Source organism: Rattus norvegicus, chromosome 2 (assembly GCF_021556685.1).
Source record: "Rattus norvegicus strain SHRSP/BbbUtx chromosome 2, alternate assembly SHRSP_T2T, whole genome shotgun sequence".
NCBI lineage: Eukaryota > Metazoa > Chordata > Mammalia > Rodentia > Muridae > Rattus > Rattus norvegicus.
In genome coordinates this window covers 16808737-16952915 of record NC_141535.1, presented here as the reverse complement: position 1 = coordinate 16952915, position 144179 = coordinate 16808737, and positions in this window count along the sequence as shown.

Sequence of the window (144179 nt, the reverse complement as noted above, 5' to 3'; positions counted from 1 at the left end):
TATGTCTTTCTTTCTTTCTTTTCCATAGTAAACTCCCTCACTGACTTTCTATGACTGAGGAGCATACCAGAGGTATGTTCTAACTTTGTCTTCTCCTCATATCATTAATAGTACTATAAGAGGAGGAGAAGGATGGCGGAAAGGAGGGAGGAAGAGAAGGAGGAAGAGAAGTGAGAGAGTACTTTCATAATGACAATGTTAGGAGCTCAAGGAACTTTCATCAGGAGAAAACTGAATGGCTAAAATTGAAAATTTATCAACAGTTTATGAACTCATTCAAAAACAGATTTGAGAAATGGGAAAAACCTTCATTCAAGAAAAATCTAACAAGTGTCATTAAAAATATTAAGAATTTGTCATCTGAAACATCATCCTATCACCCTTGCTACCTAAGCTCTAGGTAAAATAAGTCAATACCAATATCAGCCAATGCTAGACACATACATTAAAGAAAGTGGATGTTTTCACTCTCAGTGGAGAAATGCACACCCAGTATCCCTGTTCTAGAAGCTATATGCTGGATTTACATAGAAAAGACTAGCCTGCTTTCTTCCTTTCAGTTTTTTTTCGGTAAGGTAGGGGGCCTAATCTATCCTAGGAGGTGGTTACTTCTTTGTTCACTGTCAATATATAAAATATGGTGTCATTCTACATCCCTGTTTCCAGTTCTGGTAATTGTGCAGAGGTGCCTTCCATAAAGAAAGACAAGTGCTGCTGATGAGAAAGTAATCAATTCTGACCAAAGCTGTGTGCTTTATTTAAAATAGAAAGTGAAGAATTAGTAGTGGATGAGATGATTTTGCGGACCAAGATGCTTGCTACCCAACATGACAACCTGAGTTTACATCCAGACCCAGCATGGCAGAAGACGAAAACAAACTTCCTCAACCTGCCCTCTAACTACTGCGTATGTAGGTAAAGGTAGACAAGCATCAATTCAGTCATAGACGAGTTAAAAGGTTAAAATTAAAGTAACAAGAAAAAGATCAGGAAGCTAAAGCAGTATACCTATGGATCCAGTAACAGAATCTTACATGTCAATCCAAAAAGTAAAAAGAGTGAAGGGAAGGATTCAACAAATCAGCAGTAATAGCCAGAGACATCAGCAGTCTGCTTTCAGTTAAAGAAGTAGCAACTGTTAGAAAGCTAGAAATAAAATAGGGATTCTAAAAAAATACTGGAAATCCAAAAAGAGCTAACTGGCATTCGGCTTCACATTAACAGAACACACATTCTTTCTAATGCACATGTACCACGCTCCGTGGTAAAAACCATACTAGACCACTAGACCACAACAAATCTCAGTACATTTTAAAGGAATAAAATGCAACATTTCTGAAATAAAGTTAGAAGTCAAACATGGAAATCAGACAGTACACTTCCAATAAACATCACACTGAGTAAGAAAGTACAATGGAAACTTAATTAAACAGCCAAATTCATATTCAGAAGAAAATCATGGAAAACTGTGAAAAACAAATGTCTCAAAAAGTTTTTTATTTGCTTTATTTTATTTTATTTTATTTTTGAGGTTATTATGAATGGAATTAGGGTTTTCCCCCTTTTTCAGTTTGTCTTTGGTATACAGGAAGGCTACTAATTTTTATGTTAATTCTGTAACTCTCTGTAACTCCTAAACCCACAGAAGCAGTGGTTAGCTGCACAAGAACAGGCCAGTCAATATTCAAGTGAAAATCTGGGGCTTTACCATGGATCTAAGGACAGCTGAGGGCTTCAAGGGGAGGAGGAGTCAGTGCTCTTGGTAGGTGCTCCAGTGAAGTGCCCCACAGAAATGAATATGTGGGCAGCACAAATGAGACTCAGTGGGTTAAGAGTCAATACTATCTCAAAAGCTTGGAATACCTATAAAAAATTTCACAGATCATATGAAGCTCAAGGAAAAGGAAGACCAAAATGTGGATGCTTCAGTCCTTCTTAGAAGGGAGAACAGAATGCTCATGAGAGGAGATACAGGGACAAATACTGGAGCTGAGACTGAAGAAAAGGTCATCCAGAGATTGCCCCATACACAGCCACGAAACCCAGTTACTGTTGTCGATGACAAGAAGTGCTTGTTGACAGGAGCCTGATATGGATGTCTCTTGAGAGGTTTTGCTAGAGCCCTACTGATACAGGTGAGGATACTTGCAGTTAACCATTGAACTGAGCAGAAAGACCACAATAGAGGAGTTAGAGAAAAGGCTGAAGGAGCTGAAGGGGTTTGCAGCACCATAGGAAGAACAACAATATCAACTAACGAACGGACCAGTGCTCCTAGGAACTAAAACACCAACCAATGAGTACACATGGGAGGAACCCTGGCTCCAGCTGCATATGTAGCAGAGGACGTAATTGTCCAGCATCGATAGTAGGAAAAACCCTTGGTCCTGTGAAGTCTCGTTTCTCCGATGTAAGAGGATGCCAAGGTATTGAAGTAGGAGTGGGTGGGTGGGAGTGGGATTATCCTCATAGAAGCAGGGATAGGGGATGAGGTATGGGAGATGGATGAAATGGGATAACGTTTTAAATGTAAATACATTAATACCCAAGAAAAATTAAGTTAAATAAAAGAGAAAAACATGTAAGACATAAAGTTAAGGAGAGTAGAGAGAAGAAGGTGGATCTAGGAGGAACTAGGTTAAGAGTGGGAGGTGAATATGATCAAAACATTATATGAGATTTACAAAGAATGAATAAAAATAGTATAGCTTTAAAACAGTCTCCAATCAGCAACCTTAGCTTTCCTCATTAAAATATTTGGAAAGGAAGAGCTTACTGAACACAAAACAAGTAATACAAAATAAAGGAAAGAAATGGAGATACAGATAGAAGAGTAGAACTAAACAAAATAAGTAAGAAAATCAGTAAAACAAAGCTGGTTATATCCAAATAACAGCAAGACTGATGAACCATAACTACATCCATCACCAGAAATAAAGCTTATATTAATAAAACTGGGGATGTAAAAAACACAATTATCATATTTACAGAAACAGAAAGTATAGAAGAACTCTAGGGGCAATTTCATATCAACAGATTAAATAAAGTGGACAAATTCCTAGAAGGATAAAGATTACTGTGATGTGCTAAGCAAAAGAAAAAATAGGCTTATACCAAGTAAAGTTACGGAAAAAACTTTGCCAGCTGATGTGTTTTACAAATATTCAATGAAAAATTAATGGTAACCAATCAAAGAAAGCAGTGTTTCTTTAGCATCCAAACACCAAGTGCTATAGTATTACAAGACTGTATTCAAAATGCAGAAATATTGACAAAAATCCAAAATCCATTTCTAATAATAAAATCTTCAGTATAGAGACTCCCAGAACACAAACACATGTTCACAAACACTGATAGATTTTTTTAAATCTGAGTTTAGTCAAAGGCAGGAATAATAACAATATGCAGAAATAGATCTTATATATGCATGAATATGTCACAAGAATTAAAGAATTGTATTTACACTATCACATCAATGTGATAGAATATGAAAACTTTCAAAAGGAAGTGAAGAACTTAAAGCTGGAGTAATGAAAAGTCTGTGGTAGAGACTTGCCAAAGACATGCAGATCACAGAACAGAGCTTAAGACTCTAGCTACATTGCACGTGTGTGTGTGTGTGTGTGTGTGTGTGTGTGTGTGTGTGTGTGTTTGACTGGTGTTTTTACAATGATGTCAGTACTACTTTGTACTTACTGTTGTTAAAAACACTTAAAGGAATAGAACTCTTTCAAAAGATATCATTTATGAAAATACATTATTGGAGCTAAAATCATCGATGGTGAGCTACTAAGCAGAGCTAATAGAACACAGGAAGACACTTTAGCTCCATAGTTTTTAAATTTTTATGAAAAAATAGTTTGTCTTTGGCTATATCACCCTGAATGGAGCTGACTTTTGTCAGAAAATATAGGTTTTTTTTTTAATAAGCAATGATCAAATAATTAGGCAATGTGATCTGCTACCAGAACAACAAGTTCATTCGATGATACTAAAAAGTAACTTCAAGTACACAGAAGTCCTAAAGCCAACTGGTAAACAATCAAACTTTCAGAAGAAAATATAGATATAAATGTATTACGGGATGATTTCTTATAGTACACCAAAAGCACAGCAATAACAACAAAAAAATGGGTGAAATCTTGCTAATATTACAATCTTGGTGGCTAAAAAATATCAAGAAATTGAAGGCTGGCCCCTAAATGAACGAAAGTATTTACAAATAATATGTATGACAATGGACTGGGATGTGTACATATGTATACACATACTCAAAGACATGGACGTGGATTTCCATAAATGGGCTTAACCAAGAGCTGATAAACACAAGAAGACTTCAACATCATTAGTTGTTAGGTGAACACAAAGAAAAAAAAAAACAGTGAAACACAGCTTCACAGCCATCGAGATTGCTATGCGTAAAAGAAGAGAAGATACAAGGCTTGATTTGTTTCGCACTATAAAAATAATGATTTAATCACCAAGTATGAAGAATTTTGAAAAATTAAGACATTTTAAATATCATTCAAACAAAAAAGTGTGAGATACTATCTAAAGTTAGATTTTTAAATACTGTAGTGAAAATTATACTATGTGAAAATGATCTGATGAACTCTATCAGTTAGATAACACAACAGAACTGTATATATCTATGGAGACTACTCTTAAAGACTTTTAAAAACCAGAAAAGTGTGGAGAAAGCAATATATTAATGATTAAAATAATATATAAAACCAGCCAAGCTATATCATAACATACTGAGTAGCATTTTATATTTCTTGTCTGCATCCTTTAAGCAGTGCTATAGACACAGAGGTAAAAAATCACTTCATTACTATATTATCTCCTATTAACCACAGAAAGACTGTAGCTTGAAAAGGCATTTACAAAGAAGACTGAACCACTGTAGGATATGAATGGATAAAACATGCCACGGACAGCAGGCACAAATGTATATTTCATGATTTGCTGCCAATTTTGCATGATTTTTTTCAGTAAAGTTAACATAAATCTAATTTGTATAAAAATTTGTACTTGCTGTTTTGTACTTAATGTTCTTGAAAACACTTAAAGGAATAGAACTCCTTGTAAAAGATAGTATTTATGAAAATACATTATGGGGACTAAAATTATCGATGGTGAGTTACTAAGCAGAGCTAATAGAACACAGGAAGACACTTTAGCTCCATCCTTTTTAATTATTTTACTCATAAGTGTGTGTGCATGTATGCATGCATTTGTGTGTGTGTGTGTGTGTGTGTGTGTGTGTGTGTGGTGTGTATGTGTGTGCGCGCGCGCACACGCGCAGGGGCTTTCAAAGTCTAGAAAAGGTGTGAGATTCCCACAATCTAGAGTTTCACGTAGCCAAAACCTGACCAACTTTCCTTCTGGGAACTGAGCTCATGTGCTCTGCCAGAGCTGTACGAGCTCACCAGTGAACTATTTCCCCAGTCCCTTAACTATATATTTTAATATCCATTTACCTTTGATCTGAACCTTAATTTTAAAGTGAATTTGTTTCCTGTATTAGTTAAACAGTATCACTTTAAAAGTTTACGGTTATGATAAGCATATTCTCAGTTTTCATCATCCCAAATACATATAAGTTTAGAGGACTGAGAACTACTGCTACTGTGATATGCAGGGTCATATCTAAAAGTGGCAAAGCAATAAGAGATGCATTTGTACATGACACATCATTTTATAAATCATCCTCTTTATTGGTATCTAGTGGCCTTCTGTATTTATTCTGGATAGTTTTGGTTTGAAGTTTGCGATTTCAGATATGAGAATACCTATGTCAGCTTCTGATTATAGTTTCCATCTGATTGATCAGTTGATTTATAACCTTTGACTCAATTCTGAGGTGTGTTTAAAAATAAAATGTACTGTCCTGTGTCCAGCTATCCCACTCACTACATGAGTCTGAGTCAACACCCTCCAGAGGCACATTCTGTCCATCGCAGGACTATACATTTATGGAATAGGCCATAAAAGCAGAAAAGAGACTAGGGGAAGTGGGAGGGGAGAGGGTAGACAAGAGGCTAAAGGGAAAGGAGGAAAGAGAAAAGAGAAGGGATGGAGTAAATACGGTCCAAGCATATAGTGTTGAAAGAAATTATTTGTAAAACCCAACATTTTATACAGTGAATATATATTAATTAAAAAGTCTGTGTGGCAACCTTTTTTGAGTTAGCTGAAAGGTTACTTTCTTGCTTTTTCTAGGGTGTAGTTCCTCTCCTTGTGTTGGAGTTTTCCATCTATGATCTTTGCAGGGCTGGATCTGGGGGAAAGTTATTGTGTAAATTTGGTTGTCAATCTCTAAAATCTCATCTGGTTTCTTATACATTCATGGAATAAATGATTAGATTCTGAAATTTAAAAATCAATTCTATTTACCATATCTCTCAGACAAATGAAGAAACTACATCCAACCAAATACATGCAGAGTCGATGTGCTTACGCTCCTTTTCTAATCTTGGCCTTAGTTTTAAGTACAAAAGATTTTTTTCATTCATTTTTTTGGTATATTTCACAGAGACAATTGTATGCGAATGACTTGGTTTTTTATCCTTTAAACCTTTATTGTTTTTATTTTACCTTAGTGAAACAGTCTTGAATTCCAAAATTCAAAGTGCTAAGATGTTTCATTTCTGCTTTGTTTTTTATCTTAGAGAGCATGTGATCATTCAACACAAAGTCAGTGCTAACCACAGCTATTTGTAGATATTTTTATAATCTTGAGGACATTTTCTCTTCTTATTTGCATGCAATAAAAGGTTTTTATAATTAGTGGAAAAGGTCTTAAATCTAACCTCCATTGCTAAAATATAAGTCCAGTGAGATAAACATTGTAGCTATACCAGAAAACTCTATTCATGAAGTTAAACAACTATTTTAAGAATACTACAAAATTCTAGAAATATGCTAAAAATTTTGATTTTTGATTATTACATTTTCATATTCAAAACATGTATATATTTCTTTTGTAATATTCAATTCTTTGTTTTTTATTGGATATTTTTTATTTACATTTCAAATGTTATTCCTTTTCTCGGTTTCCCGGACCCTTAAGAGTGCTCCCCTCCCCAACCACCCTCCCCTCCCCGCACCCTCCCACCCCCGACATTCCCCTACACTGTGACCCAATCACAGAAAAACACACATGGTACGCACTCACTGATAAGTGGATATTAGCTCAAAAGATTGAATTACCCAAGATACAATCCACAAATCACATGAGCTCAAGAAGAAAGAAGACAAAAGTGTGGATGCCTCACTCCTTCTTAAAAGGGGAAACAAAAATATTCATAGAAGGGGATATGGAGGCAAAGTTTGGAGCAGCAACTGAAGAAACAGCCATTCAGAGCCTGCCACACATGGGTATACAACCCATATATATACAGCCACCTAAACTAGATAAGATTGATGAAGCTAAGAAGTAAATGCTGACAGGAGCCTGATATAGCTGTCTCCTGAGAGGCACAGCCAGAGCATGTCAAATGTAGAGGTGAATGCTAGCAGCAAACCATTGAACTGAGAACGGGATCCCTGCTGGAGAAATTAGAGAAAGGATTGAAAGAACTGAAGGGGCTTGCAACTTTATATTTCTTTTACATAGACACAGGTTCTACTCCCTGTTTTGCTGCTAGTCCCTCCCCACACCATCCTTTCTCTCCTCTCTGCCCACCTACACACGCTTCTCTGCTTGTCTTCAGTAAAAGGCAGACCTGCCACAAATATCAAGAAACCATGGCATAGGGGTTGGGGATTTAGCTCAGTGGTAGAGCGCTTGCCTAGGAAGCGCAAGGCCCTGGGTTCGGTCCCCAGCTCCGAAAAAAAGAACCAATAAAAAAAAAAAAAGAAACCATGGCATAAAAAATTGAAGTAAGACCAGGCACCTCTTCTGGAATTGAGGCTGGATGAGACAACCGAGTAGGAGGAAATGGTTCCAAATGCAAGTAGAGTCAGAGACAACCCCCGCTTCCTCTGTTGGGAGTCACACAAGAAGATCAAGCTACCCAACTGTAACATATATTCAGAGAGCCTAGGTCAGTTCATATGGGCTCTCTGATTGCCAGTTCAGTCTCTCTGAGCCCATTTGAGCCTCGTTTGGTTAAAGTTATTTTTGTCTCTGTGTTTATAGCACTGTTTAAAGGAAACACAAGAAATATAAAATGCAATTCATTGTTATAATAAATATAGCTTAATTGATTTTATATATTATTTAAATCATTAATATATTGCTTTCTCTACATTTTTCAGTTTTCTTTTTAAAGTCTTCAAGAGTTTGTAGCTACTCTCCATAGAGGTATACAGTTCTGTTGTGTTACCTAACTGACAGAATTCATCAGATCATTTTCACATAGTATAATCTGTACTACAGTATTTAGAAACCTAACTTAAGTTATTATCTCACACTCCTTTGTTTGAGTGATATTTGAAATTTCTTAATTGTTCAAAATTCTTCATATGTGGTGATTAAATCATTTATTTTTATAACACAAAACAAATCTACCCTTGTACCTTATCTCTTTTTACTCACAGAAGTCTTGATGGTTGTGAAGCTGTGTTTCTCTAAGATTTATTTTTTTGCATTCACCTAATAACTAATGATGTTGAAGTCTTCTTGTATTTATAAGCTCTTGGTTAAACCCATTTCTTGTACATGCAGACTTCCAGATGGACCAGTGACCATATATTGAAGGGATTTTCTTTTTCCATTTTTTTAACTCTTTTTTTTTTTTGTCAAAAATCAAGTGTCCATAGGGGTGTGTGTGTGTGTGTGTGTGTGTGTGTGTGTGTGTGTGTGTGTGTGTTTGTGTGTGTGTATGTGTGTTTACTTCTGGGGTAAATTAACTTGCATTGATCAATGTCTCTGTTTTTATGCCAACATTATGTGGTTTTCATTACTACAGTTCTGCAGTATAGCTTGAAATCAAGAATAGTGATACCTCTGAAAGTTATCTTATTGTACAGGGTTGGCTTTAGCTCTCCTGGGTTTTTTGCTTGTTCATATGAAATTGACTATTTTTCTTTCAAAGTCTGTTAAGAATTGTACTGCAATTTTGATGGAGATTGCACTGAGTCTGTAGACTGCTCTGGGTAAGATGGCCATTGTCACCATGTTAATCCTACTGATCCACAAGCATGGGAGATGCCTTCCATATTAAGATATCGTCTCCAATTTCTTTCTTCAAAGACTTGAAGTTCATGTCATACAGGTCTTTCATGTGCTTGGTTAGAGTTACACCAAGGTATTTTATATTATCCACACCTATTGTAAAGGATGCTGTCTCCCTAACTTCATTCTCAGTCCATTGGTTTTATACAAATTAACTGTTTGAATAAAGGAGGACTACTTATTTCTTTTGTATCCAGCCACATTACTGAAGGTGCATATCAATTGTAGGAGTTCTCTGGTTAGGATTTAGGGGTTATTTATGTATACTATCATATCATCAGTGGAGAGTAATACTTTGACTGAGACTGATTCCTTTCCAGTTTGTTGTATTCCCTTGATCTTCTTTAGTTTCTTAGTGTTTAGTTAGAACTTCAAGTATTATATTTATTGAACAGATAGAGAGTTGATAGCCTTGTCTCTGATGTTAATAGAATTGCTTTGAATTTCTCTACATTTAATTTGATGTTGACTATAAGCCTGCTATAAATTGCCTTTATTATGTCTAGGTATGTCCCTTGTATCCATGATCTCTTCAAGACTTTTATCATGAAGGCTTTTGGAATTCGTCAAAGGCTTTTTTAGCATCTAATGAGATGATTATATATTTTTCTTTAATTTGTTTAGAAGGTGGGTTACATTGACAGATTTCTCTATGTTGAACTATTCCTGCATCTCAGGGATGATACCTACTTGATTATAGAACATGCGTTTGAAGATTTGGTTTGCAAGTATTTTGTTGGGTATTTTTGCCTCTGTTTGTGAGGGGAATTGACCTATATAGATCTCTTTCCATGTGGTTGGGATATCAGGGTGAGTACAGTCTCATAAACTGAACTTGGCAACTTTCCTTATGATTCTATTTTGTAAAATAATTTTGAATTATTGGCATTAGTTCTTCTTTCAAAATCTGGTAAAATTCGGTGCTAAAATTTTTTTTTGTCCTGGGCTTTATATGGTTGGAAGATTTTATTGACTGCCTTTATTTCCTTAGGGATTACAGGTCTACTTAAATTGTTTGTCTGACCTTAATTTAACTCTGATAAGTGGTATCTGTAAAAAGTTGTCCATTTCTCTTAGATTTTTCAAATTTGCAGATTATAGGTTTTTGAATGAATGACTCTTTGGATTTCCTTGGTGTCTGTTGTTATATCCACTTCTTTGTTTCCGATTTTGTTAGTTTGTGTATTCTTTCTCTACCTTTTAGTAAGTTTGAATAAGGGTTTGTCTATCTTGTTGATTTTCCCGGAAGAACAAAGATTTTGTTTTATTGATCCTTTGTGTTGTTCTTTGTTTCTATCTTATTTTGTTCAACTGGGAGTTTGATTCTTTCCAGCTATCCACTCCTCTTAGATGTGTTAACTTCTTTTTGTTCTAGAGCTTTCAGATGTACAGTTCAGTACTTAGTATGAGCTATCTCTAATTTCTTTATGAAGGCCATTGATGGTATGAACTTTTCACTTAGTACAGCTTTCCTTTTTTTCTTTTATTAAATTTTTTAATTTGTATTTTAAATGTTATCCCCGTTCCCAGTTTCTCCTCCAGAAACCTGCTATCCCATTTCCCCCACCCTGCTTCTATTAGGGTTCTTCCTCATGTACTCACCTACTCCCTACTACCTCCCCACCCTGACTTTCCCTGACACTGGAACATTAAGCCTTGACAGGACCAAGGGCCTGTTCTCCCATTGATGCCTGACAAGGCCATCATTTCCTACATATGAGGATGGAGCCATAGGCCTATCCCTGTGTTGTCTTGGGATGGTGGTTTAGTCCCATGGATCTCTGGGGAGGGGGTGTCTGGTTAATTGATATTGTTGTTCTTCTTATGGGGTTGCAAACTCCTTCAGCTATGTCAGTTCTTTTTCTAGTTCCTCCACTGGGGACCCTGTTTTCAGTTCAAGGGTTAGCCGCGAACATCTGTCTCTATATTTGTCAAGCTCTGGCAAAGGCTCTCACGAGACAGCAATATTAGGCTCCTGTTAGGATGCACATTTTGTCATCAACAACATTATCTGGGTTTGGTGTCTGTATATGAGATGAATGTCCCATGTAGGGCAGTCTCTGGGTGGCCTTTCGTTCAGTCTCTACTCCACACTTTTTTTCCATATTTCCTCCTGTGAGTATATTTGTTCCCACTTCTAAGAAGGTCTGAAGCATTCACACATTGATCTTCCTTCTTCTTAACCATCATGTGGTTTGTGAATTTTATCATAAGAATTCTGAGCTTTTGGGCTACTATCCACTTATAAGTGATTGCAAACCATGTGTGTTTTTTGTGATTGGGTTACCTCACTCGGGGTCTTTTCTTTCTTTCTTTTTTATTAAATATTTTTTCATTATTTTTCTTTTTTATTGGATTTCTTTACTTTTATTTCAAATGTTATCCCCTTTCCCAATTTCCCCTCTGAAGGCCCCCTAAACATTCCCACTTCCTATTGCCTTTATGAGAGTGTTCCCCCACTCCCTACCACTTCCCTGTTGGGGCTTTCCCCTATACAGGAACACTGAGCCTTCATAGGGCCAAGGGCCTCTCTTCTCATTGATGCCCGATAAGGCCATCCTCTGCTACATCTGTGGCTGGAGCCATGCATTCCTCCATGTGTACTATTTGGTTAGTGGTTTAGTCTCCGGGAGCTCTGGCAGTTCTGGAGGGTTAATATTGTTGTTCTTCCTATAGGGTTGAAAACCCTTTCAGCTCCTTCAGTTTTTTTCTCTAACTCTGCCATTGGGGACCCCATTATCAGTTCAATGGTTGGCTGCAAGCACCTGCCTCTGTATTTGTTAGGCTCTGGCAGAGCCTCGCAGGTAACAGCTATATTAGGCTCCTGTCAGCATGCACTTATTGACATCGACAATATTGTCTTGGATTGGTGACAGTTTATGGAATGGATCCCTGGAAGGGCCATCTCAGGATGACCTTTCCCTCAGTCTCTGCTTCACACTCTGTCTATGTATGTCCTCCTATGAATATTTTGTTCTCTCTTCTAAGAAGGATTGAAGCATCCACTGTTTGGTCTTCCAACTTCCTGAGCTTCAAGTAGTGTGTGGATTGTATCTAGGGTATTCCGAGCTTTTGATCTAATATCCACTTATCAATGAGTGCATACCATGTGTGTTCTTTTGTGATTGTGTTACCTTGCTCAGGATGATATTTTCTAGTTCCATCCATTTGTCTATGAATTTCATGAAGTCATTGGTTTTAATAGCTAAATAATACTCCATTGTGTAAATGTAGCACATTTTCTGTATCCATTCCTCTTTCGAAGGATATCTGGGTTGCTACCAGCTTCTGGCTATCATAAATGAGATTGTATGAACATAGTGGAGTCTGTGTCCTTGTTACATCTTATAGAATCTTTTGGATATATGCACAGGAGTGGTATAGCTGAGTCCTCAGGTATTTCTACATCCATTTTTCTGAGGAGCATTCAGACTGATGTGCAGAGTGGTTATACCAGCTTGCAATCCCACCAAAAATGGAGGAGCATGCTTCTTTCTCTACATCCTCACCAGCATCTGTGGTCAACTGAGGTTTTTATCTCAATCATTCTGACTGGTGTGAGGTTGAAATCTCAGGGTTGTTTTGATTTTCATTTCCAAGACGACTAAGGATGTTAAACATTTCTTTAGGTGCTTCTCAGCCATTTGATATTCTTCAGTTGAGAATTCTTTGTTTAGCTCTGTCCCCCATTTTTAATAGGGTTATTTGATTCTCCAGAGTCTAACTTCTTGAGTTCCTTGTATATATTGGATATTAGCCTCTATCAGATGTAGGATTGATAAAGATCTTTTCCCAAGCTGTTGGTTGCTATTGTTTTGTCCTATTGACAGTGTCCTTTTCCTTACAGAAGCTTTGCAATTTTATGAGGTCCCATTTGTCTATGCTTGATCTTATACCATATGCCATTGATATTCTGTTCAGGAAATTTTTCCTTGTGCCTATGTGTTTGAGGCTCTTCCCCACTTTCTTTTCTATTTGTTTTAGTGTATCTGGTTTGATGTGGAGGTCCTGGATCCACTTGAGTTGAGCATTGTACAGGGTGATAAAAATAGATCAACTTACATTCTTCTGCATGATGACCTCCAGTTGAATCAGCACCACTTGTAGAAAATGCTTCCTTTTTTCCATTAGATGGTTTTAGCTCCTTTGTCAAAGATCAAGTGACCTTAGGTGTTTGTGTTCATTCTGGGTATTCAGTTCTATTCCACTGATCTTACCTACCTGTCTCTGTACCAGTACCATACAGTTTTTTTTTTTTTATCAAGATTGCTCTATAATACTGCATGAGGTCAGGGATGATGATTTCCCCAGAAGTTCTTTTATTGTTGAGTATAGTTTTTGCGATCTTGGTTTTTTGTTATTCCAAATGGATTTGGAGATTGCTTTTTCTAACACTATGAAGAATTGAGTTGGAATTTTTATGGGGATTGTATTGAATCTGTAGATTGCTTTTGGCAAGAGGGACATTTTTATAATATTAATCCTTAATATTAATCCTGCCAATCCATGAGCATGGGAAGTCTTTCCATCTTCTGAGAATTTCTTTGATTTCTTTCTTCAGAGACTTGAAGTTCTTGTCATACAGATCTTTCACTTGCTTGGTTAGAGTCACACCAAGGTATTTTATATTACTTTGGACTATTGCAAAGGTTGTCATTTTCCTAATTTCTTTCTCAGCCTGTTTATCCTTTAAGAAGAGGAAGGCTCACACCCGCAGATCCTGGCCCGCAGCCGCTCTCTGCTCCCAGACCCTGTGAGAGAGAGACCCAACCGCCTGGTCAGGTGGGCACTCCTGAGGCTGCAGAGCGGAAGAGACCACCAACACTGCTCACCCCTGCCCACATCCCTGGCCCAAGAGGAAACTGTATAAGGCCTCTGGGCTCCCGTGGGGGAGTGCCCAGGAGCAGCAGGACACCTGCCTGAGACACCTCCGGAACCTGAAAGAAACAGACCTGATAAACAGTTCTCTGCACCCAAATCCCGTGGGAGGGAGAGCTAAACCTTCAGAGAGGCAGACAAGCCTGGGAAACCAGAAGAGACTCCTCCCTGCACACACATCTCGGACGCCAGAGGAAAAAGCCAAAGACCATCTGGAACCCTGGTGCACTGAAGCTCCCGGAAGGGGCGAAACAGGTCTTCCTGGTTGCTGCCGCTGCAGAGAGCCCCTGGGCAGCACCCCACGAGCGAACTTGAGCCTCAGGACCACAGGTAAGACAAAATTTTCTGCTGCAAGAAAGCTGCCTGGTGAACTCAAGACACAGGCCCACAGGAACAGCTGAAGACCTGTAGAGAGGAAAAGCTACACGCCCGAAAGCAGAACACTCTGTCCCCATAACTGACTGAAAGACAGGAAAACAGGTCTACAGCACTCCTGACACACAGGCTTATAGGACAGTCTAGCCACTGTCAGAAATAGCAGAACAAAGTAACACTAGAGATAATCTGATGGCGAGAGGCAAGCGCAGGAACCCAAGCAACAGAAACCAAGACTACATGCCATCATCGGAGCCCAATTCTCCCACCAAAACAAACATGGAATATCCAAACACACCAGAAAAGCAAGATCTAGTTTCAAAATCATATTTGATCATGATGCTGGAGGACTTCAAGAAAGACATGAACACACTTAGGGAAACACAGGAAAACATTAATAAACAAGTAGAAGCCTACAGAGAGGAATCGCAAAAATCCCTGAAAGAATTCCAGGAAAACACAATCAAACAGTTGAAGGAATTAAAAATGGAAATAGAAGCAATCAAGAAAGAACACATGGAAACAACCCTGGATATAGAAAACCAAAAGAAGAGACAAGGAGCTGTAGATACAAGCTTCACCAACAGAATACAAGAGATGGAAGAGAGAATCTCAGGAGCAGAAGATTCCATAGAAATCATTGACTCAACTGTCAAAGATAATGTAAAGCGGAAAAAGCTACTGGTCCAAAACATACAGGAAATCCAGGACTCAATGAGAAGATCAAACCTAAGGATAATAGGTATAGAAGAGAGTGAAGAATCCCAGCCCAAAGGACCAGTGAATATCTTCAACAAAATCATAGAAGAAAACTTCCCTAACCTAAAAAAAGAGATACCCATAGACATACAAGAAGCCTACAGAACTCCAAATAGATTGGACCAGAAAAGAAACACCTCCCGTCACATAATTGTCAAAACACCAAACGCACAAAATAAAGAAAGAATATTAAAAGCAGTAAGGGAAAAAGGTCAAGTAACATATAAAGGCAGACCTATCAGAATCACACCAGACTTCTCGCCAGAAACTATGAAGGCCAGAAGATCCTGGACTGATGTCATACAGACCCTAAGAGAACACAAATGCCAGCCCAGGTTACTGTATCCAGCAAAACTCTCAATTAACATAGATGGAGAAACCAAGATATTCCATGACAAAACCAAATTTACACAATATCTTTCTACAAATCCAGCACTACAAAGGATAATAAATGGTAAAGCCCAACATAAGGAGGCAAGCTATACCCTAGAAGAAGCAAGAAACTAATCGTCTTGGCAACAAAACAAAGAGAATGAAAGCACACAAACATAACCTCACATCCAAATATGAATATAAAGGGAAACAATAATCACTATTCCTTAATATCTCTCAATATCAATGGCCTCAACTCCCCAATAAAAAGACATAGATTAACAAACTGGATACGCAACGAGGACCCTGCATTCTGCTGCCTACAGGAAACACACCTCAGAGACAAAGACAGACACTACCTCAGAGTGAAAGGCTGGAAAACAACTTTCCAAGCAAATGGTCAGAAGAAGCAAGCTGGAGTAGCCATTCTAATATCAAATAAAATCAATTTCCAACTAAAAGTCATCAAAAAAGATAAGGAAGGACACTTCATATTCATCAAAGGAAAAATCCACCAAGATGAACTCTCAATCCTAAATATCTATGCCCCAAATACAAGGGCACCTACATACGTAAAAGAAACCTTACTAAAGTTCAAAACACACATTGCACCTCACACAATAATAGTGGGAGATTTCAACACCCCACTCTCATCAATGGACAGATCATGGAAACATAAATTAAACAGTGATGTCGACAGACTAAGAGAAGTCATGAGCCAAATGGACTTAACGGATATTTATAGAACATTCTATCCTAAAGCAAAAGGATATACCTTCCTCTCAGCTCCTCATGGTACTTTCTCCAAAATTGACCATATAATTGGTCAAAAAACAGGCCTCAACAGGTACAGAAAGATAGAAATAATCCCATGCGTGCTATCGGACCACCACGGCCTAAAACTGGTCTTCAATAACAATAAGGGAAGAATGCCCACATATACGTGGAAATTGAACAATGCTCTACTCAATGATAACCTGGTCAAGGAAGAAATAAAGAAAGAAATTAAAAACTTTGTAGAATTTAATGAAAATGAAGATACAACATACTCAAACTTATGGGACACAATGAAAGCTGTGCTAAGAGGAAAACTCATAGCGCTGAGTGCCTGCAGAAAGAAACAGGAAAGAGCATATGTCAGCAGCTTGACAGCACACCTAAAAGCTCTAGAACAAAAAGAAGCAAATACACCCAGGAGGAGTAGAAGGCAGGAAATAATCAAACTCAGAGCTGAAATCAACCAAGTAGAAACAAAAAGGACCATAGAAAGAATCAACAGAACCAAAAGTTGGTTCTTTGAGAAAATCAACAAGATAGATAAACCCTTAGCCAGACTAACGAGAGGACACAGAGAGTGCGTCCAAATTAACAAAATCAGAAATGAAAAGGGAGACATAACAACAGATTCAGAGGAAATTCAAAAAATCATCAGATCTTACTATAAAAACCTATATTCAACAAAATTTGAAAATCTTCAGGAAATGGACAATTTCCTAGACATATACCAGGTATCGAAGTTAAATCAGGAACAGTTAAACCAGTTAAACAACCCCATAACTCCTAAGGAAATAGAAGCAGTCATTAAAGGTCTCCCAACCAAAAAGAGCCCAGGTCCAGACGGGTTTAGTGCAGAATTCTATCAAACCTTCATAGAAGACCTCATACCAATATTGTCCAAACTATTCCACAAAATTGAAACAGATGGAGCCCTACCGAATTCCTTCTACGAAGCCACAATTACTCTTATACCTAAACCACACAAAGACACAACAAAGAAAGAGAACTTCAGACCAATTTCCCTTATGAATACCGACGCAAAAATACTCAATAAAATTCGGGCAAACCGAATTCAAGAGCACATCAAAACAATCATCCACCATGATCAAGTAGGCTTCATCCCAGGCATGCAGGGATGGTTTAATATACGGAAAACCATCAACGTGATCCATTATATAAACAAACTAAAAGAACAGAACCACATGATCATTTCATTAGATGCTGAGAAAGCATTTGACAAAATTCAACACCCCTTCATGATAAAAGTCCTGGAAAGAATAGGAATTCAAGGCCCATACCTAAACATAGTAAAAGCCATATACAGCAAACCAGTTGCTAACATTAAACTAAATGGAGAGAAATTTGAAGCAATCCCACTAAAATCAGGGACTAGACAAGGCTGCCCACTCTCTCCCTACTTATTCAATATAGTTCTTGAAGTTCTAGCCAGAGCAATCAGACAACAAAAGGAGATCAAGGGGATACAGATCGGAAAAGAAGAGGTCAAAATATCACTATTTGCAGATGACATGATAGTATATTTAAGTGATCCCAAAAGTTCCACCAGAGAACTACTAAAGCTGATAAACAGCTTCAGCAAAGCGGCTGGGTATAAAATTAACTCAAATAAATCAGTTGCCTTCCTCTATACAAAAGAGAAACAAGCCGAGAAAGAAATTAGGGAAACGACACCCTTCATAATAGACCCAAATAATATAAAGTACCTCGGTGTGACTTTAACAAAGCAAGTAAAAGATCTGTACAATAAGAACTTCAAGACACTGAGGAAAGAAATTGAAGAAGACCTCAGAAGATGGAAAGATCTCCCATGCTCATGGATTGGCAGGATTAATGTAGTAAAAATGGCCATTTTACCAAAAGCAATCTACAGATTCAATGCAATCCCCATCAAAATACCAATCCAATTCTTCAAAGAGTTAGACAGAACAATTTGCAAATTCATCTGGAATAACAAAAAACCCAGGATAGCTAAAGCTATCCTCAACAATAAAAGGACTTCAGGGGGAATCACTATCCCTGAACTCAAGCAGTATTACAGAGCAATAGTGATAAAAACTGCATGGTATTGGTACAGAGACAGACAGATAGACCAATGGAATAGAATTGAAGACCCAGAAATGAACCCACACACCTATGGTCACTTGATTTTTGACAAAGGAGCCAAAACCATCCAATGGAAAAAAGATAGCATTTTCAGCAAATGGTGCTGGTTCAACTGGAGGGCAACATGTAGAAGAATGCAGATCGATCCATCCTTATCACCCTGTACAAAGCTTAAGTCCAAGTGGATCAAGGACCTCCACATCAAACCAGACACACTCAAACTAATAGAAGAAAAACTAGGGAAGCATCTGGAACACATGGGCACTGGAAAAAATTTCCTGAACAAAACACCAATGGCTTATGCTCTAAGATCAAGAATCGACAAATGGGATCTCATAAAACTGCAAAGCTTCTGTAAGGCAAAGGACACTGTGGTTAGGACAAAACGGCAACCAACAGATTGGGAAAAGATCTTTACCAATCCTACAACAGATAGAGGCCTTATATCCAAAATATACAAAGAACTCAAGAAGTTAGACCGCAGGGAAACAAATAACCCTATTAAAAAATGGGGTTCAGAGCTAAACAAAGAATTCACAGCTGAGGAATGCCGAATGGCGGAGAAACACCTAAAGAAATGTTCAACATCTTTAGTCATAAGGGAAATGCAAATCAAAACAACCCTGAGATTTCACCTCACACCAGTGCGATTGGCTAAGATCAAAAACTCAGGTGACAGCAGATGCTGGCGAGGATGTGGAGAAAGAGGAACACTCCTCCATTGTTGGTGGGATTGCAGACTGGTAAAACCATTCTGGAAATCAGTCTGGAGGTTCCTCAGAAAATTGGACATTGAACTGCCTGAGGATCCAGCTATACCTCTCTTGGGCATATACCCAAAAGATGCCTCAACATATAAAAGAGACACGTGCTCCACTATGTTCATCGCAGCCTTATTTATAATAGCCAGAAACTGGAAAGAACCCAGATGCCCTTCAACAGAGGAATGGATACAGAAAATGTGGTACATCTACACAATGGAATATTACTCAGCTATCAAAAACAACGAGTTTATGAAATTCGTAGGCAAATGGTTTGAACTGGAAAATATCATCCTGAGTGAGCTAACCCAATCACAGAAAGACATACATGGTATGCACTCATTGATAAGTGGCTATTAGCCCAAATGCTTGAATTACCCTAGATCCCTAGAACAAACGAAACTCAAGACGGATGATCAAAATGTGAATGCTTCACTCCTTCTTTAAATGAGGAAAAAGAATACCCTTGGCAGGGAAGGGAGAGGCAAAGATTAAATCAGAGACTTAAGGAACACCCATTCAGAGCCTGCCCCACATGTGGCCCATATATATACAGCCACCCAATTAGACAAGATGGATGAAGCAAAGAAGTGCAGACGGACAGGAGCCGGATGTAGATCGCTCCTGAGAGACACAGCCAGAATACAGCAAATACAGAGGCGAATGCCAGCAGCAAACCACTGAACTGAGAATAGGTCCCCTATTGAAGGAATCAGAGAAAGAACTGGAAGAGCTTGAAGGGGCTCGAGACCCCAAAAGTACAACAATGCCAAGCAACCAGAGCTTCCAGGGACTAAGCCACTACCTAAAGACTTTACATGGACTGACCCTGGACTCTGACCCCATAGGTAGCAATGAATATCCTAGTAAGAGCACCAGTGGAAGGGGAAGCCCTGGGTCCTGCTAAGACTGAACCCCCAGTGAACTAGTCTATGGGGGGAGGGCGGCAATGGGGGGAGGGTTGGGAGGGGAACACCCATAAGGAAGGGGAGGGGAGAGGGGGATGTTTGCCCGGAAACCGGGAAAGGGAATAACACTCGAAATGTATATAAGAAATACTCAAGTTAATAAAAAAAAAAAAGACTTAAAAAAAAAAAGAAGAGGAAGGCTACTGATTTGTTTGAGTTCATTTAAATCCAGCCACTTTGCTGAAGTTGTTTATCAGGCTCAGTAGTTCTATAGCGGAATTTTGGGGACACTTAAGTATTCTATCATTTTAACTGCAAATAGTAATATTTTGACTTCTTCCTTTCCAATTTGTTTCCCCTTTACCTCCTTTTGTTGTCTGATTGCTCTGGCTAGAACTTCCAGTACAATATTGAAAAGGTAGGGAGAGAGTGGGCAGCTTTGTCTAGTCTCTGCTTTTAGTGGAATTGCTGCAAGTTTCTCTCCATTTAGTTTGATATTGGCTACTGGTTTGCTGTATATTGCTTTCACTATGTTTAGGTGTGGGCCTTGAATTGCTGATCTTTCCAATACTTTTAAATTGACAGAGTGTTGAATTTTGTCAAACGCTTTCTCAGCATCTAATGAGATGATCATGTGGTTTTATTCTTTGAGTTTGTCTATATGTGTATTGTATTGATGGATTTCCATATAATAACCCATCCCTGCATCGCTGGATGAAGCCTACTTGATCATGATAGATGATCATTTTGATGTGTTCTTTGATTCTGTTTGTAAGAATTTAATTGAGCATTTTCGCATGGATGTTCATAAGGGAGATTGGTCTGAACTTTGCTTTCTTTGTTGGTCTAGGTATAAGTGTGATTGTAGCTTCATAGAATGAATTGGATAATGGTCCTTCTGTTTCTGCTTTCTGGAATAGTTTGGGCAATATTGGTATTAGGTCTTCAATGAAGATCTGATAGAATTCTCCACCATCTTGTCCTGGTCATTTTTTTTGGTTGGCAGACTTTTAATAACTGCTTGTATTCCTTTAGGAGTTATGGGACTGTTTAGATGGTGTATCTGGTCCTTATTTAACTTTGGTACCTGGTTTCAGTCCAGAAAATTGTCCATTTCATCCAGATTTTTCAGTTTTGCTGAATATATTCTTTTAGTAGTAGGATCGATTTTTAATTACCTCAGACTCCTTTGTTATGTCTCCCTTTTCATTTCTTATTTTGTTAATATTTGGATACTCTCTCTGTGCCTTCCGGTTATTCTGGCTAAGGGTTTATCTATCTTGTAGATTTTCTCAAAAAAAAAAAGCTCCTGGTTTTGTTGATTCTTGGTATAGTTCTCTTTGTTTCTACTTAGTTGACTTCAACCCAGATTTTGATATTTCTTGCCTTCTCCTACTCTTGTGTGTATTTGATTCTTTTCTGTCTAGAGCTTTTAGGTGTGCTGTCAAGCTGCTAATGTATCCTCTCTCCAGTTTCTTTTTGGAGGCACTCAGATCTATGAGTTTTCATCTTATCACTGCTTTCCTTGTGCTCCATAAGTTTGGTACTTCATTTTCATTAAATTCTGAAAAGTCTTTAATATCTTTCTTTATTTCTTCGTTGACCAAGTTGTCATTTAGTAGAGCACTGTTCAGCTTCCAAGTGTATGTGGGCTTTCTGTCATTATTGTTGTTATTGAAGAGCATCCTTACTCCATGGTGATCTGATTGACTGATCAATCTCGTGTCTACTGAATCCTGTTTTGTGACTGATTGGTCAATTTTGGAGAAGGTACCATGAGGTGCTGCAAAAAGGTATATATATATTTGCTTTAAGATGAAATATTCTATAGATATCTGTTAAATTCTTGTGGTTCATAACTTCTGTTAGTTTCTCTGTGTCTGTGTTTAGTTCCTGTTTCCATGATGTGTCCATTGATGAGAATGGAGTGTTGACGTTTTCCACTAGTACTGCATGAGGTGCAATGTGTGCTCTGAGCTTTATTTAGTAAGGTTTCTTTTATGAATGTTGGTCCCGATGCACTTGGAGCATAGATATTCAGGATTGAGAGTTCATCTTGATGGATTTTTCCTTTGATGAATATGAAGTGTCCTTCCTTATCTTCTCCATAACTTTTGGTTAAAAGTTGATTTTATTCGATATTAGAATGCCTACTCCAGCTAATTTCTTGGGACCTCTTGATTAGAAAATTGTTTTCTAGTCTTTTACTCTGAGGTACTGTCTGTCTTTTTCACTGAGGTATATTTCCTGTATGCAGCAAAATGCTGGATCCTCTTTACATGTCCAGTCTGTTAGTCTATGTCTATGTCTTGGGGAATTGAGTCCATTAGTGTTGGACCAATGATTGCTGCTTCCTGTTATCCTGGTTGTTAAGAGGTGAAATTATGTTTCTGTGACTATCTTCTTTTGGGTTAGTTGAAATTAACTTACTTTCTTGCTTTTTCTAGAATGCAGTTTTCCTCCTTGTGTTGGAGTTTTCCATCTATTATCCTTTGTGGGGCTGGATATGTGGAAAGATACTGTGTAAATTTGGTTTTGTCATGGAATATCTTGGTTTCTCCAGCTATGTTAATTGGGAATTTTGCTGGATATAGTAGTCTGGGCTGGCATTCATGTTCTCTTAGGGCCTGTATGACATCTTCCCAGGATCTTCTGGCTTTTATAGTCTCTGGTGAGAAGTCTGGTGTAATTCTGATAGATCTGCCTCTATATCTTACTTGACCTTTTCCCCTTACTGCTTTTAATATTCTTTCTTTGTTTTGTGAGTTTGGTGTTTTGACTATTATATGATAGGAAGAATTTCTTTTCTGGTCCAAGCTATTTGGAGTTCTGTATGCTCCTTGTATGTTTATGGGCATCTCTTTCTTTAGGTTAGGGAAGGTTTCTTCTCTAATTTTGTTGAAGATATATACGGCCCTTAAAGTTGGGAATCTTCACTCTCTTTTATACCTATTATCCTTAGGTTTGCTCTTCTCATTGTGTCCTGGATTTCCTGGATGTTTTAGGTTAGCAGCATTTTGTGTTTTGCATTTTCTTTGATGGTTGTGTGGATGATTTCTATGTCATCTTTTGCCTCTGAGGTTCTCTCTTCTGTCCCTTGTATTCTGTTAGTAATGCTTTCATCTATGTCTCCTGATCTCTTTTCTGGGTTTTCTAACTCCAAGTTTGTCTCCTTTTGTGATTTCTTTATTGTTTCTATTTCCATTTTTAGAACCTGGATGGTTTTGTTCAATTTTTTCACCTGTTCCTGTGTGTTTTCTTGTAATTCTTTAAGGAATTTTTGTTTTTTCTCTTTAAGACTTCTACCTGTTTACCTGTGTTGTCTAGTTTTGCTTTAAGGGAGTTATTTTTTTTCCTTTTTAAAGTCTTCTAATACCATCATGAGTTGTGAGTTTAAATCAAAACCTTGGTTTTCTGGTGTGTTGGGATATCCAGGGCTTGTTGTGGTGGGGGAACTCAGTTCTGACGTTTCCAAGTGACCTTGGTTTCTGCTGCTTATGTTCTTGCCCTTGCCTCTCACCATCTGCTTAACTCTGACGTTAGCTTGTCTTGCTGTCTCTGAGAGTGGCCTGTCCTCCTGTAACCCTGCATGTCAGAATTCCTGAAGACTGGTTTTAACGCATGGTTATCTAGGTACAGAGAGCTGTGACACAGGGTCAGCTCCAGGTACAGTAAGAAACTGGAAGGATCGTGTCCCAGACTGGTCCTCCGTTCCTGTGCCCAGAGGGCTCCATGTGGGTTCCTGTTGAGCCAGGTGTGAGAGCAGAAGTGGTGGTATCAACTGTGCTCTCAGTATTGTCGACACTTCTGAGAATTCAGCTCTCTTCCCATGGGATCTGTGCTCTCAAGTGTGAAAGCACTACTGGAGACTGGTTTTCTTCCAGTGGGATCTGGGTACAGAAAGTTGTGTTACAGGGTCAGGTCTAGGCACATGTGAAAACTAGAAGGATTCTGTCTCATACTGTTCCACTGCTCCTGTGTCTTAGGGACTCCAGGCGAGTTCCTATTGAGCCAAGTGTGTGAGCAGAAGTGGTGGTCTCAACTGTACTCTCAGGATTGTCCTCAATTCTGAGAATCCAGCTCTCTCCCTAAAGGTATCTGGGAACAGAGAGGATGATATTTTCTAGTTCCATCCATTTGCCTAATAATTTCATGTAGCCAATTTTTTTAATAGCTGAGTAGTACTCCATTGTGTAAATAAACTTCATTTTCTGTATTCATTCCTCTGTTGAAAAACATCTGGATTTTTCAGTTTCTGGCTATTATAAATAAGGCTGGTATGAACATAGTGGAGTATGTCTTTGTTATATGTTCAGCAATTTTGGGTATATGCCCAGTAGTGTTATAGCTTGGTTCTCAGGTCGTACTATATCTAATTTTTTGAAGAACTGCCAGACTGATTTCCAGAGTTGTTGTACAGCTTGCAATCCCACCAATAATGAGGAGTATTCCTTTTTCTATGCATCCTTGCCAGCATGTGCTGACACTTGGGTTTTTGTTCTTAGCCATTCTGACTGGTGTGAATTGGAATCTCAGGGTCATTTTGATCTGCATTTCCCAGATGACTAAAAATGTTGAACATTTCTTTAGGTGCTTCTCAGTCAATCAATATTCCTCAGCTGAGAATTGTTTTTAGCTGTGTACACCATTTTAATAGGGTTATTTGATTCTCTGGAGTCTAACTTTGTGAGTTCTTTGTATATATTGGATAATAGTCCTCTATTGAATGTAGGATTGTCAAAGACATTTTCCCCAATCTATTGATTGCCCCTTTGTCCTAAGGACAGTGTTCTTTGGCTTACAGAAGCTTTGAAATTTTATGAGGTTCCATTTGTTGATTCTTAATATACATCTTTTTCTTTTCTTTTCTTTTTTTTAGGAGCTGGGGACCAAACCCAGGGCCTTGCACTTGCTAGGCAAGCACTCTCCCACTGAGTTAAATCCCCAACCCCCCATTTGTTGATTCTTAATCTTTATGGGATTTCTCAATTTTTATGGGATTTAATAATTTCCTCTTCAAGGTCCTCTATCATCTTCACAAAGTTGTATTTAAGGTCATTTTTCCAGTGCTTCAGCTGCGTTGGAATTCCAGGGCTTGCTATACTACAATAGTTGGGCCCTGGCCATATTGCTCTGTCTGTTGTTGACTGTTTTCTTATGCTGACCTTTGGTCACCTTGGGTTCTTGGTGCTGGTATGGGCTCTGATCAAGCAGAAATCTCCTATATTAGTTGTATACGCTCATGTACTTGTGCATCCAGGCTATGAAGCCTGGGTTCAGGTTCTGCTGGAGGACTGAATGTTGGATACACTTCACAGAGGATGCATGGTGTCTTACCCAGAGTTCCTAGTACAGTAATAGCCTATGTTAAGCAGGAATGCTCTGCTAGAGTTGTGGGCTGGCCAGGACATAGAACCCAGGATGAAAACACAAATTTTAATAATGTTGTATACCAACATATTGATAGAAATGTAAAACGATGCTGTTTTGAAAACAGTTTCACATACTGTTATGCCAAAATCCTGCAATTTAATTCTTTTTTTTAATTATTTTTTTATTATTAACTTGAGTATTTCTTATATACATTTCGAGTGTTATTCCCTTTCCAAGTTTCCGGGCAAACATCCCGCTCCCCCCTCCCCTTTCTTATCGGTGTTCCCCTCCCCACCCTCCCCCCATTGTCCCCCTCCCCCCAACAGTCTAGTTCACTGGGGGTTCAGTCTTAGCAGGACCCAGGGCTTCCCCTTCCACTGGTGCTCTTACTAGGATATTCATTGCTCCCTATGAGGTCAGGGTCCAGGGTCAGTCCATGTATAGTCTTTAGGTAGTGGCTTAGTCCCTGGAAGCTCTGGTTGCTTGGCATTGTTGTACATATGGGGTCTCGAGCCCCTTCAAGCTCTTCCAGTTCTTTCTCTGATTCCTTCAACGGGGGTCCTATTCTCAGTTCAGTGGTTTGCTGCTGGTATTCGCCTCTGTATTTGCTGTATTCTGGCTGTGTCTCTCAGGAGCGATCTACATCCGGCTCCTGTCGGTCTGCACTTCTTTGCTTCATCCATCTTGTCTAATTGGATGGCTGTATATGCATGGGCCACATGTGGGGCAGACTCTGAATGGGTGTTCCTTCAGTCTCTGTTTTAATCTTTGCCTCTCTCTTCCCTGCCAAGGGTATTCTTGTTCCCCTTTTAAAGAAGGAGTGAACCATTCACATTTTGATCATCTGTCTTGAGTTTCATTTGTTCTAGGCATTTAGGGTAATTCAAGCATTTGGGCTAATAGCCACTTATCAGTGAGTGCATACCATGTATGTCTTTCTGTGTTTGGGTTAGCTCACTCAGTTCCAGCCATTTGCCTACGAATTTCATAAAGTCGTTGTTTTTGATAGCTGAGTAATATTCCATTGTGTAGATGTACCACGTTTTCTGTATCCATTCCTCTGTTGAAGGGCATCTGGGTTCTTTCCAGCTTCTGGCTATTATAAATAAGGCTGCAATGAACATAGTGGAGCACGTGTCTTTTTTATATGTTGGGGCATCTTTTGGGTATATGCCCAAGAGAGGTATAGCTGGATCCTCAGGCAGTTCAATGTCCAATTTTCTGAGGATCCTCCAGACTGATTTCCAGAAGGGTTGTACCAGTTTGCAATCCCACCAACAATGGAGGAGTGTTCCTCTTTCTCCCCTGAGTTTTTGATCTTAGCCATTCTCACTGGTGTGAGGTGAAATCTCAGGGTTGTTTTGATTTGCATTTCCCTTATGACTAAAGATGTTGAACATTTCTTTAGGTGTTTCTCCGCCATTCGGCATTCCTCAGCTGTGAATTCTTTGTTTAGCTCTGAACCCCATTTTTTAATAGGGTTATTTGTTTCCCTGCGGTCTAACTTCTTGAGTTCTTTGTATATTTTGGATATAAGGCCTCTATCTGTTGTAGGATTGGTAAAGATCTTTTCCCAATCTGTTGGTTGCCGTTTTGTCCTAACCACAGTGTCCTTTGCCTTACAGAAGCTTTGCAGTTTTATGAGATCCCATTTGTCGATTCTTGATCTTAGAGCATAAGCCATTGGTGTTTTGTTCAGGAAATTTTTTCCAGTGCCCATGTGTTCCAGATGCTTCCCTAGTTTTTCTTCTATTAGTTTGAGTGTGTCTGGTTTGATGTGGAGGTCCTTGATCCACTTGGACTTAAGCTTTGTACAGGGTGATAAGGATGGATCGATCTGCATTCTTCTACATGTTGCCCTCCAGTTGAACCAGCACCATTTGCTGAAAATGCTATCTTTTTTCCATTGGATGGTTTTGGCTCCTTTGTCAAAAATCAAGTGACCATAGGTGTGTGGGTTCATTTCTGGGTCTTCAATTCTATTCCATTGGTCTATCTGTCTGTCTCTGTACCAATACCATGCAGTTTTTATCACTATTGCTCTGTAATACTGCTTGAGTTCAGGGATAGTGATTCCCCCTGAAGTCCTTTTATTGTTGAGGATAGCTTTAGCTATCCTGGGTTTTTTGTTATTCCAGATGAATTTGCAAATTGTTCTGTCTAACTCTTTGAAGAATTGGATTGGTATTTTGATGGGGATTGCATTGAATCTGTAGATTGCTTTTGGTAAAATGGCCATTTTTACTACATTAATCCTGCCAATCCATGAGCATGGGAGATCTTTCCATCTTCTGAGGTCTTCTTCAATTTCTTTCCTCAGTGTCTTGAAGTTCTTATTGTACAGATCTTTTACTTGCTTTGTTAAAGTCACACCGAGGTACTTTATATTATTTGGGTCTATTATGAAGGGTGTCGTTTCCCTAATTTCTTTCTCGGCTTGTTTCTCTTTTGTATAGAGGAAGGCAACTGATTTATTTGAGTTAATTTTATACCCAGCCGCTTTGCTGAAGCTGTTTATCAGCTTTAGTAGTTCTCTGGTGGAACTTTTGGGATCACTTAAATATACTATCATGTCATCTGCAAATAGTGATATTTTGACCTCTTCTTTTCCGATCTGTATCCCCTTGATCTCCTTTTGTTGTCTGATTGCTCTGGCTAGAACTTCAAGAACTATATTGAATAAGTAGGGAGAGAGTGGGCAGCCTTGTCTAGTCCCTGATTTTAGTGGGATTGTTTCAAGTTTCTCTCCATTTAGTTTAATGTTAGCAACTGGTTTGCTGTATATGGCTTTTACCATGTTCAGGTATGGGCCTTGAATTCCTATTCTTTCCAGGACTTTTATCATGAAGGGGTGTTGAATTTTGTCAAATGCTTTCTCAGCATCTAATGAAATGATCATGTGGTTTTGTTCTTTCAGTTTGTTTATATAATGGATCACGTTGATGGTTTTCCGTATATTAAACCATCCCTGCATGCCTGGGATGAAGCCTACTTGATCATGGTGGATGATTGTTTTGATGTGCTCTTGGATTCGGTTTGCCAGAATTTTGTTGAGTATTTTTGCGTCGATATTCATAAGGGAAATTGACCTGAAGTTCTCTTTCTTTGTTATGTCTTTGTGTGGTTTAGGTATAAGAGTAATTGTGGCCCAGGAGCAGCAGGACACCTGCCTGAGACACCGCCGGAACCTGAAAGAAACAGACCTGATAAACAGTTCTCTGCACCCAAATCCCGTGGGAGGGAGAGCTAAACCTTCAGAGAGGCAGACAAGCCTGGGAAACCAGAAGAGACTGCTCCCTGCACACACATCTCGGACGCCAGAGGAAAAAGCCAAAGACCATCTGGAACCCTGGTGCACTGAAGCTCCTGGAAGGGGCGGCACAGGTCTTCCTGGTTGCTGCCGCTGCAGAGAGCCCCTGGGCAGCACCCCACGAGCGAACCTGAGCCTCGGGACCACAGGTAAGACCAAATTTTCTGCTGCAAGAAAGCTGCCTGGTGAGCTTGGGACACACGGAAGCAGAATTTCTCTAGGACCGGGCACGTTCTGTGTTTACCGGAAGTCCCACACCTGCGGATCCCGGCCCGCAGCAGCTCTCTGCTCCCAGACCCGTTGAGAGAGAGACCCAACCGCCTGGTCAGGTGGGCACTCCTGAGGCTGCAGAGCAGAAGAGACCACCAACACTGCTCACCCCTGCCCACATCCCTGGCCCAAGAGGAAACTGTATAAGGCCTCTGGGCTCCCGTGGGGGAGGGCCCAGGAGCGGCAGGACCCCTGCCAGAGACACCGCCGGAACCTGAAAGAAACAGACCTGATAAACAGTTCTCTGCACCCAAATCCCGTGGGAGGGAGAGCTAAACCTTCAGAGAGGCAGACAAGCCTGGGAAACCAGAAGAGACTGCTCCCTGCACACACATCTCAGACACCAGAGGAAAAAGCCAAAGACCATCTGGAACCCTGGTGCACTGAAGCTCCCGGAAGGGGCGGCACAAGTCTTCCTGGTTGCTGCTGCTGCAGAGAGCCCCTGGGCAGCACCCCACGAGCAAACTTGAGCCTCAGGACCACAGGTAAGACCAAATTTTCTGCTGCAAGAAAGCTGCCTGGTGAACTCAAGACACAGGCCCACAGGAACAGCTGAAGACCTGTAGAGAGGAAAAGCTACACGCCCGAAAGCAGAACACTCTGTCCCCATAACTGACTGAAAGAGAGGAAAACAGGTCTACAGCACTCCTGACACACAGGCTTATAGGACAGTCTAGCCACTGTCAGAAATAGCAGAACAAAATAACACTAGAGATAATCTGATAGCGAGAGGCAAGCGCAGGAACCCAAGCAACAGAAACCAAGACTACATGCCATCATCGGAGCCCAATTCTCCCACCAAAACAAACATGGAATATCCAAACACACCAGAAAAGCAAGATCTAGTTTCAAAATCATATTTGATCATGATGCTGGAGGACTTCAAGAAAGACATGAACACACTTAGGGAAACACAGGAAAACATTAATAAACAAGTAGAAGCCTACAGAGAGGAATCGCAAAAATCCCTGAAAGAATTCCAGGAAAACACAATCAAACAGTTGAAGGAATTAAAAATGGAAATAGAAGCAATCAAGAAAGAACACATGGAAACAACCCTGGATATAGAAAACCAAAAGAAGAGACAAGGAGCTGTAGATACAAGCCTCACCAACAAAATTCAAGAGATGGAAGAGAGAATCTCAGGAGCAGAAGATTCCATAGAAATCATTGACTCAACTGTCAAAGATAATGTAAAGCGGAAAAAGCTACTGGTTCAAAACATACAGGAAATCCAGGACTCAATGAGAAGATCAAACCTAAGGATAATAGGTATAGAAGAGAGTGAAGACTCCCAGCTCAAAGGACCAGTAAATATCTTCAACAAAATCATAGAAGAAAACTTCCCTAACCTAAAAAAAGAGATACCCATAGACATACAAGAAGCCTACAGAACTCCAAATAGATTGGACCAGAAAAGAAACACCTCCCGTCACATAATTGTCAAAACACCAAACCCACAAAATAAAGAAAGAATATTAAAAGCAGTAAGGGAAAAAGGTCAAGTAACATATAAAGGGAGACCTATCAGAATCACACCAGACTTCTCGCCAGAAACTATGAAGGCCAGAAGATCCTGGACTGATGTCAAACAGACCCTAAGAGAACACAAATGCCAGCCCAGGTTACTGTATCCAGCAAAACTCTCAATTAACATTGATGGAGAAACCAAGATATTCCATGACAAAACCAAATTTACACAATATCTTTCTACAAATCCAGCACTACAAAGGATAATAAATGGTACAACCCAACATAAGGAGGCAAGCTATACCCTAGAAGAAGCAAGAAACTAATCGTCTTGGCAACAAAACAAAGAGAATGAAAGCACACAAACATAACCTCACATCCAAATATGAATATAATGGGAAACAATAATCACTATTCCTTAATATCTCTCAATATCAATGGCCTCAACTCCCCAATAAAAAGACATAGATTAACAAACTGGATACGCAACGAGGACCCTGCATTCTGCTGCCTACAGGAAACACACCTCAGAGACAAAGACAGACACTACCTCAGAGTGAAAGGCTGGAAAACAACTTTCCAAGCAAATGGTCAGAAGAAGCAAGCTGGAGTAGCCATTCTAATATCAAATAAAATCAATTTCCAACTAAAAGTCATCAAAAAAGATAAGGAAGGACACTTCATATTCATCAAAGGAAAAATCCACCAAGATGAACTCTCAATCCTAAATATCTATGCCCCAAATACAAGGGTAACTACATACGTAAAAGAAACCTTACTAAAGTTCAAAACACACATTGCACCTCACACAATAATAGTGGGAGATTTCAACACCCCACTCTCATCAATGGACAGATCATGGAAACATAAATTAAACAGTGATGTCGACAGACTAAGAGAAGTCATGAGCCAAATGGACTTAACGGATATTTATAGAACATTCTATCCTAAAGCAAAAGGATATACCTTCTTCTCAGCTCCTCATGGTACTTTCTCCAAAATTGACCATATAATTGGTCAAAAAATGGGCCTCAACAGGTACAGAAAGATAGAAATAATCCCATGCGTGCTATCGGACCACCACGGCCTAAAACTTGTCTTCAATAACAGTAAGGGAAAAATGACCACATATACGTGGAAATTGAACAATGCTCTACTCAATGATAACCTGGTCAAGGAAGAAATAAAGAAAGAAATTAAAAACTTTTTAGAATTTAATGAAAATGAAGATAAAAACATACTCAAACTTATGGGACACAATGAAAGCTGTGCTAAGAGGAAAACTCATAGCGCTGAGTGCCTGCAGAAAGAAACAGGAAAGAGCATATGTCAGCAGCTTGACAGCACACCTAAAAGCTCTAGAACAAAAAGAAGCAAATACACCCAGGAGGAGTAGAAGGCAGGAAATAATCAAACTCAGAGCTGAAATCAACCAAGTAGAAACAAAAAGGACCATAGAAAGAATCAACAGAACCAAAAGTTGGTTCTTTGAGAAAATCAACAAGATAGATAAACCCTTAGCCAGACTAACGAGAGGACACAGAGAGTGCGTCCAAATTAAAAAAATCAGAAATGAAAAGGGAGACATAACTACAGATTCAGAGGAAATTCAAAAAATCATCAGATCTTACTATAAAAACCTATATTCAACAAAATTTGAAAATCTTCAGGAAATGGACAATTTCCTAGACAGATACCAGGTATCGAAGTTAAATGAGGAACAGATAAACCAGTTAAACAACCCCATAACTCCTAAGGAAATAGAAGCAGTCATTAAAGGTCTCCCAACCAAAAAGAGCCCAGGTCCAGACGGGTTTAGTGCAGAATTCTATCAAACCTTCATAGAAGACCTCATACCAATATTATCCAAACTATTCCACAAAATTGAAACAGATGGAGCCCTACCGAATTCCTTCTACGAAGCCACAATTACTCTTATACCTAAACCACACAAAGACACAACAAAGAAAGAGAACTTCAGACCAATTTCCCTTATGAATACCGACGCAAAAATACTCAATAAAATTCTGGCAAACCGAATTCAAGAGCACATCAAAACAATCATCCACCATGATCAAGTAGGCTTCATCCCAGGCATGCAGGGATGGTTTAATATACGGAAAACCATCAACGTGATCCATTATATAAACAAACTGAAAGAACAGAACCACATGATCATTTCATTAGATGCTGAGAAAGCATTTGACAAAATTCAACACCCCTTCATGATAAAAGACCTGGAAAGAATAGGAATTCAAGGCCCATACCTAAACATAGTAAAAGCCATATACAGCAAACCAGTTGCTAACATTAAACTAAATGGAGAGAAACTTGAAACAATCCCACTAAAATCAGGGACTAGACAAGGCTGCCCACTCTCTCCCTACTTATTCAATATAGTTCTTGTAGTTCTAGCCAGGGCAATCAGACAACAAAAGGAGATCAAAGGGATACAGATCAGAAAAGAAGAGGTCAAAATATCACTATTTGCAGATGACATGATAGTATATTTAAGTGATCCCAAAAGTTCCACCAGAGAACTACTAAAGCTGATAAACAACTTCAGCAAAGTGGCTGGGTATAAAATTAACTCAAATAAATCAGTTGCCTTCCTCTATACAAAAGAGAAACAAGCCGAGAAAGAAATTAGGGAAACGACACCCTTCATAATAGACCCAAATAATATAAAGTACCTCGGTGTGACTTTAACAAAGCAAGTAAAAGATCTGTACAATAAGAACTTCAAGACACTGAGGAAAGAAATTGAAGAAGACCTCAGAAGATGGAAAGATCTCCCATGCTCATGGATTGGCAGGATTAATGTAGTAAAAATGGCCATTTTACCAAAAGCAATCTACAGATTCATTGCAATCCCCATCAAAATACCAATCCAATTCTTCAAAGAGTTAGACAGAACAATTTGCAAATTCATCTGGAATAACAAAAAACCCAGGATAGCTAAAGCTATCCTCAACAATGAAAGGACTTCAGGGGGAATCACTATCCCTGAACTCAAGCATTATTACAGAACAATAGTGATAAAAACTGCATGGTATTGGTACAGAGACAGACAGATAGACCAATGGAATAGAATTGAAGACCCAGAAATGAACCCACACACCTATGGTCACTTGATTTTTGACAAAGGAGCCAAAACCATCCAATGGAAAAAAGATAGCATTTTCAGCAAATGGTGCTGGTTCAACTGGAGGGCAACATGTAGAAGAATGCAGATCGATCCATGCTTATCACCCTGTACAAAGCTTAAGTCCAAGTGGATCAAGGACCTCCACATCAAACCAGACACACTCAAACTAATAGAAGAAAAACTAGGGAAGCATCTGGAACACATGGGCACTGGAAAAAATTTCCTGAACAAAACACCAATGGCTTATGCTCTAAGATCAAGAATCGACAAATGGGATCTCATAAAACTGCAAAGCTTCTGTAAGGCAAAGGACACTGTGGTTAGGACAAAACGGCAACCAACAGATTGGGAAAAGATCTTTACCAATCCTACAACAGATAGAGGCCTTATATCCAAAATATACAAAGAACTCAAGAAGTTAGACCGCAGGGAAACAAATAACCCTATTAAAAAATGGGGTTCAGAGCTAAACAAAGAATTCACAGCTGAGGAATGCCGAATGGCGGAGAAACACCTAAAGAAATGTTCAACATCTTTAGTCATAAGGGAAATGCAAATCAAAACAACCCTGAGATTTCACCTCACACCAGTGCGATTGGCTAAGATCAAAAACTCAGGTGACGACAGGAGCCGGATGTAGATCGCTCCTGAGAGACACAGCCAGAATACAGCAAATATAGAGGCGAATGCCAGCAGCAAACCACTGAACTGAGAATAGGACCCCCGTTGAAGGAATCAGAGAAAGAACTGGAAGAGCTTGAAGGGGCTCGAGACCCCAAAAGTACAACAATGCCAAGCAACCAGAGCTTCCAGGGACTAAGCCACTACCTAAAGACTATACATGGACTGACCCTGGACTCTGACCCCATAGGTAGCAATGAATATCCTAGTAAGAGCACCAGTGGAAGGGGAAGCCCTGGGTCCTGCTAAGACTGAACCCCCAGTGAACTAGTCTATGGGGGGAGGGCGGCAATGGGGGGAGGGTTGGGAGGGGAACACCCATAAGGAAGGGGAGGGGGGAGGGGGATGTTTGCCCGGAAACTGGGAAAGGGAATAACACTCGAAATGTATATAAGAAATACTCAAGTTAATAATAAAAAAAAAAAAACTCAGGTGACAGCAGAATCTGGCGAGGATGTGGAGAAAGAGGAACACTCCTCCATTGTTGGTGGGATTGCAGACTGGTAAAACCATTCTGGAAATCAGTCTGGAGGTTCCTCAGAAAATTGGACATTGAACTGCCTGAGGATCCAGCTATACCTCTCTTGGGCATATACCCAAAAGATGCCACAACATATAAAAGAGACACGTGCTCCACTATGTTCATCGCCCCTTATTTATAATAGCCAGAAACTGGAAAGAACCCAGATGCCCTTCAACAGAGGAATGGATACAGAAAACGTGGTACATCTACACAATGGAATATTACTCAGCTATCAAAAACAACGAGTTTATGAAATGCGTATGCAAATGGTTGGAACTGGAAAATATCATCCTGAGTGAGCTAACCCAATCACAGGAAGACATACATGGTATGCCCTCATTGATTAGTGGCTATTAGCCCAAATGCTTGAATTATCCTAGATCCCTAGAACAAACGAAACTCAAGACGGATGATCAAAATGTGAATGCTTCACTCCTTCTTTAAATGAGGAAAAAGAATACCCTTGGCAGGGAAGGGAGAGGCAAAGATTAAAACAGAGACTGAAGGAACACCCATTCAGAGCCTGCCCCACATGTGGCCCATACATATACAGCCACCCAATTAGACAAGATGGATGAAGCAAAGAAGTGCAGACCGACAGGAGCCGGATGTAGATCGCTCCTGAGAGACACAGCCAGAATACAGCAAATACAGAGGCGAATGCCAGCAGCAAACCACTGAACTGAGAATACGTCCCCTATTGAAGGAATCAGAGAAAGAACTGGAAGAGCTTGAAGGGGCTCGAGACCCCAAAAGTACAACAATGCCAAGCAACCAGAGCTTCCAGGGACTAAGCCACTACCTAAAGACTATACATGGGCTGACCCTGGACTCTGACCTCATAGGTAGCAATGAATATCCTAGTAAGAGCACCAGTTGAAGGGGAAGCCCTGGGTCCTGCTAAGACTGAACCCCCAGTGAACTAGTCTATGGGGGGAGGGCGGCAATGGGGGGAGGGTTGGGAGGGGAACACCCATAAGGAAGGGGAGGGGGGAGGGGGATGTTTGCCCGGAAACTGGGAAAGGGAATAACACTCGAAATGTATATAAGAAGTACTCAAGTTAATAAAAAAAAAAAAGTCAGGGGAGGAGGAGGGAAGAGGGGAGTTGGTGGAGGGGTAACTGGAAAGGGGGATCATTTGAAATGCAAATAAATAAAATGATTAAGGAGGAAAAAGCTCATAGGAAAACCTTACCAACATCATGGATCAAATAAAAATAAGAATATAATATCTTCAAAAAAAAAGAAATACTCAAGTTAATTAAAAAAAAGTGTAATTGTGGCTTCGTAGAAGGTATTCGGTAGTGATCCATCTGTTTCAATTTTGTGGAATAGTTTGGATAATATTGGTATGAGGTCTTCTATGAAGGTTTGATAGAATTCTGCACTAAACCCGTCTGGACCTGGGCTCTTTTTGGTTGGGAGACCTTTAATGACTGCTTCTATTTCCTTAGTAGTTATGGGGTTGTTTAACTGGTTTATCTGTTCCTGATTTAACTTCGGTACCTGGTATCTGTCTAGGAAATTGTCCATTTCCTGAAGATTTTCAAGTTTTGTTGAATATAGGTTTTTGTAGTAAGATCTGATGATTTTTTGAATTTCCTCTGAATCTGTTGTTATGTCTCCCTTTTCATTTCTGATTTTGTTAATTTGGACGCACTGTGTCCTTTCGTTAGTCTGGCTAAGGGTTTATCTATCTTGTTGATTTTCTCAAAGAACCAACTTTTGGTTCTGTTGATTCTTTCTATGGTCCTTTTTGTTTCTACTTGGTTGATTTCAGCTCTGAGTTTGATTATTTCCTGCCTTCTACTCCTCCTGGGTGTATTTGCTTCTTTTTGTTCTAGAGCTTTTAGGTGTGCTGTCAAGCTGCTGACATATGCTCTTTCCTGTTTCTTTCTGCAGGCACTCAGCGCTATGGGTTTTCCTCTTAGCACAGCTTTCATTGTGTCCCATAAGTTTGGGTATGTTGTATCTTCATTTTCATTAAATTCTAAAAAGTTTTTAATTTCTTTCTTTATTTCTTCCTTGACCAGGTTATCATTGAGTAGAGCATTGTTCAATTTCCACGTATATGTGGACATTCTTCCTTGATTGTTATTGAAGACCAGTTTTAGGCCGTGGTGGTCCGATAGCACGCATGGGATTATTTCTATCTTTCTGTACCTGTTGAGGCCCGTTTTTTGACCAATTATATGGTCAATTTTGGAGAAAGTACCATGAGGAGCTGAGAAGAAGGTATATCCTTTTGCTTTAGGATAGAATGTTCTATAAATATCCGTTAGGTCCATTTGTCTCATGACTTCACTTAGTCTGTCTACATCTCTGTTTAATTTCTGTTTCCATGATCTGTCCATTGATGAGAGTGGGGTGTTGAAATCTCCCACTATTATTGTGTGAGGTGCAATGTGTGTTTTGAGCTTTAGTAAGGTTTCTTTTACATATGTAGGTGCCCTTGTATTTGGGGCATAGATATTTAGGATTGAGAGTTCATCTTGGTGGATTTTTCCTTTGTTGAATATGTAGTGTCCTTCCTTATCTTTTTTGATGACTTTTAGTTGAAAATTGATTTTATTTGATATTAGAATGGCTACTCCAGCTTGCTTCTTCTGACCATTTGCTTGGAAAGTTGTTTTCCAGCCTTTCACTCTGAGATAGTGTCTGTCTTTGTCTCTGAGGTGTGTTTCCTGTAGGCAGCAGAATGCAGGGTCCTCGTTGCGTATCCAGTTTGTTAGTCTATTTCTTTTTATTGGGGAGTTGAGGCCATTGATATTGAGAGATATTAAGGAATAGTGGTTATTGCTTCCCGTTATATTCATATTTGGATGTGAGGTTATGTTTGTGTGCTTTCATTCTCTTTGTTTTGTTGCCAAGACGATTAGTTTCTTGCTTCTTCTAGGGTATAGCTTGCCTCCTTATGTTGGGTTGTACCATTTATTATCCTTTGTAGTGCTGGATTTGTAGAAAGATGTTGTGTTAATTTGGTTTTGTTATGGAATATCTTGGTTTCTTCATCTATGTTAATTGAGAGTTTTGCAGGGTACAGTAACCTGGGCTGGCATTTGTGTTCTCTTAGGGTCTGTATGACATCAGTCCAGGATCTTCTGGCCTTCATAGTTTCTGGCGAGAAGTCTGGTGTGATTCTGATAGGTCTGCCTTTATATGTTACTTGACCTTTTTCCCTTACTGCTTTTAATATTCTTTCTTTATTTTGTGCATTTGGTGTTTTGACTATTATGTGACGGGAGGTGTTTCTTTTCTGGTCCAATCTATTTGGAGTTCTGTAGGCATCTTGTATGCCTATGGGTATCTCTTTTTTTAGGTTAGGGAAGTTTTCTTCTATGATTTTGTTGAAGATATTTACTGGTCCTTTGAGCTGGGATTCTTCACTCTCTTCTATACCTATTATCCTTAGGTTTGATCTTCTCATTGAGTCCTGGATTTCCTGTATGTTTTGGACCAGTAGCTTTTTCCGCTTTACATTATCTTTGACAGTTGAGTCAATGATTTCTATGGAATCTTCTGCTCCTGAGATTCTCTCTTCCATCTCTTGAATTCTGTTGGTGAGGCTTGTATCTACAGCTCCTTGTCTCTTCTTTTGGTTTTCTATATCCAGGGTTGTTTCCATGTGTTCTTTCTTGATTGCTTCTATTTCCATTTTTAATTCCTTCAATGTTTGATTGTGTTTTCCTGGAATTCTTTCAGGGACTTTTGCGATTCCTCTCTGTAGGCTTCTACTTGTTTATTAATGTTTTCCTGTGTTTCCCTAAGTGTGTTCATGTCTTTCTTGAAGTCCTCCAGCATCATGATCAGATATGATTTTGAAACTAGATCTTGCTTTTCTGGTGTGTTTGGATATTCCATGTTTGTTTTGGTTGGAGAATTGGGCTCCGATGATGGCATGTAGTCTTGGTTTCTGTTGCTTGGGTTCCTGCGCTTGCCTCTCGCCATCAGATTATCTCTAGTGTTACTTTGTTCTGCTATTTCTGACAGTGGCTAGACTGTCCTATAAGCCTGTGTGTCAGGAGTGCTGTAGACCTGTTTTCCTCTCTTTCAGTCAGTTATGGGGACAGAGTGTTCTGCTTTCAGGCGTGTAGTTTTTCCTCTCTACAGGTCCTCAGCTGTTCCTGTGGGCCTGTGTCTTGATTTTACCAGGCAGCTTTCTTGCAGCAGACAAGTTGGTCTTACCTGTGGTCCCGAGGCTCAAGTTTGCTCGCGGGGTGCTGCCCAAGGGCTCTCTGTGGAGGCAGCAACCAGGAAGACCTGTGCCGCCCCTTCCGGGAGCTTCAGTGCACCAGGGTTCCAGATGGCCTTTGGTGTTTTCCTCTGGCGTCCGAGATGTATGTACAGAGAGCAGTCTCTTCTGGTTTTCCCAGGCTTGTCTGCCTCTCTGAAGGTTCAGCTCTCCCTCCCACGGGATTTGGGTGCAGAGAACTGTTTATCCGGTCTGTTTCCCTCAGGTTCCGGCGGTGTCTCATGCAGTGGTCCTGCCGCTCCTGGGCCCTCCCCCACGGGAGCCCAGAGGCCTTATACAGTTTCCTCTTGGGCCAGGGATGTGGGCAGGGGTGGGCAGTGTTGGTGGTCTCTTCCGCTCTGCAGCCTCAGGAGTGCCCACCTGATCAGGCGTTGAGGTGTCTTTCCCACAGGGTCTGGGAGCAGAGAGCTGCTGCGGGCCCGGGATTCCCGGGTGTGGGACCTCCGGCAAACACAGGACGTGCCTGGTCCTAGATGAACTCTGCCTCTGTGTGTCCCGATCTCACCAGGCAGCTCTCTTGCAGCAGACAAGTTGGTCTTACCTGTGGTCCCGAGGCTCAAGTTTGCTCGCGGGGTGCTGCCCGAGGGCTCTCTGCGGCAGCTGCAATTTAATTCTTACGTGTGAACTTAACAGAATCAAAAGTATAGAATAACACAAAACTTGTACATAAGTGTTTACATCATAGAAACAGTTTATGTACAAAAACTAGATACAACTTGAACCTTTATTAACAACAAAAGAACAAAACATGTATTCCATGTAGAGAAATAGTATAAGCACAAAGAAAGAATGTGATTCATGAGGGAACATTAAAAATACCATGCTAAATCAAAGAAGACAAGTACAAAAGACCAGGTGCTGTAGCATCTTAGTTATTTGAAATATTCCAAGTAGGCAAATTTGTAGAGATGGTATATAGGCTACTGGTAGATGCATCTTATGGTGAGGAGTTGAAGGTTGTATGCTAATGTATATGTGTTTTGTCATTGGATGTTAAAATGTTATAAAATTATAAATCTAATTCAGATAGGACTATATTGACACACATTTACAATCTCAACCCTTTGAAGTGACGATAGAAACATTAAGAAATCAAAGCCTGTATGTGGGATATGTTCTTTTTTGTTTTTTTTTTTTGTTTGTTTGTGTGTTTGTTTGTTTTTTGGGGTTTTTTTTGGCTCAATTGATAAGTTGTAATTGCCCACCTAACATACAAAGCCAAGTACCATCCATCCCTTAAGAACATTAATAACAACCTGTAAATACACAGAGCAGAATCTTAAAGTCACCTGCCATGGTTTCTTGCCCTCTCCCTCCTGTCTCTTCCTCCTTTCTATTTCAGTCTCCTCCACTTTCTTCAAACTTCTCTCTTGTCCATCCTTCTTTCTCATCCAATGACAGGCCTTCTTCTATCCTGTACCTGCCCCTCACCTGTATTTTACAAATTCAATGGGAGAATCTTTTAGCTGGGCTGCTTTATCTGGCTTCAATGGGATGTGGGAGGTTTAAGGGATACCCAAGGCTCCCTACCTTCTCAGAGGAGAAAAGGAAGAAGGACAGAGAGAAGGACTGTGGGAGAGGGTTACTGAGAGGGGCTAGTAAGCAGGATGTAAAACAAATAATAAGTAATACTAATAATAAAAAATAATTAATTTTTAGAAAAGATATTTAGGCCAGTATGTGCTGTGTAGCAAGTTTGATAAACCTCTCTCTCTCTCTCTCTCTCTCTCTCTCTCTCTCTCTCTCTCTTGTGTTGTCTGTATGTCTATCTCTGTGTTTTCTCTCTCTTTCTCTCTCTATATGTGTATATATAATCATATATATGTCTATGTGTATATATATCAATGATAATACACTCCTATGACTACAGTAGAAATACTAAATTATATACCTTAAATAGGGAAGAACATGCAAAGCACATTTTTTTAAATAAATGGTTTTTGTTTTGTTTTGTTTTGTTTTTGTTTTTTGTTTTTGTTGTTTTTGTTTTTGGAGCTGAGAACTGAACCCAGGGCCTTGAGCTTGGCCCTCTACCACTGAACTAAGTCCCCAACCCTGCAATGCACATTTTAATAAGCCTTGTTTAAGATGAAAATTATGCTATAGTTAGCTTAGGAAGTAGGTAAACATTATGTATTTGCTGAGAAACGCAAAAGTTAGAATCTAGATTCTCACCATTGAAAAACATGTGCATGTTCTTTCCATGCTTCGCTGGAGAAAATCATCATATAAATGTCTATTAGTTGTCTGTGGCTTTGATAACAAATCTGAGCTGCTTACTACAACATAGATTTGCGATTTTATACTGTTTTTATATGAGAAGCTGACTTCTCCCCTAGAACTATGGAGAGAAGACTATTTCCTTGCCCTTCATAGCTTGAGAAAGTTTCCATGTTTTGGCCAATGGCCACTTCCTGCAATGGCATTCAATCTTTCTTCCTTTAAAAACAGATCATCTCTAAGGATCTGGGAGTTAGATTGGTTCTACACTGAAAAATCAGAGCTTTTCTCTAGCTCAAGGCATGTTATTATAATTATATCATAACATCACAGGTTCCAGGGATTAGAAATCAAAGACATTTGCATTGGATCATAACTTTTCTTACCACTGACACTTTTTTTGCACTTTTGAAAAATATTTGGCTGTACGCAACTTTAGAGTACCTCAGAAATATAACTAACTACAGCTACTGTTTAGAGCCAAAATATCTAAATCCCCAAAGATCTATGTATTTAAAAAAAAGAGTCACCAGTTTGACACAATTGATGAATTGTAGAAACTTTTAAGGGTTAGATCCTAGTAGGAGATTTATTCTATTGTGGACATGCTCTCGGGTGGGATTGTGAGACCTCTGGTTCTTTCAATATTCTTTTTCTTCCAGTGGTTTGGGTCTATAACCTTCTCTTATGATGTTGCTTCACCATACACCCCAAGTTAAGCTGCCAATTGATAATGGAAACAAACATTCAAGTTCATCACCTAAATAACCCTCTGGGGTTGATGGTCACAGGAATCTGTTACAATCACCAAAGGGCTTGCTGTGAAAAGATAAAGAGCTTCCAAAGTTTTGTCAAGCTAAATAAAAGCACACATTTAGCAGATCTGGTTAGTGACCTTTCCTTAGAAGAGAATGGAAAATGTAGCATAAAATAACTTCAAGTCATCTTTATTTCTTTAAAATGCTTCCGAATTTTCCAGAATGCTCAGAAGCTAAATACAGGTAAAGATTGGTTTGTGCAACTAGATGTGATACAATTGGTTTACCTGACCTTTACTTCCTACTAAACACACATCTGTGACTGACCTGCCCTTGAGTACAGTCATCGAAGTGGGTGCCCGTTGTGTCCTCTGAGCAAGGTGTCTCCTGCAGGAAGGATTTATCTATGTGAGAAGATTTTATTCCCCTCCATAGAAATGTCTCTTAAGTTTTAACATTTGCAATATTTAGCATTGTGTGAAAAGGCACACATGGATATTTAGGAATATAATCACTTTTTGTAGATGGTGGTCATGAAAGTTGATGAGCAAATCTGTTCTAGATAAGAGATGCAGCCAAAGACTGTTAGAAACAGCATGTGGGAAAAGAAAAAATATGAAGTCCAAAGAACAGAAGTTCTCAGACTCTTCTTGAAGATTCTTCAACTTTCTGTTGACTTCAGTCACTTTGGAGTCAGCATATCCTCATATCATGTAACAAAATGATGCACAACTCCAACAGAGGCAAGCTAAAATTTTACAAAACATTTTAAAGATCAGTAATCTGGTGTTAGGTCAAAATATATGGCCACTCTCTCTTTTAAAAAAAAAAAGTAAAACTCCCACTGGAGGCAAAGCTAGAATATCTCACGTCAAATTCTATCTGTTTCACTATTACAACCTCTTATACCTCCTCAGAATTCAGAGTCTTTACTGATAAGCAGACACATATGCCCTAAAGAGTTCACAAGCACAATAAACAGCTATGTTGTGTGCTTTAAGGAAAAGCTTTGTGTTTATTCAGTTTCCCCATTCAAAAAAAGTTGCACTCTGTCATAGTCAACTAATTCTATAAGTAAAAGCAAAACATAGCATCATACATGACATATTTGTAGATGGAGGATTATAAGAAGAAAATTTTTATATAAGGGATACAAATAATAATGCTCTTCTGGGGAATTTAGAACATATTACAAAAAGGTTCCATACCAGAATCCAGAATATAAATTTTATTATATAATCTGTGGTTTATGAGGAAAAAAACACATGGATTGGGCCCAGTTGATACTTATCTGATATTTAGGAGCATAATCACTTTTGTAGACATTGTCCTTGACAGTTGATGAGAAAAACTGTTCTTACGGTGACAGTTTCTGTCACATTGTCACTGACCAGTAAAAACGACATTATTATTTGTGAACTTAAGACTAAGAAACACTGCAAAGGTGAGTGAGTAAAAGCAGTGAAGGGATTCAATTGACACAACTCAAGGAATACATAGTTTAAAAAGAGTGATTACTCTGGCATATTCTGAAGGAGTAAAGAAACTGAGGCAGGAACATTCATTTATCGGTTCAGCAGCTATTATTATGTGTAATTGTAGACACTGCTCTCCAGTGTCAATCTAATGGAAGATGTAAGGAGCCATACCAGAAGGACTGGTAGACAGCAAATATAATCAAATGCTCAATGATGTGTGGTTGGGTGGATCTGGAATAAGGGTAGAGGAGCCAATGGTGATGCTGGTTTCCTGAGGAGTGAGAGGAAAACAGTAAGGTAATTAGAAAGAATTGATCTTGGGGAATGATGAATCCATTGCAAAATGTGTTATATTCAGAATAGAGTGATGTCATCTAAGAAGAAGGGGACAGCAGGCTTTGGGAGGAGCTCATTGGAATTTTGAAGGCTGAAGTGAATATTTCAGAGTCATCTACCAATGATAAAACCGCCGTCTTTAGCATCATATATAAGACAGAACAGAGAGCTTAGGTTCAGAAAAAGCACAGTGGAAGACATGAGAGGAGAATATAAACAGTATGGAGTTACAAGAATAGAAACAGATTTTTCACATGTTGAGAAAAGTCGACAAAATCCAACTAAAGACCACACTGTGTGTACTTGTGTAATGTGTCTAATTTACTTCAAACTCTAGATCAAGCAGCCAGCTATGATCTAAACTAAACATAGAAATGCAGATACAATTGCTAAAGGCTAGTTTTCTTAGATGATTTTAACAGCACCAAAATGATAGCTGCTATAATTAAATGTTCTTTGATAAAATATGCTCTGAGATTTTGATAAGTTAGAATAAGAATGACCACTATATTAAAAAATGGAATATTGACAGATTTATTATAAGTCTGGAATAATTGACATAAAATCTGAATATCTGAGGAATAAGAACATATACAAACTAGTCAGACATAAAAAATTTAAGAATAGGATCACAGGTTTTTAAACTCAAGAGCTAACCAGGTCTAAAATTATGATTCGGATGTAGATATTTGTAGCAGTAATTTCTTGTGAAATTGGGGAACAATCTAGTGGCCTATTTAAACCTAACTCTACCTATGGTCAACAAATCTGAAGGAAAATAAATGCAAAATGTTCTATAAACAAATAAATCCACAATATCACACATATAAAAACAGTGTCAGTGGACTTAATCTCTAATGGAGACAGCTTTTCTCCTAATCATCAGATTATCAAACAAAATCCTGGTGCCAGAAATGGGTGTCCTGAAGTTGTTTACCAATGAGGTCTCATGGACCTGAAACATTGCAAGCCATTGCCATTGCTCTTGTTTTCTCCACAATACAAAACTTATCTTTGTCCACTATTAGGACCAAGAAACTTGGACTAATGGGTCCTAAACATTAGGAAAGAACCTATCATTATTCTGCCAAATAGACAAAATAGTAACCCGACTCTTATTGATTTATTATTTTACCCACAGATGAAGGTCTCTCATTCCCTCTGTATAAAAGCATCTTTGAGCAGTAGATGATGGTTAAGATGGGGAAACACAAATAATCAATGTACACGTTTGCTCTCTCAAGGATCGGGCACCCTAGAACTCCAAGACAGAGAAATTGTAAGAGCCAATCAAAGGCTGGAGACGGCCACAGTGAGAAGTGTTCTCAGGACTCAACACAACTTGTTATTAAAGGTTTTCCATTTGCATATGTGAACACACAGCAGTTGTGATAACGCACCCAGGACCCTGCAAAAAAAAAGTTAGACCAAGTACCAGCACAGAATGGGTCTCCAGTGTCAATCTAATGGACGATGTAAGGAGCCATGCCCGAAGCAATGCAAAGCTCCATCACTGGCAAAGCTCCTCTATTGGCAAATGATAACTTCTGGGGGAAGAGACCTCAAGGCTGTCATCCCTAAAAATTTACCTGCACTGCAGTAGATGCGGGACCACATACATATGACACATACTAGCAGCACTGATTGGCTAAATAGATTTAAGAAGAAGAAGGAAAAGGAGGAAGAGGAGGAGGAGGAGGAAGAGGAGGAGGAGGAGGAGGAGGAGGAGGAGGAGGAGGAAGAGGAAGAGAAGGAATTGGAGGAGGAGAAGGAGAAGAAGAACCTGCCTGACACCTGGAGATAAAGACAGAACCTGTGACAGGCCAGCCAGTCCACTGGTGCCATCTGTGTTCCAGACCAAGGGATGGAGAAGTCTGCTGCTTCTGCTCCTCACCTGGTACTAGGAATCTGAGTCCTTAATTCTGTGCCTTCTCACCCCTACCCCCAAGGATCATCCGGTGTGGGGGTACATAGGATAACATTTGTGAATTCTACTCAATATTTTCATTCTTGTTTAACAGTGAAAAAAATATAAAAACAAACTGAAGTTAAGTGGGTTGGTACAGAATAGACCTGGAATTTAAATCCTATGGTGTGGCTTCAGAGCCCAGACTCTCGTGCTCTCATCAGGACTGGGCACAGGACTCAGCTATAGTTCAGAAGGGTTTGAAGCATGATTGCAAGACTTGGCAGTTTAATGTAAATGCACAGGAAATTCTTTGAGGTTTTAATCATTGAAAATGCATATGACCAACCTGGCACTCTTACTCTGAATACTAAAGGAAATGCTACCATTTTTTTTTCCTGTAGTGCCCTTTAAAACATTGATATATAGTTAACAAATATGCATATGAATATGACCGGCAATCCTAGTGTAGATGACATTCCTTGACTTTTGAATAGCACTTCTTCATTGTGTGAATATTTTGGGTTTAACAGTAGAAACTATAAGATGGAAACCTACTGATTGCCTAGTTTATATTGTTTCTTTTTCCTTAAAGCACCCACACTGTAGCTACGTCTCCAGATAGCTCATTGGTGGCCCGCTTCCCTGGCCTCTCCTAGGCTTACAAAGGCATTGTTTCTCCTCAGCTGCCGCTGCCATTTCAAGCTGAGTATGCATGCCACACTTTCCTGTGGCAATGTGGGCAACCGTTCAGAAAAGGCCCTGGGGCTTCCAATTAAAAATTGTTCAATAAACATAAAAATTCAAGCATTCTAATAGTAACATTAAATGCCTGGTGGGTTGTTGATAGGCTTGCTAGTAAAGGTTTGCCAAGCTTTAATAAGACCCATAACAAGAAACTGCAAAACTCTTCAGATCATTCTGTAAACATTTGGCTACAACTGAATTTAAGAAAACAGAGAGTAGCAGTTCACTGGGCTTTTCTTTCCAGATGGCCTTCATGTTGCAAAATCAGCAACATATGTTGGCAAAGCCAACTGACATTCAGGCAGAAGTTTGAATATCTCAGGGATATGTCACTTCCTCTTTGGTTTTAGTCTGGAGAGAGGGGGGACAGAGGGAGGGACTGAGGGAGAGAGGGCGATAGACAAAGAAGGAGACGAAGAGAGGAACCATTATTGTTATTATCACATTCTGCTAAGCACCTGACCGAATTTTAGGCACTTGAGAAATGTCCAATTGATTTGAATGCTGATAAGTCAGCTAGGAATAGGTACATCTGCAAGGCATTAGTAGCTAGAAGAAATCAGAAGTGGATCAGATCACACAGTGTTATAACTCAGTATCAAATGCCTAAGGATGATTAATGAAAGAATTGAATTTTAAATGACAGCGATGAAGTTCGTCATAAGTGACCCCTCACCTCTCTTCCTTGCATACACATCTAAAGTTGCATTCCTAATGTTGCTTCATCCTCACTTACCTGGCCACAGTGGTTGATTTTACCACTGTAGATGATAGTCTCCAAGTTTCCATTTTAAGCAGTAGTTTTTGAACTTTAAACTCTCAGCCATCTAAACTTGATCCAAATCTTAACTTGTCAGATGGACCAATTGTGCAGCTGCCATTATTAAAAAAAGAAAACGAAAGGAAAAGTATTTGAAGTAGTTTAAGGAGAGTTCTGAATACAGAAAGTACAATTTCCATGCTTCTATCCCCCATTCCTACTGTAAATAAAATGTGTGAAAGTTGATGTAAAACTGCACCAATGCTGATTTTGATCCAAGTGGATAAAGGATGTCTCTATTCATTTGAATTGGAATAATGTCAAAGCAAATAATTGAAAGGGTAAATAAAGAACAATGTTCTCTTAAAAGAGAACATGAGAATAACTGCAGAATAATCCCACAAGAATGGAAGGATGTCATCAGTGTCTCCAGTAAGAGCAGCCCAGGGTGTTTCTATGACTGCCCATCATATTTTATGCCATTTTATAAGCATTTTTAGTAGCTAATTGAATAGATTATAAAAGTTACCACTAAAATTTAAGTGCAGTAATCTTATAAAAGTGATTATCCTTTTAAATTGTTAATATACTTGTTTACAAATTAAGTTACATTTCTGATTTGCTTGTTCTTGGGATCGCTTATCTTCTATTAAAACAGTTCTATTGTCCCTGTTTTGAAAGCATTTTCCTCTTGGCAGGAAAGACCATGGTTGGCCACTTGCTGGTTGTATACTAATCCATAGCCATACTATGATAATACAATATCAATATTTGACTGTTCTGTTATCTATCTCTCTTCCTTCAGTTATTACTGGGTATTTCTAGGAAATGTGTTAGGTGTTGAAAGTGGTTCTCTGTCTTGGAGTAAAAACCTTGTGTGTGACCTTTATGCCCTCAATCTGGAAAACTCAGACTTTTATACTTCCCATACCACATTTAAAAAAAAAAAGAAACTGAGGGAGGGGATTACTAATCTCACAAAGACAGACAAGGATCAATAAAGCTTAGAAATTAAACAGTCAAAATGCTTAAAAGAATTCTAAAATGTATCTGTTTCCTCTAAACTGAAACCTTCCATCTCAGAGAGAAGTTTATAAAGATGTTTCTAGGGAAAGGTGAAACATCTTACCTTGCATGGGAGCTCCTACAGCTTAGGAAGTAAACGCAAAGGCTTCAGAAGTCTCTGAAACTGACCAGACTCACCAAGCTCCTCCCACTTCAAGCATGGATAAGCAGTAATAAGGGGTGCCGTCAGACAAGCTATGCTGCATAGAAGTTCCAACCAACAGCAATACGTAAGGAAACAGCAAGCAGCGTGGCTGCCTGAAAGAGACACACTCCAACTGCAAGTGTGGAGGTGAACACTAAACTTCCAGGTCTCCTGAGCCGTCACCTGGGGTGGGCTTTCGTGTTGAGCTATCGTTTCTACTGCTGTAAGTAACCCCTCACCTATATTCTTAAAAGCAACCCCAACGAAACTCATTGGTTCACCAACTTGGACTTTTGTTTACATTGCTGTGTCATTGGTGCTCTGTCTGGAGTCAGTAGACATTTGTTCATTTCTCCCAGAAATAGTTTCACACAACAGGAAGAAATGGCTCTTAAGGACATGTGAGATTTAGGTTTTCAGAGCTCATAAAAGATAAAAACAAACTGACCCCAATGCTTTTGACGATTCTCAGATACCTAGTAAATCGGTGAATACTCATCAAGCTTCCCAAGATGAAGGCTTCACGCTAAGTTTCCAGGGTGCAATTCCTTACCGATTGACTCCTGCATATCTCCCATCACAGCCACATATAGATGAGGAAAGTGTCAGAAAATCACATAAAACACTTTAGAAAGGACCCTGCATAGGATCCATGATCGTCTTGCTGCAAGTCAGTCTTTGGGGAGGTTTAGAAAGGTGGGGAGGGGCTAGGAGATGGTCTGTCTTCCTCAGAGAGATGTGATTTCAAGAGTCAGATTCTACAGCTCAGACTAGTGTGTAGGACTGGTGTATGCCTGATAGTACTAAGCTAGGCTTCTACTAGACTGTGATGTCTCCATGTCTCACACTCATTGAGGCCCGCTATTTTTCAGACAAGACACACGCAAGACACCTGAAAGAGGATGCTTAACTTAAAGTCTCCAAAATAGAAAGTTTGTCAGGATGAGGGAGAGATTTGCCAAACAGCAACTTTAAAAAAACATGCTGTTGCTGCTTTATCATAGCCAATATGTGACCATTCTAGAGCAATCTTATACAGAGGGAGAAGTGGGGCTTCTTAGCACTTGTCTAGAAGATTTACTTTAATCAGGGAAGAGAAGGTATAGGAAGAAATTTAGTCTTTTTCTTAAAAAACAATACTTTATTCTCCAAGAAAAAAATGTAAACCACTCTGTAGCCAAGGTTGGCTTGAAATTCCTGGTGATCCTCCTGCTTCAGCTTTCTGGGTGTTGAGATTACAGGCATGAACATGTGGATTCTGTATTATATTGGTGGCTGAAAATTTCAATTAGCCTAGATAATAAGATCAGAAGCAAGATTCTAAATTTAATTTCAAAGTGAAAATTGTGGCCGACCTCTTTACTATCCCAGCAGGTATATCCAACCTAATGGTAAAGTATTATGATTTCGTCTATACTATAGGCACTTATTAAGGTCAGATCTTCAAAGCTAACATAAAGTCACTATTGAATGAATCTTAAGACATTTTGAAGGTCTGCTTACATATGTGTAGGACTTCAAGTGCACAGAAATTTACTGGCATGAAATATATAAAAGACCAAGGAAAATAATGACCTCATTCTTACTACACAGCCTTTGCCACACTTATACCACTGGCTCCCTTTGATACCAGGTCTTGATAAATATGATGACCATCCTCTCACAATAAGCTTGGATAAATTGTCCATTGCATTTCATGACATCAGCACAGAAAGTTATTGTTGATTAAAAGAAGCAACAAAAATTTGAAGTTATCTTAAAATCAATGATTATCCTGCTACAAATACTGAAGTAATATTTAGTAAATTTTACTTTGATTCAGAGATTATTATATGGTATTTTCATTTTTCTTCTGTTTTGATGACAATGCTAATAAATTCATATCCAGTGCCACCATGACCTAATCAATGCTGTATTGTTAAATGGACATCCAATCACTTCTTACATATTGCTTTTAGCCTTGATCACAGAAGCTTCTTTTTTGCAATAACCAGTAGTGAATGCAGAGACACATGGCAGCTCATGATGCTCAAAATAAATCAGTACTTAGTGTTCAGCCCTAAGTGGGACTATCCATCCTCTCCGAGGACATTTCAGAAAATGAGGAAAGAATATAAGGTCCAAACGAGAGGAGGACATTGCTATGCTACCTTTTGGACAAGAACTGGTTGTTATAATCTTGAAATCATAATAGCTGTATTTGTCTATGCTGAGCCTGTCAAAGGTTAGTCGTATCTGGGCAAAGGCCCTACCCCTCCCAAAGGCACGTTTGGCTATGGAAGGATGGATGGCTGCTGGAGATCTGAATCATTGTCTTCAGTAGTGTGGTACTTGCGAGTCTCTCATACTCCAGTGGGTGTTCCATATCCAGGCTCACCTAGAAGACGCTGGACATAAATGAAAACAAACTCAAAAGAAAATGTCCTGGAAGTAGGAATAGGATTTGTGAGGAGGATGATGCATGAGGGGGAAGGGGAAAGACAGAGTATATGATCAAAACGTATTTTATACATTGTTGGAATTACTGACAAGTGTTTGCTTCAAAAAGAATGAAAGATATTTTATTTGATTAGTATGTATTAACACACCTCCACACATGAGCACAGGTCAGATCCAACCTATGCTTTTCTGGTTTTCACCTATAGATGCACATCTTCCAGACTATTATTATTCAACATTCAGATCAAGTTTTGTTTTAATTTCTAAAAATAAGACATGATATATAATTCTTTAGTTTTTGTATCAGATTTATTTCAATTAACATACATAATGTTCTCTACTTTCTTCCACATTTCTGAAATTCTAGAACTTAATTCTAGAATTTAATTCTTCTTTATAACTGCACAATATTCATATATATATATGAATTTATTTCCTTTGAATATATGTTCAGAAGTTGAATATCTATACTTTGTAAGTGATCAAAATTTTTGGAAGGAACTTTATATTGTTCTCTATTATTTCTATAGTAACAATGTTCTCACCCAAACTGGGTGGGGCTTGTTTTCCTCTGTGTCCTCATCAGCACTTGTTATTCTGCGTGAGTATTCTATATTATTGCTGTAAATCTGTACATGGCTTTTAATTTTCCAAGTACCACTCATTGAAGATGTCATCCTTTCCCTGGTATATGTTGTTCCTTCATCAACTGGCTACAAATGCACAGATTTGATTCCATTGACCTGTATTTATCTTTATCACAAGTACCAGGCTGTTTGAATTACTATAGATATGCAATATGTTTTAAATTCTGGCACTGGTGCTGTTTCCAGCTTCATTTTTCTACACAAAGTTGTATCTGTGGTCTTTTTTACTTTCATATAAATTTTAGGATTATGTTTTAAATTTCTATGAAAAATATTAAGGACAACTTTCTATGTTCTCTTCAGGAAAAAGAAGAATGTAAATCAAGAGTGTGTTACTGATACTTGATAAACTGCAGATGCCAACACAGGCTGTAAGTCCAAGAAGGGCCTCAGCTCTTCTCCTAGCAGACTCACACAGCAGCAAGCCAGACTTAGCCTAAAACTCTGAAATGAAGTCTGACTCCCACCAGGAGCCCCAGATTAGAAAGCTGAGAATGAAAAGCAAATCATCCCCAAATTACAGCTTCAAAAATCCAGGAACAAAATCCTAGGTCAATATCTGTCGGAAACATAATCTGAAGAAAGACGATTCCAAACTTGAGAACTTAGAAATTAGAATTTTAGTAGTGTTAATGACTATTGCATAGAGATGAAATTCAGATGTGGCAAAGCTATGTGGCTAGAGGCAGCAAACAACTGAAATATGTTCAAAAGTCCTTAAAATTTCTTCCCATACTAACGGGACTATTTTGCCAATTATACTCTTTATGTCTTCCATTGTATTAGTTCAAAACTAGGAATGGTTTTGAAAACTAACTCAAAGTGATCTTAACCCAGGGCGGTTGGGTCTGACTAGTTCGCTGAAATGTGTGATGTCATCTAGTTTGTGGTGCTTATGAAAAATAGACTTCCTTTGAGTATGGGTCACACTTCACTTGCTCTTTGTCCACCATGAATTAAAAAGTTTATTTGATTCTCTCATCATTTTGCAGCCCGAGTATACTTGAAGCCTAAATTTCCACCAATACTTTCAGGACTAACATTAGAATTATTACCAGATTCTCTACAGGGACTAGTGCATACAAGGGGCCGGAGAAAGGTCGCATTCCTTATCACTCAGTGTTGCAATGGATAAAGTATTGGCAGACTGTATGTGTATGTGGCAGACCAATAATTGGCATAGTCATTAGAATTGTTTAGATCACCTAAGAACTGTCATTGTAGTAAGGAAAAACTTCAGTATTATACAACAGGAAATATTTGTTCTAAGTATCTTTCTGATATATTTAGCAAAATTCTCCCTTCTATAGTCCAACTCTAATATATACTTAAAAGATTGGTTATTGGACTTACAAGTTCTTCCAAAATTTTGGATTGAAGAAATCTCAAAGTTGCAAATGTAATATCATCATTCTTTTGGGATAAATAATCCAATATAATAATCTTTGTAATCTAGAAAAGATCCCAATTGTTAACCTAATATTCGCCTCATTCTTCGGCCCAATGTCCACTGAAGAGTGTCCTAGACACCATTGTAGATAAAACGTTCATCCTGACAATGCCCAAATATGCCTAAAATTGCAGATGACGGTTCTGAGCTTTTCTGCCTGCTTATCTGTCTGCCTTCCATGTGACCCTAAATTAGGCATCAGAAGGTATAGTGTGTAATACAGATTCCAGGCACAATATACCTTCTCGCAATTAGTTGAAAGTGCTGTTTTGTAATTAAAGGGTGAAGTGGGGCATGATGAACATATGGAAAAGGAGACCCTTAATAAGTGATGGAGCCTTCAAAAGAAATTGCTAATTAGTATGCATTTGATGTGCACTATACCAATTTTAAGACTTTGCCTTGAATAAATTGCTATGTTGGGTGTTCGAAGGAGTGGTGAGATTAGCATTTACAAAGGGGGCAATTTTCTGTCTTCTTGACTCTGTTAAATGGAGGAAATAACTTCCAAGACTGGAGCAGTAGTTAGCCCATCAATCATTCTCACAGCTGGAAACTGGGGATCCCAAATGCAGAGATCAGTTAATCCGTCAGCTAATAAGTTCATAGTGGCACCATATGGCGCGGGGCCACTCCACACTGGGAGAAGGACAGAGCTGTTTACACAGGCATGCTGCTTTCTCAGGTAGCTCCCTGCTGACAGAAACCTTTGTTCTGAAGGATCAATTTACTTTGCACAGTAAATTGACTGAATTGATCAGTTCAGAGCATATAATTGTTGGCTAATCCTGTGGAATCATGTCCCATCCATGTGAGAAGGACAAAGGGGTGCTGCCCATGGCTTGGTCTCAGGCTCCATCCTGGGGCTATTCTCATCGGACAGACTGGACACTGATTAAAGGACTAGCAGAGGGTAGAGATGTAGTCAGCGTTGACTTCAAAGGGATGAGAAACTGTGCAACGTCCAGAAGGCCATCTCTAGCTGTCTTTACTCAACTGATATCATGACATCATAAAGTTAAAAAAAAAAACAGTCTAAGCAATTTAGAAGCAGATATTTTCAAAACTCTCTTAAATGAAAAGCTACTGCTCATCCTCAAAGCTAAGTTCCACTACTCAGGCTCACTCCCAAAGTTTACCGCTTTTGTTTTCAAAATGAAAGGAATTGAAAGAGAAAAAGAAGCCTAAGGTGCACGTCCGGGAAAGCATGGACACTGGAAGCAAAGTGAGGAATGCATTTCTTAGACATTGTGCGCCAGAGGCAGAGGTATCCACTGTTCTGCCTGTGCAATAGGGTATGGGAAAATTCATCAGAGTCTTTCAGAGCAAATTGGAGCAAAATCTTCCCATCCCTAAGACACTGGTGTGATTCCTGGCGCTTTGTTCCGTAGACGTGTTTGATCTGACTTTGTTTTTTCCTTCTCACATACAAAATAAAAGAAGAATAAATAAGATGAAAAAATTCCACCAATAGAGATAAATGTTGGACATGGCTCCCTTCAACTAAGGGTTTTCTTCAAAAGCTAGTGTCAATAGAATCATTTCACATCAATGGTTTGAAAAGAGACTTGTGTTCAATAGGAACTGAGGCCATTTGGTGTCGCTGAGTGGACATTTGCTTATTAAATGTCTGAACACTAATGAACTTTATAGACCTGCCTTGAGAGTTTCTACCAATTAGAGGGCTTTTGATTTCTTTACTTATTTTATGAAGAATAAATGTCTAAGATTTGTTTCATAAGGATAAATGGCAGCAGGTTTGAGAGCATGTGGACCCTTAGAAGTTATTTTAATTTTCCTCATTATGTAAAGCAAGACATGCTTGGTAATGTTCTAAGCATCAGGGAGAGGGATCTGCTGTATGGTAGATAATTCCAAATGACTTAATGTTACTTATCTCTAAGTACTCTCAGTGTATTTCTCCAAATTTCTATGGACTTACAATTTTTTCCATTTATAGTCTTTTTTTCTATTACCACATCCACAGTTTCCAGGATTCCACAGTGTCTTCAAAATGCAAAAATCAAGGAATATTTGCTCTGATTTAGTGAGCATTGTAATGAGAATAAGATAAACTGTAAGTAGTTCTATACACACACATTTATATTAAAGTTGGAAAATGAAAAAGAAAAGTAGCACATTATGTCCTGGAAAGATCATAAGCAAGTCTCACACCAGAGCAGGCACTCTGCCAAAGAACTATGGTGAGAGAGTGAAATAAAAAGACCTTTGTGCATTTTGATAACTTCTCTCTCTCAGTTGTTTCCAGTATGGCGTGTCCCTCTCCGTACATAGCGTATGATGTAAGCGTTAACTCCTTGTGAGTCGTTTATATGACATGTGTCCATTCTTTAACTAGCAATCACACACCTTGAAGTCAGCTGGAGTTCGCAGGCCCTGAATCTCTAGCACAAAATAGACTCCTAGGCCTGTTTCAAACTGCACCAAACCCCGGCTCATCCTCATCTCAACATTTGCTTCATTGCAGAAATCTTTGCAAAGTTTGAAATAAAAGACAAAACTTCTCATCATTGAGTCATATATGTTACCTACTCACAGCAGTAACTAACCTCTCATTAGTGGTAACCAAAGTTTTATAAATACAGTGACTCATTCTCATTATTTTATGTGACATATTTGGAGAGGTCACCAACAGTACATTTTACCAAAATATTTCTACAAACTTTTTAGCCATTTCTCTACCTTATATACACTTACATCTTTCTTCACTTGTCTTGATAGTTTAGGGTAGTTTTCTAGAAACCTCTGCAAATTTCTTTAGTCAGAAAATGGAGAGAGTATGTCACAATTTCCAGTAACCTGTCCCAACGTCTAGGACCGATCCCCAACTCATTATCATAAAGTCTTTATATGAGATTTCCAACAAGTTTAGCCTTTTTATTTTTCTTTAATTAGCAACGAAGAAAGATCCAAGGGAAAAATGTAGGCTTGCTTCTCCCCTTTGTCACTGCTGACCTGCTCATTGCTGGGCCTTTCTCCTAAGCACAAAGAAATCATCTCTCCCACCTCATTATAGATTGCCCCCTTCACACACTATCTCTGAAACACATCATTCATGTGTTTTCTTTCCTCTCTAGCCTCAGCCTAAAGGACTCTAGAAACGTTGCTTTTCAGAACTAGCTTTGGCTATGTGGGTTGGTCAGTAGACTTCTTCATAGACTAAGGCAAGACAAAGATCAAGACCCAGGATGCTTGCTGTTCACTGTGACTGCAGTATCTGTCCACTCACCTAAAACATTTTTCCCACATTTTAATTTCTATTTCCCAACTCTTTTATATCTTTAGCCGTGATCTCAATGCATCACACTGTGTAATCTGCTTGCTGCTGTTTCCAGACCCCAAGCATAAGCCATGGTAAGACCGACAGACTTACCTGTTTTGTGCACTTCTGTGTCACAGAATTTTGAGTAGCACTAAGAACATCATAAATATTGTTCAAGTCTCTGAGCAAAATAAATCTGCAAAATGTAGCCCCACATATCAGGGAAAATCTACCATAGGTGATTATTTAAAATTTATTATATTTCAAATCTTTTGTGGATTTATTTGATAATTGATTCTACAGATGTTTAGTTTAAGAATGGGAACTGTCAGTGAGTTGAAGGCAGTGCTATGAGTAAGAATAGAAACAATCAGACTGTGAATTATCAGTGAACTGTAGAATCTACTGTGCTTAAGAATAGACACAAGGAAAGTAAAAAAAAGTGAAGTCCTTCTGGGGGGTTAACTTTTTAAATGTTTAGTTAAATGTCTCATATGGTTGAAATATGAATACTAATAATAGGCTTGTAATCTTAGTTGTATGTTACTGTGAAATAATGCCTGAGAAAATGAATACTAAGGAGTAAAAACTTATTTGGGCTCACAATTTCAATGGGTTTGGGGTATGATCAGCTGACCGTATCATGATCAGCCTAAAGTAAGGCAGGCAGAACACCATGGGATCCAGAGTATATGGTGGATGGTGCATGGCTCATGATGAACAGGAGCCAGAAAGAGAGGAAGGAACTAGGACTCAGTCATATCCCTAAAAGGCACTCTGCCCCTCCTCTACTCCATCTAGAACAAGTATCCCACTGGCCCACTCAGAGTGAATGCATCAATGCTTTCCCCCACTAATGTAGTTATTTTCTTAATGGTACCACCAGTTATAGAGCAAGCCTTCAATTAAGCTCTGAAGAGAGCAAGAAATATCCAAAACATAACAATCCATATAACATTTCATGATGGCTAAGAAACTGATGATTGCTTTTGGATACAAGAAGCTTGAAATATTAAGTGTCCCATTTCTACTAAGCATTATATAGCAAATGTATCATATATAAATTCTGTAGTTTATGTAGTCATCCAAATAAATTACACAAAATCATTTTCCTGTAAAAGCTTACATTCTGAGATTGCTGGAGCCAGTGCTCACCAGCTTGTGAAATCTGATTTTGTTCATCTTCCAATACCCCCCCCCCCCCAATTTGGTGGCATCAAATTGGTAGTTTTAATTCTGCCTCCATAGAAGCATTACAAAAAATTGGTAACTTACAAACGAGAGGTTTTACACTTTGCCCACATGCCACTAACCTTATCTGCGTCTAATGAAACTAAAAGCTAGTGAATATACAGCTGAATGGAAAGGAGGTAAGATTTCCCAATTCAACACAAGCCTTGCATTTGTACTAAATTGGGAAATAACACTAGAAAGAATTACAACTCTCTTTGTGTTTTCTTCCCTATCTATCTTTTCTTTTCCACCAAGCCATGAAAAAATATACCCAAGTGTAGCCCTTCAAATGCAGAGGTTTGCCATAGCAACTACTGCTTTTCTCACTGACTATTCCATATTGGCAATATGATGCATGATGATGGTATGCGAGTGATAAATCTTAACCAAAAGGAAGGGGAAAGGCTGTGTTATTACTTCTATTGATATCCAGGATGTCAGTAAGTATAGGGTATTTTGTACCACTCCCATCTTCCTGGTACTTGTACACAATCATTCAGACATGAAAAGAGAAACAGGAAGTTAATTCTGATTCATTTGCAACAGTGGTCTGAACAATTCATGTGTGTAAACAGCACCCAAAAAAAAAAAAAAAAAAAACATGGGACTCTGGTAGCTCTTTTTTCTTTAAGATATTTAGTAAGACAAAGAAAACTAGTGTACTTCAATAAGATATCATGAAGATCTTCATGTTTTGTCATTCAATTGGTGGATATATTTGAAGAGATTACATAATTCCTTGAATAAATGCTAAAACATACATTTAAACTCCTCGGATTTAACTTATTGTCTAATTTAGATTTCTAGAACAAAATGAAGGTTTGAAATACATTCATTGCTCATGTTTTTGAATGCTTCAAAGGTCCAGAATTTAAAGCGGAAACATTACAAGTCTGGAGAAGATTCTTCCAGTTAAAAGATGGCTGCCTTTACTGCGTGGCGAAATGGCAGCAGACTGAGTGGGCTCTGCTTGTTTCCTGTTCTTTTAATGGTGCCCATCTTGTCACGGATGCTCTACTCTCACAACACAGGTAAATATAATTACCTCAAAAAAAGCCCCAAATGCTGTACATTAGAACTCAACATATGAATATGAGATGATAAATATTTATGCTATTGTACTTATAGACAGCCCCATTTAAAAACATTCTTTTTGTAAAAGTGCCTTTTATATGTTGAGTTCTTGTACAGAAAAACAATGTATATTTTTATTTCCTATGTGAGAGATAAAGTTTACACTTTTTATGTTTAGAAAAAATGTAAACAGCAATATTTGAAAAAGTAAAAGTATACAGGAAAATCAAAGCATATTCTCCATCTTTGTTTAAAAATCAATTCCATTTCATGGAGTATTTTTAACCACACAAGTAAAGCATTATGTCAATTTATATAGATGCTGTATCCTTCTGTATTTGTATTATTGTCTTGTATTTTTATATTTGAGAAGTTCTAAGCATTAAGTCACTTCGTTTAATTTAGTACTATTTTTCCATACCCAGAATGTCTCAAATAGCCTTTCTAGGACATTGACTATGACAATAAATTTTCTCAGATGCATTATTTATCTGAGTAAGAACAATGGCTGTATTGTAGAGAGAAAGAAGGCGTAGATTGTAAAGTACAATGCACCTCATTTTGATGCCCACCTAATCCTGAAGATCATGTGTGGGTGGTGACAGCTCAACTCACATCCACCATACTTTGGAATTGTTTTTTAACTTTATCTTTTAATAAAAACTTTTCTTATATATTTTGATTATAACCTTCCCTCTCCCTCAACTATTCCAAGATCTTTCCCTAATTCTCTATTTACCCAATTTCATGTTCTCTCCCTCTCCCTCTGCCTCTCCCTCTCCCTCTCCCTCTCCATCTCCCCCACCCCCTCTCCCTCTCCCCTTCCCTCTCCCCCTCCCCCTCTCTCTCCCTCTCCCCCTCTTTACTGTCGTGTGTGTGTGTGTGTGTGTGTGTGTGTGTGTGTGTGTGTGTGAAATCCAATTCCTGAAGCATGCTATACAATACCCTGTCACTGAATCCTATCTCCAAGGCTCCCAAATTCTTGCCAAGCTTCATGTTAAGTGTAGTCCAATGTTCCCAATTAACCAAGACAAACTTAAAATCTGAATATGTTACCAATATTAGCTTTAGCAAACTCTCTTTTCAGGGTACAGCTTTACTCAGTGGCATACTGAGCTCACTAAAAAAACATTTTTTTGTTTTTAATTGGAATACACTTTTTTCATACAACATATTTTAAAAACATAAACTCCCCTCTCCCAGCTCCATCAAGATACTCCCAATCTCCCCACCTACACAACAACATACTCTTTCTCTATTTCTTCAAAAAACAAACAGACAAAGTATAGGTTTCTTCTCCTCCTTCTCTTGCTCCTCCTTCTTCTTCATTGTCATCATTATCTTTTTCTTCTTCATCATCTTTTTTGTTAAGAAACAGAGAGCATACGAAAAGAATATGTATAAAAACATAAAATTGGAAAGAATAGTTTACAAGCAAAAGACTAGTAATATGTAAGATAAAAATTGGCCAAACAAAACAATGTAAGAAAAACAGTCTACAAATGAACCATTGTAGTTGTTTTGTTTTGGTTGTCTACTACTGGGCATGGGGTCTGCCTTCATGTGTGATTAATATACTCAATGAAAACTCCCATCAGGATCAATAATTATGAAAAATATTCTAATCAAAATGCAAACACATAGTTGCCATATAAAATATATATTTTCTTAAATATATTGCTGTGCTCTAAAAAGAAAAACAGAAATTCTTCAATACCAGCAATGAGGGCAATTCTTGACAATAGCTGCATTATTAGCTGAGAATATGTGAAACCAAAGAGTTAATTTTTATAAGTCATTTTGATTAAGTGCTCTGTTAGCAGTATTCAGACCATGTCAAGATTTATGACTGTGGACTCATTCATAGTTAGATACTGAAGTTGAATAGGCTGCATCCACCTGGCTTCTTGGAATACCTGCATCCTGTAGGAAAGTCGAGGGTAAGAACCCAACTCATAGCCTGTGCTGACTACATTTACAGCAACTTGATACAAGCTAGAGTCTTCTGAAGGAGGGACCACAACTAAGAAAATGTATCCATGAGATCTGGCTGTAAGGCCCAGCCCATGGTAGATGGCCATCTATACAACAGCAAGATAAGCAAGCCATGAAGAGCAAGCCAGTAAGCGTCACCTTGCCATCAGCTTCTGTCTCCAGATTTCAGTCCAGCCCGAGTTCTTGTCCCAATGTCCTTCAGTGATGAACTACTATGTGGAAGTGTAAGCCAAATAAACCTTTTCCACCCAAGTTTTTTTTTAGTCATGATGTTTCATCACAGCACTACTAACCCTAACTAGAAAACAGACCAAGCAAATCAAAATACTTTACAATTCCTTAAGGATTAATATCTCCAGTCATCCCTACACATAAGCTTGCAACCTGCACTGTGTTGCTGTGCATTGTGAGATGCTCCGTGTCACATAGGAGAAAACAAGAGAAAAACACTAAATTGTTAAGCTTCAAAAATAACAGCACAGAAGTGTCACACCTTTCTAAAACATATTTGAAGATAGATTTATAAAGGAAACATAAAAGTTCTATAGTACACAATTAACCATTAAACAAAGATGCATGAGCATACTCAGAATGGAAATAATAAAACAATTTGAAAGTTTCCATGAAACCATTAGGTTCCAAATATTAAATAGAAAAAGAAAGTGACAACTACAATATAATAATATGTATTGTGAAAAGAAAACAGTTGGGATTTTATTTTATTTTTATTGGACAGTAGCTTTTTACTGACAGGTGACTCTTCCACACGGTACACAGGAGATTTTCCCTACATCTCCCTATGTTAGTCTAATAAAAGCCTCTCTTTCTAACATTAAAAAACTATTTGCACTAAGAGCAATTATGAGAGCTATCAGGTAAGAATTACATTCACTGTTTCCAGCCCATATGCATCTGACCACTTTTGAGAAAGCCCTCTACTATTTATCCTGTCTTAGTAAACCCAAAGTTCTGTACCTAAATCATTTTCTATTATAGCTTTCATTTATCAACCTATAACTATCTTTTTAGATCTTAGAATATTTGTTTAACTTCTAAACAAATAACCCTAATTGTGAAACTATAACTATCTAATCTTTAACGGCATCAAAGGCATGTAAAGGATAAATATTACCTGAGTACACAGGAAGTGGAAAGAAAGCAGCTTCCGACACTACAGAAACGATGGAGGTTTCTGGCTACCTAGATATGACTGAGCCTGACCAATATATATCTCATAGCAATCCTAGGACAGGAAAACAGAGAAAGCAGAATATATAACATGCAAAGACTAGAGCCAAGTGTGCATATATACATATATATATATTTCTGTGTACTTATGTGTGTATTATATAAGCATATGTAGTTATATATAAATATACATTCATTATAAATATATAAGGCATTATTGCACACACATGTGATCCTAACATGAGTGGTAGAGACAGTAGGATAATAAGTTTCAAGTCATCTTTAGCTACACAGGAAGTACAACATAAGATCTTGTTTCAACAAAACACCATGAACACAAAACTTTATATCCATAAATATTGGGGAAAGAAGAATTTCATTAAATTCAAATGCAATAAAATAAATATACATGACAATTACAACTTCCAAGATAATGGTAGAGATTTCCTTAAAACAAAGAAAATAACTAATTTATAAGTGTATTTTGATAGACAGTAAGTATCTCACTCATTTTCACAGAGGCTAGAAAATAGTAAAATGTATAATACCTTTCAGAAAAAAAAGTCTTTCTAAAAGGTATAGTTAAGAAAAACTAATTAAATGTATCTCATTTAGGCCACTATAACAAATTATCATAAAGAGGCCATCTAGTAAATGATAGGACTCATTTCAAACAGTTCTGGAGGTGGAGAAATCCAAGAGTAAGATATTTACAGATCCAGCATCAGGCAGAGTCACTTTTATGAAGGGAGTTTTCATTTGTCCTCACGTGGCAGAAGAGGTAAATCTACTTTAAGTGGCTGAAGAAGACCACAGTCCTGTTCAAAGGGGCTCCACATTCCTCATCTTATTAGTAAAAGCTACCTTTCGAAAGCTTTCTCATTGGTAAGTAGTTTCAACACTTGACTTTTAGAGGAACACAGGTATTCAGACCATAACCAGATAGTCATACTCCGTGAAATACATTATGATGACACAGAAAGGCAAATTAGAGAACAGAAAGCATCTTAAAAATTATTCCCTAGAATATTCATTAAGCCAAGGAGATAGTATCATTCTTCACATATTAGAGAAATCAGGCTACAGGTTTTAAAACAAACAAAAACAGAATCTGATCTAGAAGGTTGTATGTTGCAAGCACATTCCCAACAAGATTTTCCAATCCTATACTTGCATGTCCTTTATGATATAGTCAATACAAAGAAAGAAAAACTCAAGTGGGCTAACATAGAAATAGATGAGCCCTCTACATAAGTGAACAAGTTACAGATTTAATGAGAGCTCTTGCCATGAAGAAAAGTTGTAAAAAGTAATAGAAAATATCAATTTCTGTTGCGCACATGCAGCAACTGCCACACGCAGAACATACATATGCACGCATACACACACAGACACACATACACACAAAACTATCACATACATACTCAGACACACTAAACAATCTTTGTTGAAGGAATAAGGACATTTCCTTCATACTCTGTCAAAGTGTAGAAAATGAAACTTTGAATAAAGATGGCAACAAAGGGTAATAACTGCTTTTATGCCAAATCTCCCACACCCACCCAAGTTCTTAAATATAGACAACTTTATTCTAAGTACCCAGACAGATAATTTTTTCATGAACAACATACTAGCAGACATGTTTTACTTGGAAATTGTTTGATGGTAACTTTAGATAAGGGCTTTGCTACTAGAATGAGTTTGGCTCTTTTAGAGGGAATTATTGCTTCAAGTAATAACAAATGGAACTGTTCAGAATGTGTTATTCAACTGCTATTCTGTGAAGGCTGTTGAACATCATTTCGCGTTTTCAGCAGACCTATTCAAGGTAAGTTACCATTTGCTTTAATATAACGGGCACTCTTTTGGTTTTTGGTTACTTCCTTGTTTTCTCTTCTCAAAAAAGTTGACTTTGCTGTGCATCTTTTCTCTACATGATGTCTTTTCTTTCACTGTAACTCTAGTTCACAGTTGTCTTGCTTGACTCTTAAGATTGGGTACCAATTGTCCAGTACTCTCCATTGTTCCAAATGCCCTGATAGCCAGCTGTGGCCAAGAAGGAAGTGTTCGCATTACCAAAAATATGTCTAATCAAAATAGTTTATTATTTTTTCTGTGGAGAATAGATTGGTTTACAAAGTATTAGTCTATCTTTTAAAAAACAATAGTTTATTTATATAACAGAATTCTAAAACATGATAAAAACTGTTTTTTCTTTTCTTTTATTGGATATTTTATTTACATTTCTTTTTTTTTTTTCCTGAGCTGGGGACCGAACCCAGGGCCTTGTGCTTGCTAGGCAAGTGCTCTACCACTGAGCTAAGTCCCCAGCCCCTTATTTACATTTCAAATATTGTTCCCTTTCCAGGTTTCCCCTCCAGAAACACCCTATCTCATCCTCCTTCCCCCTGCTTCTGTGAGGGTGCTCCCCTACCCACCCAGCCACTCCCTCCTGCCTCCCGTCCTTGGCATCAAGCCTTCACAGAACCAAGGGGCTCTCCTCCTACTGATGCCAGACAAGGCCATCCTCTCGTACATATGCAGCTGGAGTCATGGTTTACTCCATGTGTTTTCTTTGGTTAGTGGTTTAATCCCTGGGAGCTCTGGGAGGTCTGGTTGACTGATATTGCTGTTCTTCCTATGTGGTTGCAAATGCCTTCAGCTCCTTATGTCCTTTATCTCCTCCATTGGGGACCCTGTTCTAATCCAATGGTTGGCTACAAGCATCTGCCTCTGTTTTTGTTATTTTATAAAATGAAGAGTCGCTGGAGAGATGGCTCAGTGGTCAAGAGCACTGAGTGGTCTTCCAGAGGTCCCGAGTTTAATTCCCAGCAACCACTTGGTGGCTCAAAATCATCTGTAATGAGATATGATGCCCTTTTCTGGTGTGTCTGAAGACAGTGACAACTTAGTTATATACATAAAAAAAAATAAATCCGTTTTAAAAAGTAGATTAAAAAAGAAGAAAGAAACACAGAGAGCCAAATGTATGTGGTGGCTCATGCCAATAATTTCTTCCATTGGCAGGTTCAAGGCAAGAATATCTCCAGTTTCAAGATCAGCCTAGATTACACACACACACACACACACAGACACACACACACACACACAGACACACACACACACACACAGACACACACACACACACACACAGACACACACACACACACACACACACACACACACACACCAAGATAGAAAGGTAGGAAGAAGGGGAATATGAAATAAAGTGGGAGGGGGATAGAGGAGTGAGAGAGAAAGCTAGCTTTTTAAAATTTTTGTATAATCATTAATACTGGGACAAATTTTCTCTCCATACTTATTTCTGTTAGTTATGGGTATTGTCAGACTTTCTCTATGAAAGACCTACTATAAAAGCCATGAATCCAAAGTCTCAAAGACTGACTCAAAATTATAGTACGTTTCTTTAACTTTCAAAATTACAGAATGAAATAGAAAATGTTCAAGATAGTTAGGTAGTAGTGTTAACCATCTAGCTAAGATTTGGAAAAGTAATTCTGATTGAATTCTTAAGTTAATTTCATTCAGATCTCAGAAATGATAAATGTATGATTATAGGCAAGGAAGCCATTATCCCCTTTGACTGGAAGAAGCCAAGGGCTATTTAACTCCTGCAAATGACTGCTTCCCTTGTTCGTTTGCATGCTGGAGTCCCTCGAGGGCAACAGATGCACAGAAAAGGAGTAGTGACCAGTGTCGCCATCTTGAGGAGCATTTGCAGTGATAAAACTGAGTATGAGTATGGATTGATTAGGAAGACTTCTAATTGCCTAGAAGCATTTCCAAAAGTTTATTTATAGCAATTTTTCATGTCTAAAATGATATATTCTAAGCTAACATAAAACCCACCCAATGGGAGTCAGCCCTGTATCTTTCATGTTTCACATCATTACACACCCTGTCAACCTCCCTTGAAAACAAACAAAAACAAAAACAAAGAAACCCAAATAAACAAACAAACAAAAAACCCCAAATCTGCCTTGGTGCTTGAAAGGAAAAAATCTCCTGCTTTATGTACTTCCAGCTAGATTTTTGTTTTGTTTTGTTTTCCTCTTTTGCCAAGTCCAGCCTTCAAAGAACAGCTCCTTCCTAAACAAAGGAGTTCCTTAGCTGGTAGAGCATAGCTGGACTGTCACACGCTGACAGGCTGAAAGGCTCCAAATCTGCAGTGAGCCAACAATAGGACCCATGACCTTTTAGCATGCCTCAAGTCGCCTGATCCATTCTTTTGTGTCTCTCACTTTTAGTTTTGGATATGGTGCCTATAGTTCCTTCAAAGACCCATTTTATTCAATTTTTGTAAAAATTAAATTCCCGCTCTCAGATCCTCTTGGGAAAATTTAACTTACTTTAAAAAATATTATCTCATCTATATAAAGACTATCACATATGCACAACTTCAAATACAATCTTTGATTTCTGAGAATGTGCCTCTAGCTGAATATTCTCAATTTCTTCAAGCTGAAATAGAAAAAAAAATATGACTAAGCCATTCTGAAAAGCTAACAAAAATTCTCAGTTTGCATAGTACATAGCAACAAGTGACCAGCTAATGATGACAAATCCTTCAGATTATGGCTTTAGACCTTTAACCTTTTGACTTTGGGTTGTATCCAGGGAGCAGTCAGAGAGGAAGAATGCAATAAACTGCTTGTAATCTAGTGGTCTCAAAAGAAATTACATCAAAACCAGCTGTTACACCACTAGTCATTAAAGACCGACAACATGTTAACTGAAATACGGCCATTATATTGAAAACGACTTTCCCCCACCCACTGCCAAACTGCTAGAGGTCTCCTGCCTCGCTTAACCACATCAGGAAATGCAGATGTAACAATGCAAAGTTAAACTAGGAGGAAGTGAATTACAGTAGATTGAGACATGACCTCTTTATCTTTAACTTGTTTGAGGGATCCGGCCAATTTTAAACATTGTGTCTAACACTACTTGGCAGCTGGAATAACTTTCCTTTGGATTGCTTTTTTTAAAAAAAAATGTGTGTATTTGTGTAAGATTGCACCTGTCTTTTTCCCTCCCTCTTTTCATAGGAAGAAAGCTGATGCAGGGATATTAATCATAAAGTACAATTCCCCAGGTATGATTTTCCTGCCTGCTTCAACTTTAAATGTCGGAGAACTGAGTTGGAAGTCACACTGGTCTATGTCTGACAACCAGTGACATGTCAAATCTATAATATTAAAGCTGGGAACATAGCGCACATCTTTCTGGAGATTGTCACCCAGCCATACCAGCATTTAAAATACAGCAAACAGTGCCGGTAGGCTTCAAAGATGAAAGTCAAAATCATGTGGGAAGCACATAGGGGAGGTTGAAAACCATGGGGTGGAAAACAGGTTGCTAAGTGACTGTTACAAACACAACCTGTATAAAACAGAAACCAAGGGCATCCTAATAAGAGCAGGTGCCTGTCTGTACTTGGGAAACCATGCATTTGAGCAAGAAAGAAAAAACAGTGGTCCAGCCATGGTGTAAACTCAGTTCTCAAAGAATCCATATGCCCTGATTTTTTCTCAGGCAAGGTTCAGCAGGTTTATTGGATTCTTAGGTGTCTCATACTAAATCCTATTTTAATAGTTTAGGCTGAATTTGTTTTAAATTCTAAAGCCAGTTTAGTAAAAAGATAAATTTCTGACTTTAGACAAACTAAAAAAAAAAAAGAAAGAAAAAAAAGAAAGAAACAGGTATGTGCTATCAGTAAGCATAAAAACTTAATCCTGCCTTTGCAGCTTTTCCTTTCCTTGTGAAAACAGACAGAGTCTGGCAATTTCCCATTTGTTTAATGGTTGCTACACAATTGTCAGCACAAGGCCCTAGTCAAACAGAGCTGAGGTTTGAATTTACAAATCCAGTAGGAATAACTAAAGGGCGTACAGTGAGTCCTGCCCCCCTTACCTGCTGTGTTTAGGCACAACCACACCAAAGCTACCATTCCATACAACACAGTTGGTAAGGCTAATGCTCTCACACTTCACAAACTAGTGTTTTTTTATGAAAATAGAATAAAATACCATGATTCAATTATTCTATATGATGCACAAGCCTATGAACATAAGTCCTTAATATTTGTTTACTGCTGCTACAAATCTCCTGTATAGTGACAGGTAAACGTGTTTATGGTGTCTTTCTGCCTCCATTGTATGTAAGGTTGCTCCCACACAAACCCTCTAACTGCAAACATCTCTAGTAGAGACCATGACATATTTATTGTTAAGTAAAAATGTTAGCTCTTTTTAATGGTCATATGCCAGGTTTTTAACTGTTATAATAACAGTTTGCATAGTACTTTCAAGCTAGAGAAATTCTCTCACTGATTATATTTTTAATTCATTGATTGTTCCTGTAGAAGGCATTGGCCCTTTAACTGCTTTACTATCTTTAACCCAGGTTCATGCAGGAAGAGGTTCCAAAGATTTTTTTGTGCACCTAAAGGCAGCTTCATGTCATTTAATGAAGGGATATCTTTTTCCAGTTTTCATGTTGATATACTTTATTTGGATTATTGTCTAGGGAGATTTCACATTGAAAATAACGTACAAGTGACTATAGTTTACCTTTTATTTTGATACATTCTGCCCACTGTCTCAAAATGGCTTTCTATAACTCAGAAATAAGCCTGTGGTAACCGTGGTCATAGTTCACGGAGATCCCTTTTAGAAGATATGATATACTAAATGTACACAAAGGTATTATTAGCCAAATTATTAAAGTTTAATGATGTAAGCATCAGGATTTAAGCACTGTCACATTGTGTATGTGTATTGAAAACGTATAACCCATAAACTCATATATTACATTGTCCTCCTACATCAAATCACAAGTCAGAAAAGGTAGGGGTCAGAATATATTTCTGATCTACTTATGACTTTTTAGGAGCAGGCAAGAAAAATAGATGGAGTATTTATATTGAGAACAAATTGATCCAAATGTTTATGAACTTGTCATAATAACTATCAGTTGAAATTTTCCCATAAAATTTTCTGGCATTAAATTAATTTTACTAAATATTATTATTGTAGGGTATATTTTTGTGATTGCTGGGTTGGACCAGATGATCGCCAAATTTTTGTTATTCCATTGTCAGAGTTTATCTTTAGATTAACAACAATAAAACGCACATGTACATTCACACGTGCACACACAGTGCCTCTAGACACTGGCCCACAAAAGCAACAAAAACTTACCTTTCTCAGTCTCTTCAACCAGTATATTATTCTTAGGACTGGACTGTAATCATTGTGCATATCAGAAATATTAAAAATTATGACAATATGTCACAGAACAGAGAAATGTACATGAAAATGTTCCAATTGGTCAAAATCTAGGAAAATTTGTGAAAAATAATTGAGAATAATATGTATTTTAAAATATTGTGAAGGCAGAGATTCATGATCCAAGACCAATAATTAATAAATTAATTAGAAATACATATAGTTAATGTTAAATGCCAATTAGCAAATTACAAAGGTGCAAAAAGTGCTGAAATAAGTAAATGACATTTACAAACTTTATCCCAAAGCACAGGTCAGACAAAATCCATTTAAGAATGTTCAGTTGAGGAAGAAATTTTAAGAAAGAGAAACATATTTATTTTATCTCAAAATTATGCCATATAAATTCCTTTAAAAACTATTACATTTGATTTATTTATTGAGGGCAGGCACACAGGAGGAAAGCAGAGGATGGACAACTTGTGCTGGGTCTCTTCCTCTACCATGAGGGTTCTGGGGACTGAGTTAAGGTCAATGGACATAGCAACAATTGCCTTTACTTGCTGAACCACTGCCTGAGCCCTACAAATCCTTTTTAATAAAAGGGGAACAAAAATCACAAGCAGAAGGGAAAGAAATGGAAGCCCTTGACATATGCTTAAAGGTACTGGCACCAACAGGGATAAACCTGCACCATATTTCCCAAATGCTATCTCCTGAAAAGACAAATGCATTTATTTTTACCAGGAATAAATCAATCATGCCTCATGTTTCATGAAGAAACAGATAAATGTCTTAGTCAGTGTTCTACTGCCGTGAAGAGATGTCATGAGGACAGCAACTCTTATAAAAGAAAGCATTTAATTGAGGCATGCTTATATTTCAGTGGTTTAGTCCATTATCATCATGGCAGAAAGCAGGGTAGCACACAGACAGACATGGTGCTGGAGAGGAAGCTGAGAGTTCCACATAATGAACACAGGGAGCAGAACGAGCGAATGGGGGACTAGGGCTGCTTGAGAATTGAAACCCCAAGACCCACCTCCAATAAGCCACACCTCTAAGTAGTACCACCCCTGATGACTAAGCATTCAAATACACGAGGCTATAAGGGCCATTCTTATTCAAACCACCACATTCCACTCCCTGGACTCTACAGGCTTGTAGCCATACCGTAATGCAAAAAATGCATTTAGTTCAACTTTAAACATCCACATACTCTTTAACAGTCTCAACAGTGTTTAAAGAGCCAAAGCTTAAAGTCTCTGATACTCAGGGCAGTCACTGAACTGAAAACTCAAAATCAAAAAGTATATCATATACCTCCAACATGCAATAGCACAGAATATGCATTACAAGACAAGTCTAAAATGGAGAAAGAGGAGCATAGAGAGAAAATATTGGACGAAGCAAGGCTGAAAACCAGCAGGACAAAGTCCAAATTCGGCATCTCTATGTCTAATGATAAAGTACTCTTCAGATCTCCAACTCATTTCAGCTTTATTGACTAAAACACACTTGTTTCTCTTGGGGTGGTTCCATACCCAGTCTGCAGTTTTCCTTAGCAGGTATCCCGCAACTCTAGTGTCTCTACCTTCTTGGGATCTCCAAGGCAATCCAGGCTTTACACTTACAGATCATGGAATTACCTCTGTGAGCATCCATGCAGGAATACCCCTGAAACGTGCCTGCCTTCAGTAGGATTTTTAGCTGAGGTGACAGATTCCACAACCCCTTTCTTGTGTCCTTGACTCTATGCCAGAACAATGTGCCAAGTTCTATGCTTGCTGGAGCTGGAACATGTCACACTTATTCAAATACATTTTCTCTAGCTTCTGTTTTCTGTTTCTTTTCTGTCTAAGCTTGGCTATCATGCTCTGAACTTTCTCTGTAGACCAGGCTGGCCTTGAATGCAGAGATCTACCTACCTCTTCAAGTGCCACCATACTCAGCCCTAAGCTTTTCTTTAATTCCTTTCACAAGTTGGAAGCTTAGCAGGGTGGGGGTTTTCCCTGAGGTCCCTACTCCCTTTATTCGATTTAGGGTCACTCTTTTTTTATTGGCTCCGTTGTATTTTCTGGTGCACCTTTTCTCCTCAAATTGTACATTTTTTTCTTGCTTAGTTTGTTCCTATTCATTATAGATCTGCACAAGAGTCACGACTAATAGCCACACAACAAGTCAATACTAGGCTGCCTTAAAATCTCCTCTTCCAATACCAAAACTCTTCAATATAGTCTCAGGCAATCATAATCACTTATTATGATTCTCATCCGAAGTTTATTGAGCTGGGCCATCATAATTTACATTATTCTCAGCACCAATGTCTTCCAGTATCCTACTGGTATGACCCATTAAGCCTGGCTTAAAGTATTCAACCACTTTCCTAATCCACAATCCAAAGTCCCAGTGTCCACATTTCCCCAACACACAACATGGTCAGACCTGTCACAGCAAACTCCACTCCTGGTACCAATGTCTGTCTTTAGTGTTCTATTGTTATGACGAGACACCATGATAATAGAAACTCTTATGAAAGAAAGCATTTAATTGGGGCAGGCTTGCAGTTTGGAGGTTTAATCCTTTATTGTGGCAGGGAGCATGGTAGCATATAGCCAAACATTGTGCTGGAGAAGAAACTGAGAATTCTACATTCAGCTCTGTAAGCAGCAGGAAGATCACTGAGTCGGCTTGAGCATTTGAAACTCAAAGTCCCATCCCCAAGTGAGACACTTCCTCTGAGAAACCCACACCTTCTTCAACAAGGCCACACCTCAAAGGAGCTCTACCACAGGATGACTAAGCCTTCAAATATTTGAGGCTATTGGAGCCATTCTTATGCAAACTATAACAATGACAAATGTTCTCACCTTTAGTGCCAGGTAGAGGGTTAACTATGTTCTGAAAGCATTTACCTGTTACAGCAGTAATAAAACTGGCTAAAACAGAAGGATTCCAAGTTCAATGACTATCTGGGCAATTTAATGACATTCTGTCTTAAAATAAAAAGTAAAATTAGGGCTGGAGATGCTGCAATGGGAGCATGCTTGCCCATTGTACTAGAAGACACTGCGTTCTCAATACCACACAAAAAAAGTTAATTTAACAGGGCTCAAAAAAGTAAGTTTAAGAATCCTTTAAAAACTAAAATCCACAAAAACATAAATGTATTATCTGATCTCTATTTATACTATAGAAGAAAAACTGTATAAAGAGTTGATTTTTTGTTGGTCTGGACGGGAAAGGAAATAACAATTGAAATGTAAATAAGAAATACCCAAGTTAATAAAGTTGGAGAAAAGAAAAAGAGTTGATTTTTAAAAGTGAAAAATGATCAGAGTTAAAATATTGTACCAATAATTTATTAAATAATCTTAATTGCTGCACTCTTGATATATAAGAGAGTACACATTATTAAAATAATTGTGGATTAAAAGCCACCCCATCCTCCCTCCCATACCTCTAAACTTCTGGGGCCTCCAGTCTCTTGAGGGTTAGGTGCATCATCTCTGACTGAACCCAGACTGGAGAGTCCTCTGATGTATATGTGATGGGGCCCTCATATCACCTGTTTGGTGATCCAGTGTCTGAAAGATCTCAGGGGTCCAGGTTAATTGAGAATGCTGGTTCTCTTACAGGGTCACCTTCCTCCTCAGCTTCCTCCAACTTTTCCCTAATTCAACCACTGTGGGTTGGGTGCACATATCTACATCTGACTCTTTCAGCTGCTTGCTGGGTCTTTCAGTGGGCAGTCATGATAGGTCCCTTTTTGTGACCAATCCATAGTCTCAGTAATGGTGTCAGGCCTTAGGGCCCTCCCTTGAGCTAGATCCCCGTTTGGGCCTGTCCCTGGACCTTCTTTTCCTCAGACTCTTCTCCATTTTCATCCCTGCCATTCTTTCAGACAGGAACAATTATGTGTCAAGAGTTTTGACTGTGGGATAGCAAACCCAACCCTCACTTGTTGCCATGTCTTTCTGCTGGAGGTGGGCTCTACAAGTTCCCTCTCCCTGCTGTAGGGCATTTTATCTATGGCTCTTCCTTTGAGTCCTAAGTCTCTCTCACCTCCCAGATCTCTGATGCTTTCTGGAGGATCCTCCCAACCTCCAACCTCCCAAGGTCTCCTGTTTCCATTCTTTCTGCTGGCCCTCAGGGCTTCAGTCCTTTTCCCTTACACAATATCAGATCATGTTCCCCTCTCCCTGTCCCTTTTCCTCCCCAGTCCCTCCATCCTTCCCCCATTGCTTTCTTCTCCCTCCCAAGTGGGATTGATTATTTGGGCCTTTTAGCTTGTTGACCTTTTTGTTCTTGTGGACTGTATCTTGGGTATTCTGTACTTGTTTCCTTGGCTAATGTCCACTTATTAGTGAGAACACACCATGCATGTTTTTCTGGGTCTGAGTCACCTCACTCAGGAGCTTATATTCTAGTTTCATCCTTTTGCCTGCAAAACTGAGGATGTCCTTGTTCTTAATAGCTGAGTAGTATTCCATCGTTTAAATGAACATGTTCTGTATCCATTCGTCTGTCGTAGGACATCTGGGTTGTTTGCAGTTTCTGGCTATCACAAATAAGGCTGCTATGAACATAGTGGAACATGTGTCCCTGTGGCCTGGTGGAACATCCTGCAAGTAAAAGAACACAGACTCAAAACAGTGTGCAAACAACAATAGTTGCTGTGTGTCTGTTTCGGTGCATTTTCATCATAAAAGAGTAGAAAATAGAGGTTACATTTCAAAGAAATCATATTAGTCATCTAAAGTCATGTATCTTATGTTAGGAGGGTGGCTGAAAGCCAAGAACCTCCGCTGTCAGATCAATTTAAGACCAAAACCTTGAGACTGCCTCCTTAAACTAGACCTCTCCCTTGGAGGGAGTCACTAAATACAATGACCTAATTTACTTTCCGTGATCATTATCAGACTCAGTTAAAGACTTGAAGAACCTGCTAATTACTGGGGTATTCTTTTTAACTGTCCCTCCGTTTTTTTATATTTTACAATAAGTTTCTTATATTTTCTGATAAATACATATATAAAAATTATCTCTGTGAAAGCTAAGTATACAGTTTACTTTAAATAATTTTAATTTTTTTCTTGTTTGCATGTTGTCTAAAATTTCTAAAATAGCACATTAGTAGTCCACTTCTGGAGACATTAGAGTGTTATTATTATTATTATTATTATTATTATTATTATTATTATTATTAAGTAGCATTTGCACAGCTCTTATATTGCCAAGTGTTTTGCAATCAGACGTTTCTCTCTGGGCTTTCCTAATGTGGAACAACAGTTGGTTAAATTTTCTGAATAAGCCATAAATGAAAATTATTCCAAGTAAGTAGAGTGGAACTCTGGCTATGTTTGAAGACTACTCTTCCAGGTGTTACAATTAGCACTGCCTGTCAATGGCAAAACTGAAAAAAAAATACAAACCACAAAATCACTACTAGCTCAAAATGTTGACGGAGCTAGGGAAGAAAGCTGCTGAATCATGTCTACGTGCAAAGAAAAACTGTATCTAACAGCATTTCTACTGATTAGTTTTTGAAGTTACTTGCACATCAGCCTAATTTTCTTTCCACTTGTAATTTTCAAGTATCTTACTGAGGCCAGTCTTCTAATTCCTATTTTAATGGAAATTTTAAGCAGCTCCTTACTTTGATATGTATTGCAATAACATTCCACAAGAAGAATGTGGATCTGCTACTTTTAATGAAGAATTATGGTACATATAGCAATGCTTGTCTTAGCGACCACTGATGTAGAAATTGACAGCTCTGGGGCAGCATTCTCCTCTGTCCATCTTATGGTGATTGCTCCGATGAAATGACAGTTTGCCAGAAGGCAAAGCCACTAGATGTGCAGAGCTAACTGTCTACAAAGACAGCACTGTGGAGCTCACAGTCACTCTTTATTCTACTTATCAATCAAAATGTACCAGGAGCTGAGTAGTAGAGAAGCCAATGTGAAATAGGTAGATTCAGACATCTGGATCTATTCATAAAAACAAGTCCAAGAGAAGACATACCCTTAATGTCTAGCTTATAAAATTCCAGCGTGATGGACCAAAATTATAACTGTGTTCTAGACCTGTGCCAAACAGGGCATCAAATTCCAGTCCTGGAAGTATTTCGCTGCCCTTCAGTCAACTCACTCAGACTGACTTTTTAAATACAAGCCCCATCAGTTTTTGTCTCTATGGTTTGCCAAAATTATTCTTCCTGAGATCTTGTTCCCCATTCTTCTTCTCCCACAAATGCTGCCTCTTCACTTTCCTAGACTCTTTAATCTTTACCTATTGTGTATGAGTTCTCCTGGATTTTTGGCTCCTGTCTGGTTAATGTTTGTTCAATATTCTTTGTGTTCATTTCATTTCAGTTTTGCTGCATCCATCCATTTATTTATAAAGATTACTTACAGGTTTATGACATCCACTAAACCATGAGTACCTGGAAAATACATAGACCTGTTGAATACTAGATTTCATCCAAGGCCCTACCAGTGTACAGAGGCATGGTAGGCCATTTATAAACACTAATGATCTGTTCAAGTTTAGTTCCATCTCGGAGATTTAAGAGCTAGGCAGTAAAAAATTTTTAGTGTACTTAGCATATCAATAAATGACATGCCTTATATTATAGTATTATATTTTATAAATGATCTATTGACATTTTCATATATTAAATAATAGAAAAAGAACATAAGAAAATGCCATGTTGTATTTGTACCCAGAGCATAGGTATGTGCAAAGTTATATGCACTTACAGACATAAATACTCAATTTTTACATAGGCCCTTATGTAATGTTATTTGGAAACTCAATTGTATCCCATAGCTGCTTTTCTGCATTGATACATATAATCTTAAGTTTCATCCCAGTGGCAGTGAAGGTATTCATAACACAGACAAAATATAAAATATAATTTTTTACCCTGAGGGATATTAAGTGCATTTTATTGCCCCAGATTTTTGCCTCTATGATTTGTGCTAGAAATGTACAAGTTACCTTTAGAGCCTTTAAAAATAGAAAGTTCCACAACCCTAGTGGGAGACAGTATTTTAATTTCTAAATAGAATTACCACGTTATTACAACTCTACTTCTGGGTACACAAGTAACAGAAGACAAAGAAGAATATTTAAAAAAATGTTTGTATGCCCGTGCTCACAGAAGCAACACTCATCTGTTGACTGAAATCCAAATGTGCACAATTTCTGGTATCTAAAACATCAGAGATGAGCTTTGAGGGCATTGTACTAAGTAAAAGAAACAAGACAGAGAGAAAGAGACAAACCTTGGCTTGTTCTACTTGGAGTAAGTCTTTAAATATATCAAAAAGTGTAGAAACATAGAGCAGAATGAACGGTGAATTCTAAAGGCTGAGGAAAAAGAAGGCGTACTGCTCAGTGAATACATCTCAGTTTTACCAGATGGAAACACTTAAAATGGAAGGTGTTAACTATTGCACACATAGATATGGGTTGGGTTTTTTTTCTTAATCAATTACTTGCATATTTTAAAATGACAAGTATGGCACAATATGTTTTACATCCATTTTTTTATTCTTATTTTCAAAACTAGAACGACTTATAAATTACAAATAGTAGTTAGATAAGTCATCTCCCCATGTTTACTACTGGTCTGTATTCCTTCTCTTATAATTTACTAATATAGTCTGTATTTCTGGTGTTGACAAACATGTCACAAAGGCTCAATGCCCTTATCAAAAAGAGGTAACTAACATTAGAACTTCCTATAAGAATTCAAGACAGTGAAAAAACCTGTTCTTGGGCTAGAGACATGGCTAGGTAGTTGAGGTTACAAAAAAACATGGTTCAGTTCCCAGCACTCATCAATAACCATGAGGATTTCCAGTTCCAGGGTATCTGCTGCCCCCATCTGACCTCCTAGGCATCAGGCACACGGACAGTATACACATACACTTACAAGCAAAACACCCATTAATGTAAAGCAAGAATAAATAAAACCAAAAGCATTTCAAAAGAATCTTTCCTGTTGTTTTAAACAGCACACTTTTAGGTGTTTGTCAGACTGCAAACCTCCATGATCTCTTTCCTGGATTATGATGACACTGTCACAGAAATTGAGCTTGTCTTTTGTGCCTTGTGTGTCCCTTGTGTGATAGTTTGGAAAATCAAGGCATTAGACCTCTCTTTTCTCTACTTCAAAGTGATTCCTCACCTCGTTCAGTGAAAAATAATTGTGACTAATTAAATTTACTTTCTTTACAGATTTTATTTACATTTTTATGTTAACTATGTGATTTCTTTTTCACATATAAATTTTAAACCCATGTGTCATTAAAATTTAACATCTTTAGAAAGATAATTTAAAATACTATTTTACTGAAATACTTGGCACAATTTTTCCCCAAAGCATACTTTTTTCCTAAGGTCTTTAATCCTGCAAGATATGACCATTTCCTTGAAGAGTCTCAGAACACCCTGCACAATCCCCTCACATGACAATTCACTATGGCTTTGTTGATTTCCAAGGTGCTAAAATAAATTTGATTTTTTTCTTACTATGAACAGCATTATTCTGAGCTACTGAAAGATTATTGGAGAAAACTTGGGTAATGTTATTTCTAAGCAAAAAAAAATGGAAAAGCAAAGTTTCAGGATTGATTTTTGTCAGGTATGTGAACACCCGTTCTATAGAATTCAGCTCCTGTTTTGACAGCTTATTGAATGCTCTCTCAACTTGCCCCGCCTGGTAATGTCTCCCATTAATTAATACCCATTCTCTGCTCACAGTTTTGATAGAACAGAGGTGGTTGTTAACACAACACTCATAATCACAATTGTTCCAGTATTATTTGTCTGTGTTAAATATAAGCCCTGGATACACACTATGGCCTAGCAGAGAAAGTAAAATGGAGTTAAAAAAATAAAACTAAGGTTTATAATAAGGGTAAAAATTCTATTTTCATTTTATTTTCCCCATTCCTTACAGTGGTGTCAGATTTTATAGAGCATTATTCTTATACCTCATATTTTTGTCTGAAGAAAACCAATCAGGATTGGATTTTTTTTCTTTTCTTTTTTTTTTTTTTTATTAACTTGAGTATTTCTTATATACATTTCGAGTGTTATTCCTTTTCCCAGTTTCCGGGCAAACATCCCCCTCCCCCTCCCCTTCTTTACGGGTGTTCCCCTCCCCATCCTCCCCCCATTGCCGCCCTCCCCCCAACAATCTAGTTCACTGGGGGTTCAGTATTAGCAGGACCCAGGGCTTCCCCTTCCACTGGTGCTCTTACTAGGATATCCACTGCTACCTATGAGGTCAGAGTCCAGGGTCAGTCCATGTATAGTCTTTAGGTAGTGGCTTAGTCCCTGGAAGCTCTGGTTGCTTGGCATTGTTGTACATATGGGGTCTCGAGCCCCTTCAAGCTCTTCCAGTTCTTTCTCTGATTCCTTCAACGGGGGTCCTATTCTCAGTTCAGTGGTTTGCTGCTGGCATTCGCCTCTGTGTTTGCTGTATTCTGGCTGTGTCTCTCAGGAGCAATCTACATCCGGCTCCTGTCTGTCTGCACTTCTTTGCTTCATCCATCTTGTCTAATTGGATGGCTGTATATGTATGGGCCACATATGGGGCAGGCTCTGAATGGGTGTTCCTTCTGTGTCTGTTTTAATCTTTGCCTCTCTATTCCCTGCCAAGGGTATTCTTATTCCCCTTTTAAAGAAGGAGTGAAGCATTCACATTTTGATCATCCGTCTTGAGTTTCATTTGTTCTAGGCATCTAGTGTAATTCAAGCATTTGGGCTAATAGCCACTTATCAATGAGTGCATACCATGTATGTCTTTCTGTGATTGGGTTATCTCACTCAGGATGATATTTTTCAGTTCCGACCATTTGCCTATGAATTTCATAAAGTCATTGTTTTTGATAGCTGAGTAATATTCCATTGTGTAGATGTACCACATTTTCTGTATCCATTCCTCTGTTGAAGGGCATCTGGGTTCTTTCCAGCTTCTGGCTATTATAAATAAGGCTGCGATGAACATAGTGGAGCATGTGTCTTTTTTATATGTTGGTGCATCTTTTGGGTATATGCCCAAGAGAGGTATAGCTGGATCCTCAGGCAGTTCAATATCCAATTTTCTGAGGAACCTCCAGACTGATTTCCAGAATGGTTGTACCAGTCTGCAATCCCACCAACAATGGAGGAGTGTTCCTCTTTCTCTGCATCCTTGCCAGCATCTGCTGTCACCTGAGTTTTTGATCTTAGCCATTCTCACTGGTGTGAGGTGAAATCTCAGGGTTGTTTTGATTTGCATTTCCCTTATGACTAAAGATGTTGAACATTTCTTTAGGTGTTTCTCAGCCATTCGGCATTCAGGATTGGATTTTTAACTTAATGTATTTATCAAGCGGTATTTGTCATTTAATGGAATTCAAGAATTTTCTACAATGATGCAAATAAAGAGATGTCATATGTTCAAAAGTGACTTTTCCTTTTAGGCGTTACTGGTAAAATCTTTAAACATTCTTCTAAAGCCTGGAAGACACTGGAACAGTATTGATCCAAATGATTAACATGTATGAAAGTATTAAAACCCTCAGAAATACTACAATCAATGTTTATGAAGGAGTTGAGATTATGAAATAGTATATTGGCTTAAATATGTTTCAAAAAGTTATTTAGACACTAATAAAAAACTGATGATGTAAAAGTTTTGTGGGGAAATACTTGAAGTCATAGAACAAACTTGACAACTTTATGATTTTCTTCAAGTGTTTTTGTTTTTCCTGTACATAAACTTTTCTGATTGAATAATGGTGAATCATATCCTCACCATCTTTCATGTCATAACATCTGGTCAAACCACTATTCATTGTCCAAATAATATTCTACTAGCACATTAAAAACTGAAACTTTGCTCAGACTTTTCTCTATAATCACACATTTGCTTATTGTAGTTCAGAAAAACAAGCAATATTGGGCAAAATGTCTATGGTCTTCCTCAAAATTAAGAATTACTAAAGTAAGCTTCTAGAGGTGAAAGTATTTGTTCAAATACATAAATATATGTGTGTTTACCTAAGTGCTTGTGCACATACATGTGCTTTTACACAGGATATATAGCATAGTGCTATAGCATAGTGCTTTATATATACATATGTTGCATATATACACATAAATGCATGGTCAGGGGAGAAAATGGAATCAATTTGCTCTCCTGCCCAAAGTATTTAAACTCTCATGGAACCATTGTAAACATTTTGTGGGTTTTTATTTTTCTCACCTTGTTTACTTGGCAAAAAATGGAGTGCTATCTACCTCTTGTTTTAAAATCCTTTTGAGTTTTATATATTAGGACTGATTTCCCTTATGCTATTCATTTTCTAAAACATAAAAGAAATCAAGATTCCATGCACACAAAAACAATAACATCAGTAGTTTTTTAAGGGCATATAAAACTTTGAGTCTAATACCTTTGAATTATTAAAGTGCTGAAAATGATGAATTTTTCTGAAGAAATTTGTAGCATGTTTTTTAGTTATAATATTAAAATTCAGTGTCATGGTCATTTAAGAAAAGTAGGTGGTAATAGGAGAAAAACTGTTTTGCTTTAGAAAAAGGACAGAAAGTCAAGCCACATGTGGTTGTCGTGTAGCTACAAACATGTAATCCCTGACTTTAAGAGGCAGAAGCTGGAAAATCCTGTGTTTGAAGTTAGTGTGAGCAACATAAGTGAGGTTTGGCTGATTTTGAAAAACTAAGTAAAGATCAAGATAAGAAACCCATGGGTTTGTACAGTGAATATACACTGATGGAAACATTAAACAAAGTGGTCAGGGACAATTTGAGAAAAAGGGAGGAGATGAGTGTGTGAGAGATGTAGGAGGAAGGTAGGTGATGAATGGAGCACATGAGAGATACATAGCCACAAGTAAACTCATGCTCTACAGTGAATATTCTCTAATTATCAAAACTATACAAGAAATATTCTTTATTTTTAAAAGTCTTCACTTCGTAATAACTGAGAAAAACAAAGATATATGTGGGTCCCATGTGCCATGGACCCTTGGTGGATAGCTTTGTGACCACTGCTGCCCAATGCTGACTTGAACTCAGAAGTCTGATAACCTAAGACAGTAGCAAAATTTCCATTCATGTGTTTGAAGAGAACATTTAAATAATGGTTTAATTAATTAAGGTAAAATTTTCTGTTCAGGAATGAAGCTGAGGGAATGACGAGGAGAGTGGGTCCTGGTATTGTATCAAAGTTATATTGGTTTTCTGATTGAAAGTCCATCATAAGCATCTGATCTACAATTGGTTCACTTAACACAGTTTTCTACACAGCTATCCCCTAGGCCAGAATTGCCTAATTGCACTTAAACAAAGAAAAAGTATTTTTCTGTTGGGAACTACAATGAAGCACAAAATCATTTTATTTTTCTTTTGTATCATAGGAATATTTTAGAGTATGTTTCTCTGTTCAAAGAGGTTCACCAGGAGCTTATTTTCATGGCATTAATGTGGCATGCCATTCTTGGAGGGGAACTGTAGGTGTTGCTGCAGCCACATTGCTGGGAAAGCTAGGCTAGGCTGCAATTCTGTGGCTTCTTGCAATTCTATTTTAGTGTTGTCCTCTCCCTCCCACTCAAATTCTGTCCCTTCATGTGTTTGGCTGTGCTGCATCCTCCAGGCTTTTACACTAAATATACTCTTAGCAGGGGGGAGCAGAATTTGCTGATGAGTCACTGTTTCTGAAGACTCATCTCTGGTGGACAGCTCCTGGACTAGAATAGTTCCAGCTGGACAGAGGAGTAGGGAGAGCAGGAGTTAGTCCACTGTGTTCTACAAAAACAGCCAAGGCAGAGCCGGAGTGGGAGGATTCAGAGCACACTGATACATGGTACATAGTATACTTACACTGATACATGGTACATAATATACTTACACTGATACATGGTACATAGTATACTTACACTGATACATGGTACATAGTATACTTACACTGATACATGGTACATAGTATACTTAATACATTTTGGTGAAGGAGACTGTTGTCTTAAGATATACTCTCAGGCTCAGAAATTGTATTCATGGCTTGTGTAGGAGGTCAGACTCTTTGTTTTCTTTCATGTTGGAGTTGTTATTCTTTGACCGGTTCTCTGAGCATAATTTGTTTCCAGTCCCTTTGTTCTATGAGTGAAAAGGTCAAGGCCTTTTGACATGGCATGAACATTCAGTGCACCAGGGGAAACTTCACCAGCAGTGCTGGACTTAAAACAACTTCCGAGCAAGCAGAGTCAAACACAGGAAGTGTTGTTCCAATCCCCAGAGGGTACTGGCTTTGTTGATGAGCCAACTTACATCATGTTGAATTGTTGAATTGCTAAGCACAGCTATCTTGAATGAACAGATATAGCAATGACTCCAGACCCAGATGAGGAATTTGTAGGCATGAGATAGCAACATCACTCTCCTGAAGTGTCCCCTACAGGAATCTAAATACAGAGTGGCTATTTTCTTAAATAGGAAAAGTTCCATCTCAGGTCCCCACAGTACAATCCATGTTAAATGATTCTCCAAATGAACAAACACTGCCTTGATGAGACAGTAAATTTAGTGAGAAAAATAATCAACCAGAAATGCAGGAAAATGTGACTTTTTAATAAATGATCTAACCAAGAAGTGAATTGCCCATTAAATTTTATATATACAAGACCATTTTACTGGTATTAAATTAGTACAGAAAATATTGACCTGTTCAATATGGCATGGGAAACATTTTTATTCACATAGTCTATGTAAATTTTTAAGTACTATGAATTAAATGTTATGTTACTCATATGGAATAATGTTCAAACTTTGTCTCACATATTAATTGAGAAAGAAAGATGTACTGTTTTGTATAAGGTCATTCAGTAAATTTAAAACAGTACAACATTTAATTCCCTAAATCATTGGCATCCTGAATCTTTTAAATGAGTAGATTCTAAAGTATATTGGAGAAGTTCTGAGGTTCAGAAATATGAACATTTCATACACCAGTTCTCTGTGTAAAAATATATTCTAGAAAACACACACACATACACACAAACACACACAAACCTTATTGTTTGTTGTTGTTGTTGTTGTTGTTTTTGCTCCATAGATGAGGTCTTACTATGTAGGCATCCTAAAGAGCCTAAAACTCAAAATGTAGATCAGTGGGCCTCTAATTCTCAGAGATTTGCCTACCTGTTTCCCAGGTGCTAAGTGAGATTAAAGGCATATGCCGCTACACTAAACACTACCAAACATTTCTATAGCATCAAAAATCATGCAAAACTGACAAAAAAACTAATGCAGTTCAGAAAAGAGTCCCAAACAAATAAGCCTGCAGAGAACAGCCCTTTTGCTTTCAGATAGTAAGGATACTTGGATGGCTGTCCCCACCCTGCTTATTTGTTGGCTGATTCTTATCCTGAGTATGACTTTCCTCAACTATAAGTGGGTATGATAAGATCTGTCCTCACTCACGAATGCTATGAACATCAAATGGAACTATGAACACAAAAGAGCATATAAAGAATTCTGTAAACTGTAAAGTGCAGCCTAGATTCTGTTAGAGATTGTAGTTGTGGGACTATTGTTCACATGAAAGAGAGTGACAGGAAGCCAAAGAATCAGTTGCTGTCATGAATTGAGTTCCTAATTTATAATACCAGCCATGATAAAAATCACGAATGCTGTCATTAAAACAGTTTATATTGAGAAATTTAGTTAAATTTTCATTACATTTTCAATAGATTCACAGGTCACTTGAAGCTTATATACTCAGAGATCTCACAATAAAATCACTTTTAAAAGAAGGGAAATGTAGGTAACATGAAAAGCATGGGAGTTAAAGAGTACAATAGGTTTACTGGTAAACTGACCATGCTAGTGGTTAAGAAGGAGCAAATAGTTAGTCTTGGATGAGCTCAAAATAATAGAAAACCAGGACAGGTTGCTGGTTAAGAAACAGTGTCAATGAGTCCTTGTTTAGAAGAGTCAGGAAATACCTGTGTGTTAATGAAGGTTCTGGGAGGACTCTCACTGATGGAATGAAAAACCCAGAAAAGTGTGTAAGAGGCGGCCAAAGAGTGGTAGTGCGTTGAGATATGTGAGGTGAAGATGTTCTTCAGAAGTTTGTCTGGGCTGCAGTCTCTGCAGTTGATGGTATCTAATACTTCTAGTGCTTTACCTCTAGGTTCTTCTGTAGACTTACCAGCCAGCCACTCTGGAAAGGCTTACTGGTAATACTTGAGAGAAAATAGGAACCCTGACAATAAAAACTCCTCTCTAAATATCATCCTGCAGGTGACTTAGTCCTGAACTTGATGTTTATATTCTACATGAACATTTTTATTTTCCACTGCTAAGTGGAACACTTTTATTTTCCACTGCCTACTACTACTACTCCTGCTATAACTGGATCAACAACTTGAATCTTAGATATGACTTCAGCCTTGCCCACAGGAACTCCTGTGTGCTATGTATGACTGTCTGCATGTGTTTCTCTCAGTTCCACCATCTAGGCTTCTATGTCCTAAGATATATGATATATCCTGGTAACTTTGTTCTGACTCTGCAGCTACCCAGACCACTTCATGAGCAGTTTAAGAGACACTTGTGCAAGCTCTTACTTGTTATACATTAATGTCATATCTACTTATTCCTAATTTGAAAAGTATAGAGGAAAAGAGACAAACATTTGTTGAGAAACTGTTGTTCTGTGGGGTTTCTAACCTATGTAACAATGGTGAGTATATGTTGTGGTTTGCCCTGGAGTTATCTGTATTTTGATGCTAATTCCACTGCCCCAAGGACAGCTGCCCTGTCAAGTACTCAGGAATCAGGTGACTTCACAAGAACCTTCTCCCCATTGAATTTGTAAAGTACAGGTGAGGGGCACGTACAGGATAGAAGGAGGCCTGTCATTGGAGGAGAAGGAAGGATGGGCGGGAGAGAATTTTGAAGGAAGAGAAGAGAGAGGAGGAGAGAGGAGAGGGAGAGAGGGGCTGAGAAGCCTTGGCAGGACAAGATGGCAGGTGATGTTAAGATTCTGCTCTGTGTATTTACAGGTTGTTATTAATGTTCTCAAGGGATGGATGGTACCGGGCATTGTATGTTTAAGTGGGCAATTATATCTTACCAATTGGATCTAAGATTATTGTGTTGTGTGTTCTTTTATGTGAGGGTTTGAGTGTAGGAAAGTGTGCATCTGGGCTGTGTTTCTGCCAAGATATCTAGCAGATATCTTGGGCACCGCTGTGCAGACCTAGCGGGACAGACAACTACTCTTTTTTATTTTTATATTTTTACAACAACAAGTATATGTATATACTACCATAAATGTCATTGGTCACCTATGAGTAGAGAATCTCTCTCAGAGAGACATATTGTACCTTGTAATATTTTAAATTTTGGTAAACTTCCTAAAGACAAAGTCAACAGTAACTGATGGAAATTAAATTCTTTTAAAAATTTCTTTTGTGTATGTGGGTAAATATGAGTGTGAAGGTGACCTTGGAGCCTAGAAGAAGGTATGAGATGTCTGGAACTGAAGTTATAGGTGTTTTCGGGCCAGGTGTGTGCTGGGATCTGAACATGGGTCTTCTGGAAAAGCAATATGATAGAGTCATTTTCTAGCCCAAGCATTGAATTCTTAGTTGTTGGACTATCTTGTAGTTACCAGTTGGTGCCTTTGCCTCTAAGAGCAAGTGTGCCGGCATACTCACAAATGTCTTTCACTGTTATTTCACCTTGGGATATAGTATTCAGTATAGTGCTTCCTGAATGCTGAGATCTCCTGAATTTCGCATCCCACATGTACTCCATTATATAAGACTCAGTTCTCTTCTGTTCTTTCCAGCACTCACCCTCTAGGATTCTCAACTGGGAGGTAAAAATAGGAAGTTGGGAGAGGGAATTGGAGAGGTGGAATTAGTAAGTAAGGCCAGATACCTTTACCTTTACTATACTTCTCTGGGTGTTAGAAAAATCAATCTATTTTAGGAATCATAAATGTATTATATACAATTCTGAAGACAGAGCTTACTTTTGAGAACAAACTATGAGAAACTCAGCAAAACTTCACAGTAATTATAAATGCTTCCTTAGATTTGTTAAGATGGCACAAAGATTGTCGCTCTTAAGAGACCTCCGATAGAGAGCTAATATCTAATATATACAAAGAACTCAAGAAGTTAGACTCCAAAGAATCAAATAACACTATTAAAATTGGGCTACAGAGATAAAAAAAAGTATTCTCAACTGAGGAATATTGAATGGCTGAGAAGTACCTAAAGAAATGTTAAACACTCTTAGTCATTTGGGAAATGCAAATCTAAACAACCCTGAGATTCTACCTCACACTAGTCAGAATGGCTAAGATCAAAAACTCAGGTGACAGATGCTGGTGAAGATGTGGAGAAAGAGGAATTATTCCTCCATTGTTGGTGCGATTGCAAGCTAGTACAACCACTCTGTAAATCAGTTAGGCAGTTCCTTAGAAAACTGGACATAATACTACCTGAGGACCCAGCTACACCACTCTTGGGCATACACCCAAAAGATGCTCCAACCTATAACAAGGACACGTGCTCCACTGTGTTCACAGCAGCCTTATTTATAATAGCCAGAAGCTGGAAAGAACCCAGATGTCCCTCAACATAGGAATGGATACAGAAAGTATGGTACATTTTCACGATGGAGTACCACTCAGCTATGAAAAACAATGACATCATGGAATTCACAAGCAAATGGATGGAACTAGAAAATATCCTGAGTGGGTTATCCCAATCACAAACAAACAAACAAAAAACAAAAAACTATGGTATGCATTCACTGTTAAGTGGGTATTAGCTCAAAATCTCGGATTACCCAAGATACAATACAGAGACCACATGAAGCTCAAGAAGGATGACCAAAGATGGATACTTCGCTCCTTTTTAAAAGGGGGAACAAAAATATTCTTAGGAGGAAATATGGAGATAAGGTTTGGAGCAGAGACTGAAAGAAAGGCCATCCAGAGACTGCCCCACCTGGGGATCCAGCCCATATACATACAGCCACAAAACTCAGAAAATATTCTGTTGCCAAGAAGTACATGCTGACAGGAGCCTGATATAGCTGTCTCCTGAGAGGCTCTGTCAGAACATGACAAATGCTGAGGAAGATGCTCACAGCCAACCATTGAACTGAGAACAGGGTCCTCAATGAAGTTAGAGGAAGGATTGAGGAACTGAAGGGATTTGCAACCCCATAAGAACAACAATACCAATAAACCAGAGCTCCCAGCGACTAAATCACCATGCAAAGAATACACATGGACAGACCCATGGCTCCAGCTACATATGTAGCAGAGGATGGCCTTGTTGGGCACCAATGGGAGGAGAAGGCCTTGTTCCTGCCAAGGCTGGACCCCTCCCCCGCCCCTGCAGTGTAGGGGAATGTCAGGACAGGGAGGTGGGAAGGAATGGGGGATGAGTGGGCAGGATAACACCCTCAGAGAAGAAGGGGGAAGAGGAATGGAATAGGGTGTTTATGGACAGGAAACTGGGAAAGTGGATAACATTTAAAATGTAAATAAAAAGATATCCAATTGAAAAGTTTCAGGTTGACAATTCAGGTATAGCATGAATAATTGTAGGCAGACTCTGCAGTAGGTAGTAAAAGTAACAAAGAGCATAGACATCAAGTTCAGAGCTACATCAGCTGCAGGAAGGCCTCAAGAGAGAGGGATTTTGATGGCCAGGGGTTCCTATTTTCTCTCAGGCAATGTTAGTTCTGAAGAAGCCACAATAACTTCACACATGGTATAATGCAATTTGTGGAAAGCTGTACCTTTATACACCTTTAGCACTTCTACATAGGAGATAATCTAGAAGATTTCACTTAATACTTAATTTATGCAGTCAGAATCCAGCTCATTAGTTTTTACTATGGTATGAAGTACTTTGACATAAAATTTAAATAAACTAAGAATCACCTAATTGAGATGATAAGGCATGTCCTGAAATAAGCTTTATTCAAATGAAATAAATCTTACACTGCTACTAACGTACAATATTGGCTAACAATTTTAAAAATCCCTTCTAGAATATTTATAAATAATTCACTAAAGTTAAGCACCAAAACTTCAAAAATATGGAGAAGGCTCACAAGGCTTCAACCATAGATAAAGGTCTGTAGGGAACTAAGGAATGATCAGAGTAGGAGAAATGATCAGCTCTGGGGAGGACACACCAGTTGGTGGGCAAATGCTGAATGGTCAGCCCTGAAAAACATGTAAATGCAAGTGACATTATCCTGACTGAACAGGTTGTATTTATATATTCAAGAATACACTTACATCAACAATTAAACAGAGGAAAACCATGAATTTGAGAGAGATCAAATGATACACATGGAAAGAGCAAAAGGGAGAAAGAGAGGAAAATAGATGCAATTAAATTATAATCTCAAAAAATTAAAAATGATAAAAAGTTTAAATTTTGAGTTTATCTCAAAATATTAGAAATTATAAATATACATAAAACAGTGCTCATGTGAAATAGGAATAAGAAATATGCTTTTTCCAAGATAACTAAGACAATCCTGAACAGTAGAAGAACTTCTGGAGGTATGTATCATCATCCCTGATCTCAAGCTGTACTAGAGAGCAACAGTACATGGTATTGGTGCAGAGATAGCCAGGCCTATCAGGGAAAATGAATCAAAGATTCAGAAGTAAACCCACATATCTATGGACAAAAAAGACAAAACCATACAATGGGGAAAAAAGAAAGCATCTCCAATTAATTGGGCTGGTCTAACTGGATATCTGCAGGTAGAAGAATTCAAATAGATCCATATCTATCACTCAGTTATAACTCAAGACCAAGTGGACCAAAGACCTCATCATAAAACCAGATACACTAAATCTTATAAAAGAGAAAGTGAGAAGTGCCCTTGAACACCTTGGTACTAGAAACAATTAACTGAACACACACCAAAGGCTCAGGCTCTAAGATCAAACATTGATAAATAGGACCTCATGAAACTGAAATGTTTCTGTAAGGCAAAGGAAATTGTAAATAGAACAAAATAGCATCCTACAGATTGCAAAACTATCTTCGCTAATCCTACATCTGTCAGAGGGCTAATACCCAAAATATATAAAAAAACTCAAGACTTTAGACATTAACAAACCACATAACTCAATTAGAAAGCTAAGCAAAATTCTCAACAGAGGAATCACAAATGGTTGAGAAGCACTTAAAGAAATGTTCAACATCCTTAGTCATCAGAAAAGCGCAAATGAAAACAACTCCGAGATTCCACTTTATATCCACCAGAATGCTAATATCAAATACTCAGGTGACAGCATGTGGAACAAGGGGAACACTTTTCCATTGCTGGTGGAAGTGCAAACTTGTACAACTACTCTGAAAATCAATGTAGTAATTTCTCAGAAAATTGGAAATAGTTCTACCTAATGACTAGATATAGACCACTCCTCGGTCTATACTCAAAAGACGCTCTACCATCCCACAAGAACATATGCTGTAATATGTTCATAACAGCTTTGTTCATAATAGCCACAAACTGGAAACAACTCAGATGGCCCTCAACTGATGAATGGATACAGAAAACGTGGTTCATTTACACAATGGAATACTACTCCACTATTAAAAGCAAAGGCATCATGAAATTTGCAGGCAAATAGAACTAGAAAGTATCATCCTGAGTGCAGTAACCCAGACCCAAAAGGACATGCATGCTATGAACTCAGTTATAACTGGTTATAACCATAAAGTACAGGATACTCATGAAATACTCTACATACCCAAAGAAGCTAAATAAGGAAGAAGGCCCAAGTGAGGATGCTTGAGTCTTACATAGAATGGTAAATAAAATAGTCTAAGAGGCAGATGGATGGAGGGAATTGGGTAAGGGAACATTGGCGAGCGGAATGGGAGAGCAGGATCAGGTGTGGGGAAAGATAGGCAAGATGGTCAGAAAGGAGAGTGACTTGAGATCGGTAGTGTACAAGGTGTAGGGAGGTAGGGGCATCTCCAGGACAAGCCAAAGACCTGGGGGTGGGGGTGGGGTGTCTCCCAAGAGTCTTTGGGAGTGAGTTTAGCTGAAACTCACAGCAATGGGGATATGTAGAGGCCACCTCCTGTAGCCAGGCAGGAACAGTAGAGAGATAAGGACACCAACCCACCCACAAAACGTTTGGCCCAAAATTTGTGCTGTCTACAAGAAATGAAGGGGCAAAGATAGAACAAAGCCTGATGAAATGGCCAACTGATAACAGACCCAACTTAAGACCCATTCTGGGGCAAGCACCAATCCCTACTCATGATACTCTATTATGTTTCCTGACAGGATCCTAGCATTACTGTCCTGTGAGAAGCTCAACAGCAGCTGAATGAAATAGATTCAGATACCAAGAGCCAAACATTAGACGGAGCTCAAGGACTCTTGTGGAAGAGTTAGAGGAATGACTTAGTACCCCAAAGGGGATAGGAACTCCACAAGAAGACCAACAGAGTCAACTAATCTGGACCCTTGTGGGCTCTCAGAGACTGAACCACCAACCAAAAACTATGCATGGGCTGGACCCAGGCACCTCTTACATATGTAGTAGATGTACAGTTATGTCTTCATGTGTGTCTTCATGTGGGTCCCCCAGCAACTGAAGAGAGACTGTCCCCAAAACCGTTGCCTGTCTGTGGAATCCATTCCCCTGGCGAGGCTGTCTTGTCTGACCCCAATGGGAGTGGATGCACCTAGCTCTGCAGAGACCTGATGTATCAGGGTGGAGGCGTGGGGGAGGGGCTCCACCTTCTCAGAGGAGAAGTTGTGGGCACATGGGAGAAGGGACTGTGTGAGGGAGGATATGAGAGCGGCAATGACCAAAATGTAAAATAAATAAATAAATAAATAAATAAATAAATAAATAAATAAATGGGAAAAAAGAGAAAATAAGAAAAATATCTTTAAAAAAAATAAATGTTTTTGAGGGAGGGCTAGAAATTTTGCACTGAGTATGGCTAGTTAACAAGCAAAGCAACTTTATCATGAAGTGAGTATTAATGTCTAATTATATTGCCATATCCAAAACCAAAAAGATAGTTCTTTTTGGCCACGATTTCAATTATCACTTATTTATTATTGTGAGTGAACTTGACAAAAAAAATGGAAGAAAGAAAACACTGTGCTCAGACCTCCCGTCTGTCATCCACAGTGCAGGCCAAATAAACACGCTGAACGCTTGGTTCCTGGCCAGCCGCACTGTACTTAGGGCATCGTGGAAGTTGAGGAGGTGGACTTACCTAGAAGAGGTTGCTCATTAGGGTGTTCCTCTGAAGTTAGACCTGATCCCAGGGCCCTGTTGTGCTCTCTGCTTCATGTCTATCTTGAAATGAAAAAAAAATCTTTGCTTCCTTATATTTCTATCACCATGATGTTCTGACCAAGCAACTATGTAATGAACACTGAAACTATGAGCAAAATCAACCTCCTTGCTTAGGATGGCTCTAGGAAGACCATGATGAAGCAGAAATACCTTCTGCCTAGGTTATTATAAAAACATAACAAATATAATGATAGTAATCACTTGTGATAATAAATGCTATTACTTGGAACGATATTTAATGGTTAATTATACTTAGGATAGGTGAGCAAAAATAATAAGACAGCCTCCAGAAGGAAAGCTATGTAACATAACTTTGAAAAAAAGATATTTTACATGAGATAATTAATGTTTTCATTTGAATGTCATTTTAGATGGGTATTCTGTTATCTCCAGTTCAAAACCTTGTAGAAGTTCTCAGCAGATGCCTTAGAGGATTTCTTTTTGTAGGTCAAAACCTGTTCAGTCTTAGGTGTTCTGTGGGTTTCAACATAAGAGCATGTTGTTGTAAGGAGGCTGAGATGTTAAGTGAGGAATTAATATGGCACATTTTAATCTTAGAATGATTTTGAAGAATTTATAATGGTTCAACAGTGAGAAAGAAGTTCTGCTACAAGAATATTGTAATAGTTGAGTTTGGAGCAAATGGGATTTTAAATTAAGCTTAGAGAAGCAAGGATGCTATGGCTTGTAAGACACATGTGGGAGAGGTGAAAATCTATAGAAGTGGCTTGCTTGCTAACTTACCAAGAGTGTAATAGCAGAGGGAATGAGTTAGACCAGGCATGTCTTATTGAGCACTGATGAAACTGTCTACTATAATGATTGATAGTTCTCTTTTCATGTTTTGTTTTTAATTGAAATAGATTACATCACTTCCCCTCTTCCAGTCACAATCATACTCCTACTCTCAAGTTGACAGCCTCTTTTTCTTTATTATTACAACATACATACATATGTATGAATATATGTATTTATATGCACAAATATATATGTAAATACATCCTGCCAAGTCTGTCTTTGATGTTTGTATGTATATGATTTCAAGCTTGTCCAGTCTGCATTAGACAACCAAAAAGAGATGTGGAAGAGGCTAATTCTCCTTTTCCCAGCAGTCATTAGTTGCCTATAGTTCTTTGTCTAAGGGTTAGAATTTTCCTCTTTCCATATCCATATGTCCACTGACATGTCCATATTGCCACTGTTCCAGTCCTGTTTATGCAACCATTTCTAGGGAATGGTTTTACAGCAGACTCGCCTGTTATTATGGCTCTAACAACCTTTCGACATCTTTTCACAGATGCAGGAGCTATGGTGTAGCTGTTAGTGCAGATGTATCTGCTGGGGCTGGACTTGCCGTGATCTATTGATATCTATATATCTGACAGAGGACTGATATTCAATATTCACAACAATTAAGGAAGCAGGTGAAACAATTTAAAAATGGTCTAGGTATCTAAACAGAGAATTCTCAATAGAAGTGTCTTAGTCAGGATTTCTATTCCTGCACAAACATCATGACCAAGAAGCAAGTTGGGGAAAAAAGGATTTATTCAGCTTACACTTCCACATTGCTGTTCATCACTAAAGGAAGTCAGGACTGGAACTCAAGCAGGTCAGGAAGCAGGAGCTGATGCAGAGGCCATGGAGGGATGTTACTTACTGCCTTGCTTCTGCAGGCTTGCTTAGCTTGCCCTCTTATAGAACCCAAGACCATCAGCCCAGGGATGGCACCATGCACAATGGGCTGAGTCCTCCTCTCTTGATCACGAATTGAGAAAATGCCTTACAGCTGGATGTCATAGAAACATTTCCTTAACTGAGGCTCCTTTCTCTGTGATAACTTCAGCGTATGTCAAGTTGACCCAGAAAACCAGCCAGTACAAGAGGAAATAAAAACGTCTAAGAAATACCTCAAAAGAGTGTTCTTCATCTTTAGCAACTAAAGAAAGACAAATTAAAACAACTTTGAGATTTTAGGCAGAATAGCCAAGTTCAGCAAAACAACTGACCCCCCCCAAAAAATGCTGATTGTTGTAGAGAAAGAGGATCCTCATTCACTAATTACAGGAATGGGAATGAAAACTGGTGCAGCTGTTCTGGAAATCAGTATGAAACACCCTCAAAAAGCAAGCAAACAAACATGAAAACAGCAAAAAAACAAAAATCCCCATCAATAACAAAACTGAAAACTAAAACCAGATCTACCACCTGATTCAGATCTATCACTCCCTGGCATATCTCCAAAGACTCTCGCCCATCTTCACAGATACTTGTGCAGCCATGATCACTGCCGCTTTCTTCACAATAGCCAGGAATGGAAACAACCTAAATGTCCTTCAGTGGATGAATAGATTACGAAGATGTTACTAATATACAATGAAATACTAGTCAGCGGGAAAGAAAAATGAAATGAAATTTTCTGGTAAATGGATGGACCCAGAAAATATATGGAGTGAGGTAACCTACACCCAGAAAGACAAATGCCACGTGTTTTCTCTTATCTGTGGCTCATGGCTCATAGGTGCAAGTCCTTACATGTGAGAAATGATTATAACATTGAGTAATCATAGAAATTAGGAATGTGTATAGGGACAATGTATAAAGTGGAAGGAACAGAGGTCAATACAGAAAGAGAAGGGGGGACAAGAGACAAATAATCCCAACATTGATAAAGCCTCAGAGAATTACATTATTTTATATTCATCTAAAAGTATATCACAACACATATACGTATATGTACACCACACATACACACACACACACACACACACACACACACACACACACACATTGAGCTGATTGGGATGACAATGCTCCTCACAAGAACTATAAACTAGCAAAAATAGACAGTACCAGCCAAAAGAAATCTCCTTTTAAACGGTTGCTCAAGGTAGTCCAAGGACTCCCCAAACAATCTAGATTACAGATGTAAGACTTGGTTGCCTTTCTGGGATTGTGAGTGGACCGCTCTTGCTAAAAACACTGCACATTTAGGACACAGGTCTTGCAAGACTTCAGCTGGATCGGACCTGAAAATGCCTTTCCTGCAGTCTATCCTTTATGGCTACTGAAAACACTATTCAAACTGTCACAGAAGGAAAGCAATTAAACAGTCCTTCCCAGGTGCAACCTGTGAGAACTACTACAGCAGCTACCAGCATGGCAAGATATGCAAAAAAAATATGCAGTAAATGGCACTCACTCACGTGTTGGTGGCAACCAACAGTTGTGTAATTGGCATTAAGCCCTACTCAACAGGAGAGAAATCATGCCTGGTAGAGACCGAATCTACTCCATCTTGGGACTGGCCTCCATTTTAAAAACAAAAAGGCCTGAGAACTTAAGCTGCAGCTGAACCCAAGCTACACCCAAGTTCCAGGAAGAACCACATAGCTTGTGTCTGGCCCATGCCACAACGTTACTCCCTAGCTACTCCCTAGCAACAGCCAATCAGGATTGGTCTGATAGTGCCAGATGTACTTTCAGATGTACTTTTTTTGGTGCCTTCGATTGTTCACGGTTTTGCTTCAGGGCACCCACCTGTCAGCTTACAGTAGTCATTCAGTTAGATGCTTGGCAAGGTAGAGACCCCCTCGCTTGACCGCCATTTTCTATAAAACCTTGTACCGCTGAGGGCTTGGGGCTCCATCCTCCTGTCCTGTGCATTAAAGACAGCAGGTGAGCCCAAGCTCAAGCTTGAATAAAGACCGTAGTAGTGCGATTGCGTCAAAATTGGCTCCTTAGTGGTCTTTTGGGGTTCATGAATGCTTCCGAAATGGGCATAACAGTACCAGAAACCTTGGCCATTACATGGGGCGAGTGAGGTCATGGATCCTAGGAAAGAATCCCTACTGCCACGGCATAGTAATCCCTTACTGCATTCTAAATTATACCTTACACCCGCAAATAAACATAGTTACTGCCCCCTCAGTGAAAAACAAATTCAGTAAAATAAACATCAACCAACCAACAAGCATCTTTACAGTAAATGGAAACCATCACAGAAAACCACAGCTGAGCCTTATGCAGGGGATTTCCTGAGTCAAAATGTTCCTGGCAAACCTTGATTTTCCACCTTTACTAAACTTCTGTCACCTGACCTTACCTGGTCCTTTGGAATGCATTGACTATATACCACATTTTGTTGTTTACAAATTTGTTGCATCAATATTGAATTGGTGAATCAATATTGTTTTTATTTTCAGGAAAATGGCGTATACAAACCCACCCCTTAGAAAGTGAAAACACCAGTTCCTTGTAAGCAGGGCAGATCTCCGCCATCTCTTCCTAGACTACCTCTATAACACCTACAATTGTGGCCATAGAGCAAATGCTTCCGTATGTAAAATTGCAGGGATATTTTTTGAAGTGTTAAGTTAATTACAGGAAGAGAGGATGGCTATAGCATCCCAGACTTAGCTGTCTAGTCTCTGATTCACAAGTTAAAGAACCATCTTCCATTCCTCATGGGGAATTAGACATTTGCCCGGCCTCCACAAACCTTAGTGCTAGTCTATTTGGAAAATAATTACAAAAATTTAGAATTCGATATATGCTACAATTTTTTAGCAACTTTCTGTTTGTGTTAATAATTATGAAAGTGAAAATAATGGATAGCAATTTTACTTTTAAGGATTAATAAAAACAAAGATTGTTGCATTTAGAGAACTGCAGGAATGAAAATATTATCAGTATTCATTTGACTTTGAATACAGTTGTTATATATTTACCTGGAATTGACCACATCTATTTTACTAATACATTATTTGGTTCTCATATTTCTCATATAAAGGAAAATTCTTTATCTAGATATGAAAAAGTGTGTTCAGTCTAATACTATCAGAAACTTAACATATGTTACTTCTGTTTACTTATTCATGCTTTTTGGTGAATGATTTTCCACAACTTATATAAAATATAACAGATAAATAGTATTTTGTTTTCATACTTAAATAGTACAGCATTTTCTTTGTGTCTCTCAATGGTTCTCCTTATGTCTGCCATTATAATTTTAACATTTTGATATAGGCCCGTCTATATTGCATATGAAACTGCAAAATTTCAAAGGTGAAATGATCTATTCAAATTATCTGCTATTATACAAACAGGTTAATAACTGTAATTAAAAGAATAATTATGCAACTGCATGCCACTCAAAAGAATCATTTAAATTATGCAAATCAAGCATAAGGTCATGTAATGCTAAGAGAAATGAACTAAAAATGCAAAGTAGTGTACGTTCTGCTGCTGGCGCCAATATGAGAACTGTTCAGAACATAAGTACAAAGCATGCTCTCACTTTGAACCTCTGTACCATAAAATCAAATTAATTTTTCTTACCTTATTGAGTACTCTGAAATTTGAGTAGTGTATAATTTCACAGATGAGCTACTTTCATCCAAAGTGAAAAATATTTAGTTTATATTCTGTTTAAACAGATTTTTTTCAGTATAGAAACATCAAATTTTAAAAACTTATTTGGAAAACCCGCAAAATTATAAGTAATTAGTTAACTTAAAATTACCTATTATATAAACTTGAAATGAATGCAAATTCACGTTTGGGTCAACTCTCTCCCTTCCTAGTGTGTTTTTTCCTCATATTCAAGTTGTGTCCTTTGTCATATTTGCATTTATATTTTATTTCATATTATCATGAATATTTCTTGAAATCTGAATTCATAATGGTGGCATAAAATTTTTTACTTGGGTGTATGATATATAAATATTTCATTTTTATGCTCTTCTCATTGACCACTTCTATACCATAAATCATGGTATAAATAACATTTATATTAAATTGTAATGAGAAGTACTAAATATTATATTGAATAGATTGTTAAAAAAGATTAGAAAATTGCGCCATAGCTATGGACAAAATTAAATTTTGATTTAGTGTTGGGATTAGGAAAATAATAAATATGAACTTAAAATTTTCATGGTACATACATACTACATTTGTTTACAAATATTTCTCAAACTCTTTAGCTCACACGTATCTTAGTAAATGTATGTCTAGAACTTTTCTAGCAAAATTGAAAATCATCTCTAATTGTTAACACTTCTCAGATGACCAATTGTGTGGTCTCCATGCTTGAAGATTCTTAGTTGGTTTTCTTCTCTGAACTTTGTAATTCCATATGACATCCATTCTTTCTCCACTGGGATGTTCTTTCCATCACTGGGAGAACACTGTCACACTGTTACAAAGGCTTTCTCAGGGCCCCATTCTCTTTGCATTCCTCTTTCCGTACAGAGAACTCTTGTTTGACTATTTACTCACCGTTCCTTACTGAACACTTGCCTTTATGTTTTAAAAGATGTTCACCAAATTTAGATGTTTAACTTCTAAAGCCACATTAAATTATGTTCTAAAGGGGTATAAATTGTTTGTTATTTTACCTTAAGGTACAATTTTCTAATTATATTTCTTTCCTGCATATTTCATGTTAAAATAAATTAGTTTATGTTTAGCAATTGTCTAAGATTTATCTAGTCTGTCTCATTTATCTATGGTCTTTTATAAGAATATTTAATATTTCAACAATTATATTCTATATTGTTTTAACATATATGAGAGTTCATGCAAAATCAATTTTTGAAGTCTCCTGATATTTTTTATCTTCCTTATAAACTCTGCTAATGGACCTCAGTATTTACTCTAGAGAAATCAAGTCACACTGTAAAGGACATTTAGTATATTTTAACACTTCAGAAAGTTTATATCATTGTGTGTGTGTGTGTGGTTTTGGAGCAAACTCAGGAACTTAACAACACTGGATCAATGACCTACATATCCAGACCTTGATTTATTAACAAAAACTCTTACTGTGTAGCTTAAACTGCCTAGAACTCCTACATAATCCAAGATGGACATGATCGTCATAAACTCCAAATTCTCCTGCCTCGGCACCTCTGATTCTGGAATTACTGTTCTCCTGTCTCAGTCTCTGTCTCTGTCTCTGTCTGTCCCTCTGTCTCTCTGTCTGTCTCTCCTATTTGCCCTCTCTCCTTTGCTTCCTTGCTCTGTCTCTGGCTCTCACTGTTTTCTCTTCATCTATCATCTATCTAAATATCTATCTGTCACCATCTATCTCTTTTCTCTCCCATTCTCTCTCTCTCTCTCTCTCTCTCTCTCTCTCTCTCTCTCTCTCTCTCTCTCATTGTTTAAGATTGACTGGTACATTATGCTGTTCTCTTGCATCTGCCTATACCACCATGCCTGTTTGACAATAGATACTATGAAGAATCTACATTTTTACAAGAGTATACTGAATACATTCTCATCCTACAGAACTCACTAAATCCTTAGTCACTCCAAGAAGACAGAATTAATTATCCTAGTTTATACAAGGTTTATTAGACTTTTAAAAGTTGTATGTTACACAGTATTCTAGTAAGCTTACAAGGAAAACGATACTTTTAATGCTCTTAAATACAATAATTGATTCAAGATGCTGTCATGATTTGCAGTGTATTTAGCAAGTATGTATTTTAGACAATCACCATACCTATGGTAATTATATAAATGCATTCCTACATCCTGTAGTTACTGCTCAAATAAATTACTAGATTATTCCTATGCATTGGGATTAATTGAGATCTGACATTTATTTTATGTTCTTTAACATCATCATACAAGTATACAATGGGTTTTAGTTACTTTAACTCCCTATTATCCTCTATAATTTCCCCCTTCCCTAACTTTAAATGTTCTTCCTAAGAAGTGTCCCTTCTACATTCATATTTTTGCATGTGCATGTTTCAACTGGGTTTTACATAAACATATGTAGGAGTTTATTTCCTAGAGCAAAACCAACTTATCCTTGCCTATTCTACTAAAGAACATCACATCCATTCTCCAAACACCATTAACTATCAACACATCTTCAGGAAGAGGCAGTGCATTATAAGCTTTTCTATATTCCATGGCGGGCCAAGTCTAGTGCAGGTTGTGTGCACAGCACCTGCAGTGACTTCAGGGTGCAAATGTATAGATGATATGTTTGTATAATATATTCACTTCTTTCAGGCCTTTTGCTCTTTCTGTTTTCTTTTCTACAATATTCCCTGAACCTTGGAGAGGATGAGATAGATGGTCTGTTCAGGGCTGAGCCCTTCTCTCTTATCATCTATTGTCATTTTGAGAGTTAGACATTGCTATATTAACTGTTGCTCCCTGAAAAAGTGATGAAGGCTAACAGTGGAATTTATCTATGAATAAACACATAAGTATTTTGAAACAAATTTGACTACATGCAAAATTTGTAAAATGATAGTAGTACATTTTCTTCTAGAGCCTATGATCTTTCAAGCTCCCAACTCTTGACAAAGTCTACTGTGCCAGCTATGCATTTCCTCTTTGGAGGGGTCCTTAGACCAAGCAGACAACAGTTGCTTATTCCGGTAATATCCATGCCACTATTGCACTAATAGCTACATTTTGCCTGGCCGACTTACAGTTAGCTAAAACTGTGGATGTTTTCTCTCTCCTAGTGGCCTGCATAACAGTTTATGTCATGAGGAAAGCTTACAGGAAGGGAGACCGACTCTTCCACATCTTGTGACCCAATCAATGTATCTTCAGAAACGAGATCTACCATCAAGGTCAATGGGTAACCAAGAGCAATGGCAATAGCTGGAAATGGTAGGTGGGAGACTTTTTGATCAATACCTTATAAGGAGGTATCCTATACCTGACACTGGGACATTTGGCTCATAAGCTATGGTTTCTGGGAAGAATATTATCCCACCACAAATAATTTATTTCTTAAATTATATTTTCAATAATCTTGTAGAATAGTAAGTTTTCTTAAGACATTTTCATTTATAGTGTTGACTTTTTTCTCCTCTCATTCCCTTCTCTATCCTATCTCACTTTACCCTCCATATTTAAATTTTCACCTCATTATTTCCCTTTCCACTTTAATTTTAACCTGTGTTCTACCATGCCCTTCTCTTAATACCATTCTTTTCTCCTTCCTTTTGATCTTTCTGGCCTCTTCGTGTACTCCATTTCAACACACTACTCTATGAATTTGTAGCTAGAATCTGCATATAACAGAGAATATATGGGTCATTAATGCCTGGATTACTTCTTTCAGTATATTTCTAAGTTCCATTTATTGTCTTGCGAATTTTATTATTTTAATTTTCTTTGCATCTGAATAAAATTCTATTGTGTACGTGTACCACATTTCATTATTCTTTCATTAGTTGATGCACATTTGGGCTGCCTTCATTATCTGACAAGTATGAATGGCACAACAATGAACAGAGATATATAGTGTCTCTGTAAGAAGCTAGAGAGTCTTTCGTGTATATGAGCAGGCGCGGTATAGCTGGATCATATGGCAGTCATATTTTAGCTTTTTGAGGAATCTTCACACTGATTTGCATAGCAGTTGCACAGGTTTACACTGCTACTAATAGTGGATAAAATTCCCCGTTCCTTAAATCATCATCAACATTTTCTTTCTTGCCATTCTGCCTAGGGTCTCTTTGGAAATTGAAGGGTCTTTCTTTTTCAATTAGAACATATAGTTTTATAAGTTATTTTAAGCTGGGTTAATAGTAGCTTTTGTCTTTTAGAACTTAAAATGCATCATTGCCAGTCCTTCTTAGATTTTATACTTTTTTAAATTGAAAGGCTGGATGTTATTTTGAGGAGCTTACTCTCATATGTGACTTGGTCCTTCTCTCTTGCAGCTTTCAAAGTTCTTTGTTCTGTAGATTAAAGGTTTTAAATGCAACATGATATGGAGAATTTCTTTTCTAGTTCTGCATGTTTGGGGTTCTGTGTGCCTCTTGTATCTGATATGTTTATTTTTCCCTCATATTGAGAAATTTTCTTCCATGATTTTATTAAAATAGTTTATCCCTTTCACATAAAACCTTCTCATTCTATGCCAATAATTCATAAGTATTCCTTCTAAGATAGTCCAAAGTTCTTGTATGTTCCATTCTTACACTGTTAAAGTTATCGTTGACCTTGACGGAATAACCAAACTCTTTCATGCTGTCTTCCACCTCTAATATTTTATCCTCCACATGACCCATTTTATTAGTGAGACTTTCCAGTAAACATTTTATTTAACTTGACCTGTTGTGGGTTTCATTGCTAGTGTAACTTGTAGGTTACTTTTCTGCAGCATCAGTCTCTTTTTTATTTTATTTTATTTTGTGACTTTATTTCCATGTTTCATTCATCTGCTTCTTGTGTTCAAGTGTAAGATGTTTGTGTTCTTTAAATTAATACATCTTTATTACTCTTTTGACTTCTGAGTCTAGAATTTGTTGTAATATCTTCATCAGCTGCCTTCATTATGAGTTGTTAATTTTTATGAGACACACATCGCCTGGGTATCTCATGTTACTTGTGTTTCTGTGCTGGTGTGGGCATATCTAGTCACCTGTGTTCTTTCACTAGAAGCATCTGCACTGTTCAGGGGTACATACGTTCTAATATTTTCGTGTTGGTTTTCTCCGTTAAACTTGTACTCAAAGAACAAAGTTCTACCTATGGTCCATCCCTACATGTTGAGTACTACCTCAATCAACATTGACTATCCAGCAATTAACCCATACTGAAAATCAAGTAAAAGTTGACTGTATGTTGTTTTTAGGCTTCCCATTGTTTTCTACAACCATACATTCTCTGTATTGTCTTCCTAAACCTGCCCTGAATTGTACTAAGTGTTGATTTTTACCAGCCCTGTTCTTTCTTTGTGAATTCTCTAATCCACTTCTATATGTAATTTTCTTGTAGAGATAACTGCCTTTGCTTCATTAGGAGACATAAGCTGAGACACTGACTAGTCACAGTTTTTTCATGTAGCTGTGCCAGTGACAATTTCATATATTCCCAGTTTCCTATTGCAGTGCTGAAAACAGTCATGAATGTAGAAATCCCTGGGTCCCACTGTTAGAAAATCCCCATATGTGGTGACTTAAAAGAGAAATGCTCCCTAGTTTGGGGGATTTGGTTATTCAGACTCCCCAGTTGCTTGTGCTACTTCAGGGATGCTGTGGAATCTTTTGGAGGTGTGGTCTTGTTGGAGGAAGTATGTCATTGGGAGTAAATTGAAGAGTTCATAGCCTGCCCCATTTTTGTTCTCTTCTTGGTTTGGATTTGTGGTGATAGATATGTTCTCTCCACTTCCTGCTCCTGCTACTACTTAGTACCATGCCTTTCTGCCATGATGTGTTTTTTATCCTTTTTAAACCATTAATTGAAATAAACTTTTCCTTGCATAAGTTCTATGGTACCTGCTCTTATGGCAACCATTTCATTGGTTGTAATCACAATCAGAAGTACAAATCCAGTCTTAGAGAAGGTTAATTGGGGCACTGACCACATGAATCCTAAGGACCGAAGAAACCACTTTTGATGGAATGAGAAATTAATCTTTCATTTTTTTTCCTATCTATAATCAACCACTCACTCCAGATTAGCTTCTAGGTCACTATCTTACTTGGAAGACCCTCATGAAAATTTTTGTGTTTGTTGTGTCTGTGTGTGTGTGTGTGTGTGTGTGTGTGTGTGTGCATGTGAAAACCAGAGGTCAATATCAGGTGTCTTGCTTATTCATATTCTACCTTAATGTTTTTTGGACAAGGACTCTCATGAAACATAAAATTCACATATTGAGCTTAGATCAGTAAGCCAACAAGCATCTCAAATTTTCTTCTCTTTGCCTTCCCAGAGCTTGGATTATACACATGCATCACCATATGGCTTTTTATGAGGGTTCTGGATATCTGAACTTAGTATCCGCATACTTTAACAGCTGAGACAGCTCCCTATACCTCAAGATTTGTTAGGTGGTAATAATAGAGCTTTAATTTGGGACCACTAAAAAATAAATATAATGGATTATGTAACTAAAAAGTATAAACATGATATCTGTATTTACATACTATATGACATAAATAAAACAATTGTCAAAACTTTTCTATAAATCTCTGTATTGATTTGTTGATCTACAATGTGTCAGAAAATGGGACTGATCTAAGATTTTATCCACCTTGTATGATAACAAGCCAATCTGCCTAAGTTACTGGATGTTGATAGAAGAAATGAAACTATTGGACTAGTTTATTATTCATGACACAATCGGGAGCATGAGGAACCTTCTTATTCTACTTCTGTCTCCTTCTAAGCCAATGATGGTGATGCTGTATGTTCATATTGATGTCTACCTGGTAGGAGGTTATGTTACAGTAGAGGGCCTTTAACTTTATAGAAACCAAATCTTTCATCATATGGAGATTACAGCTCCTTGTTTTGCTTTGAATCTCTTCTTTTTTCTCAGTTTACAACTGAAAATATTAGAAAATGTCAATGGTAGAAAAGCAATAGTATATTGCCTACAAGGTGTGTAGAAATACAAGAAACCCACAGAGAACTGTTTCCTGGTGGAATCCTTCCTCAGGGAGACAGCAGCAAAGACCATTGGTTGCATTCAACTGTCAGCAGTCTGAACAGAAAGAGAATAGAGGCTCTCTTTTGGGAGTCCTGAATAAAATACTTTACTTAGTCATTTTCATCTTTGTTATGACCAATACTGAAAGGAAGAATATAAAAGAAGACAGACTTAACTTTTTCAGTTTTACTATATTTGTTGCATCGTGGTAAGGAAGGTACAAAACAAAAAAAAACAAAAAAAAAAAAACAGCTCACTTTACAGCAAGGTAGCCAGGAGACCAACCCAGTCTGCTGGCACTTGGATGGCTTTATCCTTATTCTCCTTTTATTTTGCCCAGGTCTACAGCTTATAAGATGCTGTCACCCATGTTAAGAATATGCCATCTCTCCTCAAGTATTCCTCTCTGAATACAGGTTCTGAGTATTTCTCCTAGATCTATTCAGAGATGTCTCTCAATAACTTAGATGGCGCTGAATCCATTCAATTTGTTCTCTAGGATTAATACATGCATGCCACTTCACCATTAAATCTGGTAGATATGTACCTGGCATCTATTCTTCCTTGGAGCAGAGACCAGTTCAGCTTCTTGTAATTTATGTGTTCATGGAGATAGAACTAGAGAGAAGTAGATTCCCAATAATATACTTGGGTACTGTTAGCAAAGCAAGAGATAATGACTCCATGCAAACAAAATGCAGAGACCTCTTTTCTTCTCTGTACCTCACTATTCAGTCATCTCTCTAACTTTTCTTTTATATCTTCTCCCTTCAAGTTCCTGTAGCTCTAATGTAGTTATATACAAAGACATAACCATGAGTATATTCCAGTAGAAAGACTAAAATGTTCTTTTCTCAACTAGGGAACCCTTCTCTAGATAGCTCTGGTATGTTATCTCCTTCTCAAATCTAGATTTTCCTCTTTTTGCTTTGCATTATAGGAATCTAGTTATATAAAAATCCAGTCTGGGGGTCCCTCTGAGAAATCTCATCTATTGTTCTCTGCATGCCATATATATATATGCCATATATATATACATATATATATATGCCATATATATATATATATTTCCTATCATAACTAACAATAATAATGATTGAACAATTATCAGGCCAGATGTTCAGAATCATGGATTTCTCTTCTTGTTTTTACCACATACTGTTTGGGCCACCTTGAACAAATCTATTAATCTTTCTGAGACCCTAATCTTTCACTGTGTGAAACTGTGTGCTCCTCCGTACGTGGTTACTGAGAAAATGTATGTGAAATTATTCTAAAAATGTAAAGCACCCTAACAATTAATGAATTTTTTCTAATTAGCAAGTGAACCATTTATGTTATATGATTTCAATGTGTTTAGGTTTCACAGAACAGTTATTATAAAATGGTAAGTAGATATGATTTTAGGAATACCTGCTATAATTATGCATGTGCAGAAATATTCACATCTTGGTGACTTCTAATTCCTCCATCTATATGTAAATTTTAACTTTAGGACTTTTCACCTCCACATAAATTATCGATAATACAATAAGCCATTATGTTAGTAAATTCATAATATTGTATTAATTGCTTGATCAGCAAAAGGGGGTTTCCAGAAAATATTTGCAAGTAAAAGAAACAGAAGTATATGATAAAGTCTTAACATAAACTAGCCTGAGAAGTAATTGAAAAGGGAACAGATTAGCAAGAAAAAAAATTACTTTTGTAGAGATACTAAGCCATTGCCAAATTTACTTCCAGCTTTACTTGGAACTAATTTCATAGCACACATCGATTTTATTACATCTATTTTTATTAATTCTCTATTTTCACATTCAAATTAAGATATAAAACCAGGCATTAAAAAATAGTGTATTTGTTCACATAATTGTTTCCTATCTGAAATGCGGGAAAAAGAAAGAAGTCCATGACTCTTTGAAGCTTCACTTCTGCTATATTAACAATTAAATGGTTCACATATATTTTTGGTAGAATTACTTTAAAACATGGTTTGACTCCCTAATTTATCTAGAATCTCTTAACTCTTATGTTAAAAAATACCTCTGTGAAAGTTGTTTGATTTTTTTTAATCCCGAAATATATGTTTCTATCTTCTATCATTTGGTTTTCTATCTTGGCCTTTCTGATTGGGAACATAAAATATAACAATTGTGTAAATTTGCATTTACCTCAAATCTAAAGATATTGAACATGTTAAGTGTTTCTTAGCCAGTTGTGCTTTATTATTTGAGAACTTTTTATGTAGTTCATGCCCTACTTTTTAATTGAGTTGTTTGGTTGTAAAGAATGTAATTCTTTACATTCTTGCTCAAAGATTCTAAAAATGAGTTATAGCTTTCCAAGAATAAATTTTAAGCATAAATTTACTGGATGGAGGCATGCCAAAAGAGTTGACAAAGGCCCATTTCTGTACAAGTTTCTGAGGGTACCTTCAGAAAATATTGACATGAGCTGGTAAACTAAGGAAGAGCCATTCTCCTTGTACATGCATACACAATAATCGTCTGGAGAGAGGTGGAACAAACAGGTGAAGAGAAGAGGATTCTCTCTCCCCACTGCCATAAGGCATCCTTCTTGTCCATCCTTAGACTCCTGGTTCTTCAGACTTTAAGCTCTAAGACTTGTGTGAACATTCTCCTGGGGTTTTAGGTCTTCAGCCCAGTGTACTGATGCTATTGACATCTTTGATTCTGATGCTTTTGAATTTGAACTGAGTCATGATATTCATATTATACAGTCTCCAGCTTACAAAACACCTTGAGAGAGCTTTGCAACTTGCATAGCTCCCTAACTCAACTGTTCTAGTAGACTACACACACACACACACACACACACACACACACACACACACACACACCAGCTAGAGACAGAACAGGGAGAGACAGAGATCTCCCAACCTACGATGACTTAACTTTTCTTTGCTCTATGAGAGGTTTATCAGATGTTAAGTGCATCTTTGACTTGTGGAGATTATTTGCTTGTTTACAGTTGGATTATCCTGTTATAATCTCAAAACTCAAGGAGCAAAGGATCATCTGCCTTCCTCTATGTTATATGTTTCTGCTCTCCCTCTTGTTCTCTGCACTTGCTCCACACAGCCAACAAACATTCCATTGGCTTCATGTCTCTAAAAAACTCATGAATAGAAGAAACTAATCTCTGTTTCTCCACTCCCATAAAGTTACTGCTGTTAATAAACTGGAACAAAAACACGTTCATAGACCCATGCCAGGATATTTCACAGGCAACCACAAACAGCACATGGTCATCAGATTGCAGGAGAACATTGGGTAGCCCCTATCCAGAAGGGATATTTTTGTTGCACTGCTATTAAAGAAAGAAAAATGTGTTCTCATCCCTTTTGATGAAATTAATTTTAGCTATATTTGAAAAGGGAAAATATGAATCTTTTAAAATCCAGGATTGTGTGTTTTTAAAGTTGTTCTCCCATGTTATATTAAACTGGAGCTCCAAATCTCTGAAAACAATAAAGAGAAATTGTCATTCAGATTTGACTGTAAGTCTTCTTATATAGGGAGGTCCTTGTATGCACTGACGAAAACATTATTTATGACAGAGTTGGCCTACTATCCTACCAGGATTATACTTCCACAAAGAAAGATTATGCCTAGAAAAGGACTACCCAACTTTGTTTATATTTCCCAAAAGGAAGATTATGTCACACAATGTAGAGATATTGAGACAAGTCCCATTGTTGTTTAAATATTATTGGTGTTGTTTCTGTGTATAGGTGCATGATGAATGGGTATGAATGGCTGTGCACAATCCATGTGTAGATCTCAGAGGCCAACTTTGCAAGATTTTTCCCTGCCTACCCTTCCTTCTCATCTAATAATAGGTTACACCTTATCCTGCAACCACCTTGCTGCATAATGACATCATCCTACAAATACCAAGAGTAATTTCATTCAAGTGCTGCAGTGTCCCAAAGAAAATGGGTGTAGATAGCAAATTGAGTTTATAGGGCGTCTGGGAATTTGCTGAAGAAACAGAGAAGCAGCATCATGTTCTGTACATCTGATATTATCAAAGATCTAAAGGCAGACCTGGCAAAGCTAACAACATTTTTAGTGGTGTCAAAATATTCTTTATACTTCATTGAGAACTTATGGGGTTCCATGTATAGGATGATGTCATTACGCAGCAAGGCAGGTCCAGGATAAGGTGAAGCCTGTCATTGGATGAGAAGGAAGAGTAGATAGAGAAAGTCTAGGATGGAGGGAGAGGAACAAACAGGAGAAAATGGAGGCAGAGGAGGAGGACTCCAATCCGGATGGTATAGGTCAATTTTATCTTGTCTAGGTGGGCAGTTTCTATCTTTACCAATTTGCAGTGAGTTTATTCTGTAGATGTGGATTGAATATTTCACATATAAATATGATTGTTGGGTTAGGGTTTGTTGAGTCTTGATATTACTGGGTAGCTGGGACCAGAGTTTCTGGCTGGCCAGGGCAACTAGCAAAGGGAGCAGAGAGACTGTTGGGGCTAGAAGACAGCTGGGCTAACGTGTCATGGTGCCACACTGGAACTAGCCATTGCTGAGACAAATGAATAAATTAATGTTCATTCTGTATGGCCCTACGGTGCCAGAACTAATGCCAGAGAGTGACTGCCCGGGTCCAAGAGAACATGGAGCAGTGATGCGCAGGTACCAGTCACGTCTATTTATTAATTTTTACCTCAACATCCATGAACATGCAAGTCAGACATAAAGCTAAAGAAAATGAGGCTAAGAAAGCATTTTCAGCTTGGAAAATTTAGGGTTACATTTCAAGAAAATAAGACAGTCCTCAACTTTACAAAACATTAAACAACAGACAAGCAGAAAAGGAGAAATCATAATCACAACAATATAGAAGTAGAAATTTCTACTTATGTTAAACAATTCTATAGTTTTCTATCTTGTGATCTTATGAACTTTACAGGTTGACCATCATCTTTAATTTAGGATTAAAACAATTCAGTATTATCTCACATTCAAAACTGAGAAGCATGAAGCAGAATGGTGATCTCTGTCTGCAGATGAACGACAGAGCCTGGGGATTTAGTGTTTAAGGCATGCGGCCATACTCACTGCAACCACAGGCAGCGTTCAGGGCACATGTAGTCTGCCAGGCAGTGAAGGAATGAAACAGGATAAAAATAAAAATAAGATGACTGTGTCAGGCCAGAAAGGTATAACGTCAACTCTTTTGAATTTCATAGCAGGTAAGAATAGTTTAATATTGGAATTAATTAATTAATCAAAATATATTTAAAAATAATAAAGAGCATATTGAGGGAAAAACCAATTCTAACTGTCTAACATTAAGTAATATAATAGTTAAAGTAAACCAGAGGGGACATAGGAGCAATTAAAACGCAGAAGACTGCAGAATCAAGCTATAAAGTTGATAAATTTTTTAAAGGAATACATAAAAGTTTAGTCAGTAAGTGATTGTACCTTTAATACATGGATAGTTGTGGGTCAGTGCAATCAAGGCTCAGGATCAGAAATTATTCTTTGGCATAATACAATTTTACAGAATTTTAAAAACTAAGATAAAGCTGCATACACTAGAAAATAAATATCTCCACAACATGAGTTGTAAAGCATAAATCTATTGTATATATTTGTATTCTTAGGATGAAAACGTTTTTAGGGTTAATTCATATGGGGGAAATACCAGCTGTGATGTATGTTCTCAGTTGTCAACATGACTACATCTGGAATTACCTAAAACCCAAACTAAAAGGTACACTTGTGAGAGGTGTTTCTTTTTCTTTTCTTTTTTCCTTTCTTTCTTTTTTTGCCACTTTAAGCTACAATTTTAAGTTTAATTTTGCTATGCAGCAGTATTTAACAAATACAGTGTCCAAATCAACTAAATATTGCTTAATGGTATTTTCCCCCTTCCCAGTTTCCCCTCCACAAATCCCCATGTACCCCCCACTTCTATTACAGTGCTCATTCACCCACTCCTCACTCCTCCCCACCCTAGCATTCTCCTACACTGGGGCATCTAGCCTTCACAGGACCAAGCCCCCACCCCCACCCCGAAATCGATGCAAGATAAGGCAATCCTCTGTAGCTGGAACCATGTCTCATCTATGCGCACTCTTTGGTTGGCGGTTTAGTCCTTGGGAATTCTAGGGGGTCTGGTTGGTTGGTATTGTTGTTCTTCCTATGGGGTTACAAATCACTTTAGCTCCTCCTGTCCTTTCCCTAACTCTTCCCTTGGAGTACCCATGCTCAGTCTTATGGTTGGCTACGAACGTCTGCATCTGTATTGGTCAGGGTCTGGCACAGACTCTCAGGGGACAGCTATTCCAGGTTCCTATCAGCAAGCACTTCTTGGCATTAGCAATAGTGCTTGGGCTTGGCGGCTGCATATGCGATGGATTCCTAGGTGGGGCAGTCTCTGGATGGCCTTTCCTTCAGTCTCTGCTCCATTCTTTGTCTTTGTATTTCCTTTAGATAGGTGCAATTCTGGGTTAAAATTTTCGAGATGTGTGGGTGACCCCATCCCTCAACTGGGGGCCAAACCTAACCTCTGAATATGGTCTCTGTACAGGTTCTCTCTCCCCTTTGTTGGGTATTTCAGTTGGGTATTCCTTCCCATTGTGTCCTGGAAGCCTCTTGCTTTCCTGACATCTGGGAATTTCTGGTGGCTATCCCCAGTTTCCCATCCCCTACTGCTACACACCTCTGTTCATTTTCCTGACCCTCTATACCTCTCCCTGGTCTCCTCTCATACTTGATTCAGCCCCAATTTTTGCCCTCCCCTTCATCTCTCCCTCCCAGGTCCCTTCCTCCTTCTATATCCAGTGATTACTTTGTTCCCCTTTCTAAGTAGGACTGAAGCATCCACACTTTGGTCTTCTTTCTTTTTGAGCTTTATATGGTCTGTAAGTTGTACCACGGGTATCCTGATATCCACTTATCAGTGAGTACATACCGTGTGTGTTCTTTTGTGACTAGGTTACCTCACTCAGGAAATTTCCTGAACAGAACACCAATGGCCCAGGCTCAAAAATCAACTATAAACAAATGAGATTTCATAAAATTAAAAAGCTTCTGTAGGGCAAAGAATACTGTCATTAGAACAAAACAGCAACTACATATTGGGAAAAGATCTTTATCAATCCTACATTCAATAGAGGACTAATATCCAATATATACAAAGAACTCAAGAAGTGAGACTCCAGAGAACCAAATAATCCCATTAAAAATGGGATACAAAGCTAAACAAAAGATTTTCAACTGAGGAATATCAAATGGCTGAGAAGCACCTAAAGAAATGGTCAAACTAAAGAAATGTTCAACATCTTTAGTCATAAGGGAAATGCAAATCAATACAGCCCTGAGATTTCACCTCACACCAGTGAGAATGGCTAAGATCAAAAACTCAGATGACAGCAGATGCTGGCGAGGATGCGGAGAAAGAGGAACACTCCTCCATTGTTGGTGGGATTGCAGACTGCTACAACCATTCTGGAAATCAGTCTGGAGGTTCCTCAGAAAATTGGATATTGAACTGCCTGAGGATCCAGCTATACCTCTCTTGAGCATACACCCAAAAGATGCCCCAACATATAAAAAAAACACGTGCTCCACTATGTTCATAGCAGCCTTATTTATAATAGCCAGAAGCTGGAAAGAACCCAGATGCCCTTCAACAGAGGAATGGATATAGAAAATGTGGTACATCTACACAATGGAATATTACTCAGCTATCAAAAACAATGACTTTATGAAATTCGTAGGCAAATGGTTGGAACTGGAAAATATCATCCTAAGTGAGGTAACCCAATCACAGAAAGACATACATGATATGCACTCATTGATAAGTGGCTATTAGCCCAAATGCTTGAATTACCCTAGATGCCTAGAACAAATGAAACTCAAGACGGATGATCAAAATGTGAATGCTTCACTCCTTCTTTAAAAGGGGAATAAGAATACCCGTGGCAGGGAATAGAGAGGCAAAGATTAAAACATAGACAGAAGGAACACCCATTCAGAGCCTGCCCCACATGTGGCCCACACATATACAGCCATACAATTAGACAAGATAGATGAAGCAAAGAAGTGCAGGCCGACAGGAGCCAGATGTAGATCTCTCCTGAGAGACACAGCCAGAATACAGCAAATACAGAGGCGAATGCCAACAGCAAACCACTGAACTGAGAATAGGACCCCTGTTGAAGGAATCAGAGAAAGAACTGGAAGAGCTTGAAGGGGCTTGAGACCCCATATGTACAACAATGCCAAGCAACCAGAGCTTCCAGGGACTAAGCCACTACCTAAAGACTATACATGGACTGACCCTGGACTCTGACCACATAGGTAGCAATGAATATCCTAGTAAGAGCACCAGTGGAAGGGGAAGCCCTGGGTCCTGCTAAGACTGAACCCCCAGTGAACAGATTGTTGGCGGGAGGGCGGCAATGGGGGGAGGGTGGGGAGGGGGAGGGATTAGGGGGATGTTTGCCCGGAAACCGGGAAAGGGAATAACACTCCAAATGTATATAAGAAATACTCAAGTTAATAAAAAAAAAGAAAGAAAGAAAGAAAGAAAGAAAGAAAGAAAGAAAGAAAGAAAGAAATGTTCAACATCCTTACTCAACAGGGAAATGCAAATCAAAACAAACATGAGATTTCTATTTCACATCAGTTAGAATGGCTAAGATCCAAAACTCAGGTAACAGCAGATGCTTGCAAGGACGTAGAAAAAGAGAACACTTCTCCATTGCTGGTGGTATTGTAAGCTGGTTACAACCATTCTGGAAATAGATCTGGTGATTCCTCAGAAAATTGGTCATAGCACTACCTGAGGACCCAGCTATACCACTTGTGAGAATATACCCAAAAACGTTCCAACATGTAACAAGGACACATGCCCCACTATGTTCATAGCAGTTTTATTTATAATAACCAGAAGCTGGAAACAACCCAATTATACCTCAACATAGGAATGGATTCTATGGAAATGTGGTCCATTTACACAATGGAGTACTACTCAGCTATTAAAAACAATGACTTCATGAATTTTGCAGACAAATGGATGGAGAGATTTTTCTTGATTGAATCATCTGAGGTAGGAAGACCTACCTTAAATCTGAGCAAGACCTTCTGATGGTAGATTATATAAAGGGTGTGGGAAAAGTAAGCTCCTTCTCTCTCTGCCTACTAGCCCTCCTTCTCATTAGAAAGTTTACTCCTTCACTGTATTGTAGTCTACTTCTTTAGAATTCTAGTACATACTGGAGACTACCTGAGAGATCCAGTTTCTTGGACCAAACGACCATTGGGTTCTTGACTTTCTGATGGGAGATAAATATTGTTGGAATAGTCAGATCACAAAGCATAAGGCATTCTAATAAATCCTATTTAGATGTATAGATAGCTTTATACATAGATAGATAGATAGATATATGATATGATATGATATAGATGAGTGACTGATAGATATTCTAACAATAATTGCTAGATGAAAGTTAGATCAATGCTAGATAGATAGATGGTAGATATAATATGATAGAAAGAAATGATAGACTGATAGATATTATATCAATACCAATATTCTTCTGTTACTTTAGTGTAGAATTAACAATATTGTAAATATGCAATAATATGCATACACAACATTTGTTTCTGGTATAACCACTCAATATTGTTTTCTGTTATTTTAAAATACAATTCACAATATTTTCCTTCTACTATGCAATAAAACATCAGAATTTGTTCCTTGCAATTATAATTTCTATCATTTAATATCTCTCTCTTCCTCTCCCCTTTCCCTTGCCCCCTCCCCTTCGCCCTCCTCCCTCCCAATCTCTCTCTCTCTCTCTCTCTCTCTCTCTCTCTCTCTCCCCCTTTCTCTGAAAGTGTGTGGGTGTGTCTCCTTTGTAGTCTCAGTAACCATTTTTTTCCCTGTTAGGATTTTGTCTAAGCTCTGGCCCACAGTTTTCTGACAATAGCCAGGTATGCCTGACTCACTATGAAAGGGGCTGCTTGCCCCCTCCACCCTCTCTTGCTATTGCTGTTGCCTTCCTGCTCCTGCTCTGTCCCCTTGCCCCTTCCCACCTCTCTTCCCATTCCCTTCCCCCATCTCTCTTCATGTGCTCATTACAGGCCTCTACTCCTTTACTTCTCTATTCTCTCTCTCTCTCTCTCTCTCTCTCTCTCTCTCTCTCTCTCTCTCTCTGACTTTTTCTGTCTATACCCTCTCAATTCCCCTCTCCATGCCCTGAATAAACTCTATCTTTGTGTGACTGACCCACATGTTAGCATGGACCCACAGTGGTAACCCCCTTCTACCCCCCCTCACCACACCTCCACCAAAACATATCCCACCTCTGTTTATCTTTTAGTAAACATATCACTGCTTCTAGAACATGTTTTAGATTTCTCATGAGTGAGATCACATGCTATTTATCTATTTGTCCTTGGGCTTTCCATTAGATATTACAACCTCCAATTTCAGCCATATTGTCAACAAATGTGAGATTTTATTCAGTGTTTTCATTGTTGAATGGGACCCATTCTATGCATTCTTCATCTATTTGTCTCTTGATGAGTACACAGGTTGATTCTCTATCTTAGTTTGTTGTAGTGTTACAACAGACACAGAAATTCTTTGACATATTAATGTAATCTCCATTAGATGTATTGCCCAGTAGTGGGTGGGTACATCACATGATGGCTCTTACTCTTTATTTCTTAAAACCACTCTGCTGTTTTCATAATAGATGTACTAGTTTCTACTCCAGCCATAACTACATGCCCTATGCTACTTTCTTTGTGTCTTCCCCAGCCCTTGTTATTCTTTGTCTATGTAGTAACATATTCCATTCTAACTACAGCAAGTGAAGGGCAACCTGTGCAGTTTTTATTTGCATTACTTCAGGAATTATTGAGGTTGGGAAATTTTTCATGTATCTGCCAGCCATTTGTATGTCTTCTTTGGAGAAATTTCTATAAAGATCTTTTGCCCAACTTAAACAAGCTATTTATATCTTGCTATATAAAGACTGAATGCCAGATGTATAGCTTTCAATTATTTTCTCCCATTTTGAAAGAAAGCTTTGCTTATAGACAGCAGTTAACTGTCCTATGAAAATAAGAATTATCAATCATAAGGCTTCCAAGTATTTTTTAATTAAAATTATTTCAAAACCTTGTAATTAAATATTTAAAACAGCAAATCATATAAGCCTTTGTGACACTGTCCAATAAACCTGTTGATACTGTCCTATATTTCAGTCATTAAGCATGCAAACACAAGGCAGACTATAATTAAAGAGATAAATGCCAAAAGCATTTTTGGTATCATTGTGAAGAATTTTCTGAAGGATGAATTCTTTGAGGTTTTCTGAATGAATAAGAGTCATCATCCCCTTTTAAAGAAGGAGGGGAAACGGCGGCGCAGATCTTCCTGGTTGCTGCCCCCGAAGAGAGCTCGTGGAACTTGAGCCTTGGAACCACAGGTAAGACCAACCTTTCTGCTTCGAGTGACCTGCCTGGTGAGCTCGGGACACACAGAGGCAGAATTCCTCTAGGACCGGGCACTCCCTGTGTTTACCGGGAGTCCCACACCCGTGGATCCCGGCCTGCAGCAGCTCTCTGCTCCCAGACCCCGTGGGAGAGAGACCTCACCACCTGGTCAGGTGGGCACTCCTGAGGCTGCAGAGCGGAAGAGACCACCAACACTGCCCACCCCTGCCAACATCCCTGGCCCAAGAGGAAACTGTATAAGGCCTCTGGGTTCCCATGGGGGAAGGCCCAGGAGCTGCAGGACCCCTGCGCCTGAGACACCCCCGGAACCTGAAGGAACAGACCTGATAAACAGTTCTCTGCACCCAAATCCCGTGGGAGGGAGAGCTAAACCTTCAGAGAGGCAGACACGCCTGGGAAACCAGAAGAGACTGCACGCTGCACACATTACTGATTCCAGAGGAAAACACCAAACGCCATCTGGAACCCTGGTGCACTGAAGCTCCCAGAAACGGTAGCGCAGATCTTCCTGGTTGCTGCCGCCACAGAGAGCTCGTGGGCAGCACCCCGCGAGCAAACTTGAGCCTTGGGACCACAGGTAAGACCAAATTTTTTGCTGAAAGTGACCTGTCTGGTGAACTCAAGACACAGGCCCACAGGAACAGCTGAAGACCTGTAGAGAGGAAAAACTACACGCCCGAAAGCAGAACACTTTGTCCCCATAACAGGCTGAAAGAAAACAGGAAAACAGGTCAACAGCACTCCTGACACACAGGATTATAAGACAGTCTAGCCACTGTCAGGAATAGCAAAACAAAGCAACACTAGAGATAATCTGATGGCGAGAGGCAAGCGCAGGAACCCAAGCAACAGAAACCAAGACTACATGGCACCATCGGAGCCCAATTCTCCCATCAAAACAAACATGGGATATCCAAACACACCAGAAAAGCAAGATCTAGTTTCAAAATCATATTTGATCATGATGCTGGAGGACTTCAAGAAAGACGTGAAGAACTCACTTAGAGAAAAAGTAGAAGCCTACAGAGAGGAATTGCAAAAATCCCTGAAAGAATTCCAGGAAATCATAAATAAACAAGTAGAAGCCCATAGAGAGGAGTCACAAAAATCGCTGAAAGAATTCCAGGAAATCATAAATAAACAAGTAGAAGCCCATAGAGAGGAGTCACAAAAATCCCTGAAAGAATTCCAGGAAAACACAATCAAACAGCTGAAGGAATTAAAAATGGAAATAGAAGCAATCAAGAAAGAATACATTGAAACAACCCTGGATATAGAAAACCAAAAGAAGAGACAAGGAGCTGTACATACGAGCTTCACCAACAGAATACAAGAGATGAAAGAGAGAATCTCAGGAGCAGAAGATTCCATAGAAATCATTGACTCAACTGTCAAAGATAATGTAAAGCGGAAAAAGCTACTGGTCCAAAACATACAGGAAATCCAGGACTCAATGAGAAGATCAAACCTAAGGATAATAGGTATAGAAGAGAGTGAAGTCTCCCAGCTCAAAGGACTAGTAAATATCTTCAACAAAATGATAGAAGAAAACTTTCCTAACCTAAAAGAAGAGATACCCATAGGCATACAAGAAGCCTACAGAACTCCAAATAGATTGGACCAGAAAAGAAACACCTCCCGTCACATAATAGTCAAAACACCAAACGCACAAAATAAAGAAAGAATATTAAAAGCATTAAGGGAAAAAGGTCAAGTAACATATAAAGGCAGACCTATCAGAATCACACCAGACTTTTCTCCAGAAACTATGAAGGCCAGAAGATCCTGGACTGATGTCATACAGACCCTAAGAGAACACAAATGGTAGCCCAGGTTACTGTATCCTGCAAAACTCTCAATTAACATTGATGGAGAAACCAAGATATTCCATGACAAAACCAAATTTACACAATATCTTTCTACAAATCCAGCAATACAAAGGATAATAAATGGTAAAGCCCAACATAAGGAGGCAAGCTATACCCTAGAAGAACCAAGAAACTAATCGTCTTGGCAACAAAACAAAGAGAAGAAAAGCACACAAACATAACCTCACATCCAAATATGAATATAACAGGAAGCAATAATCACTATTCCTTAATATCTCTCAACATCAATGACCTCTACTCCCCAATAAAAAGACATAGATTAACAAACTGGATACGCAACGAGGACCCTGCATTCTGCTGCCTACAGGAAACACACCTCAGAGACAAAGACAGACACTACCTCAGAGTGAAAGGCTGGAAAACAACTTTCCAAACAAATGGTCGGAAGAAGCAAGCTGGAGTAGCAATTCTAATATCAAATAAAATCAATTTTCAACTAAAAGTCATCAAAAAAGATAAGGAAGGACCCTTCATATTCATCAAAGGAAAAATCCACCAAGATGAACTCTCAATCCTAAATATCTGTGCCCCAAATACAAGGGCACCTACATACATAAAAGAAACCTTACTAAAGCTCAAAACACACATTGCACCTCACACAATAGGAGATTTCAACACCCCACTCTCATCAATGGACAGATCATGGAAACAGAAATTAAACAGAGACGTAGACCGACTAAGAGAAGTCATGAGCCAAATGGACTTAACAGATATTTATAGAACATTCTATCCTAAAGCAAAAGGATATACCTTCTTCTCAGCTCCTCATGGTACTTTCTCCAAAACTGACCATATAATTGGTCGAAAAACAGGCCTCAACAGATACAGAAAGATAGAAATAATCCCATGCGTGCTATCAGACCACCACGGCCTAAAACTGGTCTTCAATAAAAATAAGGGAAGAATGCCCACATATACGTGGAAATTGAACAATGCTCTACTCAATGATAACCTGGTCAAGGAAGAAATAAAGAAAGAAATTAAAAACTTTTTAGAATTTAATGAAAATGAAGGTACAACATACCCAAACTTATGGGACACAATGAAAGCTGCGCTAAGAGGAAAACTCATAGTGCTGAGTGCCTGCAGAAAGAAACAGGAAAGAGCATATGTCAGCAGCTTGACAGCACACCTAAAAGCTCTAGAACAAAAAGAAGCAAATACACCCAGGAGGAGTAGAAGGCAGGAAATAATCAAACTCAGAGCTGAAATCAACCAAGTAGAAACAAAAAGGACCATAGAAAGAATCAACAGAACCAAAAGTTGGTTCTTTGAGAAAATCAACAAGATAGATAAACCCTTAGCCAGACTAACGAGAGGACACAGAGAGTGTGTCCAAATTAACAAAATCAGAAATGAAAAGGGAGACATAACTACAGATTCAGAGGAAATTCAAAAAATCATCAGATCTTACTATAAAAGCCTATATTCAACAAAACTTGAAAATCTTCAGGAAATGGACAATTTCCTAGACAGATACCAGGTACCGAAGTTAAATCAGGAACAGATAAATCAGTTAAACAACCCCATAACTCCTAAGGAAATAGAAGCAGTCATTAAAGGTCTCCCAAACAAAAAGAGCCCAGGTCCAGACGGGTTTCGTGCAGAATTCTATCAGACCTTCATAGAAGACCTCATACCAATATTATCCAAACTATTCCACAAAATTGAAACAGATGGAGCACTACCGAATTCCTTCTATGAAGCCACAATTACTCTTATACCTAAACCACACAAAGACCCAACAAAGAAAGAGAACTTCAGATCAATTTCCCTTATGAATATCAACGCAAAAAGACTCAATAAAATTCTGGCAAACCGAATCCAAGAGCACATCAAAACAATCATCCACCATGATCAAGTAGGCTTCATCCCAGGCATGCAGGGATGGTTTAATATACGGAAAACCATCAATGTGATCCATTATATAAACAAACTGAAAGAACAAAACCACATGATCATTTCATTAGATGCTGAGAAAGCATTTGACAAAATTCAATACCCCTTCTTGATAAAAGTCCTGGAACAAATAGGAATTCAAGGCCCATACCTAAACTTAGTAAAAGCCATATACAGCAAACCAGTTGCTAACATTAAACCAAATGGAGAGAAACTTGAAGCAATCCCACTAAAATCAGGGACTAGACAAGGCTGCCAACTCTCTCCCTACTTATTCAATATAGTTCTTGAAGTTCTAGCCAGAGCAATCAGACAACAAAAGGAGGTCAAGGGGATACAGATCGGAAAAGAAGAAGTCAAAATATCACTATTTGCAGATGATATGATAGTATATTTAAGTGATCCCAAAAGTTCCACCAGAGAACTACTAAAGCTGATAAACAACTTCAGCAAAGTGGCTGGGTATAAAATTAACTCAAATAAATCAGTAGCCTTCCTCTACACAAAAGAGAAACTAGCCGAGAAAGAAATTAGGGAAACGACACCCTTCATAATAGACCCAAGTAATGTAAAGTACCTTGGTGTGACTTTAACCAAGCAAGTAAAAGATTTGTACAATAAGAACTTCAAGACACTGAAGAAAGAAATTGAAGAAGACCTCAGAAGATGGAAAGATCTCCCATGCTCATGGATTGGCAAGATTAATATAGTAAAAATGGCCATTTTACCAAAAGCAATCTACAGATTCAATGCAATCCCCATCAAAATACCAATCCAATTCTTCAAAGAGTTAGACAGAACAATTTGCAAATTCATCTGGAATAACAAAAAACCCAGGATAGCTAAAACCATCCTCAACAATAAAAGGACTTCAGGGGGAATCACAATCCCTGAACTCAAGCAGTATTACAGAGCAATAGTGATAAAAACTGCATGGTGTTGGTACAGAGACAAACAGACAGACCAATGGAACAGAATTGAAGACCCAGAAATGAACCCACACACCTATGGTCACTTGATTTTTGACAAAGGAGCCAAAACCATCCAATGGAAAAAAGATAGCATTTTCAGCAAATGGTGCTGGTTCAACTGGAGGTCAACATGTAGAAGAATGTAGATCGATCCATGCTTATCACCCTGTACAAAGCTTAAGTCCAAGTGGATCAAGGACCTCCACATCAAACCAGACACACTCAAACTAATAGAAGAAAAACTAGGGAAGCATCTGGAACACATGGGCACTGGAAAAAATTTCCTGAACAAAACACCAATGGCTTATGCTCTAAGATCAAGAATCGACAAATGGGATCTCATAAAACTGCAAAGCTTCTGTAAGGCAAACGACACTGTGGTTAGGACAAAACGGCAACCAACAGATTGAGAAAAGATCTTTACCAATCCTACAACAGATAGAGGCCTTATATCCAAAATATACAAAGAACTCAAGAAGTTAGACCGCAGGGAGACAAATAACCCTATTAAAAAATGGGGTTCAGAGCTAAACAAAGAATTCACAGCTGAGGAATGCCGAATGGCTGAGAAACACCTAAAGAAATGTTCAACATCTTTAGTCATAAGGGAAATGCAAATCAAAACAACCCTGAGATTTCACCTCACACCAGTGAGAATGGCTAAGATCAAAAACTCAGGTGACAGCACATGCTGGTGAGGATGCGGAGAAAGAGGAACACTCCTCCATTGTTGGTGGCGTTGCAGACTGCTACAACCATTCTGGAAATCAGTCTGGAGGTTCCTCAGAAAATTGGATATTGATCTGCCTGAGGATTCAGCTATACCTCTCTTGGGCATACACCCAAAAGATGCCCCAACATATAAAAAAGACACGTGCTCCACTATGTTCATCGCAGCCTTATTTATAATAGCCAAGAGCTGGAAAGAACACAGATGCCCTTCAACAGAGGAATGGATACTGAAAATGTGGTACATCTATACAATGGAATATTACTCAGCTATCAAAAACAATGACTTTATGAAATTCGTAGGCAAATGGTTGGAACTGGAAAATATCATCCTGAGTGAGCTAACCCAATCACAGAAAGACATACATGGTATGCACTCATTGATAAGTGGCTATTAGCCCAAATGCTTGAATTACCCTAGATGCCTAGAACAAATGAAACTCAAGACGGATGATCAAAATGTGAATGCTTCACTCCTTCTTTAAAAGGGGAACAAGAATACCCTTGGCAGGGAATAGAGAGGCAAAGATTAAAACAGAGACTGGAGGAACACCCATTCAGAGCCTGCCCCACATGTGGCCCATACATATACAGCCACCCATATAGACAAGATGGATGAAGCAAAGAAGTGCAGACCGACAGGAGCTGGATGTAGGTCGCTCCTGAGAGACACAGCCAGAATACAGCAAATACAGAGGCGAATGCCAGCAGCAAACCACTGAACTGAGAATAGGACCCCCGTTGAAGGAATTAGAGAAAGAACTGGAAGAGCTTGAAGGGGCTCGAGACCCCATATGTACAACAATGCCAAGCAACCAGAGCTTCCAGGGACTAAGCCACTACCTAAAGACTATACATGGACTGACCCTGGACTCTGACCTCATAGGTAGCAATGAATATCCTAGTAAGAGCACCAGTGGAAGGGGAAGCCCTGGGTCCTGCTAAGACTGAACCCCCAGTGAACTAGTCTATAGGGGGAGGGCGGCAATGGGGGGAGGGTGGGGAGGGGAACACCCATAAGAAACAGGAGGGGGAGGGAGATGTTTGCCCGGAAACCGGGAAAGGGAATAACACTCGAAATGTATATAAGAAATACTCAAGTTAATAAAAAAAACAAGAGTCATCATGATGCTTTTAATAATTGTAAAATATAAAATCCCAAATTTATTCAAAGCGTTATAGAACCTAACCTTTTACAATTCTAGGATAAACACTACAGGACTTTTCTCCAGACCTGGGTGTAGTTCTGTGATGAAGCATTTGCTGAGCATATGCAACAAAATCTTGATCAACCCTCAGCATCTAAAGAAAAGTAGCTTTATGATAAAGGATAAAAAGAAGTGTACTAATGCCTAAAGAAAAATGACAGAACTTTGATTGTCTTCTTGCTAAATGATTCTACTTGGTAGGAGTGTCTATAAAAACACATTGAAGTGCCACCATTGGTCTTGCCATGTGTGAACAATCTCTTAGAAATTCTGATCCTTGGTGGTGAGGACTGAGTGGTACAGGCTATAGGAGACACTCATTTTTGACTGTTGATTCAAATCAGCAAAGGGGAAGAAAAAGGAGAGTTGGTATGGAAACCGGCAACAGAGAAATTTAGAAATTAAAAAAAAAATTCTGCCTGCCATTCCTTTTATTGATAAGACGTCCTGAAGTAAATATGAGCGACAAAATATAAAGTCTCAGTTACCACCTGCCACTCACAATGTGAGCATCTTACTCCTGAATGACTGATGTTGTAAATGTATGACAACTGAGCACAAGTCACTGTCTTCATCCTACTCTCACTTGATTAATAGCAGCCTAGAAGACAGTCTGTGTTGCATTTTGTTAAAGATAATAAATTTATGTTCCAATGTGATGCCTTTGTAATAGGACTTTTCAAGGGTGATATTGTCCTATATGACTCTCACTTACAAGAATGTATAATCCATGTGGCCACTGGATAAAGGTCTGTTAGGAAAGAAATCCATGTTCTTAGTGTCCAAATTCATGTTTGATTTCATAGGTCACCATATACACATAGGCAAAGTTAGTAGGTTATAGCTTCTGCCAGATACTTTAAATTCTCATTCTTTTATCTATGTCTGTTGAGTATTGTTAATATCTTTAGTACACCAAACAAATTTTGAAAAGACCAAAACATTTTACCATTAAGACTAGCCTTTCCTTGCCTGGGAGGATGCTGCATTTGATCTCAGAACAATTCTTGACGTGTATAAAGTGTATGCAAAATGATATTTGTCAGTGTCTCCACTATTTAGTTCTATTGGTAGACTGTCAAGATGAGACATTTGAGTATTTCCTTCTAGATTGTTTTCTTGCTAAACATGACTAGCAACTCTGTACAAATGAACTGGGTTAAAAAAGAGCATTCGGATGAATATGCTCTATGTGATGTAAGAGAATGTGTGCATAGAGTGAAAGGAATTGCCTGCATAATTCAAGGCAAAGCTCACCCTTATCTCAATGATCTGGATCGTGGAGTAGGAAAAATACAGTAAATTACTAAGATCATTGTATTATTTCTTCAACTCATTGCCCCTTCATCCTCAATGGCAAGTAGTCTCTTATTTTCATTTTACAAGCAACTCAGTTTCTAAACTAAATTGAAATAAATAAGAAAACTAATGAGAGCATTATCATTCAAATAAAGATTTGATGACCTAGAGAAATATATTGTCCCAATAGCAAAATGATATTTTGCTTTGCATTGCTGTTGTATCACAATATCATTTAATTGTTATTCAAGAGCATGCAAAGCCATGCAACTTCCTCATAAACTGAAGTGGAAAATGTTGAAATGGAGGAGAAAAACCAGAATGCATAAATAAAATATGAAAACTTTTGTCATGTTCTATTAGGAGTTTTTGTGTTAGCATCCTATTACATTAGTACTTGTTTTCACTAATATGGTATGAAAATTGCTGCAATGACTGCACAGTCATATCTTGTTAGGCAACTCAAACTCTTAAATTATATGATTCTAATATAAAATGAAAGGAAATTCTTAAATTATGAGAAATTTCTAATGAGATGTGAAGACCTAGCTGTAAAAAGTTTACGCTGTTTTGGTGTGATTTCTTCAAAGTATTTTCATTGGAGGAGCTGGGTGGTTACAAATAAGAGGAAACTGGGCCTGAAATCACTTCTGTTGAACTATGTACTAAAAGGTAAGTTTCAAAAATATATATGAATCAATCAGTAGTATGAGTACTAGCCACATTAAGATAGGTAGCTACACTTGTTCTGGCTTTCTGTAAGAGCCACTCTGTGTAACATTTCTCTTCATAGATTGTTCTCGAATGAAAGTTACTTTTAATGTGTGGTTTAAAGAACTAGAAGTCAGATGTTATTTTTACTTTAAATTTACTGCAAAACCACATGCTTGACATAGACTTTGTGGTAATAAACATGGCGTATGAGAAGAGGTTCTTAGAAAAAATGACTATTTAACTTAAAGTATTTCTAATGCAATAATATATCCCTCAGTAACCTAATTTATTAAAATACTGTGGATTCATCCGGAAGGCCATTTCCAGTCTGGGAATGTAAGTGTTCTTGGGGGTATGAGAACTAGTGCTGTAACAAGTGTATGTTGATATCACATAAATTTCTTTATCAACAATGTGTTTTACCTTATAGAACCCTAACAGAAATACCAAATTGAGAGATAAAGGAAATATTGGAGAAAAATTTTAAATGATTACAAAAGATATTTGCCCTTTGAAAAATAATGATTTCAAAATTCTATAAGTTGACTTATTAAATACTATGTTTGAGAAAGGACCATCACATTTTCACATGTATCTTACTATAACATTTTATACACTCTTTTTTAACGCAAGCAATAACATTATCAGTGGTGTGCCAAATAATGGTGGCTGTTTACAGGCCTTTGCTTAGATGATCTTGTTCTAACATCTATCACTTTTGCAAAAATATAAATTTATCTAAACTGGTTCTTCATAGAAGATGAAAAAGGAAACCATTTAATATTAGCTGATGAACATAGAAATGGTATTAGCTGAATTAGAATATGTTTTATAGGAATAAACTAAATAGCCTGGTTTAGGGACAGAGCAACTTTTATTTATCTATTTTTTTATTTTAAGTATTGTATAAGTTGCTCAGAGCCAGGACACTCCTACCTTTCGCACTTTATACTCTAACTCCAGGAGTCTCAGACTAATGTTCTGAATCCTCTAATGACGTTCATGAGAACCATTTCAATGTAAATAGCTATAAGACCTATGCAGTTCTGTGCACAGACCTGAAGTTCTGTGCAGAATCACTGAAACAAATTAGCAAGAGTAGCAGATGAACTAATATTAGAATATTTAAAATGATACAGGTTGAATTCAGTGCTCTTGGACTTAATCACATGCTATCCCACCTTGGCCATGCAGTTCTAGTTGGTACCTCTTCGCTTGACCCAGGAAAACAACTGGGGTATTTCTGAGGCTAGTAAGAAGAATTGGACCATTTCCAGAACTCTGTCTGATCAAAAGATTAGATTGATCTTGAGGGAATAAAACCAGTGTATCCTATCCATGAAGAGTAGCAACGTGAAGGGCTGCAACCTGATTATCTTTCATACAATATAGACTTCTTCATTTTTATGCACCACTGTTCTTCACTGCTATGACTTTTATTCTGATCTGTGATACAATTATCACAGACAATGTAGTCCATCCTAAAGTTAAGCTTTAGCCTGGGTGAATTTTCTCTTGTTTGCACTAAGTTTCTTTAAATCGTCCACACAGTGGAAATATAACAAGTACCTGAGGCCCTAGTCTTTATTCTAACCTAGTAGTAGTAGAAACCACAAAACTTGCACTGTATTATCTCCTTCAGTGAGAACACAGCCAGTCCAAACCAAATGCTTTCTTTCCTCAAAGCCTCAGCCATGCTTCCCTCTCTCATAAATTAGCTGTGTTTAGAAGAAGGCTTGGCCACATTCTATAGATTATCTTGAGGAAAGGCTCCATCATCCATAATACATTTAGGCTCTTTCTAGTGGAAGATTTATATATTTTTTTATTGATGGGTTATGAATATTGACACAGAAGATATTCATTGTTTATTGAAGGCTTGTTTACATAAAAGATCTTCACAGGCTACCCCCTAAGTCTAGAGGTCCTACACCAGTGTCAGGGAGCTGTCTGGGTATTTTTTCCCACGTATTGCACTGCCATTCTATCAACAATAGAGGCCCATTAACGTTTGGCCCTTCAAGTTACTGCAGCCCAAGCCTCAGTGGCAGGACGTCTGCCCAATATGTAAAATAACGGAATGAATGGATTCCTTGGAAACAATGATAACAAGACCTGGCTGAGCTAACTGTGACAGCATGTGGTAATTTTCCAGCCCGCTGGCCCTGTAAAGGAAACTGGAACACAAAGCGTAGACTGCGGGGCGGGCCAGCCTGAATAGCTGCAAACAAGTGCAGAATATCTGATGATGTCATACGCACAGTTTGACAGATGGGGCTGGACAATTTTTCCCCCTTCAAACGTGTTCTTAACTGTTTGTATTCCATTGGCTTTCTCACTTGAGAAGTTCAATTCTGTAATCACCTGCTTGAAAGACTAAACAAACCTTAACTGTCATGTGCTTGATTCAAGTACTACCAGTTTTATGAAGAAAAATGATATCCATTATTAGTGGCTGAATGCTGAGGGGAACAGTGGGGGAGAGGGTGTTGCTTTGGATTAATGCATCATCTCTGCTTTCAGCTGTGGGCCAGGTTTTCAGTCTAGCTCTGACTGAATCCTGCCATACATTTTGAATAGCATAATGAAGTATTGTTGTTGCCCCAGTCTAGTCATTACATCAGGGAAACAGACATCTAAAGTTATCAAAACTGATTACTAGCTGAGCTTTTGTGTCTATAAAATAAATGCATTAAAGGAAGGTTTTTTTTCCTGTCTTACGGGTGTTCTATTGGAGTCAGATGTTTTAATGTTTATAGCAGTATATGTCACTGTGTATAACTTGGATTCAGGGTATATGGACAGACAGTACTCTCTCCAAATGGGTTGATATGGAGATCTCTCTCTCTCTCTCTCTCTCTCTCTCTCTCTCTCTCTCTCTCTCTCTGTGTGTGTGTGTGTGTGTGTGTGTGTGTGTGTGTGTGTGTGTATGTGTGTGTGTTTAGGTTGATACATGGGAGACAGAGAAAATGAAGATTGACAACATTTATAAAAATGAGACACAACTCAATTAAAATTCACCTAAAATAGTAAATGAACTGGGGTCCTTGGTTTAATTGTAATGACCCAGGCTGACTTCTTTCCATCCTTTGTGGAGGTAGCTGCCTTGGATCTCAAATGTCCTCAGCACTTTATTCATGTAGCTCTTATTTACTTGCCAAGGAATTTATGTAAATATATGTGGGCTACAGAATAGGCCTCAGATCCAGCTCCATTCTTTAATCTTTTCATCAAATAGCTGACTAAAGAGAAATAGCCAAAGGACTTTGTTTATGGAGAAGTAATATCAGCTCTCCCCCCCCCCCAAAAGAGTGTGGCACACGGCTGGGCCCACAAAAACAAGCATTGAAATAGCACAGGAATAAAAATTAATGTTAAGATCTACAGAAATATCTTTCACTCTGGGAAAGCACTCCACACAAAACTACTCTCTCCGAGCTGTCCAGATTATTGAAACCTAACTGAAAACTATCCCAAATTCAACATCTCCCTCTTAGCTAAGCCAGACAGGAGTAAGGGAATATAAGCAAAAAAATGTGTTACTAACAATATTGAAAATATGTGACATCCAACTTGAACACTATCCCCAACAAATATGCTTATCTTTTAGATATGAAGAGGGAATTTTATCCTGGATACTCTTGACATTATTGATCAGTTCAACCAGTAACAATTGTATTTCACACACTTATTCAATAATTATTACCTACTATATGCTTGACACTAGACTATCAATTTATTTTATTCAGATACTGAGACTAGAATTTATACTTTAAAGTTAGCATAATTCTTTATACGAAGCACACTTGTAGCAGGTTCTCCTTTTCTCAGGTTTCTGGTTCATGATTCCTACCATCCTTTGCAAGGTCATAGCTAGGTGTGAGGACCTACATAGCTGCTATAATCTGTACAGATTAATAAGCTCAGCACAGGTCACGCTGCGTACGAAGAGCAGTTCATCCCTGCCTCCCCAACTCCCCACTAACTAGCACCAAGGGCATCCCTCTACATGCTTACACCAGATGGAAGCCCCCATCTGCTACAAAAAGCCAAATTGTTTTATTAGTAGCTGTGGTGCTTACATCCCTCCAGGAGGCTAAGAAGGTGAGAGGAATGAAACAAAAGGTGGGGACAGGAAACATGAGCCCTGGCACTCACAAATCATAACCTGAATCTAGCCACAAGCTGTTCCTTACACCTACTTCTGATCCATCTATGTCAACAGCTTAGGTGGGACTCCCTGGGACCACAGCCAAGGAATTTAGTTGAGTAATTTTAGTTGAGTGTGATACTAGGTTTAAAAAAACATGAAGAATACCAAATCATCACCATTAACACTAGTTTCACCTTTACTAGTGTTAACACATTTACTTTCTCAAAGTCCTCATTGAGGTTAGCCAAATTAAGATTAGCTAAAATGACAAACAAAATAGTGTTTCACAATAAGTATATTTGAAATTTGAATATTTGAAAGAAATTAAGTTTCTGGGCTCACTTGGGATGATATAAAAATATCAGTAACAGTAATGTCATAGTGAGTCAGAACAACTTTCACACAAGCCAATACTCGGTGATGGATGAATGAAGATAGAGAAACATCAAGTTTTCCAGCAAACATACTTCATTCCTGTAAATGTGCCTGTGCCTTAGACTTTAAACTCTAGCACTACCAGAATTGAATCTGTTGAGAATTTAAACTTATTGTCAATAAGATTCATAAACACACTAACCAATATAGCTGCAAGTTACAACTCAGTTCAGCTAAATATTTACTAAGAATTTACCTATAAGTACTAAAATACCTATTTTGTGTTGCAAACAGCCAACTACCTACAATAATCATGCATGTAGGAAGCATGTCATACATGTATGTATATGTGTGTTCTGCATATAAAATCTAAAGGAAATAACTACTAGAGAGAATTCTGGGATTTTGAAGAGTATGTGCTGATTCTGAGCTTTGGTTGAAATGTGAACCAACCCTTAGTGCCTTCATTGTCTGACAATCAAGCCAAATTATTTCTTACAATTTATCTGCCTTAGAATAGATCCCTTAGCTCTAAGTTTTCAGTGGCTGTTCTCTGTACATTCTTGAATTTCAGGACGTGCTTTCTCACTTCCCTTAGGTGTTTTAAAATATAAATAGACTTTTGCGTTTGGTCATTTGAAAAATAGAAAAGTTTGTTAAGTCTACAACCCAAATAGTGTAAACCAAACTATGGAAACCAAGTCACACATAATTGAAACAAAGTAATAATCTCTATTGGTCCTAGAGAGCAGTTCAGGAAAAAAAAATCAGGGAAAGAAACTCAAAGACAGAAGCATAGTTTCATTCAGTTCTTATTAGCTGTTTAGCATAAGTATTTGAGGGGGCTATAAGCAATCAGAACGCTTAAGTTTCCTTTTAACTGTGGCACAGTAGTTAATGTGGGCAGAAGTAGTGTACGTGTTAAAGAGACCTGAGAGAGTTGGAGAGCAGCAAATTTGTGCAGATTTCTAAGTGTGTTTGAAGACTCAGTAGCATGTTCTGCCTCTTGTTTATTTATAAAATATAAATATTATCAATATTACAAAATTCTCATTGTAACAACTAGAACGTGTTAAACTTAATAAACTATATCCTGCTTTTAACAACAATAAAAATAATAAAATTTTTCTTTCCTCAACTGCAAAATAAAATGTCTTGCTTTCATAATTCCTTTTACCCACGAAGTGCTGGTTTTATAAAGGTCCAATATTCAAACGTACCAATATTTCTTTTGCTTATTTACACAAAATATCAATAACCTGAAAGGCAAAGTTGAGGCATGGATGAAACTGTGGGGTGGATCTGATCTACTAGCCTCATGTTCAGCTCCGATTTTGTTCTGTTCTTGTTTAGTGCCCTCAAGTAAGGCAAAGGGCTTTGCTCAAGCTGCTCAGAGAAAGGGATGGCTAAGTATTTCCTCAGAGTTAAAGTCCTCTGTCAACTTCAAAGTGTCATACCATTGTTAGTCATCATTACCTTAGAAGACTGAGTTTTCAGAGAGAAACTACAGGCCCCAAAATATCTGAAATAAAAATATTTTAGATGTTTATGGCTATTAATAACCAAAGTTAAAAGCCATTAATAATCAACTTTTAACGTGTTTTATTCAAAAAACATGGCCAATTTTTACAAGTCTATTCAAAATCTCTTAGAAATTCCTCTTTTGAAGAATTTATCTATAGTTTTGGTTTGTTTGTTTTATTAATCCATGTGATACATGGTGCCAGTACCCTGAGTGAACTTACTGATATCACTGCATATTCATATGCTTCTCAGACAAATTAGAAAAGCTAGAGAACAAGTCTAAGTTTACAAAGTTTATTAAACATATTCTTGCAAATCCATATGTCATTTTCAAAAGACAAACATAGAGACAAGACTGCATGCCCATAACCCCATGAGACTACAAGGCAGTAACCTATAGAAGGGAGGCACAAATGTTGAACAGAGAGGACAGGATAGGCTCTACTTGAGAAACAAAAGCGAAGTTTCATGAAAGAAGAGAAAAAATATATATTTCACCTGGATAATAATTCAATTTGCAATTAGAAAAATTCTCTTCAGGATGAGTCTACGCATAGCTTGTAAATTAAAGACCTGGATGGTTTATAATTATAGTGCAGCAAGACCCATTTATAGAAGTTTCATTTCATATAATGTGGTTTAAATAGCAATATGAGAAAAATATTTAGTGAAAGTGAATGTGAATGCTTTCTTTGCAAAAAATTTTCACTGCTGTCGTTTCTTTTTTTTTTATTTAGTAACTATAATGGAATCATGATCACTTCTTCAAAATATGAAATACATGTGTGAATATATAAGATAAATTTAAAAAAAGATCTATTTGTTTCAGCTGGACACAATGTAAGTTCCCTGTAGCATTTTGGCAGGTGTGTTAACTCAACCATTAGGGACCCTCAGGTTCATGCAGAACTCCAGGGAAGGACATAACTCCTAAAGAGCCTCCTTCCCAGGACACCATTCTTTGGAGTCTTAGTGGCCCTCTTTAAAGGATGAGGTCCCTCACCCTTACCCCTCTGCCCTCCCCAGTCTGGGTCTGGGCACCATTAGTGCACTGGAGCAGTAATTTCACTAAATTGTACCTTACTGGCCCCCTATTACGAAAGGAAGTGTGAATACTGCCAAAGCCCTTTCGTAACTGGCAATGGAATCACAGGTCAGAAAACATCTTTAGCAAGCATAAATTATTAGGCGCACTATAAAAGAGAGCTGACAGATGAAACAGGCATTTCCATGAGTGAACAATGCAGCTTCAATTCAAAGACTACTGATTGGGTGTTCAGCCTCCCAGTATAAACAGCTATTCAAATTTTAAACTGTAACCATCTGAATAAAGAGAAGGATTGCCACGGACACCTCGGGTTCTTCTGAGCGCTTCAACAAGGGATGTGATATAAATAAAACGTCAACCCGTAGGTTGAGTATTTCTTCTTCCCAAGGGTACTTCATAGCCAGTGAAACAGAAGGCCAGTGTTTCAGACCACAGGCCACCCCAGGATCATGGAGGGCCTAGTTCCCTTATTGGTGCCCCAGAGCTTTGCTAGGAGATGGTCACTGAGCACATCAACCTCCCTCTCCACCCACCCTGTCTGTCTGAGTTCTCCCCAGTCTTCCCTTTTGTAAGATGTTATCTGTATTCATGGGGCGAGGCTGGTGGGGATGGAGTCACAAATGTGTAATTATAAACCTCGGAACAATGCAATGCATTCTACTCATAAGAAAAGTAGACATTGCCAGCTTCTTGTGGAGACACCACAAAGGAAGAGTGCCTCCCCCCCCCAACTCCCCGAGATAATGGAAGATTCAGCTAAAGAGAACAGCACTGTATCTGCTATGCTGAAAGACTCAAATCCTTGAGGTTTTAAGCCTCCTAGAATCTGTTGAGAAACTGATAAGAACCTGAGACCATGTGCAGTCTTTGGTTGTTTGTAAATCTGATTCAGTTGCAGGCATTGGCCTCTGAATAATGATGAGAGACACGAGAATATCTAGTTCATGCTTAGAGAAAAGCTTAGCTCTCAAACAAACAGGACACATTAGATAATAGTTTAGATATTAAACACATCGACTTACATTGGGACTCCTTGAGTCTGGGAAGATCCAAAAAGTAGTTTTAAGTATAAATTACAGAGAGTTATCTATTCTACTGGCCTGAAGGACCTCAGGTTTGTGCCTACTCAGAAGACCTACATGCTAAGCCCTCTACCCACAACCTATCTTTTAGGTACCAGTTTGGGTCTCATTTTCTATGTTAGAGGAAACCTGTTGCCACAGAACTTTTACTTGTCAGCAGTAGCTTCGCGATTAAGTTTCTAGTATTTGACCCTGCAAAGTCTACCAATGCTAATGTTATCCACCCTTACATCTTCCAGATCTGTGGAGAGCCAATTGTCTTTAATGAAAGTACACAAGCAATTCATTTACACTGAAGACCTAGGCAGGAGAAGTTAAATTGTAGCATGCTTTTTTCTCATCTTGATGTGTTTGTTTCACATAATTGTGAAAGACATTGTAAGTGGAAAAGCTTGCTATTTGAAAAATCTGCCCTCACAGATTTCTCTATATTGATTCACGTTATAAAAGCAAATGAACCTCTCTGCCAAGAAGCGCAGTTTTCTAACTTCCATGCCTCCTCAAGGATGTTGGTTACACTGATTTTATGTGCTAAGAAAAAAATCCGCTGTGTATTAATAAGCAAAGAGTCCTGCTGCTGAGAACTACTGTGAAGTGTGACACTAAAGGCGGGGGGATTTTTAAGAAGGAGAAAAGTGAATACATGTGCAATTAGATATGCTTTTAATGACCTGTGATCTCAGGCTGAGCTGGCTTCATTCAGTCTCCTTCCCATAACTACAGTTGCAGTAAGAGTCTATATGAATTAAGGAGCAGCTCTGGGCCACCATTGAGAACTATTGGAGAGAAGTCACAACATGTTTGAGTCCTTTGTTATTAAAAGCACTCAGGCATCAGTCTATGATAGTGATAGCTAAAATCCAGCCTGCAGCTGGCCAGAATAGGCTGAGTCTAATGCCAACTTCAGTCCAGCTATTGACATTTTGATGAGAAATTATCAATTTTTTTAATGTCTTCAAATAGATGAAATTTTCTAAACCAGTGATTTCTGTTTTAAATCCAAAAGCAAAAAAAAAGGTAGTTCATTCCTTACCATAGTAGAGTTACTATACTAAATTTCTTTCTGCTACATATATTCAAATATACCAATAGGTAGATGTTCTTATCTAGAAGATTTTTCAGAAAAATTGATGATCTAAACAATTGATTTTACAGACAAGGCAATTATATAATAAGTTTTATACCAAAATGTAACTTTAATTCTTTATTAAAATAGCTTTAAATCAGCTGCATTTTTCTCTGCCCTAAATTATTTGTATCAAGTCTCTGTAGGGGCTTGTCTATGATGCCCCAAACTTCCACTGTACTTTGTCAGAATGATTATCATTGTTGCATTATAGACACTCGGTATTTTCTTCTCTCTTCATCAGTAGTTCTTAGCTCTGAGCAAACAAAATTTAGAGTGTGGCAGAATATACACATAAGCCACATTCTTGTGAGGCTGAAGCAGGAGGATGCAATTTTGAGGCCAGGCTGAGATAAATGAGTAGGCTCTAAACAAAATACTTTTTCTATGAAGTTGAAAAACACCTGCTTCAAGCCACTATCACTTAAAGCTCTTTGCATTCGCAAATGTTCTAGAGGTGTGAAAAAAATGGCTCTAGTTGGATACTGGTAGCTCCCCAGTACTTAGCTCTACTGTAAACAAGCCTATACTCCTCTTTGTTGTTTCATGTAAAATAATAGTACTTCAAATTCACAATGAACAAATAAGTGATCTGCATACTATTGTCATGGGCGGTATTTGACTTTGCCAACAGACATTACAAAGGGGTTCCAGAACCCTTCCTCCTTTGAAGTTAACCCTGGACAATCAGTTTCTCAAAGCTGATAAAATTCTGGAATTAGTTCAGTCTTTCTTTATAAATATAAAGCATTTTACTTAACTTCTCCAAAACACCACCTGAAATCCTTTAAAACCTGAGTGCATTCAGAGGGCAAGCTGATGTGACCTGCTACTTTCCTGGTCAACAGCACAAAATTGTTCATGGATAAAGTTTATCTCACAAACAGGGAAATGTTGACTTTTGAATTAGCTCATAGGATAAATATTTTCCTGTCTTAGCAAAATTATTTATTTCCCTCTTAGATTAAAAAGAGCACTTGGGTATCTCTAGGGATTATTATTTCAATTTCAGATCTCTAGTAGAAAATCAGAGACATTATTTTGATCAGTACCAATATTAAAATCAAAGTTCCACATGTGATTGTAACACCATTTAAATGCTATTTACATATCAGTGATAATCACATTGGATTATTGCAAGCATGTAAATGTGTTCTTCCTTTCTTTCAAGACTTCAAGGCAAGTTTCTTTCAGTTAAAGACAGAATTCACAGAACACATTGGCACTTTCTTAATAGGAACTATTGATGATTATTACCAGCTGCAGTCTTGTGCCTGTTCATCTTCTCCAGGTAGGAACCAGGATTTTCAACCTACTCTAAAAGGACAAGACACCCAGCTTTCTAAGCCTTTTAATTCTTTTTTCTAGAAGTGTACTCTGCTGGGATTTAGAATTCATACACAGCTTATGTGGTTTCCCACAGCTTTCTACTTTTTTACACTCCCCTTTATTCCTAATAAAACTTTGGTTCTAAGTATGAAGGTATTTAAGTGCTTCTGGCTCTTTATTCCCAACCTCACTGTTTCTCCTTGAATCATATCTGTTTGAAAGTCACTGGATATTTTCTGGACATCCACATCTTTATGGTAAGACTTTTGCCCACTTCTTGAAGTTATTCTACTTTCAGGATCTCAGGATCTCTCTCTCTCTCTCTCTCTCTCTCTCTCTCATTCTCTCACTTTCTAATGCATTTTATACTTTCTTTCTTCTCTTGGTAAATGTCTTCCAACCCTTCCTTCCCTTCCCACTATTTCCTGAAGAAATTAATAAATATCTATATACTCCCTTTGTTAGCCTTCCATCATCTCATGCCTACTCCTCACTCCAGCCATGGTTACACATTTCCTGAAGTAAATTGGATTACTCACTGTATCCAATTGTCATTGACAGACATTCAAGTTCATATCCCCTCAAGCCTGTTTTAATATATTGGCTTGAATTTCAACTTTCAGAATTTCATTTGACAAGCCACTATTTAAATCCTTATGGATGATAATAATCCTAGAAATAACTCCTACTTAAAGTATATTTCATTTACGGGGAATATATTATCTAAATAAAAAGTGCATTAATTTTTCTAACTCTTTTATGACCCCACAAAAAACATAATTATTCCCATTTTGCATATAAAGTCATTGAGGTAAGACAACGACTACTTTCCTTGTGACAAAATAGAGCAGGGAAGAAATAAATGTCTAATTCCCAGTTATTTGCTGAACCATGATAAAAGAGAAAAGTACTTAAAGTCAAGAAATTCAGTAACCCTTTATGCAATGACTTACCATTTCCTTCCTTGAAGTGATTATCGTGAATATTTATTCAAAAAATTCTAAGACATCTTATGTATGTCATGCTACCCAAAGGAAGAAATGTCAAAGGATAGAGAATAAGAAAAATGCCATGAAGAACAGGATCCACTGAGGTAATTAAAATGGAGTTTATCCATTTAGATGTAAAATTTAAATGGAAATTTTTGACATAATGCAACCTAAGGATGAAGACTCTCTGGAGATGCTTCTAAGATCTGAATCTGTGCTTTTTGAGAGCACGAAGATCTGGATGAACTTTCTTTCACCCCTTTCCTCAGTACTGGTCCTTCCTTGAGAGGTTATGTCATAAGAGGAGAAAAGAAAAAAGGAATAAAACACAAATATTCATATTTGATTCAGGAACTTGTGAATGGAGGAGTTGACAGTGATTCTTCAGTTAGCTATATAGCATCACAAATAATGTATGTTTGCATATAGTAAAGAAAAAATACAAACAACCTTTCAGCTAGAAACAGCTTTGGTTATAGTTTATGATCATTGTAACACTCAGCATTCAGGAAGGAAAGCTCTAGAAACATCTCTTACTTCAGTAGACATTGATACTTAGTACACAATGATATTTGCTTTGGTTTCATGCTCTCTTGACCATTTGAAACACATTAAATAATTGTTTCCACAGCCTTCTCCTGATAAGTAGCCTGCTCCCTTCCAAAAGAGATTTCCTCACTTCTAGATACTGTCTATAGCCACAGATTTGCTTATAGTTCCCACTCATGAATATGTAAAATATTCATACTGTCTCAATGAAAATTCTTATTTTTCCTATTCTTATTAGAATTTTCAATATCATTGTTATCATTATCATTTTATCATTATTATTGTTAATCATTATTACCTACATCAATGTGTCACTGAAATCATAGAAGTCTTATTTCTTTCTCAAGGCCAATAGACATTCACCCCATCTTTGACATCTGATACCATATCATGTTCAACTTCTGTGACACAGTAAAGAAAATCTGAGTGCCCATTCTGCCATGTTGCATTCAGTTCTTGTATAAGTCAACATGATATTCTCCTGAGTTTCTCTCCATACACCTAGGAAGCCTTATTAATAAAAATCCTGGAGCTACGAAGATTGCTCAGTAGGTAAAGTACTTTGCATACAAGCATAAGGATCCAAATTTGAATCTCCATCAATCACATAAAAGCTAAGGAAAACACTGTGAATTTGTACCATAGTACTGCAGAGAGACAGAGACAGGAATAACCCATGGGCTTGAAGCTCATCAGTTCTAGCCTAAATAGCATACTTCAAGTTCAATAAAATATCTTATTCAAAAAATAAGATAGAAAAGTAACCAAGGAGATACCAGTGGTTAACCTCTGTTCTGTATATAAGTTCAAATGTTATATTAATTTTTAATAAATCCCAGCACAGGATTGCTAACTCTCAATGGTTTATTTTCTATAATGAAAGACATACACATAGACTTTATATTTTAATATGCCTTAAGCAGCACAAGAACTGAGCAACTGCCTAGCCTCCATTCTGCTAGATAATTCCAGTTACTATTTACCAATTTCTATGTTCCATCTTGGCTGCTCTTATCTCCAATTAGTCAACCATCTGGTCTATGTTTTCTTGGCCCAGAGCCCTGGGGAGCTTTCCTTGCTTCTCTGCCCCATAGGGATCTCTGTGTCTTTCCTCACTCCACACTCTCCTAAATCATGGAAGATAGATCTCTCTCTCTCTCTCTCTCTCTCTCTCTCTCTCTCTCTCTCTCTCTCTCTCTCTCTCTCCTCCTTCCTTGCACCGGAGACAGGAAACCCTAAATCCCCCCTCTGTCCCTTCTTCCCAGCCAGTTATTGGCTTCTGGCATTTTTGTTTACCAATAAGAATTAACTGGAGACAGGTTTTTATAAGTTATATGTAAAACCTTTCACACTGTTTTGGGGGACCCAATGATCATTTGAATACAAGAACCTACATTTCACCCTTTTCTCCAATTAAAAAGGCTCATTTTGTTTCCAGTTTGCATCTGTGCGCCAGAGATAATCCTGTACCACAGCTCTCTGTACCCATATCCTGAATGGAAAGAGTTGCTCTCCCAGAAGTGCTGCCACACCTAAGTTCACAGGTAAGATCGCCACTACTGCTCCAATACTTGGCCTAAGTGGGACCCACTTGAGACCGCAGGACACAGGAACCACAAAACAGCTGGGGACAGGATCCTTCCAGTTTCCATCTGTGCCTTAGAGCTAACCTAGTGCCACAGATCTCCTGTCCAAGTGGTGCCCAGGGAGAGCTAGGCTCCCAGGAGTTCTGACATACCTGAGATCACAGGCTCACAGGCTCACAGGCTCACAGGCTCACAGGCTCACAGGCTCACAGGCTCATAGGAGGGACAAAATGTAGTCAGAGACAGCAAGACCAGCTAACACTGGAGATAACCAGATGACAGTAGGCAAGCTAAAGAACATAAACAACAGAAACCATGGCTACTTGGCATCATCAGAACTGAGTTCCACCACTAAAGCAAGCTCAGGATACCCCAACATTTTGAAAAAGCAAGATTCTTGATTTAAAATCAAATCTCATGATGACAGATTTTAATAAGGACTTAATAAATCCCTTAAAGAAATACAGAAGAACACAAATATACAGGTAGAAGCCCTTAAAGAGGAAACACAAAAATTGCTTTAAAATATACAAGAAAACACAACTAAATATCTTCAACAAAATTATAGAAGAAAACTTCCCTAACCTAAACAAAGGATGTCCATGAACATACAAGAAGACTACAGATTGCACAAGAAAAAACTTCCTCCTGTCAAAGCACCAAATGCACAAAACAAAAAAAGAATATTAAAAGCAGTAAGGGAAAAAGGTTAAGTAACATATAAAGGCAGACCTGTCAGAATTACACCAGCATTCTCCACAAAGACTGCAAAAGCCAGAAGATCCTGGGCAGATGTCATACAGACTCTAAGAGAACAGAAATGCCAGCCCAGGCTACTATATCCAGCAAAACTACCAAAAATAGAAAAACCAAGATATTCCATGACAAAACCAAATTTACACAATATCTTTCCACAAATACAGCATTACAAAGTATGAAAAACTCTAACACTGTTGGGAGCGATGCCCTTAAAAGCCTCCATTATTAATGCTAATACTATAGTTAGAGTTAAGTATGACTGGGTTCGTGGAAAATCCCCAGCCAGCTGCAGAAGACTAATAATAATAATCTGGTGGTCAGGATGCCTAGTGATATGACAAACTTGTGACCTTTCTGAGAAACCAACATCCCGTTGACTTCAGCTGACCACAGGAGCCAGTGTCCTTGGCCTGAGTAAATGTTTCCCACTTCCCCCCACCCCCTGTTACCCCTGCTAGGGTATAAACTCAGCCTTGGGAGAAAATAAAGTTTGTCACCTTGATCAGACTATTGTTTTGGCATCCTTCTTCTCATCTCTTGTTTTCCATTCTCTCCTAGGTAGTCACCAACCTCCTCTGACTGCCCTGTGAGCAGGGACAAACTGGCTCCCAAGGTGGGGCAGTTTGGGAGTTTCCTGGTGAAGACCATCATCCCTGCGAACAGACAGGCCTGTCTTCTCTTCCCTCAGTGTGGGAGGGGGTTGCTCCCCCTCTGGCTATCAGAGCCTTTGTTCCCCCTTCTGGCTACTGTGGACTGCTTGACCTTGGTTCAGCCACTTGGTGTGTTTCTCCCTGGGCGATGCAGATCTCAGTGAGTGATCTCAGTGGTGAGTGATGGGACAAGCATTCTACAGTCACCTTTTATGACATGACTCAAAGGAGTCACTCAAGACACAAGGAATAGGGTTAAGAAAAAAAAAAAGGAAATTTAAAGAAATTCTTAGACTTGGTGGGAAATATTTGTTCATGATTCCCACGGGAGAAATGCAAAAAGATAGCACAGAGTTAGTGACTGTTTTAAAGACTATTATGAACCTTTTGGCCCTGAAAAAAATTCCAGTTGCTGTCTTCAATTACTGGGCTCTTATTAATGATATCCTTAGGACTATAGCTGCAGCAGTCAGTTCCTGCCCCTGTGGTCAAAATGCCCCAGGTTATGGGGCAGGGGAGCCCATAAAGTAGTTCCAGAAAGAGTCTGCAGCAGACTGCAAGGAACTTTGTTTTGCCAGACAGAATTCAGAACAGGATTTGGCTATGTTTATGCTAGGATAATATCAAGAGAAAGTCTTGGCTCGGGCTCTTCAGCTACTCCAACTGGAGGCTGTGGCCAAGGTCAGGGTCAATGTTTTCTTTTCCATGGACCTCTAACCAGTGAGACAGCTTGGTGAAGGGCTGGGGACTGCGACTGCAGTCCTGGAAATCAGAGACATGAGGAGGGCTGTAATTCTTTTAAAGATCAGTATTCCAGTGTTAGCAGTCTCTTTATTGGATGTAAGAGGCAAGAAGCCCAGCTCAACTGTGACTCCTGCCTCAGGAATGACAGCAGAAAGAGTCCTTATAGCCCCAGGCAAGTCAGTTATCTCTGACTATAGCTTACTCTCTGATACCTGAGGCTTCAATAAGATCACAACCCACTGGGCGAGTCTCCCTTCAATACTCTAGAGGCTCAGATGCTATTTTCTCCTGGTCTCCTGACTCAAGTTCACCAGGCATTTCTGACAGCCTGGAAGAAACTTCCCCACTAAATCTAGCTTTTCTTCCATGCTCACCAAGGTGCTCCAGGGAGCTGATAAACCATATAATTCTTTTGTAAGTCACTTGGCATCTAGCACACAGATCTTAACCATCTCTTTTTGTTATTAGTTCTTACTAGAAGCCTAGCGTCATTTAGAGGCTGGGTCTCTTGAGAGGCAGAGCCACCAAGCTGACACTGAAGTGAGGTACTCCTTAAAGGGGAATCTAAGTCCAGAGAGACAGCCGGTAAAAGACTCCAGCTGCCCCTCTGTTCGACTTTCTGTTTCACAGGCACAAAGTTTGTGTTTATTTTTACACTGGCCTTTTCGTCACAAGAAAGCTTCCTCATTGAGCTGTGTGACTAAATGCTATTTGTCACTTGATCTGGTTGTTCCACCAGCTCTCACTGGGCCACCCCCTAGCTTTCTTTCCTGGCTCCTTTCCCCTGTTCTTAAGAATTTTATTACCTAATACACTGAGTCATTTGACTTCTCATACCTCCCATCCTACTAATATGCATGTTCCAGTTTCCCATTGAGAAGGTACTAATACTAAAACAAGGGGGTGGTACATCCTCCTAAATATAAAATTTACCTCAGTGGGTCGAAACCAGGATTGGACACATGGATGTATTTGAGGCCTCAGAATGTTTCAATCAGGTGCTGATATGGGGATTATATTTACCATAAAATTGTTAAAAGAGCCTGTGCATTCCTACTCCCCCTTTCTGGGCACTCACCCCAAGAAGGAGCCAAAACGGCACAGGGCAGACATGACTTCATCTACAGCCTGCACTCCACTGAGAGGAGCTGCTGGTTTAAAGAGCTGCACTGCTTTGAGTCCATTGCCATCACACAAGAAAAATTGGAATCTCTACCACCCACTCCAGGACAGCTGAGATATGTATTCTTCCACAAAGTGATACCTTTCATAGGGTTCGACTTTTTGGATAATGCAATTATGATTGTTGCAGGAACTCAAATTGAATTGTCTATTGAAATTATTTGGGAGAATTTCAACAATGGCAGTCAACATGTTATCTTTTCCTTCTATGTATCAACATATTATTTAACTTTCATTCATTGATACTGTACTGTACTGACTTGGAAGGTTTGCTTAACATAACATGCACGAGATACCTATTTATGTCTTTATTTTTTTTGTGACAGTTATAATTCAGTGCTGAGATTTCTCCAAATTATTTAAGATGTTTAATATCAGTTAAAGTTTTAATTTCCGGTCTGGTGGCATCCCTTCTGTGATATTTCATTTACAATCATATAAATTCATTCAATTTTTAAACTTCCACATCTATCCAAAATGGATCAGTGTTTTAAGTATATCTGACTATTTTAATTTTGACCCACACTGTCTTTAAGAGTCAGAGGTTAATCAGAAAGAACAAGTGTCTGGCTCCCATTTTACATAAACCATACATGCTAACAAGTGTACTTATTTCTGATTGGCTTTTTACCTTTAATTTCCCAACTTTGAGCAATCAAAGTGAATTCTGGTTTATGAAAGAAAGGCAGTGCTTGGAAACTTCCTGTGTCTTAGGAATGGTTAAAGAGAGCATGTAAAATGTCAGAGAAGGCTTAGAAAAGAGAAAGCGAGAAAGAGAAAAAGCTGAGAGCCGGTATCAACATTGGTTCTCCACCTGCCCTTGGTTGTCAACCCTGCTTCCCTCCTTGTCTGTCCCCCTAGTAGGCCTTCTTTTGCTTATATCTTTTGGTCCTTGGGCATTTAATCATTGAACCAGCTTTGTTAAACAACAGGTAGATAGTATAGCAGCAAAACCTATTCAGGTATATTATCATTGGCTAGCCATGGAGAATGCCTTTGATGAGGACCAAGCTCACCTACACATCTCCTCGAAGCCCAGGCAAGGACCTTTTTGTCCTTGAGCCAAATGAGGCCAATATTCTTTTCTTGCTTGTTGTCCTGATACCTTTGCTGAAACATCCCTGCATGCTGAGCTGGACAGTCAATAACGCGTAAGACAGTGATATACTCAGGAATAAAGGGCTTAAGATGGGGTTCCACCATTAGCTGCTGCCTTATCCCATGATAGACTCTGGCCACGAGATCCTTTTGGCCATGTGACAAATATCACTCCAATCTAAGACAGACACAGCTCCTGAGGGACTCATTTCAGGACAGCACAGCCATTGGTCACCTTTTCATTTGATTATAAGGAAGGGGGAGACATTGGGAGCGATGCCCTTAAGACCCTCCATTATTGATGTTAATATTATAGTTAGAGTTAAGTATGATTGGATTCATAAAAAATCTCCAGCCAGCTGCAGAAGACTACTACAAATCTGGTGGTCAGGATGCCTACTTTTGACCTTTCTGAGAAATCAACATCCTGTTGACTTCAACTGACCACAGGAGCCAGTGACCTTGGCCTGAGTAAATGATTCCCACTTTACCCACTCTGTTTCCCCTGCTAGGGAATAAATTCAGCCTTGTGAAAAAAATTGTCACCTTGATCAGACTCTTGTCTTGGCATCCTTCTTCGAATTTCTTGTCCCCAACCTCTGCTGACTGCTCTGCAGTCTGGGGCACAACACAAGAAGGGAAAGTACACACAAGAAAAACAAAAAAAAAATATTCTTAAAGAAACTAGCCACACAAACATAATTCCATCTCTAACAAGGAAAATAAAAGGAAGCGACAATCACTGGTCTTTAATATTTCTTTACATCAATTGACTTAATTTCCCAATAAAAAGATATAGACTAACAGACTGGATATGTAAACAGGACCCAACATTTTGTGACATACAGGGAAGGTACCTCAATGACAAAGATAGACACTAACTACCTCAGAGTAAAAGGCTGGAGAACAATTTTCCAAGCAAATGGTCCCAAGAAACAAGCTGGAATAGCCATTCTAATATCGAATAAAATTGACATTCAAACAAAAGATATTTTTAAAAAAAGGTGAAGATATGCATCAAAAAAAATCTAGGAAGATGAACTCTCAATTCTGACCATCTATGCTCCAAATGCTAGAGCAACCACATGCATAAAAGAAACGTTACTAAAGATCAAAGGACATATTGCACCTTACACAATCGGAGTGGGAGACTTCAACACACCACTCTCATCAATGGACAGATCATGGAAACAGAAACTAAACAGAACCACAGTGAAACTAACAGAAGTTATGAACCAAAGGGACTTAATAGATATTTATAGAACATTCCATCCTAAAACCAAAGAATATACATTCTTCTCAGCACCTCATTGTACCTTCTCAAAACTGCCCATATAATTGGTCACAAAACAGTCTTCAACAGATTCAAGAAGATCGAAATAACCCCATGCATCTTATCAGATCACCATGAAATAAAGCTGGTCTTCAAAAACAGCAAAGAGCACACATACACATGAAAGCTGAACAATGCTCTACTCAATGATAACTTGGTCAAGGAAGAAATAAAGACAAAATAAAGACTTTTGAAAATGTAATGAAAATGAAGGCACAATACACCCAAACATGGGACACAAGGAACACAGTGCTAAGAGGAAAACTCAGAGTTCTGAGTGCCTCCAAAAAGAAACTGAGCATAAACAGCTTGACAGCACAGCTGAAAGCTCTAGAACAAAAAGAAGCAAATACAATGAAGAGGATTAGATGGCAGGAAATAGTCAAACTTAGGGCTGAAATCAACCAAGTAGAAACAAAGAGAACTATACAAAGAATCA